The sequence below is a fragment of the Haliotis rubra genome, unplaced genomic scaffold, assembly GCF_003918875.1.
Source record: "Haliotis rubra isolate DU_JTF1 unplaced genomic scaffold, ASM391887v1 Scf76, whole genome shotgun sequence".
In the NCBI taxonomy this organism is placed as follows: Eukaryota; Metazoa; Mollusca; class Gastropoda; order Lepetellida; family Haliotidae; genus Haliotis; species Haliotis rubra.
In genome coordinates, this window is record NW_025767479.1 from 2,310,200 (window position 1) to 2,444,248 (window position 134,049).

The 134,049-nt window shown below is 41.0% G+C and overlaps 4 protein-coding genes and 1 long non-coding RNA gene across 8 annotated transcripts; 3 read left to right on the top strand and 2 right to left on the bottom strand.

The window, feature by feature from the left end:
• Positions 1–2,049: 2,049 nt before the first annotated feature.
• Positions 2,050–51,136, top strand: LOC124260330 (fucolectin-4-like). 2 transcript variants are annotated; one of them, XM_046694616.1, is made up of 4 exons: positions 2,050–2,240; positions 47,012–47,218; positions 49,312–49,542; positions 50,852–51,136. In XM_046694616.1, the coding sequence occupies exons 1-4, from the start codon at positions 2,177–2,179 to the stop codon at positions 51,082–51,084; spliced, it is 735 nt and encodes a 244-aa protein (XP_046550572.1). In that variant the 5' UTR covers positions 2,050–2,176; the 3' UTR covers positions 51,085–51,136. The 2 variants fall into 2 exon arrangements, with proteins under 2 accessions (XP_046550572.1, XP_046550571.1); XM_046694615.1 differs by lacking the exon at positions 2,050–2,240 and adding an exon at positions 40,823–40,917.
• Positions 51,137–63,078: 11,942 nt separating this feature from the next.
• LOC124260373 lies at positions 63,079–72,550 on the bottom strand. The gene is made up of 2 exons (XR_006894058.1): positions 72,447–72,550; positions 63,079–63,418 (listed from the first exon to the last, which is right to left on the bottom strand). It is a non-coding gene; the product is annotated as an uncharacterized LOC124260373 (long non-coding RNA).
• Positions 72,551–74,837: 2,287 nt separating this feature from the next.
• On the top strand, positions 74,838–83,270 carry LOC124260324. Its single transcript, XM_046694603.1, has 5 exons — positions 74,838–74,843; positions 76,439–76,529; positions 81,242–81,451; positions 82,209–82,424; positions 83,044–83,270. The coding sequence occupies exons 1-5, from the start codon at positions 74,838–74,840 to the stop codon at positions 83,268–83,270; spliced, it is 750 nt and encodes a 249-aa protein (XP_046550559.1).
• A 9,844-nt stretch (positions 83,271–93,114) lies between these two features.
• LOC124260281 (protein SSXT-like) lies at positions 93,115–109,347 on the bottom strand. 3 transcript variants are annotated; one of them, XM_046694548.1, is made up of 8 exons: positions 109,172–109,347; positions 108,571–108,647; positions 107,741–107,822; positions 106,617–106,719; positions 105,884–106,075; positions 104,817–105,197; positions 103,658–104,093; positions 98,607–98,945 (listed from the first exon to the last, which is right to left on the bottom strand). In XM_046694548.1, exons 1-8 carry the CDS (start codon positions 109,241–109,243, stop codon positions 98,753–98,755), a joined length of 1,536 nt encoding a protein of 511 aa, XP_046550504.1. In that variant the 5' UTR covers positions 109,244–109,347; the 3' UTR covers positions 98,607–98,752. The 3 variants fall into 3 exon arrangements, with proteins under 3 accessions (XP_046550505.1, XP_046550504.1, XP_046550503.1); XM_046694547.1 differs by having other exon boundaries at positions 103,658–104,099; XM_046694549.1 differs by lacking the exon at positions 103,658–104,093 and having other exon boundaries at positions 93,115–98,945.
• A 192-nt stretch (positions 109,348–109,539) lies between these two features.
• On the top strand, positions 109,540–115,870 carry LOC124260331 (proteasome subunit alpha type-7-like). The gene is made up of 6 exons (XM_046694617.1): positions 109,540–109,683; positions 110,262–110,388; positions 111,190–111,314; positions 111,913–112,035; positions 113,808–113,990; positions 115,006–115,870. Exons 1-6 carry the CDS (start codon positions 109,582–109,584, stop codon positions 115,093–115,095), a joined length of 750 nt encoding a protein of 249 aa, XP_046550573.1. The 5' UTR covers positions 109,540–109,581; the 3' UTR covers positions 115,096–115,870.
• Positions 115,871–134,049: the final 18,179 nt, after the last annotated feature.

Sequence of the window (134,049 nt, forward strand, 5' to 3'; positions counted from 1 at the left end):
ATGTACCTTACATACCCTTATCCTTGCCATATTGTACATACCCCAATTCTTGCCACAAAAAATGTACATACCCCAATTCTTGCCATGATGTACGACTCCTTATCCTTGCCATAATGTACATACCCCAATTCTTGCCATGGTGTACGAATCCTTATCCTTGCCATAATGTACATGCCCCAATCCTTGCCCTAATGTACGAACCCTGACCCTTGCCACAATGTACACACCCAAATCCTTGCCCTGATGTACATACCCCAATCCTTGCCATAATGTACATGTCCCAATCCTTGCCATAATGTATATACCCCAATCCTTGCCACAATGTACAGACCCCAATCCTTGCCACAATGTACATACCCCAATCCTTGCCATGATGTACACTACCCAATCCTTGCCATGATGTACGAACCCTGACCATTACCATGATGTACGAACCCTGACCCTTGCCATAATGTACACATCCCAATCCTTGACACAATGTACATACCCCAATCCTTGCCATGATGCACGAACCCTGACCCTTGCCACAATGTACACACCCCAATCCTTGCCACAATGTACATACCCCAATCCTTGCCATGATGTACGAACCCTCACCCTTGCCACAATGTATATACCCCAATCCTTGCCACAATGTACATACCCAAATCCTTGCCACAATGTACATACCTCAATCCTTGCCATGATGTACGAACCCTGACCTTTGCCACAATGTACACATCCCAATCCTTGCCACAATGTACACACCCCAATCCTTGCCATGATGTACGAACCCTGACCCTTGCAATGATGTACGAACCCTGACCCTTGCCATGATGTACAAACCCCAATCCTTGCCACAATGGACACACCCCAATCCTTGCCACAATGTACATACCCCAATCCTTGCCATAACGTACACACCCCAATCCTTGCCATAATGTACATACCCCAATCCTTGCCACAATGTACATACCCCAATCCTTGCGAGAATGTACATACCCCAATCCTTGCCACAATGTACACATCCCAATCCTTGCCACATTGTACATACCCCAATCCTTGCCACAATGTACATACCCCAATCCTTGCCACAATATACACACCCCAATCCTTGCCACATTGTACATACCCCAATCCTTGCCATGATGTACGAACCCTGACCCTTGCCACAAAGTACACACCCCAATCCTTGCCACAATGTACATACCTCAATCCTTGCCATAATATACGAACCCTGACCCTTGCCAATATGTACGAACCCTGACCCTTGCCATGATGTACGAACCCTGACCCTTGCCACAATGTACATACCCCAATCCTTGCCACAATGTACACACCCCAATCCTTGCCACAATGTACATACCTCAATCCTTGCCATAATGTACGAACCCTGACCCTTGCCATGATGTATGAACCCTGACCCTTGCCATAATGTACACACCCCAATCCTTGTCTTAAATGTAAATAACACATTTGCATCATTGTCATAAACCCTTGCCAAGTGTTTAGAAAGCACTTGCCAATAGTGGTGATACAAGGTGTTCGCGAAAGATATAACATTTCCTGCCCAATAGGTGAAACCCATCACAAACACCTCCAAAGGTAAGTCAATTGCCTGCCTAAAAGAAACACGGACTGGCATCAGCCAAAGTAGGGAAATAGTTTTGTCTCTGATGCGTCGATGGATAAAGAATTAATACACATGTCTACCATAAAACAGTTTAAAAATTGGAAGCTCCCTGAGACCCCGAATCTTTTAATCCTGTTACAACTTTTTGATATCTTCAAAATAGCTGTTAAACAAAAACTACTTTAAACATATTTCCAGATTATGCGCCTCTCGTAGATTGTTTTGTGTTGTTTGTTTTACACTAGAGTAATACCCTTTGTTGCCTTGTTGTTGTATTACCCTTACGTATCAGTGACATATTCTTTGGGTTTTTCATCCAATCATGTCGTTGATTAAGTCCAGTGCTTTTCCTTGTTGTTCCCTATTGATTACTTGTTTCCATGGCGCTTCTGTCACCAATATTAGTGTCGTGGAATCAATGTGTCTCAACATTGCGTCAAGATTTCCTGCTATTCTCTGTCTGGTCAATGTGCCCCGTGCGGGAGGGAGACATCTCAAATGTATCTATTGTGATCAAGTCATACATGTGAAAGTGCCCATTGAACGTCTGTGCACTGGAGTTTAATGATGGAGTTGTTTCATGCTTGTTTCTTATTCTTTGCTATCTATCTTACTAGGATGAAGCACGGTGAGTAATATATACTGTAAATCTTGTTTTTGTTAAATCATTTATTCAGCATTGGTTTATTAATAAACCATACAAGTCCACGTGGTGAGGGACTACTGATTTATAGACTTAATTATTACAAGTTATAATTTCTATTGTAAATCTAACAGTGCTTCTGTAAATCTTGGATTAATGTGCAATTCCATTGACGCCACTGCTGACCAATAGCCCCAGATAGTACTCAATATGGCTGCACAGTACTCCAAGTCCTAGCGAAATGTTAGAGCGAGGAAATTACATCTAAGAGATATTGTTAATATTGTTCTTGGTTATATAATTGGGCCTTTCCTAACTGATTTACCATAGATGAGGGTACAGCTTATGTTAAGGTCATTTCGTATGTTAGTGTATAAGCATATAAACATAGCATATAAAGCAATGCCCAGCGTAAAAAACGCTGTGAATAGTAAGTCATCGTGTCTAGTAATAATAATCAATCTCAAACCTCCCGTTTTATCATCTGTTCGTTTTAACGGAAGGGAAGCATGGAGAGTCCTCATCAACAGTCAATAGTGACACATTAATAATGCGTGCAAAGATAACAGTAATTTATCTCTCGCATTAATTTGAAGATTTGAAGTAAATGACACTCTGTTTTATAATACTAGTACATGGAATGGGAGAGCTATGTAAAGGATAAACGCCTGAATATACTTTAAGTATGACCGGTATCCTGCAAGACTAGTAGAACCCGTCACAAATATACTGTGAATAAAAAGTTAAGCGCCACCTAGTATATTTTGCCAATATAGGTTGTCTCATAGGAAATCTTGCAGAAAAAAACATCTGTCATAATTTGGTTTAGTACTTAAAATCAAAACCATTATGGAAAGTATCTTTTACTTTAAACAGGGTATATGCGCTTTTGTAAAACATGCATTTTGTTTTCCTAAAAAAAGTTAACGTCTTTTGAAAAGTGAAATTCAGAAATGACTGTTATATGGTCACATGATTGTCATTTTTGACAAGTGAAACCTACGTTTAATAGTGTTGTATAAGCAGAATAGGAATAGATATTTTGCTTTAAAACGCAGTGCCATCATATCTTTAACAATAGTTCCTTTAATTGTAAATACAAATGATTATGATATCTCTAAATCAGTTACCAGATGAACCTTCTCTAAATATGGATTGGTCTTCTCAATAATTTTAGCCTAACATTTCCACAGCTTCACATCTTAGTTTTGAAATAGGCTGGCTCTTAACTTTTTATCCTCGGTATAGTTGGAAAGGCACGTCCATTGATCATCCGGAAACAACATGTGGTATACTCATAAATATAGAACGATAAGTCCCTATTCCACATCCATAAGAAATCGCTGCCAAAAGCAGAGTCGATTGTACAATTCTGACCACAAGTGTTTGTTTGACAATTGTACCACGCAGTCTGTAAACATTCGAGTCTTGACCATACAATCCAGTGATTGACGAGACATTTGGCATCAGGCATTTTTGTCCCTTTAAAGTCAAATTAGGAATGTACTCTGCATGTTTATCATAAACGCGTTAGGATTTTCTTGTAACCAAAGGTGGATCCATGGGTTCAATGAGGTCTTAGAGAACGTACATTATCTGCCTGGTAATCCTACAGGATTGGCACCATCACTGTAGTCGGGGGAGATAATTAACAATTTAATCCAAACGCTGAAACGACAAATATTCTTAGTTTAAAATAGTAACGGATATACAGTAGTTGACCATAAGTGAGTTATCATTGGTGAAATTTCCATAGACCTACATGTTAATTAACTTGCGAAAATGTTGTATTTTCAAACATGTATAACTCGTCCATAAATAGACTTTAGTGCATTAAATTTTTACATCAGTTTAGAAGAAAGAAATGTCTATACAACCAAGTGGATAATTTTAGATAACGGAGACTTTGAGCGGGATGGTGACGACGTAGCACGGTCCCGACGTCGGGTCTCCTGGCTCTCAGTCCAATCTCTCTCAACCTGTTCTGTACAGTTTGACCGGATATCCTCTGAAGTCCAGGCACCCTGGCTGCTGTGCTGGCATGTTCTCATTTCGCCTACATCCCAATTCGCCTACAGTCTTAAAACAACATTTCATGGTCTGTTGACTGTTGATTACGCAATGGTTACCTAGTGGCACCCCTATGATCTAAAAGTGGACTCTTCCAGTTGAAGTAGTTGAAGGACATAAAGACATTTTTTAAAGAATTTATGTCTGTTTTTTGTCTGTTAATGGTACTGCATTAACCTTTACATTTATCTATGACGCACTTCCAGTGTGTGGCTACTTGTCTCACAACATTCAGTAGATACTTGTGGCCATGTAGTACCTGTCTTCCTCCTCTCTGAGGCAAGATGAACTCTGCCCTCTGCAGGTTAGCCATTGTGACTGACAGTGCTTGGCGAACGCTCCATTTTATATGTTTACAGAACAACTAAACTTTGTTTTTTTGTACTCTTTTAACCATTACATATGAAAGATTTGTGGTTAGTCTTACGCGGAACACCAAATTCATTCTTTAAAAACTTGTGGGTAATTAATACCGAGCGATTAAAAGTTGCCAAAAAGTCGCCTGGTTCACTCGCGCCCGCCAACGAAACCACAGACAGGTTACGTAACTCTGTCGCCGGAGCACTGCAGTGACGTCATATGAGGAAGGATTTTCAGTTAGTTGTATAGAAAGTGTGTAGCAAGCTCGTCATTTTTATGATTTCTCGACATCAACGAAGACATGCTGAATCGTTAGGTTATCGTCAATTGCTTCTTGGGGTCGGGCGATGGTGTCACCATGCACAGATTTCCACAGGACCCCGCAGTTCGTGCTAAATGGGTTATGTTTGTGAGTGCGAAGGGAGCGTTGTGGAAGCCAGGAACGATATCGTGCTTGTGTTCAGATCGCTTCACGGAAGTTAAAGAATCGAGACTACTTACTAGTTGTAGTAAAATATGTATATGATTGATGACCATAAAGATTTTCCATGACACACCTTTTAACATAACGATTTCTTCCTCGGAAGCGAGGGTGTGGTCGAAGCGACAATAATATTGTTTAGTATTATTATATTGACACCCACCTTGCTTCCATGAGAGAAATTGTTATGTTATAAGCTATGTCATGCAAAATTAAATTGGCCATCAATCAAAAACATATTTTACTACCAGTAGAAAGTAGTTTTGATTTTGTAACTCGGTGAAAACAAACCTAAATAGCATTTATCCTCAGACTGGCGGATGTTCCCAAGAGGGCGCCGCCATTTTTTAAAATCGTGAAGTCACGGGCTAAAGTCTGTTAGAATTAGTGAGATTATGGTTTGTTTTCATCAAGTTAGAAAATCAAAACTACTTTCTACTCGTAGTTAAATATGTATTTGAATCATGACCAAAAGGATTTTGCATGACACAACTTGTAACATAACGATTTGTTCCACTGAAGCGAGGTAGGGGTCGAAGGTATTTCACATTAGTGTCTCATTGGTCACCCAAGATAGCACACCTGGCAACTAATTGCATAATGTCCGCCATTCTTTTAAAAAAAGTAATTTAGTTGGCCAATAATGAGCAATCAATTAATGTACTGGCGGTTAATCCTTTGAACGAAGGACGTTGTTTATACCACCTAACACGGGTTACAACAAGGGAGTATTAATTGCTGTATTGCATGCAATCTTAATTGCATGTGAAAACTTATGGTCCGACACTGTTTTGAGAATGCGAACAGAACTTCATTGTTGCATAAGAAATACATATAAGCATTTGCTGAGTGCTAATACTGTATGTACCTGTTTACCTAGGTAAATTTTTTAATTCTTCTAGCAATGACAAAGTAGGGTTGTTTAGTTTACAGATTCTAATCAATCAAATGTCAATTTTTAATATCATACGTATTAGACGTCATATTTTAACATGACATGATTAAATATCGAGGTAAAAAACCCCACAGAAATGGGATCAATTTGGATCAGTCATTATACCATCCAGGCATTAGAAAGCCTGAAAAAGTCCACACTGCTTTGATACTTTATTACAATTAGACAAGAACTACCGGGGATATTTTCAAATAACGGCATCTGATGGGCATCCACCCTTCTTAATGTCGCACTGTGTAGGTTGAAGAAATTAACCGTAACAGTGATGAGCGAGGCTGATCATCGTTTTCACTATCACTAGCGTCTGGCTCGAACAAATAAGGCCTAGCGACACCAACCGATTTTGACGGAATCATCGTCTATGAAAACAAGTTGTATTTCGGAAACTAGGCAAAGCAGGAGACAAAATTAAAGGACAGTAGATTGTGAGAACATATAGCTTTCATTTTTCACAACAGTTGTCACGATTTCAGGTTTATACAAGCCTGTAAACAAGATAATTTACCCCCTGAAATGTACATGAATTCTGCATCGGCCCTCATAGCTATTCCTCATATGACGTCACAGAGACGCACCGCTCTGATTGGTTGAAATTTCGTTCGCGGGTGAGAATTGTGCACTGTTGTCAAAAAGGTCGATTTAAGTCAGTTAAAGATCGAAATGAGTAGTTTTAATGATGGGGTTTCATTTATAACGATGCCAATTAGCAATTTATGTATTTGTTCCCCCCTAGAGTATATGTGATCTTTAAGTTGCTTTAAAATAAGTAATGCATTATATACTGAACCACAAAAGAAACGTCGCTTTTCAAAACCAAATGCAAGATTTTGTTCTCACAAAATGGTGTTTTTATTATGATTGTATCGTTTTGTTAACATGTTTTTCAATCCAAATTGACAGTTATTACCAACATCAGTGTGTTTTCTGATGAAAAAGCGTTTCGACCAAGCGCACAAATGAAAGCGAGTTCCAAACTCGCCTGAAATCATTTTTGTTTTGACACAATCATCATGGCACGAATTACTAGAGATCAGAGAAACCAAGTCTTCGGACAATTGCAAGTTGGCCAGACTGCCAATCATTTTAATGTTCATGTTAGGACAATCTGCCGACTACAGGAGTGGTAACAGGTCACAAACAGCATCCAAGACCGTTAACGCAGTTGGCGACCTTCAGTAACATTACAATGTCAAGACCGACAGATTGTGCGCCACCATCTGCAGGGTCGCTTCCCCAGAGCGACGGAAAGAGCACGCCAGACCATTGAGACTCACAACAGACCCATCAGTGCCGATACAGTGCGTCGGCGTTTGCGCGGAAGAATCCTCTGCTGTCACAGACAATATCGTAGTCCTGTCCTCCCCGCTTATCATCGCCCATACTGACTGCAATGGGCAACTCAGCATCGGAATTGGCGTTATCGACAATGGAGAACTGTGTTTTTTCTCATGAAAGCCGATATTGTGATTCGACAGTCGATGGCAGTGTGAGAGTATGGTGAAGGCGTGGGGAACTGTTTTCCAGCTGTTGAAAGAAACTTGTGAGGTGGTCCAAGCATCATGGTGTAGGGTGCAATCGGTCTGAACCAGAAAGCTGGCACCGTGGTGTTCCAAAATCTCGGTCCAGGATGAGGAAATGACGTGACAGTTGCTCGCTATATTGACCAAGTCATAAAACCCCACGTTGTACCACATTTTGGACGTTACAGAAATCACATCTTCCGACAAGACAAGACAACTATCGTGCCCACACTGCCAGAGTAACATTGGACTTCCTAAAACAGCGTGGCATCAAAACACTACAACTGCCTGCACTCAGTCTTGAGTCCAATAGAACACCTTTAAGACGAGATTCAAAGAAGACTGAATGACCGCCACCCAAGGCCGACAACTGCTGCTAGAGTATGGACCCTAAGTGCCTATGGCTTTCATCAACCGGCTAATTCTTTCCATGTACAGACGATGCAACGCTTTCATCAATGCTTAAAGAGGCCACACACAATACTGACTTTCGGGTATCTTAATGGTACCATTTTTGGTGATTTTGTTTGTGTGAACTCTAAATGTGATTCCCAAAAATTTGTTAACCATAATTGTCAAGTTTGAACTCAATCCTCCGTTTTGATTGTTTGTTAGAGTGAATTAAAGTGTGTGCTTTAAAAACCGATATCAGTGCAACATTTCTTTTGTGGTTCAGTATATATACTAAGCAGCAACAGAAACGTCAGTTTGGAAATTTCCTTCGCAGAAACGGATAAATGTAAGCTCTTTTAATGTTTTGATTGTATATTTTTGACAACATCTCTAACTCTACCTGAGCAAAGACATTCCTTCCCAAACTCAGAATGGAACCCAGGAAATGGTCTCAAAAACGCAACCTGATCTCGGAGATGGTACGGTGTTCTCCATGTTTTTCATGCAGCTCTTGCTGCACGTGCTGTTCACAAGGACCAGCCCTATAAAATGCGCCCCCAAACCTGGTTGAAACATTCACATGACAACGTTAGCAGGATGCCGCGACTCACGACAGCTCAGAGGAACTAGGCGCTAGGAAGACTTGAAGCTGGCCACACTGCACAAGCCGTTGCCAATCACTTCCAGGTCAACGTTCGGACCACCTACAGGCTGCAGCAACGTTTCCGGGCCACCAACACCACAAATGATCTCCCCCGTACTGGCAGATTAAGGGTGACCACGACAAGACCGCCATGTTTTGCAACAGCATGTACAGAATCCCTTCATGCAGGCATCCGAAACAGCACGCAAGACAGTCGGAACACACGGAAGACCAACCAGTACTGATACAGTACGCCGACGTCTTAACAGCGGGAACCTCCATTGCCGTAGACCTTACCGTGGACTTACCTCACCCCTCGTCATCGGCGTGAACGTCTACAGTATGCCCTACAACACCAAAACTGGCGAAACAGGCAATGGCGAACTGTTCTGTTCACAGATGAGAGTCGGTACTGCGTATCAACTGCAGATGGCAGAACAAGAATATGGCGACGACGTGGCCAGCGTTACTCAGACCAAAGTGTTATGGAAAGAGACTCATAGGGAGATGCAAGCATCATGGTATTGGGTGGAATAGGCCTGAACCAGAGCGTGGGTCCTGTGGTGTTCCAGAACCTTGGTCCAGGGAGAGGAGGCGGCATCACAGCGGTGCGCTACATCGACCAAGCTCTCAGACTTCACGTCATACCACATTTCGTACGTCACCGGAACAACATTTTCCAGCATGATGCCGCCCGGGCCCATACTGCCAGAGCTACACGGGACTTCCTACAGCAGAACGGTGTCAACATTATGCAGTGGCCAGTCCTTAGTCCTGATTTAAACCCAATTGAACATCTTTTGGATGAACTTCAGAGGAGACTGAATAATGTCATACCAAGGCCGAAAACGGCCGATTTATTGCGCCAGGCCTTTCTCAGAGTGTGGTTCCAGGTGCCAATGGCCTTTATCTATCGATTGGTGCTCTCCATGCATCGACGCTGTGCTGCAGTTATTGCCGCTCGTGGTGGTCACACTAGATACTGAAGTCAAGAGTCTGAATGGACTGCAAACGTTCACGTAATGTCTTGGAATTGTGCTGAGTTATTCATTGATGTGTCAGGATATTGTACACAAAAAATGTTTTTGATCCGCTTATTATGTTTATTTCTGTTATAATTTGATTACAGTGCCTATCTAATTTTGAATTCGTACTGACGTGTTTTTTTGCTGCTGAATATATATATAGATAGATTGCAAATCTATCTGCAAATAGATTGCATAAAGATAATAGAAATATTTAGATGGAGTATTGTTACCGAAGATTCTTAAAAAACATTTATGATAATATTACAGAATAAACAGAGTTTTCTAAGAATACCTTTCTTATTGCTATTGATTCTAGCACGACATTGTGTGATACTCAATTCTGATTGGCTGAGAGCTCATCAAAACCGTACTTAAATGGCAGTTTAAGACCGCTAATTAAAGTGACCGATTCATCGCGTATGAATACAATGAACTCGTTGATCCTATTGTTTGTAAACAAACATGTCGGAAAAAGATAGTTACCTTTTTATGAATGTTTGATGAACTGTAATTTTTAGTTTAATCAAATTTCCAAAATTTTGGGAATTCCAGATATAACTAAGTCCAATTTCGTCAAAAAAATATTAATATTCATTATCCTTTTATGCTTACTTTTTCCAAAATGTGTGTCATTAAAAAGTCATTTAGAAACGAGTAAAGATAATTTGGAAGATTTACCTAATTAGTATGGCACTGACCAGTGAGTAGGGGTGATTTTCTAATCCCAATTAGCCTACATTGTGTTTGTATGCGAATTGAGATGTAGGCGAATAGAGACTAAACCGCTGTGCCCTCACCCGTGGCAGTACGATCACGCAAATGTAGTACCCGGATGTACTGATCTTGGGCTGCAGTGGTGACTCGAGGTCTGCCTGTACGGGGACGGTCATTTGTTATACCTGTTTGGTTGTAACGAGCTGCAAGCCGTGATATCGTGCTCAGACTAACATTCAGACGCCTGGCAACAGAAGATTGGTAATCTCTAGCGTGCATTCTTTCAATGGCGAAGTAATCTGGATATTTATAGCCAGACAGTGCATGCTCTTTGCTGCACAATTTCAACTGGATGGTGATTTTTGTTGCTTTGTGGTGATGTCTTATAAATCCTTGTAAGAAATCTCATCAAAATCAACATTTTCAGGTAGAGTCGATTTTTTCTTGTGCAATTGTGTAAAATCATATCATCAACAATTTTGTTGCATATTTTAACGATTGTTTGAACACAATAGGTAATTAATATATTTTTAAAAATACACCACGCCTATGCGTTTCTTTTCTTGGATAGTATAGTTGCAGTTTTCCTAATAATCATCGGAAAATTTAATGGAAATTGTGTGTGTGTAGCTGAGATGATTTCCCAGCTGGTAGATAAGTATTGAAAGCAATTCAACCGAAACTAAGTTTATGAAAATTATTCTTGCAAGAGTTAATCAACATGCAAGTCTATGGGGATTTCACTAATGATGACTCACTTATGGCCAACTACTGTAGTTAGGCATGGGTTTGGGGCAGGGAAATGTTACACTACATCCTCCTCCATTAAGGGCAAGCTCTCTAACAACCTCAGTCCATAGTTATTTACTACCAATACACATAAAGCAACTATGTACATCAAAATGCATCAAGCAATCTTATTTCTTTAAATAATTGAATGAGACATAATTCTACAAATGTCCTTTAAGGATAAATCTTTGAAATATTGATCACTTGTGATGAAAAGTCAAAACAGTCAAGGAAAACATGTTTGACCTTGATCTTTCATCAGAAGGGATACAAAATGGACGACCCCCGTCTTTCAATCATTATCTTTTAGTTAACCGCCGCATTCAGCAATATTCCAGCTGTATGGCGTCGGTTTGTAAATAAACGACTCTGAGCCAGATTCTCCTGTGATTGACATCATGAGCACGATGTACGTAATTGGGATGCGCTGACATGTGTCAACCAAGTCAGCGAGCCCGACCATTCGATTCCGTTAGTCGCCTCTTACGACAAGCATTGGTTATTGAAGATCAATATTCTAACCCGGACCTTCACGGGTGCTATGGGATTAGAAGTGGTTTCACCGAGTGTTGTTTTAGTATCAGTATCAGCTTCAGCCATTGTTTTACCAACGATTCCAGCATAGATACCAACATAAGACAATGTCATACGGGTCAGTAGTGAGGGTGGGCCTAGATTTTCGAAGCTTCTTAGCGCTAAGATAGTCGTAAGTTAATGTTAATGTATGGCACTTACGACTGTCTTAGCGCTAAGAGAACTTCGAAAATCTAGGCCCTGAGAAGTAAAAGGAAATGTTTTCCTTTTTTGATTGAATAGATATATATCTTCAGCTGTTGATATAGCCTTTAAATTATGCTGTAAGCATTGGACTGGCATTGTTAATCGTGTTGATATTGATATGAATCTGATACTAGCACCTGCGTTGAGTCCGTGCATCCATCTGTTATCATGTATGGTAGGTGCTCATAATATACACATGAAATAAGTATCGCAACACCTAGGTTTTAACCCCATAAAGCCTTTTATATTCGTATCATAATTATGTTTGTATAATTACATTTACCCTTCGGTCGGGCCATATATTGATTTTAGATAGGCACATGCTACGATGAAAGGCGAGCATCACGTGCAGTACGTGTATCCGTCATTAAGCAAATTTCAAGTTTTTTAGTACACTGTCCTCACAACTCGATAACTTGGATAATCAATTGATTTCTTTACTGATAAGATACGGTGGGTCTCGTCAACTGACAACTGTCCAAAGATGGCATGCGGGATATCAATGAGGGTAATTACAAGAGATGTTTGTTGCCATCCATCAACTATCTGCCAATTGGCCAGAAAACATCAGCAGACATGTGACAGTCGACCACTTCTAGGGAGGATACAGTTATCAAAATCACAGGACTTCATCCGTTCTTGTTAAAGGGAGTTTTTTGGCCGGACCCGACGTTTCATATTACAGTGAGTGAGTGAGTAAATTGAGTGAGTTTAGTTTTACGCCACACTCAGCAATATTTCAGGTATATGGTGGCGGTCTGTAAATAATCAAGTCTGGACCAGACAATCCAGTGATCAACAGTATGAGCATCGATCTACGCAATTGGTATATGATGATATATGTCAAACAAGTCAGCGAGCCAGACCACCTGATCCCGTTTGTCGCCTATTGCGGTTAAGGGGCGTCCTGAAAACAGAATGACTCCCACGTCGTCGTTTGTCCCGAGCGGCCCGAAATCACCTAAACTTGGCCGGGATTAGAGCCAGACAACCTATCTGATGTCCGTTGTTATACCCAGAGCACAGAGCAACACTACTAGCTTGGTGTCAAGCTCAACGTCACTGGAATTTGACGTCATGGGGAAGGGTCAACTAGTCGGACGAAAGTCGATTTCTTGCGTTCATTGATGACGGACCGGCCCGGGTTTGACATATGTCACCATATCCCAATTGCGTAGATCGATACTCATACTGTTGATCACTGGATTGTCTGGTCCAGACTTGATTATTTACAGACCGCCACCATATAGCTGGAATATATGCAAACAACGAAATATCTTGGAGAAATTCCCTTTGGTGGGGTTCATTTATTGTGCAGGGGTGCTTTTCACATGCCTGTAAACTTGACCATGTGAGAATTCGATAAAATCGGAATGGAAAGGGTTGTTGCACCACATCTCGATGACCATCCTCTGAACACAAGCTCAGTCGTTATGAACGACAAAGCTAGACCATGTTGTGATTTCTTACATCAAGAGACGGTAGCAGATTTACCTGAACCCGCCAGAAGTCCAGATCTCAACCCAGAGCCTGCCTGGATCGGGATATCATTGGTGGCAGAATACGCTAGAGAGATCCTCCAGTACAGTGATGTATTGGAACAAACCTCCCATCAAGAATGGAACGCAATACCTCAACGTCAAATTATACGTCTGATACAGCCAATGTTAAAGTGGGTCAAGGATCTATTGCAGTTGGCCTTTTTAGTATTGTAAGGATAATTTGTGCGGCGGTCTTTACGGAATGGCTCATCAGCCTCCACATACAATCAAATTTAATTTAATGTAAAGCGTTCGCTCGTCACTGGTTCGATTCCCCGCTAGGGTACAATGTGTGAAGCCTATTTCATCTGTTCCCCGCCGTGATATTGCTGGAATAAAGCCATGAGCACCAAATCTAGTTATAAGATGCTTCGATAGTGGATTGAATCAAGTTGGAGAATATATGATGGAGCAATAATCCGGTTGGAACTGTTTGAGAGCTTTGTGAGGCTGTAGGAGAATATTCTGCATTGTTAACGACTTTCACCAAGTCAAAGGCCTTCAGGCATTTATTTTTTAGTTATCAAATATGTAGTAAAAAGGTTACAAGATAGCAAAAATAATGCATACGAACTTGGCTTTCTTTAGACCTTTGAAGGAATGTCTTCTAATACTAGTTCTTTGTCTTTGTTAGGATTGTACGGTTTACCAAAAACTGTACAATTAGTTTTAGATTCACCCGATATGCCTCCAATAAAACTATGTCTGAAAATAATTTTTAAAATCATCCAATGACCACTTACGATTTGAATTGGGTTGTAACTGCTTTGACATCGTATTCATATTCTTTCCAAGACACCCCGTGAAGATCCGGGTTAGAATTGATCTTCATTAACTACTGTTTATGATAAGATTAACGGGATCGAGTAGTCAGGCTCGCTGATCTGGTTGACACACGTCATCGGTTCCCAATTGCGTAGATCGATGCTCATGCTGTTGATCATTGGATTCTCTGGTCCAGACTCGATCATTTACAGACCACCGTCATATAGCTGGAATATTGCTGAGTGCTGCGTAAAACTAAACTTACTCCCTCGCTCACTTATCAAGACGTGATGTTAAACTCACAAGCTTAGGTCCCCTTTAGAGAGGTAATTAAGTTTTGTAAACAGTATGACAGCAAAACTACCACTTTGTTACACATCCTGACCCCGGTTCTATTGAACAGACAGGGTAGAAACCACACGAACAGAAACTGTCTGATAAAAACTCAGAAAAAGAATTGATGTATATTTGATATGAATTCTAAAATACCGTTTTCCATGCAGTATCCTTTTACTTTTCGGGTGTGAGTGAGTTAGTTTCTCGTCACATCGGCAATATTTCAGCCATATCGTGACGAGAACAATTAATTTTATACATAGCAAGTAATGGTAAATTGTAAAAACCTGTCAACGAAGACAGTAAAATATCTAGATTATCACAGATTAGAATTTAATACTGAGTCAAAAAAGAAACTTCACATTCTTTCTTCAGGGCACTATAAAAGAACAAGAGATGGTAAGATGGTTAAATTGTTATTATTTCATTGCTGAGATCTGTGTGATGTACTCGATACACTGATAGTGCCATAATCAGTTCCATTAGGCTACACCGCCGTTCCAAAACATGGGTATACAGAATGTCAAGTCACAAGAATAAAAATGCGAAATTTCTCAGTTCAATATCGTGTATGGCCGCCCGCATCATTCACCACTGCCAAACACCGTCTCTCATCATCGACTGCCTGATGCTTGTGAACACGAGGTTGGGAATTCTGCACCATTGCTCTTGCAAGGCAGCGCCAAGTTCCTTCAAATTCTGAGGTTGGTTCCTAAGACCACGAAGCCTTCTCCCAAGTGCATCCCAAACGTGCTCTATTGGATTAAGATCAGGGGACCTCGATGGCCAGTCCATGACGTTGATTCCAGCGTTTTGAAGGAAATGTCGTGTCAACATCGCGGTATGCGGCCGAACATTATCATGCTGGAACTGTAACCCTCGGCCATGAGCCGCCATGAAAGGAACGAGTTCAGGGGTGAGCACGTGGTCGCGGTAAGCAGCAGCTGTGAGGTTTCCACGGATGACCAGAAGTCGGGAACGGTTGTTCCCACAGATAGAACCCCACACCATGCAACTTCCGCCCCCATGAAAGGAATTTGTCGACTTCCTGTACACAACATTGGGCATACCGTTCACGACGTCGTCTCCAGACTCTATGCCTGCCGTCCGCGAATCTGAGGGTAAACCTGGATTCATCGCTAAAGACGACTCGATTCCAGTCTCTCTGGGTCCATCGGGGTGACGTTGGGCCCACAGCAGACGTTGACGTTGATGAAACGGCGTCAATATTGGCCCACGATATGGACGTCGAGAATGGAGATTGGCAGCCCGCAACCGATTTCGAATGGTCTGTGAGGACAGTCGACCTCTAAACATCTCAGCCCTGGTTCGTGTAGCCGGCAGAAATCTGTCACGTAGGTGACGTAGGACGATTTGACGGTCTTCTGCTCGTGACGTCACACGTGGACGACCCGACCTTGGGCGATCAGAATTGGTGCCAGTTTGTTGTAGACGACCTCGCAAGTCAAACACAGTACGACGGCTGCATCCCATTGCTCTTGCGACGTCAATAACTGATCTTCCCGCTTGCAACATGCCAACGTTGCACATTTGACAATCGTGGCATTTCAAGTACCGTTAGAACTGTGGTTAAAAGTGTTTTTTCAATTCTTGAGGCCAATGCAAACACGTGCATATGAAGAAAACTTCGATGCGAAGATCACGTGATCGACTGCACGTGCAAAACCTGATTTGGCACTAACGTCATTTGCACGACGAATGGATGGGTTTGAGTGGGTTTTGCTAACGTTTTTCTAGAGTCGAAAGATAGGGATCCCATTTCGGATACATAGATGTATCATCAGAGAAAAATTATTCATTATTTTTCAAATTACATTTTGTGAAGTTTCTCTTTTGACTCAGTATATTTTAAGGCTGTTAATATGGCGTTAGCTTCCTGTGAAAATAGAGCTGTTATCAGGCAATCGAGAAGATATTGTTCTGGATCCAATGGCAGTGGCACAAGCTACAGCGCCACCATCCTTGGATCCATCTGTAAATAAGGATTTATATGTATTGTATTTATTTCTTAATTGACTAAATTCTTGTTTATACTGTAATTCATTAGTTTCTGAGTTTTTAAATGTGGTCAATGTTAGGTCAACTTGGGGCCTAACCAATTGCCAAGGAGGAGAAGAAAGAAGACGGGAAGGAGATATAATGTCCAGCTCAATGCCGGCAGCAGAAATGAAAGGTTTAATTCTGAGCCAAAGAGGCGGAACAAGAGAAGGTTTCTTATTGTATAAATCCTCATAGAGGAAATCGAAGACACAATTAAATGCAGGGTTAGATTTGTTAGTGTATAGTTTTGTAGTATATTTTAAAGATAATTTTATACGGCATTGTGTAAGAGACAGAATCAAGAATTTTAAGGTTGCTTTTGCAGGCTCCACCATATACGATGGAACCATAATCAAGTTTTGAGCGGACCAGTGATCGATATAGATGTAGGAGAGTAGCTTGATCCCCTCACCACTTTGAGTTAGACACGACTTTCAACAAGTCGAGTGCCTTCAGGCATTTATTCTTTTGGTATTTAATATGTGGTAAGAAAGTCAGATGAGAGTCAAAAATAAGTCCCAAGAACTTGGCCTCTTTTACAACCTTGATGGGAGTGCCATTTAAAAATAGTTCTGTGTCTTTGTGCGGTTTATATTTTCTACAGAAATAAACAAATTTGTTTTGGATTTAGAAAATTTAAAACCGTTTTCAAGGCATCATTTATGAATTTTATTGAGACATAATTATAGTTGACTCTCTATTGTATGCATATGTTTACCACGACAAGAAACATTAAAATCGCCCACGAAAAGTGATCCATCGAGTGAGTCATTTAAAACCCTTGAAAAGCTGTTTATTTTGATACTAAATAATGTTACAGACAAAATACTGCCTTGTGGGACACCCTGATCCTGATTATAATTATCAGACAGGGTTGAGCCCACTCGGACTTGAAATTGCCTGTCAGTTACAAATTGTGAGATAAAAAGAGGTAAACGACCTCTCAAACCGAAAGCATGTAAAACCTTCAAAATGCCGTGCTTCCAAGTAGTATCATATGCTTTCTCCAGATCGAAGAAAATTGATACTACGTGTTGTTTATTTACAATAGCATTTTTAACATCGGATTCTAATCGTACTAAATGATCGATAGTACTTCGGTTTTTCCGAAACCACATTGAATATCCGTAATATGATTATTGGTTTCCAAATACCACACTAAACGATTATTTACCATTCGTTCCATAGTTTTACAAACACAGCTAGTTACTGATAATTAGATGCATCTGAATGGTCTTTGCCAGGCTCAGGTATAGGAACAGCAATAGCATTCCGCCAAGAAGGAGGGAATTTTCCTGAGGTCCAAATGTCATCAAAAATGTCTAAAAGTACTTCAAGACATGATTCAGGCAAATGTTTCAGAAGCTGATAGTGAATATTATCGGCCCCTGTTGCTGTATCATGAGCTTGCCCAAGGGCAGTTTGTAGCTCATGTAGTGAAAATACTTCGCTGTAATCTTCACCATTTTCGGAGTTGAAATTAATGTTTTTCTTTTCCTCGAGCTTCTGATATTTCTGAAATTCGGGAAGATAGTTTGAGGAAAACGAGTGTTTAGCTAATGTTTCACCAAGTTTATTTGCAAGGCAGCGCCAAGTTCCTTCAAATTCTGAGGTTGGTTCCTAAGACCACGAAGCCTTCTCCCAAGTGCATCCCAAACGTGCTCTATTGGATTAAGATCAGGGGACCTCGATGGCCAGTCCATGACGTTGATTCCAGCGTTTTGAAGGAAATGTCGTGTCAACATCGCGGTATGCGGCCGAACATTATCATGCTGGAACTGTAACCCTCGGCCATGAGCCGCCATGAAAGGAACGAGTTCAGGGGTGAGCACGTGGTCGCGGTAAGCAGCAGCTGTGAGGTTTCCACGGATGACCAGAAGTCGGGAACGGTTGTTCCCACAGATAGAACCCCACACCATGCAACTTCCGCCCCCCGAATTTGTCGACTTCCTGTACACAACATTGGGCATACCGTTCACGACGTCGTCTCCAGACTCTATGCCTGCCGTCCGCGAATCTGAGGGTAAACCTGGATTCATCGCTAAAGACGACTCGATTCCAGTCTCTCTGGGTCCATCGGAGGTGACGTTGGGCCCACAGCAGACGTTGACGTTGATGAAACGGCGTCAATATTGGCCCACGATATGGACGTCGAGAATGGAGATTGGCAGCCCGCAACCGATTTCGAATGGTCTGTGAGGACAGTCGACCTCTAAACATCTCAGCCCTGGTTCGTGTAGCCGGCAGAAATCTGTCACGTAGGTGACGTAGGACGATTTGACGGTCTTCTGCTCGTGACGTCACACGTGGACGACCCGACCTTGGGCGATCAGAATTGGTGCCAGTTTGTTGTAGACGACCTCGCAAGTCAAACACAGTACGACGGCTGCATCCCATTGCTCTTGCGACGTCAATAACTGATCTTCCCGCTTGCAACATGCCAACGTTGCACATTTGACAATCGTGGCATTTCAAGTACCGTTAGAACTGTGGTTAAAAAGTGTTTTTTCAATTCTTGAGGCCAATGCAAACACGTGCATATGAAGAAAACTTCGATGCGAAGATCACGTGATCGACTGCACGTGCAAAACCTGATTTGGCACTAACGTCATTTGCACGACGAATGGATGGGTTTGAGTGGGTTTTGCTAACGTTTTTCTAGAGTCGAAAGATAGGGATCCCATTTCGGATACATAGATGTATCATCAGAGAAAAATTATTCATTATTTTTCAAATTACATTTTGTGAAGTTTCTCTTTTGACTCAGTATATTTTAAGGCTGTTAATATGGCGTTAGCTTCCTGTGAAAATAGAGCTGTTATCAGGCAATCGAGAAGATATTGTTCTGGATCCAATGGCAGTGGCACAAGCTACAGCGCCACCATCCTTGGATCCATCTGTAAATAAGGATTTATATGTATTGTATTTATTTCTTAATTGACTAAATTCTTGTTTATACTGTAATTCATTAGTTTCTGAGTTTTTAAATGTGGTCAATGTTAGGTCAACTTGGGGCCTAACCAATTGCCAAGGAGGAGAAGAAAGAAGACGGGAAGGAGATATAATGTCCAGCTCAATGCCGGCAGCAGAAATGAAAGGTTTAATTCTGAGCCAAAGAGGCGGAACAAGAGAAGGTTTCTTATTGTATAAATCCTCATAGAGGAAATCGAAGACACAATTAAATGCAGGGTTAGATTTGTTAGTGTATAGTTTTGTAGTATATTTTAAAGATAATTTTATACGGCATTGTGTAAGAGACAGAATCAAGAATTTTAAGGTTGCTTTTGCAGGCTCCACCATATACGATGGAACCATAATCAAGTTTTGAGCGGACCAGTGATCGATATAGATGTAGGAGAGTAGCTTGATCCCCTCACCACTTTGAGTTAGACACGACTTTCAACAAGTCGAGTGCCTTCAGGCATTTATTCTTTTGGTATTTAATATGTGGTAAGAAAGTCAGATGAGAGTCAAAAATAAGTCCCAAGAACTTGGCCTCTTTTACAACCTTGATGGGAGTGCCATTTAAAAATAGTTCTGTGTCTTTGTGCGGTTTATATTTTCTACAGAAATGTAAACAATTTGTTTTGGATTTAGAAAATTTAAAACCGTTTTCAAGGCATCATTTATGAATTTTATTGAGACATAATTATAGTTGACTCTCTATTGTATGCATATGTTTACCACGACAAGAAACATTAAAATCGCCCACGAAAAGTGATCCATCGAGTGAGTCATTTAAAACCCTTGAAAAGCTGTTTATTTTGATACTAAATAATGTTACAGACAAAATACTGCCTTGTGGGACACCCTGATCCTGATTATAATTATCAGACAGGGTTGAGCCCACTCGGACTTGAAATTGCCTGTCAGTTACAAATTGTGAGATAAAAAGAGGTAAACGACCTCTCAAACCGAAAGCATGTAAAACCTTCAAAATGCCGTGCTTCCAAGTAGTATCATATGCTTTCTCCAGATCGAAGAAAATTGATACTACGTGTTGTTTATTTACAATAGCATTTTTAACATCGGATTCTAATCGTACTAAATGATCGATAGTACTTCGGTTTTTCCGGAAACCACATTGAATATCCGTAATATGATTATTGGTTTCCAAATACCACACTAAACGATTATTTACCATTCGTTCCATAGTTTTACAAACACAGCTAGTTACTGATAATTAGATGCATCTGAATGGTCTTTGCCAGGCTCAGGTATAGGAACAGCAATAGCATTCCGCCAAGAAGGAGGGAATTTTCCTGAGGTCCAAATGTCATCAAAAATGTCTAAAAGTACTTCAAGACATGATTCAGGCAAATGTTTCAGAAGCTGATAGTGAATATTATCGGCCCCTGTTGCTGTATCATGAGCTTGCCCAAGGGCAGTTTGTAGCTCATGTAGTGAAAATACTTCGCTGTAATCTTCACCATTTTCGGAGTTGAAATTAATGTTTTTCTTTTCCTCGAGCTTCTGATATTTCTGAAATTCGGGAAGATAGTTTGAGGAAAACGAGTGTTTAGCTAATGTTTCACCAAGTTTATTTGCAATATCTGAAGCTTCTTCCAGGAAGTGATCTCCTTCCTTAAGGTGTTTAACACTCGTTTTTGAACCTTTGCCCTTGATCCTTTGGACCATATTCCACACCTTTGATATAGATGTGCGGATATTAATCTTGGAGACGTAGGTTCTCCATGATTGACGTTTAGTTTGTTTGAAGGTACGTCTAGCCTTAGCTCTTGTTACCTTAACAGTATTCAAATTATATACAGTTGGATGCTTGCGAAAATATTTTTTCCGCTTTTTTCTTATTTTTTCTAGCCTGTTTGCAATCGCCATCAAACCATGGCTTACGAATGTGTGGATTTGCAGAGGACTTAGGAATGTAGTCGGTAGCGATAGCATTCAGTTCATCTGAAAACAACTGAATGGGGTCAGCAATATTCTGAAATTCTTCATGTTTTAATTTCTCAGCACACAACGATGTGAATTTAGACCAGTTAGCCTTTGAAAATTCCACCTTGAAGGTGGAACGTCGGATGGGTTACTTACTGTTAGAAATGTAGGAAAGTGGTCACTTCCGCATAAATCATCGTGAACTGAGCACGAGAATTCGTCCAGAAGGTTTGCATCTGTGAGTGTTAGATCCAAGGCAGAATAGCTACCCCTTGCAGGGTGTAAATATGTGTTGCTACCATCATTAAAAATGCATAGACTATTGTCAAAAATGAAATCCTCTAATAATTTGCCTTTTGTATTAATACCACTACTTCCCCATAGAGGATTATGTCCATTCAAATCCCCCATACGTATGCAGGGCTGAGGCAACTGGTCATGTAGAGATTGTTCAGATCAAGTTCAGATTATTGAAGGTTTGAAGAAGGAGGTATATATAAAGAGCATAAAGTAAATGCTATGTGTAAGGTTAGACGGACTGCAACAGCCTGAAGATTAGTGGTAAGATGTACAGGGCTATGTATGATACCCTGCTTCACCAAAACAGAGGATCCTCCATTGGCTTTTCCACTCGAAGGAGAAAAGGAATGATGAGAATTGTACTGACGTAAGTCAAATTTTTCTGTCTCCTTCAGGTATGTTTCCTGGAGACATAAAACAGATGGTTGAAAGTCTTGGAGTATCAGCTGTATTTCACTTAAGTTGTTCCTAAGACCTCTGCAGTTCCACTGGATAAGTGTATTACTTTTATTCATTTGACATTAGGTGGTAATACAGGGATCTGTTCCGAGACCGTGGCGAATGACTTTTGCGACGGTCACGGTGATGAGGTGTGACATCCATATCTTCTAGAATCTGATACTAGTCTTTGTTAAATACTTGTACAGGATTCCGTTGGCCTTTGGGTACTCGATCTGACTTTTTTGAATAGTTGATGAAGTGGATTAGGAATGTACTTATCCACACCAATGTTACAAGAACCCGCTTTGATGGATGTTGATGGAGCAGGAAGAGAAAAGGTAAATAGATAGGTGTTAACTTTACTATCTGACCATTCAGCCTACTTGTGAAACGTTTGACACCCGTCACACCCTAGTCTTTTAATTCAAAAGCTATATCATCTTCAGACATATCAGCAAGACAACGTTCTCGGTCTCTGACAATGCCTTTTGAGCTGTTTAAAGTTTTGTGTGGTGACACAATAACAGGTACTGAAACGAGATGTTTGAGTGCCAAGAGCGTAGCTGATTGAAATGGAGACTTACATTCAATCAAGATACAGCCAGAGCGCATCTTTTCATTGTGACAACATCACCAGCAATACCATAAATTGCTTTTGAAAGAGCAATGGGATTCAGCTTCTACGGACCATCATCCGATGAGGAAATCACCAAAAATCGTGACCAATAATCAGATTTGCTGTTAGAAACAGTATCATCATCAGAAGATGTACTATCATCTAAGGTACGTTTAAGTTGTTTTGAGGGGATCATGATAAGTTAATAGAAGTTCATCATCCCAGCTCCCCAACCACCACGGAGTATCACGAAGACAATGCTATATGCCAGTGGATTTCAAACTAGCAGCACCAAGGATATGGGATGATATACTCCAGCAGAAGTATCAATAATTCAAGATCAATAAATCCACCAGATTGACCCTTGAGACATCGCCTTCTGGGCATTAAGACTCTAGGTAAGTATATTTTGATGTATGTAGAATCAATTGATATTGCAGGTCTACAAGCTATTTGACCAAGACCCCATGGCAAATACTTGAAGAATAAAATTTGTGCAAAAACAAGTTGAATGCACAGGGCTCGGCATGACAAACCGATTGATTGAACCGGGCCAATTCAACCACCCGTCTAGGTGAAGTAAGGGGCGAAGTGGTGTGTGGGGGGCAAAGGAACACTGTTCCTGGAACCAGTGCCCTCAACCACCAGACTCCCTTCCTCCACCGACACAGGGGCGCAACCCACGGCAAACAGGTTGCCCAATTTGGTCGCTCCTTGCGACCAGCAATGGGGTGCTATGGACCTAGTTGACCCCGGGTCCACACGGGATGAAGAGCGCTTAGCGTTACCCAGCACCCACCACGAGGAGGTGGCTCTTCACGGGTGCCTTTTACTTTTCGAAACTGAAAATATAGACATTGCATGTTGTTGATTTATTGTGTTATATTAAGACGAATTATTAAATGAATTGTAATCGATGGCACTCCTGTTTTACGGAAACCACATTGTATATTCGTAATTGAGTACTTGGTCACCAAGTATCAAAACATCGATTACTTATGAGCTAGTACGAGAAAATGATCGATAAACCTTGGTAAATCTATTGCGTTTTGGACGTTTGTAGGCAATTGATCTGTTCACCCGCACAGATGGTACTCATATATGAAAAGGATGATCTTAAAAGAGGTTCAGGATCTTGGGTCCTTTATCAGTTGATAATGGATGTGAGCTTCTCTAGCAGTATCATGAGCATATCCTTGGTCAATATGGTACTCATAAATGGAAACCTTTGATCATAATCCTAAGCATTATCCAAATTGAAATTAACAGCTTCTTTTATGGCTGCTATTGATACTTGATAGTGTTTCGGTTTAGGGGCATAGTTCGATGACGAGAAATGTTTTCCAGAGTTTCGCCAATTTTGTTGACAATATCTGTAAAGTATTTGTTATCAGGTCGTGTTTAAGGTCGTAAATCCTAGACTTGGAAGATTTATTCAAATTGTGGACCAAAGTAATAATGCTCAGCCATTGTGCGCTCCTTCTAAGCAGTCATTACACAGTGGTATTCGTATGCGATGAATTACGAAAGAATTTGGAAAACAACTTCTTTTAGTTTAGCAGTGAAATGGCCAGTTAGCCTAAGTAAAGTTTCATGTTGATGATGAAGAAACATCATATAGAACATAGGTTTTAGAATTGAAGAGACAGTGTCTCTTCCTCAGAGGTCGTGGACTGTTCGAGTTGTAAAGTGTGCTTGAGGCCATAATTGACACATCAAGAGTTCTGTAAGTACCTCGACCAGCTTGTAAATACATGAACGTGTTTGAGGCAGTATCAAATATGCATAAATGATTATTTGAAATGAAACCCTATAGTATCTTCCTCTTATGGCTTGTGTGCTTATCTCAAGGTGGCTTATGCTTATCGCTCTTGATGATACAGAGGCCCAAGTCCCAGGAGCTGAAGAGGAATGATGGGGAGCGTAGACTATGATGTCAAGTTGATTGGTATTTTTCAAGTTCGTTTCCTGAAGACATATTGCTATCTGTTTAAAGTCCTGTGGTAGTACATGGATATTATTATATTTACACTTTAGTCTTCTTGTGATTTGCATGAATGATTTTTTTTCAACTGCAAATAGCGGCTCAAATTGGAAGGAACGTCCACCACCGTCAACTGGCTGTATTGGAGTGTGTGTATGTTGGTGTGTGGGGGCGAGACTTGTATGTGACATGAGATAAACTGTGTGTCTGCCAATACTTCACCAGACCTGTCGGTTGTATTGTACAGACCAACTCTGACACCTTAGCTTCAAATGGATACCCCACTCGGAAGGATCTTTTTCCGACTCCGTGACAAACAGCATTTTGTCTTTGCCAAACACACCAAAATGAGTACCCTCGTTTATGAGTGCCAGCATTTCGGCCAGATCATGACTATAAAAGTTATGCATACATAATAGATACATATAAACACAGGACAGTAAAATAACTAGAGTACTATAGATGATGCATCCAGACAAAATATATCTCTATACTTACCGATACAATGTAAAAACGGGTGGATCGCCTTACATCGCCCACGGGGACTTACAGTACCTTTGCTACCTGCATGGAGTCCTGCAGGATTGACATCATTCCTGAAGCTGCTGACGATTATCAGCAAATTAGCCAAAATTAATATAACGAATTGTCTTCTAGACTATTCTATTAAAACCGTAGCAATTATATACATACTTTAAATTTTAAGGTCTTGCGTTCCATCTCCGACAAATATGCATCACTAATTCAACCCTTTTGAGGGTACAGTCACTAACAATCGCAGTTCTAAAATGTATTCAAACATATTAAAAGTGTGGTGAGGTGAGGTGAAATTGGGTTTAACGTCGTGCTTGAGAATATTTCGCTCATATGACGACGTGCATGCGTGTGTATGTGTATGTGCGGCTGCTTGTACTAGCCCAGATTTAAGCTGGTTTTATAGTGCTAGCCCACTGAGATACCATGCCGCAGTGAAGCATGAATACCCCACTCAGACACCTTATACTGATTCCGAGCCCACCAGTCCTTGTTGTACCCATTAATGCCGAGCGCCAGGCAGGGACCGACAAGAACAATATTTTAACGTCTTTTTGGTATGACACGGTCGGGGATCGAACCCGCGACCTTCCGCTCTCCGGGCGGACGCTCTAACCACTACACCACGGAGGCGGTCCTTTTTAAAGTAATCAATTTACTTCGGATATAGTACAGTAATCAAAACTTATGATACAGTTCTGTTTCTTTTAAACGAGATATAATTAAATGACATGAAGACCATAAATGTTATACATTACTCATATATACATTTAGATTCCATAGAACTATTATCAAGGGTCAGTCAAACAGCTAGATTACAAGAAACCTTTACTAAAACTAGCACGTACCCGTGAAAATATAGTTCTATACAAAGTAATACATTATAAAAACGGGCTATAAATCAACAGCAGCCACACTTGAGAACTTACAGTATGTAATCTGCTACCAGCATAGTGTCTCAGCTGGATTTACATCATCCTTTGGGCTACTTGTGATTGTCAGAGAGTATAGAGCCAAACAGTTAAAACTCAACAATTCTACAATTAAAACCACGTGAGATGAACAAAAATGAATGAAATGGGACTTAGGTACCCTCTCAGGAGGACAATTATTTTAACTAGTAAACAGACTTATTAATTCTACAATATATAAATTCACAAACTATTTGTAAAACAAATCCCACCTTTTATTGTTTTCTGGTATGAGGCAGCCAGGACATCGAAGCCCGAACTTCTGTTGTCAGAGCAGACACCCCACTGCACCACGGAGGAAGTGATTAATTTGTGTAACTGTTGAAGGTGATGTGCATCTGAAGATGAATGATGTTGAGAATATGACAGTGTGATTGTGGCTGAATTAATTTCGAAGTGAGGCCTGGTTGTTGATGCCAACGTTTATTTTATTATGCGAATACAGGTGAGCGAGTCAGTGAGTGAGTAAATGTTGCCTAAAGTCTTGTCATCAATTTTGTAGCCATTCGAGCCAAGAAAAAACAAATATACTGAGTCAAAAAAGAAACTTCACATTCTTTCTTCAGGGCACTATAAAAGAACAAGAGATGGTAAGATGGTTAAATTGTTATTATTTCATTGCTGAGATCTGTGTGATGTACTCGATACACTGACAGTGCCATAATCAGTTCCATTAGGCTACACTGCCGTTCCAAAACATGGGTATACAGAATGTCAAGTCACAAGAATATAAATGCGAAATTTCTCAGTTCAGTATCGTGTATGGCCGCCCCGCGCATTCACCACTGCCAAACACCGTCTCCTCATCGACTGCCTGATGCTTGTGAACACGTGGTTGGGGATTCTGCGCCATTGCTCTTGCAAGGCAGCGCCAAGTTCCTTCAAATTCTGAGGTTGGTTCCGAAGACCACGAAGCCTTCTCCCAAGTGCATCCCAAACGTGCTCTATTGGATTAAGGTCAGGGGACCTCGATGACCAGTCCATGACGTTGATTTCGTGTCAACATCGCGGTATGCGGCCGAGCATTATCATGCTGGAACTGTAGACCTGGGCCATCAGCCGCCATGAAAGGAACGAGTTCAGGGGTGAGCACCTGGTCGCGGTAAGCAGCAGCTGTGAGGTTTCCACGGATGACCAGAAGTCGCGAACGGTTGTTCCCACAGAAAGCACCCCACACCATGCAACTTCCGCCCCCGAATTTGTCGACTTCCTGTACACAACATTGGGCATACCGTTCACGACGTCGTCTCCAGACTCTGAGCCTGCCGTCCGCGTATCTGAGGGTAAACCTGGATTCATCGCTAAATACGACTGGATTCCAGTCTCTCTGGGTCCATCGGAGGTGACGTTGGGCCCACAGCAGACGTTGACGTTGATGAAACGGCGTCAATATTGGCCCACGATATGGACGTCAAGAATGGAGATTGGCAGCCCGCAACCGATTTCGAATGGTCTGTGAGGACAGTCGACCTCTAAACATCTCAGCCCTGGTTCATGTAGCCGGCAGAAATCTGTCACGTAGGTGATGTAGGACGATTTGACGGTCTTCTGCTCGTGACGTCAGACGTGGACGACCCGACCTTGGGCGATCAGAAGTGGTGCCAGTTTGTTGTAGACGACCTCGCAAGTCATACACAGTACGACGGCTGCATCCCATTGCTCTTGCGACGTCAATAACTGGTCTTCCCACTTGCAACATGCCAACGGCACGTTCACGTTGCACATTTGACAATCGTGGCATTTCAAGTACCGTTAGAACTGTGGTTAAAAAGTGTTTTTTCAATTCTTGAGGCCAATGCAAACACGTGCATATGAAGAAAACTTCGATGCGAAGATCATGTGATCGACTGCACGTGCAAAACCTGATTTGGCACTAACGTCATTTGCACGACGAATGGATGGGTTTGAGTGGGTTTTGCTAACGTTTTTCTAGAGTCGAAAGATAGGGATCCCATTTCGGATACATAGATGTATCATCAGAGAAAAATTATTCATTATTTTTTAAATTACATTTTGTGAAGTTTCTTTTTTGAAAAATAGAATAAAAGGGATGAAGATCACTAAAACTTCAGTCCCTATCACAGTAAACAATAAAAACTGACATTCGGAATTTAAAATCTACGTCTTATCTAATAGTTTAATTTCCTTTATATATGTCAGTTTAAATGGTTCGAAATGTTATTTAAATCAGTTGACCATTATTGCATCGTTGGCGAATGACTGTTAAGGAGGATCCATTCCCTTCAATAAAACACGAATGAGTGTAATGAGAGTGTCCAATGCGACACTTTTTGTCAACATATCATCTTGATAATTTTGATCAGTAAGGGCATGATAGGTTATGGTTGTACTGCATGAAGCTTCTTAGTAGAAGCTTGCTTTTCCATCTTTTCTGCCACATGTTTTCAAAGTATTGCCAAGCAACAGGTTTTAGGTTGCCGTATGGAAAAGAACTGCTCGTCATCGACTTTTCGAGAGCAGATTGTCAATGTTAGGATGTCAATGTTAGGCACAAATTCAAATGATGTTTCAATGGGTTGTAGAGCTAAGAGGATAGCCTTTGCCTCTGCTATAAAATGGAACTTCCATCTGTTAATCGAAGTGATATAGTTACCGGATAAGTTTGAGTTACAACTGCAGCTGTCACCATGTTTCCATTCATAATATAATCAGAATATTACTGTTTAATTTCCCGAATTTTATTGATATGATACGGAGTTTGTATCAGTCGTTTTTTCTTTGTTTTCTATTTTCTAGTACCATCGGCACATTTTGACAATTTATACCATCTGTTCACACCTTAGTTTAACTGCAGTAGGATCCCCATCTGAACATTTATAAACGTAAATTATAAATGTCAGTCTATAGTTTCTTCTTGTGTTGGCCACAAGGGTTAAATATATTCAGTAATTAAGCATCATCAGGATATTGTTTACATGTTAAATTCTATATATCAATAAATCATTTTGTGTTTCACGAAGGACATCGAGAGTGAATTACAAATTCGTTAATCGACTGACATCACTTCACCCCAATCTCTCATATTCCCTCTTTGATCACTGGATTGTCTTGTCCAGACCCAATTATTTACAGACCGCCGCCACATGGCTGGAATACTGCTGAGTGCGACGTAACATCAAACTCACTCACTCATATTCCCTCTGAAATGTGTCACTATCTCATTATCTTCAATCACCAGCACACCTCAGATGTTCTCTCGTTCAGTGTGCCATTAGAGTGGAACGCAATATACTCGCTATTTTGGATCGGGCTCATAACGAAGCTGTGGTGTCAACTGAGTAAAAGGTATTTTTCATCGGTGATGCCCCAGTTGTCACACACTTTAGTGAGGATGGAGAAGGCTCACCCCTACTGTCCGATCAGTCCTAATTAGCCAAATCTCTGGTCACAACTCCCCTAATTAGATAATTCTTTGTTCTTTAGAATCCAGTGAGTAAATTACTGTCGGAAATAGAAGAAAACTGTTTTTAGGCTGTTACTTTGTATCCCTAAAATTTACACAACTGCAAATTGCATATGTCAAAATAACCCACATCGGCCTAACTGGGCGTTCAGTGGGATGCGTAATAGGATATCCAGACATAAATGTTTACTCGTAATATCGGGCAAAACTATAAAAAAATACGAAAGGCTGATGAAAACAATAGATTAGACTATAGATGGCAATTAGATCGCTCAGCCAGTTATGACGACGGACCATCGACTCACCTGGCACGGAACGCCTGTACTGCCTACAGGCAAAAGGGGTCATATGAAAGATATTTTATGCTGTTACATTTGTGTTGAATATGTCTCATCTATTGATTTAACATCTTACGTGTCTTTCTTCATAAAGTTTATGTTGAGATATGTAAAAAAGTATGATACCCATAGAAAAGCTTAGTCAGCCATCGTATTAAATGTCTCAAAATACATAGGTGGCATGACCACCCGAAGATCGACGGGACCGAATATTATTTGTAAATTGCTATGACATGCCGTTTACTTCCCCCAGTTTAATTTCCTAAAGGATTATCTTATCTTAGTTGATCCATAACGATAACACTAGGATTGTCAAGACGGGGTAGGAGCTGGTGTTCCATCCACTGAAGGAACACCTCACCGTGATAATCTCCAGATGAAGGTTTGTCCTCAAAGACGAGTTCGCACCCGTCAATGAGACCAGAATCACGTGAAGAACGATGAGGCGTTTACCTTTACCAGATGGAATGTTTGGGGCCTTGTTGCATGTACCATCTGTCGGTAGCCACATGTAATCCGTGGAGTGATTCTTGTTCACCCAGGTCCCATCGAGGTATACTATCTGAAAACCCAACTCCCGGTATTCGGCGATGTTTCTGAGATAGTTTGACCTGAGGGTGAGGGTTGAATACTTTCCACGAAACACTCCATTTTATTTACTGCTAAATACACCTGCCCATGGCTGCACTCGTTCTATGATATACCCTGTCATATCTAAAGAGCGGTTTCCCCCTGTGCCTCTCCTGCACAAAATATTTGTAGGCAATCAGTGTATCCATATCAAGAGCCATGCTTGTGATTCCACACAACACAGTGCGAAATATTGTGATAGTGAGACTCCATGGTAGTTATGTAGCAGGGCAGTGAATGTAACACAACGACAAACACACGCTACGGGTGTGAGCTATTGCCCAAAGGACCATTTATTCGTCAATAAATCACCCTGAAACAATTATAGAAATAATGATACATTAATACTACACATAATAAAATCATTTATGTTGCAATAGGTCATACTAGTAGTTGTTAACAGACTAGATAGCATACAATACACAGTAAGGTTACAACCAATCTTGCCAAGTATATAGCACTATATATTTTAAATATTCTAATTGCAATAAGATTATGAACATTTTTACAATTGTACTCATATAGTTAATGGGTAGGAGGTTAACTGATCTATATTACACTTCTTAAGTAATGGATATACATGTAGTAAATTGTACAAAACAGTATGACGCAGTATGACACATCTGGCATTTAAATTGGCATTTAAAAAAATGACTTTTGTAATACAATATCCTCGCACACTTATTTGCATAAAGCCATGGTCTGTTCCAAATAAGTCGCATTGCTAATTTCTGCACTAATCTCTCCTCAGTAAAGTCCTGTAATAAGACTGAAATAAGTCCGAACATAGTTTAACAGATATTTCACACTTTCACATATCAACTACAGTAATTGTCGATATAAATCTGAAATAAAACCAGGGTTTTTTCCTATTTCCGACATTATATTAGTTTACCCAGAGCTTTGAGACAACTTTCAGATTTTTAATATGACCAATAAACTATAATTTATTGTCAAGTTTATTTCGAGAAAACTGTTCTCGTTCATCACTTTGATTAGAGTTTTTATCTTAAAATAAACTGATGTATTTTGCGTATATAACAAAACTGAAGACAACATGTTTTGGCTTTGGAAAACTAAAATCCGTTTTGCACCAAACACTTGAGTAGCAAATCTATAATTGTCTCTCAGTAGTGTTCATCTTTGAACAACGGCATGAAATATTAAAGTCATCAGCAAACAATGACCCATCAATATCATTAGTCAAAACCTTTCCAAAGCGATATCTTAACACTAAAAGAGTACCTGATAAAATGCTTCCTTGGGGCACTCCCATTTCCTTAACAAATGCATCAGAAAATGTGGAACCTACTCTGACTTTAAAATTCCTGTCTTCTAAATACCGAGCGATAAAACATGCATACGGGCTTGAAGACCCATATCATACAGATCTTTCATGATACCTTACTTCAAAGTAAAATTATATTCATACAAGATGTTGTTTATTAATGAAGCCATTTGAGACAAATAATTCAAATCACCCAAGATGATCATTAGTGCCCCTCTGATGTCTAAAACCAGATTGGATATATTCATTAGATTATTTGATTATAGATGCCAGACAAAGCCGATTGATCGCTCCATATTTTACTGACACAGCTAGTTAATGCAATTGGTCGATAGTTCGAAGGTAGGTAGGATCCTTTCCTGGTTTGTTGATAGGAATGATGGTAGTGAGTGCGGGAATATTGAATTCGAGACTGTTCATGTGAATCTGTTGATATGGAGTCAGATGTTGGTTTGGATTTGGATGAGGATGTCAGTTGAGTTCCTGTTTCGAGGCCGAAGACCAGGGTTCGATTCCCCACATGGGTATAATGTGTGAAGCCCATATCTGGTGTCAACCGCTGTGATATTGCTGGAATATTGCTAAAAGTGGTGTCAAACCCAACTCACTCTCTCACCCCTGTTTCGAGATCTATGAATTTGTAATCTTAGTGATGGTAAGCCTGGAGATATTGCTGAAGTAATACGTTTTCAACTTGTTTCTGTTTATGTCCGTGTTCTGTCTTCGTTTGTCTCTACTTTTTCTAAATCGCCATTCAAGCCTACAACTGAAATGATGACAATACTTTCTCTTGTCCGACTTTCTCACTCAATATATATGCAAGTCGTCTCTACGACCCTCATTTGTCGGTACGTCATATTTTTCTGATGGTCTCAGACATCCATGGCAATGGTTAAGAGTGTTCGTTCGGTTAATTTCTTGGGCCACACATAATTTAACACTGTCCATTCAGTTGAAAATCCTGATATCTGAATTTGACTACAAAGGGGCTTGCCCATACCTTTAAACCCACGAAATAACAAACTGGTCAAACATCATTCTTAATACCTCGATCATGCTCATATATCAGACAGATGTTTATTCAATATTTCAGGTCATATGACCTATACAACAGTTGTGTTGTTGTTATATTTTTACATTGCACAGCCACGTGGAAATATAAATACACACACACAAAAATGTATGTATATATATATATATATATATATATATATATATATATATATATATATATATATATATATATATATATATATATTAGCGTCTAATTTCAAACATCTTTTTAGGAATATTGAAACAGATAATATTATATTGATATTTCTTCAGTTTGACAGGTTTTTCATTTGTTGTTCATCGTTGTACACAGTTGAGATCATAGGGAGGAATCTGCTTCTACGAAATTGGTAATGTTCATAAATGAAAAAAACATGAAACTCATCCTCGACATAGCCTTCATTACAAACATTACATAAACTATTATGTTTATCATGTACATTTTTCTCTTTAAAATTTTTAACATTAAATTGTGTAGTGATATTCGTAATTTACAGAAAGCTCTTCTTAAAGTTCTATCATGTAGTTTGGATACATATTTTTCAGGAACAAGTAATGATTTTATATTTGCATAATGACACAGAAATCTTGAGGATGATATTTGACAGTGCCAGTTTTGTGAAGATAGGTAATTTAATCTTTGCTTAAGGATAAAGGTAAATAACTTATCATTTCCCACATCTTGAGATATCCAGGCAAGGGAAAAAACAGACATATAAAAGAATATTTCATAGATCAGACACCAAAAATCTTTCCCATTATCATCCAATCTTTTTAACATGTTATAACATTGAACGGTAAATCTATTTGAATTCATACGAAGTAGCTTTATCCAATATTTGACAGCCCTTAACAGTGATGAAACAAAGATACCAGTGCGACCAGTTTCTCCTAAAATAGCTTTGTTAGAGTCATATTTACCAACACCGTAAGAATGTTTCAAATATAAAGCGTGATTTTTTTCGATGGAATCATTATATTTAACTCCCCATACTTCTGAATCATACAGAAGAATTGGAGCTATTTTTCTGTCAAAACTTTTAGAGACAACTGGGAAAGATATAAACTTATTTCTTCATAGACCTTATATAAGGGGATCAAGGCTTTAGATTCTTGCAAAGCTAGCTGCTTGCAGGCTCCTGACCATGATAATCTGGAGGATACAATTAATCCTAAATATTTGCAGTGTGAAACAATGCTAACTTCCTTGTTACAGTACGTCCATTTTTCAAATTTATTAAGAATACCACCTTTTCTGAAAACAATAACATTTGTCTTTTTCAAGTATACTTCAAGGACCCATTTCTCACAATATAATTGAAGAACATTTAACTGTTTCTGGAAGCCACTAACTGAAAATGATAATAAAGCAATATCATCTTCAAATTCAAGTTCATTTATGAAAAATATAAATAGGACTGGACTGAGCACACAGCCCTGCCTTACACCAGCTGAAGTTTTGAAACATTCAATGATTTCTTTATCTGTCCTGATACATGCCTTAACTGATGAGTACATTTAACAATTTACCAGTTAATCCTTTAGTAATCAATCATTTTCTTTCTATCAACATAGTCAAACTCCTTTTTAAAATCTATAAACCACTCGATCCCGTTCGTCGCCTCTTACGACAAGCATGGGTTACTGAAGATCAATATTCTAGCCAGGACCTTCACGGGTACACAATGCATGAAAGATAAATATATTGTCTGATGGTGAATAATTGGGTCTAAATCCAGCTTGAGATTCTGATAACAAATCATTTACATCTAGCCATGTTCTAATACGTTTTTCGATCACAGCAGAAAACAGTTTGCCAGTCACGTTCAAGAGAGAAATACCTCGATAGTTATTTGGATCAGATATGTTTCCAGATTTGTGAAGAGAAATATGCTCATATATTGATAGTCAGTGTTATCGGTATTGTGTTCAGACACTGTAATTATGATTGAGCAACCCGTCGTGATAACTAAATGAAAATAGCAGTGAAGTTTTACCATTTTATCTATCATTTTTTATTTGTTTTGTATCCCTCTAGTCTCCGCAGCATAGCAGTGACATTGCTTCTATATATCACTTTTCTCTGCTGTTGTATCTGCATTACTATTTAATTTATTGATGCCACTTTCTTGAATTTCAATCTATAGCCCATTTTTATATTGTGTTGTCCCCTATAGTTAAAATGTTTTAGATTCAATTACTAGTTTTACATATATATCTGTGATACTCTAGTTGCTTTACTGCCCTTTGTCGGCAGGTTTTATAATCTCTCTATATATTCTATTTCAATGTCAAGTGTTCTCGTCACGATATGGCTGAAATATTGCCGATGTGACGTTAAATAAAAACTCACTCACTCACTCTTGAATTTCATTTGAAAACCTAATTGAGTGATTATGGTTTTACGCTACTTTTTGCAATATTCCATCAACATCCCGGCGGGAGACATCAGAAATGGGCTTCTCACATAATACCCATGTGGGGAATCGAACCCTGGTCTTCGGCGTTACGAGCGGAAGCTTTAACCACTAGGCTACCCCACCGCCCCTGAAAACCTAGTTAATACGACGATTTAAGGGTTTTACGTCGGCTTCAGGCTGGGGCCTATGTCGCAGAGCCTAGTCAGTATTAACACGCGTTAATTGAAGACCATTCCTTTGTTCTGATTTTTTTGGGGTGTACATCTGCTGAGTGAAATTGACACGTGACACTGATTATAACAAAGCTGTAATATATTCCTACATCAATGATTAAAGGCTCCATTTTTTCCATCTAGACAATGAGTACGTCTGTTGTGTCTTCATCCTTGATTGTCTCACACTGCTTTAACCCCGTTGTAATGCTTCGTGCTTTCTGATGAGGTCTTATGTTTCCCAAGTCCGAATTGATTATTGCCTATTGTAATGATTCATTATGCATAATCGTTTTCCGATCGAATTTTGTCGTAAATAACTCAATGAATAATGGCCCAATTCTCTCCAAATTTGTCCATGTATGTGCCACACCTTTTCAACTGATGGGCAGAAATTCATTGATGAGATATATTTAACCTATATATGTCAAACGTACTGGTTTCTACTGTGCTGGATGCTAGTCATTGGGCACGTGATTTGGGCATTTAACAGTTTTAAGGAAATTACCTCGGGTAAAGAAAAGTACACCATTATATAGGATTTATGCAGAAACAGGACAAAGACCACTCTCTATTGTTGTTTATGCTAAAATGACATGTTACTGGGCAAGACTGATCACAGGAAATTACTCAAGCAACCAAACATGTTACTGTATATTTTATCAAATAATGCTTGAAGAAAAAAATGGCTATCATGTATCAATGACATATCAATAAAGACGAGCAATTTGGATGTTTGGATTAATCAAGCATTTGTCAATAGTGATTGGATTAATTATAAAATCAAGAATAGACTTATAGATCTTTCTATACAGAAATGGCATTTAGATAAAAGAAGCATCATCGAAGGGTAGATTTTATAAGATTGTACATAACAATACTGATATTGATTTTTATTTACAACACCTACCTGAAAAATATATATTCAATATGAGACACTTTAAACTGTCAAATAATTGTCTTCCTGTTGAAACTGGAAGATGGTTCCTTATATGTGATAATCATAGAAAATGTACATTGTGCGCCTTAAATGTAATAGGAGACGAGTACCAATACCTTTAACTGTCAATATTTTAACAAAATAAGAAAAAGGTTTATTCCCAAAGCGTTCATTACAAAGCCTTCAGTATTTAATATGATTAATTTATTTCAGACAAAAAAAATGTATCCCCTTTAATACGATTGTCCATATTTTGCTGCCATGTGTAATGTAAATTCAGATAAATACTCCATCGTTGTATATGATGTTCACGTATGTGATATCAATGTATGTATACCTGTTATTTTGATAGTGTTCACGTAGTAATGAATATTACATTGCAGCTGTTATCCTGAACAATATCAGTTAAGTAACATCAGGAGCGTTCACAAATGCAGTTTAATGGTTGGTGACAGCCATATTGGTTACGTTTTGCAGAATAACAAAGGACCCAAAATTTGCCCAAAAAATGCTCATCGTTGAGATCATAATCCTTGACAGGAGCAGAGAACACAAATGCAACCATGCACGGGCATCACATGATCCTAATGAAACATTTGCGTGGATGGGTATGAGAAGTTGGGCACTCTGCAATAGTGTCATTGAGGATTTTGTCAGTGCACAAAAACAACCGTTGAGTGAATTTGATCGAGCGATTGGGTGGCTTCAGGATGGCGTTTCGATTCGTGAGGCTGCTCGACGTCTTCAGAAATCCCCCTCTGTGATTCATCGACTTTTTGAAAGGTTTCAAACGACAGGGAAAGTGCAGGACCAGCCACGGATTGGAAGACCCCGTTCAACGTCACATACTGATGACCGTTATGTCATTACGTCAGCTCTGCGGCAGAGATTCGTCACAGCAAATGCTCTTCGCCTGCAGTTGAGAAATGCCACGAATGTCAGCGTCAGTGCCCAGTCCATTCGTAACCGTTTACGTGCCGCTGGCATCCATCACAGACGTCTAGCTGTCAGGCAACCGTTACGCCCTCGTCACAGCACGGGAAGAATGGTGTCGGGTTTTCCGATGAGTTCCGATACAATTTGCAGTTTCATGATGGTCGTGCACAGGTGTTCAGAAGGTGAGGAGAACGCTTTCACGATGTGAACGTTAGTGAACGTGACCGGTTTGATGGAGAGTCCGTCACGGTGTGGGGTGCCTTCAGTCTTCATCACAGGACTCCTCTGTACCGTATTCGTGGCAACCTGACTGACATGACTGACGTGGCAACCTGACCAAAGAGGTATTGTGAGGATGCAGTGGCCAGCATATTCTCTAGACCTTGCTCCCATAGAGCATGTCTGGGACATTCTTGGTAGACCTGTCCGTCAGAATCATTCCCGCCAGAGAACGCTGACCAGCTGTTCAGAATTCTGGACCAGGAGTGGCAAGCAATACCACAGGCATCACTGAGGACATTAGTGAGGTGGATGAGGGCTGGATGAGCAGAGTGTGTCAGAAACAGAGGTGGACACACGCACTACTGATCTGCAATTGGTTCTGTGACTTTGCAAACTGACCCCTCGTCTTTCAGGTGAATTTTTGCTATACATCTCATGATGTCATATTCATGGAATAAAAGCTAAAGTATCGTATAACATTAGTTGTGCGTTCTTAACTTATCAAAAAGTAAATGAGCGTTCCCATATTTTTTGAATGAGTATATTTAACCATGTATACGCTTGTATATATCTCTAGTAAACCTCATCATGCTACATTGTAGCCTTGAGTGAATAGAAGTTTAGAAGGCAGCCACGATGACATTAGAATGCACTTCACTTTCATTTGGAACACTCCTTTGGTGTTACAGTGGTATTTAGTCAAAGTGGTAAGATCACAAAAATTATGTAGACGGCCATGTTTGGGGATTAAACTTCTTGGACCGTACTAATCCTATCAACAATGGGGATTAAAGCTATAGTCTATAGTAGAAATGCAAGTATGCCAGCACTTGGTGGTAAACAGTAAATTTGGTGACATTTTTAATTTTACTAGTATTGCATGTAACATAATATGCATACACAATATTGCATATATACACATATTCGAAAATGAATTATCTGACAAATAAGATGAAATTTTAAATCAGCAAATCCAAAATAAGCGTTAAATGCCACACAAGGAAATAAATATTTATATGCACTGTGCATAATACACAAATACATACAATTGTGTAATTTGTTTCACATGACATAATAATCACATTCACATTCCAGATGAGAAACGGCATGAACACGTGCCTTTGACATTGAAGAATGACTTATCATAAACTAAATTGTTGTTTTATAAACCCCATGCCTCATGTTATATTTGATTACATTCAGGAGTTGACTAATCATTATGAACTGTGTTCAGTGTGGTTGGTTAGTAAGCTAGGTGGGGAGTGGGTAGTGAACTCCACTTACTTGAACAGACTATAAATCTGCAGGCACTGGACTGTTAATCCTAATCCACTTATAGCCAATTTAAGTGCAGGCAAAAAGAGAATACACCCATGTTGTCATTCAAGGAGTACCAGATACTTTACGTCAATCACAGCTAGAACTATGCGACCTTCTGTTATATTGCAGAGGGTGTCTCTCCATTTGTCATACGTTTTGAAATAATAAAGTACCAGTTTATCAGTAATTCTAATGCTGATAAGGAATTACAGATAGATTACATCTTCACTGTTTACGTGTATTAAAATAATGATTTAATCATCCATACTGAATACTTGTTCATACAATTCATCCAAGGTAACCCACTGTATACAGGCTTAGCTGCGGGTGTTGTTTGAGTTACGACAGCCGCCTGTCAATTTCTTTGTACCCTTGCTTCCTTGATGGTGGCATGCACCTAAGTCAGTCTGACTCATCTTGTCAGCCTCTGTCTTTTCAACACTCTGAAGAGATTCAAAGAATTAAATATTGGGATGGTAGCGGGGAAGACCTGTGTTCACAGTCTTTGATGGAAGCCTTCCAGGTTGTTGTTCGTTCTTGGACCAGTGGTTAAGTGGGGAATTCGTAGAGGAATCAGGAATCCCACACCACAGTCCATCCATGCTGTAACTATGTAGTCATCCAGGAACCAAAGGCGTATCAGCCATTGCATCAGCGAAAGCGCTTTGCACATCTGTAGGTGGAGGAATGGTAATGGACAATCGTCTATGCCTTCAATTTATACATAAAGATGTCCTCTTATCTACTAAGAAATATGAAATAATCCTAAATATGGCATAGCATAACATATTGAGTGTGTAAGTGAGTTTAAGTTTATAGTCACATCGACAGTATTTCAACCATGTATAACATGTTGAAAACTACAAAGGAATTATGTAGAAGATATCATGGCTAATTAATCTGACCACTGGACTGGACTGTCCTACTCCTAGTTTGGGTGATACTGTCACTGGCACGGTGTTTGCACATTGCATCTATTTGTTCATCTATATATTGTTACCTTTTCTTGGGTGATACAGCTTTTAAGTAAAACTGCTGTATCACTAGTGTACAGTTACCTACTGTAAAACAACTGACTAATGTTGTTTAACCTTCTGGAGCACAGTTGTTAAATAACCTAAACCGGATATACCAATGCCTTTGTGAAAGAAACATATAGGACGTCTAGGGACTTCTTGAAATGATTAGGTTTCAAACCGGCAGAAGCTTAAATTTGCTTATAAACTCCCAGCTAGAACCCTGGGTACCTCTGGTTTGAATTTCTGAAGCTGTAAAGATGTATTCCCGGAAGCTGCACTGAAATGATCTAAACAGGAAATGCCAATAGATTTCTTGACAACAGAGATTTGTGACATGCAAAACTGTGTATTCCCAAATTGGAAGTTATTTCATGAGGCGTAAAACAACACAGATGCCAAGTAAGCTAAAGTCGTGAAGAACTTCGGCTCAGTTTTTGGTTAATGAAACGCTAAATCATCGACCACCCAACAGCATGGAAAAATCAATTGGAGACCTACTTCGCTACTTGCAACTATACGTAATTGTTTGTGTCCTTGACTGTCTGCTATTACTCGATAATAGACATTTATTTCTCTCTGGGTGACAGTGTGTGGTATATGGTTGCTGTCTGTGGTGTAAAGATGGGACAATTGCAAAGATGGTTTCAGTGTTATATTACCTATACAACTACGTTGAAAATCGGTAAGTATGATAGATATCATGTCATGTGTAATATTCCATCATCAGGAAATATACAATGCTTCTATTGCCAAATAATAAGGTAAAGAAAAAGGTAGGAGGTAGTAAGGGCACTGGTTTAACAAATAAGTAATTCCAAATTTATCAGTTACAGAAAAATAAGGTGCAACGGTATGACAAATATCAGATAGGTTCGCTTGGTTGATTGTTTTCTTCCATTGAATAATTGCAATTTCAGTATGTTGAATTGAACACAAGAATGGAATAAATTAGCAGTAAAGGTTGAGTGATCAGTGTAAGAAAAACTGTATATGAGAAAGTATGTGGCCCAAGATGCCTTTCACTAAATTCCTATAATATCTCCTCAATCTCGTAAGACTGACCGACTGAGTTTGGTTTTACGCCGCTTTTAGCAATATTCCAGCAACATCACGGCGGGGGGACACCAGAAATGGGCTTCACACATTGTGCCCATGTGGGGATTCAAAACCCGGGTCTTCGGCGTGACGATCCAACGCTTTAGCCATTAGGCTACCCCACCGCCCCCAATCTCGTAAGAAAATTAAGATGGAACATATATTAGTTCTTGTAAATATATTTAAATCAAATCTTTCACCGAAACGGAGCTAAAATTCACTTTTTTTATGCAAGTTAACCTAACGTTGAAAACAAACGTGTTAAAGGTTTCATTAATAAAAACATGGAAACTTTCTTAACATCAAAATGTTCTGCTATGTTGTGATGGTATATAGATCAGTTAGCGAAAACGGCACTTCGTTATAAGCCCGATTCAAAATAACGTGTATATAGTGTTCCAGTCTAATGGCACGCTGAGCGAGAGAACATCTGAGGTGTGCAGGTGATTGGAGATAATGAGATAGTGACACATTTCAGAGCAAATCTGAGAGTTTGGGATGAAGTGATGTTAATCGATTGACGAATTTGTAATTCACTCTCAATGTCCTTCGTTAAATCACAGGCAAACTGTAGCGCAAAGAGGATTGGGCAACAAAGAGAAAATTACCAGTCTTCCTATATACGAGCGAAGCGAGCAAAGCTTGGCAACGTACTTCCCTCGCTTCGGTACGAAAAATATTTTTAATGTCAAAATACAATATTGCCACTATCAAATGTAGACACCCATTTCCTCACAGGGTTGTGCTCTCAGATTTCCAACTTCATATTTAATAATTACCCACGTAAAACATATTTAATTCAACACTTTAAGCGCCACTTGTGCCATATCAAACCGTTCTTCGCCTCCATTACCCCTGCCTGCTTCCGCATCAACGGAGTGAAGGAACAAGAATAAGCAGAAATTAAAGAGAAATATCATATTGCCTAATTTTACCATTAAACTGTTGGAGATTATTTTTCTTTTCTGTCGTCGTTATTGTTAGAATTCTTGTAATATTTATTCTACAAAAATCACTTCTGGCGTAGTGGGCGAATGAAGCAGGGGAGGTAACTCCGCAAGTATTCCCCCCATATGGCGGACATGTGATTCAGCAAGTATATTTAGATTTAAGTGCCCTGTTCCTTCACTCCGTTGAACCGGAAGCTGGCAGGGCTAATGGAGGCGAAGAACGATTGATGTCGCACGAGTGGCTGAAAATCTTGAATTAAATATGTTTTACGTGAGTAATTATTAAATATGAGGTTGGAAATCTGAGAGCACAACCCTGTGAAGAAATGGGTGTCTACATTTGATGGTGGCGATATTTTATTTTGATATTAAAAGTATTTTTCGAACCGAAGCGAGGGAAGTACGTTGTCAACCTTTGCTCGCTTCGCTCGTATATAGGAAGACTGGTAATTTTCTCTTTGTTGCGCAACCCTATTTGCGCTACAGTTTGTCTGTGGTTAAATATACAATGCAGATGGATATATAGGATTGAAAATGTTAACAATATCTGATGGTGCTTATTTACTGATAAGCTTTATCCCTTGTGACAAATAGAAGGGAAAACAAATAGATTTATTATTTACGCTTATAATCTGTGTTTATGAATGTTCGGATGTGGATCCTACTGCAGTTGTGCGAAGCTGTGATGCAGTTATAAATTGTCAAAATGTGCGGATGGTACTAGTGAGTGAGTTAATGTGTGAGTTAATATTTAGCGTCACATTGGCAATATTTCAGCCATATCATGACGAAAACAATTTAATTTATATCAATATTAAAATGAAATAATTTAGAACATAAAAATGCTGTCATCGAAGGTCAGTAAAACTATTAGAATATCATAGAGATTTTTCTGGGTTACATTTTTTTTATTCTAACCAAAAACATCTCTTAGTTCATCAAATAGCATCTTCTAAATTGCCAATCAAGCATCTACTAGAATATCACAGCTCTTAATTTAAAACTAGTGCGCTATCATAAAAAAAATAGATCATCATAGACAGTACAATATAGAAACGGGCTATAGATCGCCAACAACTGAAGGTAGATCACCAGACTAGGGACCATGGGGATGGTACTAGTAAATAGATACTGATTATACTGAGAAGTGACTGGGTATAACACCGCTTTGAACATAATTCCAGGAATATCGGGAAATGTCAGCTTTTGTCAGGAAAGTGATGCTGATCTTAGACATCCGCGGATGTCATGAATCTTACAAAAAACGTGTGTAATGCTGACTGAACTAAAAACACAAGTGTGTGAGTTTAGTTTTACGCCGCATTCAGCAGTCTTCAGCAATATAGCGGCTGTCTGTAAATAATCGAGTCTGGGCCATGCAATCCAGTGATCAACAGCATGAGCTTCGGTCTACGCAACTGCGATACGATGACATGTGTCAACCAAGTCAGCGAGCCTGGCCACCCGATCCCGTTAGTCGCCTCTTACGACCGACATGGGTTACTGAAGATCCATTCAAACCCGGATCTTCACTGGTTTCTTTCATATGACAAAAACGGGCCTGAAAGTAAGAGATGTATTTCGACCTATAGTAGATTATTAATGTGGAGTGTGTTGGGAGTGTGTTGGTTTGATCATATACATTTCGGATGTCTTCGATCGAAAGACAACGTTACCAGCAGATAAATAAAAGACGTAATTCTATCCTTTGCAGTATGTCTACACAAGTGAATGAGTACAAGTCGTTTGATTGTTATACTTTAACATTTGTATTGTTGTTATTCACGTTATTTGGGGCCACACTGCAACTGATGCACATGTTACAAGCGTGCAAATCTGGAGAAACAAACGAATAAGGCCATGGACAGGCAAACCATGCTCAGGGCGTATCCCCGACTCGACACATCGTACTTCGGAACCTTCAGCCTTAAGGAACGCCACTCGACACACCGACTATAGCAGCTTAATGCAAGAGAAAAGCTCTCAACGATATGCATCTACATGCATGTAGCAACTCTCAGCGATGAATTGATTCAAAGCTAAAAGAGAATTCACACCCTCTATGTTGTGAATAATGCGTATTGTAACATGTTCTGTATTTCTATAGTCCTACATCAAAGGGGCCTGATCGATGGCCTCAAGTCTCATGTTGTAGTCAAGAATAGTAATTTCTGTTGCGAAGTAAAACAATTTATAACATAATTAGCGAAAGTGATCTCCTATTACGTTGACGGGTTCCAACATTCAGCATTATCTTTTAAACAATGCTTAATCACCAGCAGAAAAAGTTGCTGACAAAGATGGAACTGAGAGTCCACTGTGATTGCATAAATAATATTCCACTTTTATAGCGCCATTCCAGGATGAATATCTTCCTCAAAGCGCTAAGAAAAAACATAATAGTTCAGGCAAATGCTTGACGGAACAAGAGGGTCTTAAGAGATGGACGGAAAGAAGAGTAGGTTGGAGTAGTACGAAGTTCTGCAGGGAGAATGTTCCACTAATATCCGGCAGAATGGGAAAAAGCTCGTTGTCCATAGCTACACAATTTGACTTTAGGTACAATGAATAGCTGTTGAAATTCTGAGCGGACAGATGGAACATAGGGCTGGAGGAGATCACAGAGATAAGATGGAGCAGTATGAGACTGACACTAATACGCTAGGCAGAGAAGTTTAAAATTGATTTGCTGTTGAACAAGAAGCCAGTGAAGTTCTTTGAGGATCGGGGTGATATGGTCTGATTTTTGGTAGAGTGAAACAAGTCTGGCTCCTTTGCTCTGCTGATGACATTTTTGGAGAGCCGGCGAGGAGGCTGTTTCTATAGTCAATCCTTGAAATTATGATTGAAGGGTTCAATATTTTCATGGCATCCTCAGTCAGGCATGCTCCAATTTTCCCAAAGTTTCTTAGCTGCATGTGACAAGATCGAGGCAACTGGCTAACTTGTTTGTTCAAGTCAAGGTTTGAGTCTATAACTATGCCAAGGTCCTTAACTGCTTGACTGCTTTTCCAACAAGTTTCGAGATGAAAGGAAGAATAGAAACGGGTCTAAAGTTCTTCAGATTTTCCGGGTTTCTTAAGTAGAGGTTTTAAGATGGTACATTTCAGAAATGATGGCATTGAACCAGATGAAATAGAGATATTGATAATTTTGGTGATAACCGGGAGCAAAATATCAAGGTATCGAGAGTACGGTAGGTTTGTTTGGCGTTCTTCATGGTGACGAGTATCCCCTCGTCTGTTGATCTCAGTTTGTGGCATCAAGTTGATCTCGTATCTGTGTCTTCTTTGTGAAATAAAGCGAAATTGACTCTGCGATTTAAATATCACTTACAGTGGAGAGGAGTGATGAATTACTCGTTTTCCCCACAAGTGATGACAGGAGTAAATAGAGCTTTAAGACAGAAGTTCCTGGGTAAAACTTCTGTGACTGCGTTTGTCAGTTGTGTTAAAAGCCTCTTTGAATAGTATTTACCGATGCATGGAATGTTGTCTTGACGCGACAGGACGATCCTAAGTGATGCAAGCGTTAGATGTTTACCCCTTTGACAAAACCCACGAGCCAAGCAACGCATCTGACAAGGACACGATGCAGTTCGATTATTCTTTGAAATCGTTCTCACATTTACATTCAGTCGGATTATGTGTACGGTTTCTGATGTTAAATATTCACGACAACACATTTCAAAGACTGAGTGTCAATATTAATCATTATCTTCGACCGAGTAAAATCTTTTTCGTTTTGAGCACACAATTCCTGAGAAAATCCATGTCCTCTCGCCTTTGGAAAGTACCTAACTAGTACTATAACATTGATCTCTCCATAAATCAATGAAGAGGAGTATAAATTTACCGGGTCAAACGCGTTAGAATTATATTCAATCAAAGCATATAGCACTTTCGTGTTTATAACCATTTTAGTATATAAAATGAAAAACTATTACCTCGTGATTGTATTGTTGATATACTATTCTGTTTTCATTTCACCGTCATGGTTATCACTTCATTGCTTTGTATATTTACATTCCTCCTTCACCTAATTATACATCGTGGGCGTGGGCGTGGGCGTGGGCGTGGGAGTGGTCTATTTCAAAATTAAATGAAGAAACAGCTGTGTTTTCGTTTTGCTGGAATCAGACATTGCACCGAAAAGTATTGACGACTTTTTAAACTTTAAAAGCAGCGTGTTGGACCATTCGGCTTAGCAACGATTCACTTGGTTCGCTGTCTGCCAGCTATGGCTTGTTAGTGTGCGTTCGTTGTTTAACGGTGAACGCCACTTCTTCCACTGAATGGTGGCGGTGGGGTAGTAAGTGGTTAAAGCGTTCGCTCGTCACGCCGAAGACCCGGGTTCGATTCCCTACGTGGGTACAATGTGTGGAGCCCATTTCTGGTGTTCCACGCCGTGATGTTGCTGGAATATTGCTTAAAGCGGCGTAAAACTAAACTCACTCACCCTTCAACTAATGCATGTTCAAAGCATAGCCAAACCCAACCAAACATTCATAAATGTTGTTTTTTTAGATAAGTTACGGTTTACGCCACCTTTGCCAACAAACCGGCAAAAACAGGTCATACAACAAAAATGCAGCACACGTTGTACCCACATGTGGAGTCGAACTCGGGTCGCAGGCGTGACGAGAAATACTTGAACCACTGGGCTAACCCGGCACCCCCTTAGTCTGGAAAGGTGTTTTATCTGTTCTAACCTGGCTTTATCTTTTCACAGTCTACGCCTTCTCAAACGTGGCGCTATACAAGCCAGCCAGCATGGATTCTTTCCGGGATATCTACCCACCATCTGCAGCTGTGGATGGAGACAGCACTACTGCCATCCACACTGATACAGTGTCAGTCCCCTTTCACTGGTGGGAAGTGGATCTACTCAACTCCTACACCATCACCACCGTCACTGTCACCAGCAGAGATTGCTGCCGTAAGTTTGCAGAGTTAGTGAGTCATCTCGACTCCCGTGACGATCGGGTTAGAATTGGTATTCAGAAGTCTATAGAAGCGACTAGAGGGATCGGGTGGTCGGGCTGGTTGACTTGGTTGACACATGTCATCCTATCACAATTACATGGTCCCTAGCATGGTGATCAGCCTTCAGTTGCTGGTGATCTATAGCTCATTTTACATTGTATTGTCCAAAAATAGTTTTCTACTTTTAAAGATATATGCTAGCTAGTTTTAACTCATTTTGTGATAATCTAGTAATTTACTGTCCTTCGTTGACAGGGTTATATATATTATATGTATGTATTATGAACTAGTTTTAGTCACGATATGGCTGAAATATTGCCGATGTGACATTATATTTTAACTCACTCACTATCACAATTAAAAAATAAAAGCGTAGATCGATGCTCATGTTTTTGATCATTGGATTGTCTGATCCAGACTCGATTATTATTACTGACCGCCGTCATATAGCTGGAATATTGCTGAGTGTGGCGACAAACAGCCAAACAACCAAACAAGCAAACAAATAGCATAGTTGATGGCCTATAGCCCGTTTTTTTTAATATATAAATTGCATTGTTAGGGTCCATGCAGGTAGTAAATGTACTGTGGGTCCCCATGGTCCCTTGATTGGTGATCAAGGGATCACGTTTTACGCTGCACACAGCAATATACCAGCAATATGGCGGCGGTCTGTATATAATTGCGTCTGGACCAGACAATCCAATGATCAACAGCATGGGCATCGATCTACGCAACTGGGAACCGATAATATGTGTCAACCAAGTCAGCGAGCCTGATCACCCGATCCCGTTAGTCGCCTCTTACGACACGCATGGGTTGCTGAAGATCAATTCTAACCCGGATCTTCACGGGTAGTATGGTGATCAACTGAAGACAATCTATTTTCTGTTTTTATATTGTATTATCCTGAAGTTAAGATTTACATGCTATTTTTAAATCTATATCTGTAAAGAATTGGTCTTCAGCAACCAATGCTCGTCGTAAGATGCGACTAAGACCTGGATCACATTTGCCACGTGCGCCGTACGGTAAAGTAGCCTACGATTTTCCGTACGACATTTTAGGAATCGTGGGTGACCGTTGGCTACGACGTCTGTGTTCACATTGTCTTCGGGCATTGTGCGACTTCCTTGGGGACAGGCAGAGGCAAACCTGCATGGAGGCTGCGCAAAGTTGTACGGAGATCTTACGGAGAGGGTACGGAGATCGTGCGGTTTCCGTGCGGTCTCCGCAGCTACTGCACGGACATCGTATGGAGCCCGTGCGGCATCCGTGCGGAGGCTGAGCGGAGATCGGTTTACCATGTACATCTTGTTGTCTTGGACCTCTCTCATGAACTGAGACAAATGATAGAACTGGTAGGGATTTCTAATGTATATACCCATGGTAAAAATGATTGGTCCATCGCAAGTCTGTCTGTGCGAATTCACGCGCACCGTATGGAGGCCGCAGTGTGATCGTGCGGTAGCCGTGCGATGGCCGTGCGGATATCCCACGATCCTACGATCGCCGTACGATTTTTGGAACTAAAAAATCGTGCGGTGCCCGTGCAGTGCCCGTGCGATGCCACCTACGGGCTACGGGCTCACGACTTTTTCAAATTTGTCAAACTTCGCTGTTTGACAAAATCGTAGAGGCTACGGCGCCCGTAGAATCGTGCGATAATCGTACGACCATCGTCTGCCGCCGCACGGTGACCGCACAGAAATGGAGCTACGGGCAGTTTACGGGCGCCGAAGACCCATCGCAGGGCAAACGTGAACAAGGCATAACGGGATCGGGTGGTCAGACTCGCTGACTTGGTTGACACATGGCATCGTATCCCAATCGAGTAGAACGCTGTTCATTCTGTTGATCATTGGATTGTCTTGTCCATTCTAAATTTATTTACAGACAGCCTCCATATAACTTGAGTATTACTGAGTGCGGCATTTAAAACAAGCAACTAACCACAACTGAAACATTGCTCCCGAGTGAAACAATCAATCAAAAACGGATGCTTCAATTCTTTTTTTGTTGATTTGATCATTATCTGTTCTTCAGCTGGTCGATTCCGTAACTTCACAATTGATCTCACATCGGATCACCAAACCTCAGCTCCAGTCACGCAACTTTGTCACTACTACCCGGGGAGTTTCGCCAGATTCGTCACCAGCACAATAGCATGTGATGAGACATTAACAGCACGAAAGGTCAAGGTCACTATGGATTCATCGGATGATCGACCTCTTGATATAAATGAGGTCAAGGTCAAAGGTCTTCACGTGTGTGGAAGTAAGGTTCTGGAGGATGCAAAAACACATGTCACGTACTTATGATCAAGAGACCCTCTTCTTATGTATACACAACTTCTTTGTGGCAAAAATTGTAATAGATGCGACCCTTACCAAACAGGATATTTTTACTTGCTTGATCATGGTGTTAGGATCTACACCGGAACGTCGCATCTATTGCAATGAAGAAGTTGTTGATCCATAAAAGGACGGTCCATGGTTAAAACAGCTGGACGTATATACTTGCAGTGTCACAGTAGAGTGAGTGAGTTGGGTTTTACGCCGCTTTTAGCAATATTACAGCAATATCACGGCGGCGGACACCAGAAATGGGCTTCACATATTGCACCCATTTAGGGAATCGAACCCGGTGCCTTCGGCGTGACAAGCGAACGCTTTAACCACAAGGCTACCCCACCACCCCCGTCTCAATAGAATAATCATATGCTCATGAACACTGCTGTAGGATGTAGATACACTATTGCATCCTCAGTACCGTAAACAGTTCCCACCGAATGTGTACACTACGTTCTCCATTCCCCCAAGATCACATACTGTGGCATTGCTATATAGTTGCTATGTTAACCAACAAATCCAGGCACGGATTGCTTCCTGAGGGCGTGCAACCCTTGAGTGCCAATGGACAAACACTTTATTTTTCATGGAACACGTGATACAGTGTTTTCTGAAATATCTGTCAAATTCAGGTAACGATGGACTTTGCTCAACGTTCAGTTGATTTCCATGAGACGACACAATGTATACACGGTTTCATGTCGATACCTTACAATATACATGGCATCATAGAGGCTGTATGTATTCAATGGTGTATGAGGACAAAGTAAATGCAAATTCGTGCATATTTACTATATATTGTTTAGGGATCGTTCATAATTTAAGGCTGGGGTGGGGATGGGGTGGGGATGGGGTGGTGGGTCCACCCATTTTAAGGGGGCTCACCCATTTTGTTCTGGGGAGGACATCAATTTCGTACTAGGGTATGGTGGAGGGGTCAGCAAAAGTTATACCTAAACAATTTGGGAAGGGGGTCATTGGTTTTGTACATGACATGCAGGGGGAAGGGGGGCACTTACTTTGTACATAGATCTCAGGTGGGTGGCATTCACATTGTACATGCCACTCCATAAAAATCACAATCATCCACCCACATACCCACACACAGGCACGCACGCGCACACACACACACACACAGACACACCCGGCCATGAAATAAATTATATACGGTCCCTTAGGAATACAGATATACTACAAATACGTATTTTTGTGTAATTTCTATTTCTAAACTCCAGATTACTGGCTACAATTTACACTCAATGCCGGAGTGAAACGTTCAGAGTCCCCGCTTCTTCAGACGGATGTTGAATCCAGACAAGCATGTTCCCATCGTTGCCGAGAAAACATAGCTTGTGACGCCTTCCAGACTTTGACGTCATCTAGTAGTGTGACGTGTCAGCTCTTTACTGGTAGATCCGGTGCCACCATCAGTGACAGTAACTGGAAGTACTACAGCTTTTCAGGATGAGTTGAGTGAGTGAGTTTGGTTTTACGCCGCTTTTAGCAATATTCCAGCTATATCACGGCGGGGGACACCAGAAACGGGCTTCACACATTGTACCCATATGGGGAATCGAACCCGGGTCTTCGGCGTGACGAGCGAACGCTTTAACCACTAGGCTACCCCACCGCCCCGCCTCTTTAATGAAAGAAAAGAGCTCAGGTATGTTGCTGGGAAACCTTCAAAGACGTAGGAAGAGTTCAAAGATGAGTCACTATTTGAAGTTATGACACTGAGGAGTTGGACACAAGGAATGTGGACATACATCATGAAAAGTGTTGTCCAAATCATGTGATAGTCTTCAATCTGTATCTATTAACTGGACAGGAATGGACATTGATGTAAAACTTGTGGTATTGTCCCTTTATTCTTTATGGCCAACAGGATATGCGTTATTTAATATAATGGGAAACCGTTATGCAGTCATCATGTTACTACGTATCAGGCTAGTGTGGCTTGTGGGGCGGTGGGGTAGCTTAGTGGTTAAAGCGTCCACTCGTCACGCCGAAGACAAGGATTCGATTTCCCACATGGATACAATGTGTGAAGCCCATTTCTAGTGTCCCCAGCCATTTTGACCCTTGAGTGATTTAGATATAGCAACAATGAATACATGCGTTTGGTGAAACAGACTGCATGATTTTAGAGGCTCTTCAGGATGTATGTCTCTACTTTCACCTTGACCCATGTGTTGAAGATTAAAAAAAAAGGACGCCGTAAAACATGCTGTTAGTGACAGACTAGCTCATGGATCTCATGAATGTAGACTATTTGGCTTACTTTGTGAATTTTCAATCATGAATGTAAAAATATTCCCAAACTCCAAACTTTATCTGAAGAAAACAGGCTAGTTGTAAACATGTCAGATATTTTCCTCTCCAGGTGACAAATATGGCTCTCATCCTTTTTTTCCCGTTTTCTGATGATATCCTAATATTTTCATTTTTTTCCCATGTACATCAGTTTTTAGACGTGTAATAAAAATTGTGTATAACTTTTGTAGTTTATTAGTTTTGTTTATTAGATCCCGTGAAATTCAGGACAACCTCATGAATGTGGTCCCGACAGTATTCGGTGCTCAGCTTCAACCACTGTGATGTGACGGGTGATCTTTAGGTGAACCGTTGCTCATGCTTTCAATCACATGTTTGCTGGATCCAAACTTGATTTCGTAGCTGAAACTTTTTGACTGCTGCATTAAACAGCATCCACATTTCTCTCTTACTCTATGAGGAGCTTTAATGTGTTCTTACACAATAGGTGAGGTGAAATTGGGTTTAACGTCGTGCTTGAGAATATTTCGCTCATATGACGACGTGCATGCGTATGTGTATGTGCGGCTGCTTGTACTAGCCCAGACTTAAGCTGGTTTTATAGTGCTAGCCCACTGAGATACCATGCCGCAGTGAAGCATGAATACCCCACTCAGACACATTATACTGACTCCGAGCCGACCAGTCCTTGTTGTACCCATTAATGCCGAGCGCCAGGCAGGGACCAACAAGTACTATATTTTAACGTCTTTTGGTTTGACGCGGTCAGGGATCGAACCCGCAACCTTCCGCTATCCGGGCGGACGCTCTAACCACTACACCACGGAGGCGGTCCTCTTACTCAATAAAGTATAATCGTAATGTGTTGTACTGTGTTGACTTTCAACCCAGTTTATCACTAACATCAGTATTTGAAGATATACTCAGACTTTTGATCATGTATATGATCATATTTTTAAGTTTTTCACAGAACTAGCCACAGGTTAACCTGTGGTCTGGGGCACGCAGACATAAACGTCGATATATCAAGAACTGCATGACATGGGTTCGAATCCCAGTATCTTCTTCCGGTAACGTTGTACCATTGAGCTTCGGAATCAGTTTGTCCTGGTATGAATACGCCATACAAAAACACTTTGGCAATCGATGACTCACAAATCCAGTTTTCATTTATGTTTCATTTATGTTTTTCAAACTTTTTTACTGAAGAAAAGAGAAGCACAGCCTCGTGATGGTCCAGAACATTAACAACGTTCAATCAATGTTTATGTTCACAACGACCATAAAATATACTAGGCACATAAAGAAACTGTGCATACAAAAATTTAAAATCTAAATTTATCAAACCTGTGTAGACACATAAGGATTTAAACTCAGAGATAAGTGACATGTATCCAACATGCATGCACGTGCCACGTTCCGTGACGTCAGTGGGTTCGTCCTTGAGACGTGCAATACGTTGTTGCACGTGCATTCCGGGAAAGAGAAACAGAGCAAATGAATGCCACACAATACCGTCACTTTGGAAAGCTCAACCCCTGCCCTTGCGATCGTTCAAAAAATTATACGGCTATTGAAACGCATAGCATGCCAAGGCTCACGTCTGCACAACGTCATGAGGCCATTGCGATGGTCCGTGGAGGAATGTCTCAACGACAAGTGGCTGCACATTTCCACTGCCACCGGAACACCATTTCTGCACTTTTGAGACGCTACCAGAACACACATGACGTCATCGATCGGCCACGTTCTGGACGTCCACGTGTAACAACGCCAAGACAGGACATATAGATAAGGGTGACCCATCTTCGCCACAGGTTTCAGACTGCAGTGATGACTTCCCGAACCATCCCAGGACTTCGCCGTATCCACCCGAACACAGTTCGACAACGTTTACGTCATCACGGGATCAGACCACGACATCCCGCCATAGTGCCTTTCTGACACAACGTCATCGACAAGCTCGCCGAATGTGGTGCCGAAATCATGTCCGCAGACCCTTGTTTTGGTGGAGAAATGTTGTTTTTACAGATGAGTCCAGGTTTAACATTTCCCATAGTGATGGACGTCAACGTGCCTATAGACGCGTGGGATAACGTTATGCACAGGCCTGTGTCTTGGAGAGGAATCGCTTTGGTGGTGGTTCCGTGATGATTTGGGGTGGAATAACAGCACGCCAAAGAACTCCTTTGGTGATTGTTCAGGGCAACTTAACTGGTGTGGGCTACAGGGATCAGATTCTTCGACCTGTGGCAATTCCTTTTCTGCAACGTCATGGCCCTGGGTTAACATTCCAACAGGACAATGCCCGCCCTCATACGGCAAGGCTTGCTATGGATTTCTTGCAACACCACAACGTTGACTTACTGCCTTGGCCTGCAAATTCACCGGATCTCTCCCCGATAGAGCATGTTTGGGACGAGATGGCTCGACGTCTACGCCGTCTTCCTCATCCGCCAGATAACGTCCTTGACCTTGCAACAGAACTTGAGAGAATCTGGCGCGACATCCCACAAGCCGTCCTTGCACGTTTGATAGGCTCTATGCGTCGTCGATACACTGCTGTTCTCAATGCCGATGGTGGACATACCCGTTATTGAGCTCGTGACATGCTCGTTTGACCCCTGTCCCGCTTGCGGACTCGTGACGTCATTGTGATTGACTTTTCAATTGAAATTCTCCCGACTTGTTATGGTCTCATGATCCCTCCATTTAAGTTTATATGTACCTTTGACATTGTTATCGTACTTATCAACTGGGATAATATTTTGACAATGCACAGTTTCTTTATGTGGCTAGTATATGTAGATCTTCCCATCATCCACCCGCAACACACCTTACATGATCGCCTGGGTGTCGTTGTACAAAGCAACCTATGTTAAGTTATGGGAGTTACGATCACCTTAGCGCTAAAAACGCTTTGTACAACGGCACCCAGTGCAATATATCTAGTGAGTGAGTATGTTTTATGCCCCTTTTACCAATATTCCAGCTTCTCACATTGTACCCATGTGGCATCCTGCTGACGTTGTAATGTGAATGTTTCAACCAGGTTTGGGGGTGCATTTTATAGGGCTGATCCTTGTGAACAGCACGTGCAGCATGAGTTGCATGAAAAACATGGAGAACACCGTACCATCTCCGAGATCAGGTTGCGTTTTTGAGACCATTTCCTGGGTTCCATCCTGAGTTTGGGAAGGAATGTCTTTGCTAAGGTAAAGTTGGAGATGTTGTCAAAAATATACAATCAAAACATCAAATGAGTTTACAGTTATCCGTTTCTGCGAAGGAAATTTCCAAACTGACGTTTCTTTTGCTTCTTAGTATACTTGCAGTGTCACAGTAGAGTGAGTGAGTTGGGTTTTACGCTGCCCATGTGGGGAATCGAACCCGGGTCTTCGGAGTGACGAGCGAACGCTTTAACCACTAGGCTACCCCACCGCCCCATATATCTAGTGACACCGAATAAAAGTGACAACCAACGTGAAGTCTACTAGTAAGATATATATAACATGTTTATGCTGGAGATTCGGTAAAACAATGTCATGTCTGTGGAGATGCTTTACACGCACTTTATTCATTGAACTGCATCATATCATATCAATAAAGTATGAATTAATACATAGTTGTCTTTTCCTTTGTAGCTAGGGGCGTTGGGGTAGCCTATAGTGGTTAAAGCGTTCGCTCGTTACGCCGAAGGCCCGGGTTCGATTCCCCACATGGGTACAATGTTTGGACCCTATTCCGGAGTCACCCGCCGTGATATTGCTGGAACATTGCTAAAAGTGGCGTAAAACTCAACACACTCACTCCTTTGTATCTTATTTTGGCCTTTCAAGGTGTTGGAAATCTTTATGTAGTGCTCTCATCGGGCCTTCGTCTGTCAGTCAATATTCACTAGTCACAGCTGAATGAACTGATTTGCAGTAGACTCTACCGTTTAAACCGAACTGACGAGTTTTTCATACAAAATGATGATTGATAGTTTCCCAGACAGATATCGTCTGCTTGTGGTTTAACGCGGCAATCATCAATATTCCAGCTATATGGCGGCGGTCTGAAAATATTCGAGTCTGGACCAGACAATACAGTAATCAACAGCATGAACATCGATCTACATTGTGATACGATGACATGTCAATGGTGTCAGCGAGCCCAACCACCCGATTCTATTTGTCGCTTCTTGCTCTAACCTGGATCTGCACGGGTCGAAAGTAATACGTATGTTGTGTGATTGAAGGGAAACAAATATATTTGAATGACTCGGCTAAGAGTTCTTCATACAAATATATTCATGCGATTATGAACACATAAGTACTATCAGAAAATCGTTCATGACATTCACTGAACGTTGAGTGCATATGGAATATAAACATAAATTCAAATGTTCCATTCTTATTGGCGAAATCGATAATACTTTCAAATACATCTCACTCATCATCCGATGGTGTTGGTGTAGTTCTTAAGAAGGCAGAGATGGCGACTGTGATTCTGTGGTTCCTCCATGTGAGCATCCATACAAGCAGGGTTATACTTGGTAAGTACAACACACACAAAAAATTAACGCTTACTTAATTTGGACCAGGTAGGATAATTATTATTAGGTTATCAAGGGTTTTTTATTTGAAAGACTGCGATAGGTTTTGAACACCTTTAGGGCCTCCAAGTATTTGAGACAATTTTTAATCATGGACGCTCAACTCATTTACGGTAATCTGATGTTTTCTCTGCAACTATCATGTTGACGCTTTCCCGGCAATACCCGACAGAGCATGGTTTGAGGCTTTACCGGGTGTACTACAAACTGAAATGGCGCTTTCCCGGTCCGACACGGATAATGGACCCTTTGCGACACTTGTAGTTTAAAAAGTTAAATTAATGGTGTGTTTAAAAAAAAAAGAACATCTAACACCAGTTTTGTTTTTCGTTCACAGAATTCTCCTTTTAAGGCGTTCCACAATTACTTTTGGTCCGACACGGATAATGGACCCTTTGCGACACTTGAAGTTTAAAAAGTTAAATTAATGGTGTGTTTAAAAACACCAGTTTTGTTTTCGTTCGAATTCTCCTTTAAGGCGTTCGCTCGTGATGTTGTAGACCCAGGTTTGAATCCCCACATGGGTGCAATGTGTGAAGCCCATTTTTCGCGTCCCCCTCCGTGATAATGCTGAAATATTGCTAAAAGCGGCGTAAAACCCAACTTACTCACTCACTACTCCTTGAGTTTCATCATATGCTCAGCAGCATAAATTCTTGATGTCGGTCAGCTGCAAAAGAAATGTGTCTTGAACGTTTCTCTTTACTTCAAAGCAGCAGCATCTTGGCACAGCGGAGAAAATGCAAAATTAACATATCATTTTTTGATTCAACAAAATCGGTATGTGTGCTGTTGTGTCGTCACTGGCTTGTCTTGTCGCAGAATGGTAGAGGTTACGTGGCGGTGCAATCGCTTACTTTCTATGTACCATGTGTGAGGGGCGAATACTGCCTGTGGAACAAGACACGCTTCCCGGGAACACCTGGTGTCAGCACTTAGCAACATTCCAGCTATATGGCCGCGCTCTGTAAATACTCGTAATCGAGTCTGGACCAGACAATCCAGTGATTGACATCACGAGCATCGATCTACGCAATTGGGGTACGATAACACGTGTCAACCAATTCAGCGAGCCTGGCCACCCGATCCCGTTAGTCGCCTCTTACGACAAGCATGGGTTACTGAAGATCAGTTCTAACCCGGATCTTCACAGCTGACCACTTATGTTCAGTGATCCAGATATATTTACAGAACAGTAGATCTTACAAACAGCTTCGGCAGATAATTGCCAATGATAATTCTCTGGTGTAGAGGCTATATATTATATAATTCCATAAAGACACTATCAGGAATAGAGCTTATTAAAATACGATCACGTCAGGATTGTATGGAGCTCGTGCATTGTCAAACGAGTAATCATGAATGTGTATAACAAAAAGGTTGAACGTTTGCATCAAATGTTGTGTAATTATTGACCATATGAATAAACGTCGTGATTACACGAGAAACCGAAAGTGCAATATTGACAAACGTTTTGGATAACAGCTTCCATACAGATTATTGTACCTTTGTCAAGCAGGAATGTACTTCCGGTCTTCTAAAATGTCACTCAAAGAAGTGAACCTAACGTGTAATGCAACCAAAATATGCCTGGATATTAAAATGTAATATCTAAAGCCTTTTTCACTCGAAACATACTTACAGTTTAAAGTACTTAAATTGCGTGTCTTTAATGTCTTTACCTGAAGCGAAAGAATAGGATCTAGTACGTCAAAATGAGAATGGTAATTAACGCTGATTGCCCACAGTGGGGTCGCGCCATTGAATTTCTGTATTTTATGTGATTTTTATGTTTTTGCCTGTAGTCATCAGGTATATATCCATAGACTATTTCGCATTTTAAAGATTGGGCTTTGAATTGTGGCTTCGATTAAAAGAAACACAGATATTCTTTCCAAACTAACGATCACAATTCTGTGTCGTGAAAACAATCTACTGGGAGCAAACAATGCCGCTCACAGAAAATATATATGTCTGTCCAGACAGCGAAATCTTTGTTTTCACCAGTCAGTCATGCTTAAATATCTGGGAATACGAACAGCCCTTGAGACACCAATAGTACTAGTTTCATAGAGTTGTACAAAATCGATATGTCGTAACTGGGCTCGTCTTAAACTTATGTAACCTCTCTCATCCGCTTATCAAGTCAAAACATTGATTACACAAGAGTCTCGTTTCCTGTTGACTGGGTTCCGTCCTATTGCGCAACTTAGTACAATAACCAGTCCAGAATTTTGAGACCAATTTATTTAACTGGATACATAAATATTAATCAGTATTATTTGATACATCTAAGCACTTGTTATCGCTCCTTGTAATCCATGCCAACATGTCGTGCAGCATGTTCTGTCGTACAGCGGGCACTAACAAACAGAAACCTGGAAATCGTGGAAATCTCAAAACGAGGCTCTGCCGCTAGAAAAGTTTGACGGTCTGGTACGGACTTGATATTATATCAAAGAAGCAGAAGGGGGGAAAGACAACCTTGAATGAGTCCATACTGGCTGGCTTATGCAGTGCCACGTTTGTGAAGCTGTCGACTGAAACCAGACAGAAACTATGGGAAACAGGGAGAATCTGGTGATAAGAACTCACAACTAGCGGATTCTAGGGACAGATAAGCAACCTAACTTTAAACCACTGTCCCGTGAAGATCCGGGTTAGAGTGAGTGAGTTAGAATTTAACGTCACCTCGGCAATATTTCATCCATATAGTGACGAGAAAGGTTTTACACAAACAATAAATTAAAGTAGCTAAATAATCAGTCAACGAAGGACTGTCAAATAACTAGAGTATCACAGATGGAGTCTAAAACTAGCATGAACATGTAAAACTATTTTATTTACGAAGACAATACAATATAAAAACGGGCTATAGATCGCCAACAACTGAAGGTAGATCACCGGGTTAGAATTGTTTTTAGCGTGAGTTAGTGAATTCAGTTTTACGCCGCACTCAGCAATATTCCAGCTATATGGCGGCGGTCTGTAAATAATCCAATCTGGACCAGACAATCCAGTAATCAACAGCATGAGCATCGATCTGCGCAATCGGGAACCGATGACATGTGTCAACCAAGTCAGCGAGCCAGACCACCCGATCCCGTTAGTCGCCTCTTACTACAAGCATATGCCTTTTGTGGCAAGCATGGGTTCCAACACTAACAATCCAACACTAATTTTGAAAAATATTTGAAAACTGATGTATCAACATCACCTATGCGTTTCTTTCTTGGAAGAGTATATAGGATCACATCCGAGTTAGAACTGGTCCAAAGTGACCGAGCCGTGCCCTAAGAGTGGACCACAATCGACTTGTCTAATCCGGTGAACTGACGCACAGCTTTGCTCATACCAACCACTGGCATGTGAAGGTCAACTTGTTTGCTGATTGAAACGAATCAGCTGAGTTTTCGGCGTAAAACACCACAAAATCGAAAAGGATGTTTTTTCATTATTTCGGGATTTGATCATTATCACTTCTCCAGGGGCGGTGGGGTAGTTCAGTGGTGATAGTGTTCACTCGTTACGCCGAAGACCCGGGTTCGATTCCCCACGTGGGTACAATGTGTGAAGCCCATTTCAGGTGTCCCTCGCCGTGTTATTGCTGGATGTTTGCTAAAAGCGTCGTAAAATCATACTCATTCAGTCACTATCTGTTCACCAGATAATAAATTCATCAACTTTACAACTGTATACCGATGCAGTTTGAAACACTGCTGTGGCGTACAAAAAAAAAACAAGAATCAATCAAAAAGAATACTGCAATGTCTTTTCATTTGATCATTATCTCTTCTTCAGCTGGACGATGCCGTAACTTGACAATTGACCTCACATCTGATCACCTCCCTTCGGCTCCAGTCACGTGACTTTGTCACTACTACCCGGGAAGGTTCGGCCAATCGGTCACCCGTACACTACCATGTGATGAGACACTGACAGCACGAAAGGTCAAGGTCACTATGTTATCCTCTACCAGGCCTCTTGATATATGCGAAGTCCAGGTCAAAGGTCGTCACGTGTGTGGAAGTAAGGTTCTTGCGATCATGCCGAAACATAGTACACTCAGTTATGTATCTGCTTTCAGGCAAACCAAAAACCAAACAAAAGCTACTTTTTAAGTAGTGTAAAAGTGGTTTCCAGGTATTCCTTTAATAAAGTGAGTAGAAAGAAGTGAAAAAAAACCTTTGATGCGAGGCATCAAAAGTGGCAATCAATCATGTCTTCATTAAGTTGGCAAACAAATTAAATGTGCAAAACGTAATTTTCTTAAAATGTACAAACAACACAAGCTGGAATATGAACAACAGTAGTTTCAAGTCATTCCTGGTGGGGCGATTGGGTAGCCTAGCGGTTAAAGCGTTCGATCGTCACGCCGAAGAGCCTAGTTTGTTCCCAACATGGGTACAATGTGTGAAGCCGATTTCTGATGTCCCCCCGCCGTGATATTGCTGGAATATAGCTTAAAGTGGCGTAAAACCATACTCACTCACTCACCATACACATAACACAGTTCCCCGTTCTCACCTGTTCTCCAGGATATAGTCCCATGCGTTTACCAATGCTTCCAAACAGATTCCATGTGTACTAGTATTTGATTGCTTGATTTCGATGCATGTTTTGTTCACCTAGTTTCCTTCATTAAACCCTTCTAGGTCGCTGGCTGGAGTTTACGATGGATGTTGGTAGAAGACGATCCGAGACTCCACGACAGCAGGTTCAGGTGGAATCAACGCTGGCATGTGCCCAACGTTGCCTAGAAGAAGTAGATTGTGACGCCTTTCAGACTCTGACGTCATCTGGTAGTGTGACGTGTCAACTTTTTTACTGGAAGAGCCGGTGATGTCATCAGTGATATTAATTGGAAGTATTAAAGTTTTAGTGGGTAGAAACAATACGTGAGTGAGTATGATTTTACGATGCTGTCAGCAATATTCCAGCAATATAACGGCGGGGGACAAAAGAATTGGGCCTCACACATTGTACCCATGTGGAGAACCGAACCCGGGTCTCCGCGTTGATGGGCGAACGCTTTAACCACTAGGCTATGACACAACCCCATCTTCTTGATCACTGTGGGGCGGTGGGGTAGCCTAGTGGTTAAAGCGTTCGCTCGTCACGCCGAAGACCCGGGTTCGATTCCCCTCATGGGTACAATGTGTGAAGCCCATTTCTGGTGTCCCCCGCCGTGTTATTGCTGGAATATTGCTAAAAGCGGCGTAAAACCATACTCACTCACTCACATACACGCGCGCACGCACACAAACACACACAACCCCCAATTCTACTCCCAATTTTCGTCTAAACGTCTTACCAATCCGATGAGTCGAATACAATCCATTCACAGTAAAAGTGATGCTTGGATAATTTTGATCACTATCAGACTCATTTAGTTTTTCGTTTTATAGTGTACGTTGACACATAAACACTGTTTAGCCAGCTATCGCCTACGTATACTGTTGTATTTGCCTTAGCACATAAGTGAAGACCAGTTCGCAAACTGGACACATTTTCGTATGATGTGAGAATTTCTTCCAAGAGGCACGAAGTTCTCCCATACCGCTCATATCTTCATGGCGAGCGAGGTTGAATTCTTAGCACTGTAATTGTACATTGTCCTTTGTAGAAAGTAGTTAAATAATGTACATGTATGTGTTCTTATTAGTAGTGAATGAGTGGTATCGACATTATGTCAGCTACACGGCGAGTTCTTTTCAGAAACCCATCAACCTTGTTGATAGATGGTCCAGTATCTTCAGCATCCAATAAAGATACTGGCGTTCAATGTAATCTTTGTTCTCTCGCTCCTCACAGAACGGTTGCCATTGTCTTGGTTTGATTACTGCCCAATTACTTCGAGAATGATATATTTTTTTATGTGTTGGGACATTCGAGTGGATGTTGGCTTTGTGAAGACTAGGTAATAGACAGACTGTGACTGTTTGGGTCATTCGAGTGGATGTGGGTTTGTGAAGACTTGGTAATAGACACAGACTGTGACTGTTTGGGTCATTCGAGTGGATGTGGGTTTGTGAAGACTTGGTAATAGACACAGACTGTGACTGTTTGGGTCATTCGAGTGGATGTTGGCTTTGTGAAGACTAGGTAATAGACACAGACTGTGACTGTTTGGGGCATTGGAGTGGATGTGGGTTTGTGAAGACTTGGTAATAGACACAGACTGTGACTGTTTGGGTCATTCGAGTGGATGTTGGCTTTGTGAAGACTAGGTAATAGACACAGACTGTGACTGTTGGGTCATTCGAGTGGATGTGGGTTTGTGAAGACTTGGTAATAGACACAGAATGTGACTGTTGGGTCATTCGAGTGGATGTGGGTTTGTGAAGACTTGGTAATAGACAGACTGTGACTGTTTGGGTCATTCGAGTGGATGTGGGTTTGTGAAGACTAGGTAATAGACATACTGTGACTGTTGGGTCATTCGAGTGGATGTGGGTTTGTGAAGACTAGGTAATAGACACAGACTGTGACTGTTTGGACCAGCATTTCAGTCAGGGCAGCATTTTATAATGTGTCTCGTAGCCACTATGATCTCAAGTTCGGTCGGTTTAAAATAGAAAACATGAGAAATATAATGCTTGATTTATTCATTTACATCAGAAAAGAAGGCAAAAGCATTCGTAATTTGGATTCTGTCTTATTTTGTCGGTTTAGGAGTGAGTGATGTGAAGCAGCCTTGATCACATTTATGTTACTGTTAATAAACACTCGTGTGGTAGCCTTGGTTGATCGCTTTGGGTTAAAAAAAACCCTGACCGAGGTGTCTATATTTTGACGTCGTTGTCTACCAATAAATTCTTACTGCTAAGTTTTTACTCAGGCAGTCTCTTGCCCTAATGTCGGCTCCAGACGGTAGATCGTTGTCCACCTTGGAAGACAGAAGTTGGTGAAAGGTCGTCTGAGCCGATGTCTGAAAGACCAAGTGGGCGTTGGGGCGAGTTTGTATACATGTTGGATTTAATACCGTCTGAATATTTACATGAATGCAGTTGCATCCACCTGTGAAGGTCCGGGTTAGAATATTGGTCTTCAGTAACCCATGCTTGTCGTAAGAGGGGACTAATTGGGTTCGGGTGGTCAGGCTCGCTGACTTGGTTGACACATGTCATCGATTCCCAGTTGCGAAGATCGATGCTCATGCTGTTGATCACTGGATTGTCTGGTCTAGACTCGATTATTTACAGACCGCCGCAATATAGCTGGAATATTGCCGAATGTGGCGTAAAACTAAACTCACTCACTCAGTCAGTTGCATCCTCGAATCAATGCAGTCTAGTGGTAGATTTATCTCACGTACAATGAGCTTGTTGAAGTTATATCTGCCTTCTTGAAGCATTAAACCATATTTATAGTTTATTACCTCGTGTTAATAAATCCTTCATTTGGTTGGTTGGTTGGTGGGTTTGTTGTAACGCCACACTCATCGAGTCTGGACCAGACAATCCAGAAATCAACATCATGAGCATCGGTCTACCCATTTGGGATACGACGACATGTGTCAACGAAGTCAGCGTGCCTGACCACCCGACTCCGTTGTCGGATCTTCCTTCAGCATAAGTTTGGTTTATATGTGCCAATGCGTCTTAATGCAATGAATTTGTGCATGCATTTTCACTTTTTAACGTGTGCCTATACCATATACTCGTGTTAGCTGGCTATTCATATCTTTCCTGTTGTCAAGTCGTGACTAAGTACAGTGAAGACTGCGTAAGTGTTAGCATAGTGCCTTGGCACCGAAAAAAAGAAACGATAGACAGCGATCACAGTGCGACAGAATGAATCCCTTCCTTTTGAAGTTACTTACTACTTCCTTGGTAAAGTAAATCTACCTTAACATGGGGCTGCATGTTGATATTGAGTAATTGTGCCAGAGTTTAAGCATGTCATCAGTCCTGTCTGAATTTGTTCTCCGTATGAGATACTGTCTGATGAAGACATACAAGGAAACCTTAAGTCAAGGACCGTCTGGAGTCAGGAAACAAGACAAAGCGAGACTGGGATCCGGTCTATAAAAGAGGAGCAACCTGAACCACCTAATCATTTGACTCCAGATGCTCAGAGAGATAACATCTCCAAGCTGGTTGAGAATACTGTGGCCTCAGACATCAAGTCATCCAAAACAAGCATGTTGTCATTTCCAGCATCAAAGTAGGTATCGTCGAGTACATCGTAGGGAATTCCTTTCACAAACTTAACATGGGATAACTGTTCACTGATCACCTGGTACAGTGGCTGCCATTGGGTGTAGCACCAGACAATGTGATTAGGTGCTGGCTGTATACATCCACGCGTGAGAAGGTTGTATACAAACATAGATTTACCACTGCCAGTAGGACCCACAATGATTGCATTAGAGGGGATGGTAAACTTGAAATGTTCTCCTTCATAGGGTTGTTGTTGTTGTTGTTGTTGTTGTTGTTGCTGCTGCTGCTGCTGCTGTTGTTGTTGCTGATTATAATCATTGTGCTTGATATTCATATGACGTTTCAGGCTATCAGGCCAGGCATAAGTCTTAGAACACACTGGACAGGAGTACATGTTGACAGTTCAATAGTCTAACTTTGAATGAGAACAAGTGATGATCTTGTTGCCCTATATATCCGCTACACAGACTGCAGATGACCCTCAGGGATCCAACTATTGAATTTCTTTGGATAACCCATCCATTTGACAAAGACTTCCTTCTGACCTTTTCTCCTTCTGGCTTTAAGCACTTTCTCCACACGCCATGTACTGTCACCATGCTTATCTACTTTCTGAAGTTCATTTGCATAAAATGTACCAGTGATTGGATCCTCAGCCATGTCCTTGACGTTATAGACTGGTATCCCATCCCTGTAGTATCGTCTGCTGATAATGAATATTTCCTCCATCCATTTCTCCTGATAGTCACGTTGAAAGGCATGTCTTAAATGTGACAGTCGCACCTGATCCCCTACTTTGAATGTAAAGGTTTTCCTTCTGGTTTCATTCATCTTCTCCGCTTTAGGCTTGCCTTGTTTGATCAGTGGGTTAATGTACTGTTCTTTCCAAACAACAGATTCATTGTTCACATTTATATCAGTGGGTGAACGTTCATTCAGTGATCTATGAGGTCTTTGATTATAATCATTCACCAAGTCTTGTAAGATGTCAAGATAACGATACGCTTGTTTGTAAGTGAAGTATCTGTACATAGTTGTCTTGAGAATTCGTATGACTCTCTCTGCATAAGACGCCTTGGTTTCATTCTGTGTGACATAGTAGGTAATACCCTTGCTGGCTAAATATGATCTCACTTTCTTGTTATCAAATTCACGACCTTTGTCAGATCTGATAATGTGTGGTAGAGTTGTACGAGAAAATATCTTCTTTATGGCTTTAATAATGACGTCTGGAGTTTTATTTTGGAGAGACTCCACCCACAAAAATCGTGTGAATATATTAATAGCAACCAATAGATATTTCACACCATCATTGTCCGTGGCGATATTAGATACATCGGCCAAGTCTATATCCTATCGAGCATTGAGGCCTGAAGCCACCACTCTGTTCCGCTTGAACTTGTACCTTAGAGGTCGTTGAAGTGAATGGGCATCTTGAGACGCCAGCCACTTCTTGATGCGATGTAAACCGATATCAAATTTCCCTTCCTTTTTCACTATGTAATATAATTTCGATGGACCTGAAAAGGAGGCTGGGTGTTTGAGATTAAAGTAAATGCTGGACAAATACTCCTTCCATCCTTCAGCGGGCATGGTTGGGCAAGGCTATCACCCATTCAGTAGGGTTTGTTTACATAGCCGTCTGCTACCAGCTCTGTGTCACCTTGTTGACACGACAGTCTTGATCTTGCTATGTGAGGGATTCTCTCACTTCTAAAAATAGTCCGCGCATTGCCCCATATCTTGCAACACTGGTGATACCCCAGCCTAAGTAGGTCGGCACCATCGAAAACTAGGTCAAAGTGGGGCAGAACCGGCCTTTACCTATCATCAAATATTCCAGCGATATCAAAAATGGGCTTTACACATTGTGCCCATGAGGGAAATCGAACCCGGGTCTTTGGCGTGACGAGCGAACACTTTGACCACTAGGCTACTTACTCCACCGCCCATCAGATGGAATGTCAACGGTGTTTACATTTTTGACCTGGACAAAGTTCGAATGCAACTATTTCACGTTTCCTGTTTATATAGTTTTTCAATCTGTGGCACAGACGAGTTATAAATAAGCGTGGCTGTTAACACTGCCATGTGCTAACACTGTCAAGCATTAACATCCAGCGTGCCAAGGGTGGGTTGTCATTAGTATACGTTCATTGTGTATTGACAATAAATATATGGTTATTTGTTTTTTGTTTACGTTTCCCCGGAGACACAGGAGGAAGGCTGAGAAATTAATGAGTGAGTGAGTGCATGGATGGATAATGAATATTGTTATACGCCGCATCAGCCATTTTCCAGCTATTCGCGGCGAGACCCAAGCAATTACCAATTAATCAATTATTGAAAACCATTCGTAAAAGCATGTTATCAAAGACTATATATAACATCAGTCATATCACAAGCAGGCGCGTAGCTACCATTATACGACAAAAACTCGGGCTTACACATGATTGTTGCGAAAATAGTTGGTAAGTCCTCAATACTATCTAAATATCAAAACTTTGCAACCTATCGGGCTTACACGACAAAATTGGCTTGCTACGCGCCTGACAAATAATGTAAAAAATGACAATTTGGCTAAAAGTTATATCTTGTCACAAAGATCAATATCTTTCAAAAATGATAAAATTTTGTAATTATGAACTTGTGAGGAATTAAAATCTGAGTGATGAGTCATGTATAACAGTAGAGCAAGACCACCCAGTCTGTCAGCACTGACGGTTAATCACGGGATTACATTGATTACATTCAGGGTGACTTTATTGACTATATTCCATTGTATGATGAGAACACATTCGTGACAAACTCGTGTTATTCCGGGACAAGCCGAATAGCGCCATTCGTGACCAACTCGTGTTATTCCGGGACAAGCCGATCTTCTTGGAGGCTACGGAAAGAGGCGAGTGGTGACGAATGGATGAGAGCTCTCCAGCCTGTAGACAGTTCCTTTATCGTTGTTACTTTTGTAATCTAAGGGATTTATTTATGTGAGACATATGGGATTCACCTCTCACTGTACTTGGTTCTTTTTTTGTTTGTTTGTTGTGTAACGCCGCACTCAGCAATATTCCAGCAATATGGTCTGTGAATAGACCCGTGAAGATCCGGGTTAGAATTGATCTTCAGTAACCGATGCTTGTCGTAAGAGGCGACTTACGGGATCGGGTGGTCAGTCTTGCTGACTTGGTTGATACATGTCATCGTATCCCAATTGCGTAGATCGATGCTCATGATATTGATCACTAGATCGTCTGGTCCAGACTCGATTATTTACAGACCGCCTCCATATACCTGGAATATTGCTAAGTGCGAAGTTAATCAAACAAACCAACCAAAGGTCTGTAAATAATCGAGATTGGGCCAGAAAATCCAGTGATCAGCAGCGTGATCTACGCTATTGGGATACGATGACATGTGTCAACCAAGTAAGCGAGCCTAACCACCCGATGCCGGTAGTCGCTTCTATTACAAGAATGGAGACCCATGAAGGTCAGGGTTAGAATGAATCTTTCGAAACCAGCTGTAGTCGTAAGAGGCGAATAACGGGCTCGGGTGGTCAGGCTCGCTGGCTTGGTTGACACATGTCATCGGTTCCCACATTGCGCAGATCGATGCTCATGCTGTTGATCACTGGATTGTCTGGTCCAGATTGGATTATTTACAGACTGCCGCCATATAGCTGGAATATTGCTGAGTGCGGCGTAAAACTAAACTCACTCACTCTTCTATTCATCCCTGCGTACAAAATAGACAATCATAACTTGCCTCGGGCCGGTTGTGCGCGTGTGACATCATCTTCGGTTGGTACATCCACGAAATCGATGTCAAACTGCCACATTAATAGGACAATTACTGAGTTGCGACGAATAAGTGGGAGCACAACACCCGGCCCTGAGATTTTACTCGTATATTCACAACTAGGCACATCAAGCTTCGTGGAGACAGCATCTGAGGTTAAAGGCACAATGTCACACATTTTCGACAATATTTTGACCTATATTTTATATACACTAGACGCCAAAAGAAACGTTACCCTCCTACCTTTATGAATTATGTTAGAAGGTTTTAGTTTACAAGAAAGCTTAACAACACAGCTTTATGCAAATCACGAAAAACAAATTCTCAAATGCATTAATATTTAGATGAAGTTAAATTAAATCAGAACAGTTAAATTGTCCTATATTCGTTCATGCCGAAATAAACCAATAATAGTGATTTTGATGTCCAAAAGAGAGGTCGAAATAAAATTCTGCTTTGGGACAACGATAAACCATTTTAAGTCACCATTTTTCAACTACAATAACAAGAAACAACTGTTGTAGAGTATGTAAAATTGTCAAATAATCATTCCTATGATTTCAGTCTTTTAAAACATTTTCTGCTGATTTGCATTAGTGAAAACAAGTAAAACTGTCTTTGATATTGTGAAAAAATGTTTAGGAACATCTAAAATTATATTTGTTAATAGTTTTGCGTGCAAAGTAACACTTCCATTTTCTGTAGCAATATCAAACGTCAAAACGCAGCAATATTCAAGCAGTATTTACATCCATTTCACATCTGGAATGATTCTATAGGGTATAAAGAGAGCCTAGAGTACATGATCTGATACACAAGTACGAGAAATATGCCACGATTAACAGCTGAAGGGAGAGAAAGAACCATTGGGATGGTGCAGATGGGGTCGACATACAACGCCCTCGGATGTCACTGTATCACGGTTATAAGACTTATTTAGGGCTTCAGACAGACTGGGGTCACCTTAGACAGACCAAGAAGTGGACGTCCACGCATCACAACGCCAGCTAAAGATAGGTACCTCCGTCATTAAGGAAGGAGGGTAACGTTCTTTTGGCGTTTAGTGTATATTGGGCATATGCACTCACTTTATCTTCCTATTGATGCAATAAAATACTTATTATCCCTTACGATTTGCCCAAAATCGATAATTGAAACTTCGAGGCGAACAGCTTCCAATCAGATAACACTTGCCATATATGGAATATAAACAATTACATCGAAAACTGACGCACGCAGTGTTGTCGGTGTTTGCTGAACTGGTTTCAATCACACGTTGTGCCATTCGTCACCACTCGCATGTTTCCGTAACCTCCAAGAAGACCGAGTTGGTCACGAATGACGTTGTGCGTAGGATATTCGCAAAGAGCGCTCTTGAAAAGGGACATAACTCTGAGGGGATCGTTTGAAATAATGTTCGGCCGGTAGAAGGCGCAAGAGCCGATCTAATGCAACGTTACATTAACATTGTGATATGGATACGTAATTTCTCTGGGAATTAATCATATGGTAGATAAGTGTGGTGTGACATTGTGCTTTTAAGAAGGCAAGACGCGTTATATCTAAACAGCTGTTGACCTGTGAGGGTCTATAGGCCTCCGGGACGTATACTGAACAGCAAAAGAAACGCCATACCGATAGAGGTTTCTTAAACCACACATTTTAATTCGCTTTAATTAACAATCAAACGGAGGATTGCGTTCAAACTTGACATTTATGGTCAACGCATTATCGGGAATCACATTTAGAGTTCACACAAACAAATTCACCAAAAATGGTACCGCTAAGATACCTCAAAGTCAGTAGCGTGTTGTGGCCTCCATGGGCATCGATGACGGCGTTGCGTCGTCTGTACCTGGATTGAATTAGCCGGTTGATGAAGGCCACAGGCACTTGGGGCCATACTCTGCGAAATGCCCGATCGAGTGCAGCCGCAGTTGACTGAGGTCATTCAGTCTTCTTTGAATCTTGTCCTAAAGGTGTTCTATTGGACTTAAATCCAGACTAAGTGCAGGTCTTAGTCTTAGGAAGTCCAGTGTTGCTCTGGCAGTGTGGGCACGAGAGTTGTCTTGCTGGAAGATGTGATTTCTGTGACGTTCAAATGTGGTACAACGTGGGGTCTTATGACTTGGTCAGTATAGCGAGCAGCTCTCAGGCCATTTTCAAGTCCTGGGCCGTGATTTTGGAACACCACGGGGCCAACTCTCTGGTTCAGACCGATTGCACCCCACACCACGATGCTTGGACCACCCCCACGAGTCCTTTTCAACAATGCACGCATTGGAAAACCGTTCCCGACGCCTCCGCCATACTTTCACGCTGCCATCGGGTGTCGAAACAAAATCGGCTTTCCTCAGAGAAAAGCACAGTTCTCCATTGTTGATAACGCCAGTTGCGATGTTGAGTTGTCCACTGCAGCCGGTTTGGGCGGTAACGAGCGGTGAGGACAGGACCACGACATGGTCTGTGGCAGCAGAGGTTTCTTTCGCGCAAACGTAGACGCACTGTATCAGCACTAATTGGATTATTGTGAGTCCCAATGGTCTGGCGAGCTGTATCCGTGGCTCTGATGAAGCGATCCTGCAGATGGTTGCGCACAGTTTTTCGGTCTTGGTGTTGTGATGTTACTGCGGGTCGTCCACTGCGTCCACGGTCACGGATGCTATTAATGGCCTGATACCGCTCCTGCAGTCGGTAGATTGTCCGAACATGAACATTAAAATGATTGGCTACCCTCCGTGCAATCTGGCCAACTTGCAGTCGTCCAAAGGCTTGGTTCCTCTGATCTGTCGTAAGTTGTGGCATGGCGATTGTGTCAACACAAGAATGATTTCAGGCGAGTTTCGGACTCGCTTTCATTGGGAGGGTTATCATGATATGCACGTGCATTTTCATTTTCACGAATGTCATACAGAACCTTTTACCACGTCTGTCATTTTAGGTACGTTTGGTCTTTCTCCTTTTTCATCAGAAAACACACTGATGTTGGTAATAACTGTCAATTTGGATTGAAAAAACATGTTAATAAAACGGTGCAATTATAATAAAAACACCACATTGTAAGAACACAATTTTGCATTTGATTTTGAAATTCGCGTTTCTTTTGCTGTTCAGTATATCAGCTACCTGGAAAACATAGTTCATGATCATGCTTACCCTTTACTCAAGAGGAGTGAGTGAGTGAGTGAGTTTTTCAATCATATATATCGTGGGGGGAACAATTTAGAAATCAAAGATAAATCAAATGCATTTTGAAGATTAAAATCTGTCATCGATCAACAGTAAAATTATTAGATATATCACAGATATTAAGTTAAAACCATCATGTTATAGATATCATTAATTAGAAGAACACATTATTAAAAACGGGCTATAGATCGCCGGCAACTGAAGGGAGATCCCTACAGTAGGGACCACGGGGACTTACAGTACCTTTGCTACATGGATCCTAGCTGGATTTACATTTTACGTTCAGGTGAATAACAAATATTCTGCTGTTAAAACTCCTTTGTTCAAGAGCAGGGACGTGACAGGATAGTGCCAGGCCACATTGTACACGTGTTGTAAAAGTTCATGATATCATTGCTGTAATGCCTTGATAGTATATTCCTTAGGACCTCTGTTTGGGATGAGATGGTCGACGCCAAAGACAGTCCCCCTGATCGGGAGCGGCAAGTAACGCTGGCTGAGCTGAGCCAATACGTTACGTCATGTTAACGTCATAGTTACGAACACACATTACGAACTTTCAACACAGAAGTTCATAAATAGCATTGACGTAATTTGAATGTGAATGATTAATCAGTAAAGAACTCCTCACACAAGACAAATCTTATGGATAACAACTTCTTATTTTTTGTTTCTCACGTGAGAGCTTCCCCATTGAGAGTTGTCACGCTTAATGTTTCCGGGTACGGTACCATCGGTTCACAATCAGAAATGACATTTAAGATGGGTTATTTGTTGTAAACAATAGATAGATTCGCTGCTTACATATCCATGGAATCCATGAAGTATTTCAGACCAGGCGTTCGCACCGGAGTTTTCCAAGTCATTCCACGTGTCAGCCATTCCCTCTGCACGTGGTTTCTGAAGAGATCCAGTTTAATGTGTTTCTAAACTACTTATCAATCTACTTAAAAATCGCTCCCGGCAGCCTTGAATACTGCTATTTTAGTATATCTTTTACAAGCTCTGTCACTATGAACATGTCAGCTAGTCACATGAAAATCAATATTGTGTTATCTCGGCAACTATAAGTTCACAAGAACAAAACAAACGGGGAATCGGCAAACGATGATTTTGATCTCCACAACTTCAGGAAAATAAACTTGGAAGACTTTTTATTTGTACGTTTGTTTGTTTAACGCTGTGCTCAGCCAAAGTCCAAGCTATATGGCGGCGGTCTGTAAATAAACAGCCTGGTCCAGACAATCCAGTGATCAACAGCATGAGCGTCGATGACATGTGTTAACCAAGAACTTGACCACGCGATCCCGTTAGTCGCCTGTTACAGCCAGCATAGGTTGCTGGAGACCGCTTCTATTTCCGAATCTTCCCAGGTCAGCATTGTCTCGGAAGCCCTTAGATACAGTGAAAGGCTTCAGCTTTCACGTGTCTTATCTAAAGTCTCAATCTCTATCAAACGCGGATAGTAGTCAATTGATTTGTGCAGTCTGTGTTCGATATGATCAGGATCAGTGAAGGTTTGAGTTCTCAAAGGGTCTCGTAAGCCATGTTTAGTGGTTAAAGATTATCATCCGAGTTCCCCACCCACGATGGGCTATCATGAAGACAATGCTAAGAGCAAGTGGGTCTGTTACTGTTGCACCAAGGATACTCAGATGATATACTCCCACAGAAAACTATACGATTATGGGCAAAAACATTAAGGAAGCTGTGTTTTGAAATTCCCAGGTACAAATCATTTCGCAAAGCAAGAACAAAAATCATGTTATCATGCTTTTATCAATTCGAAATTCCATCCCATTGTAGTACCACATTGCTTGGCGTCGCAGCTGTTTGATAGAACCCATTCTACTTCTCATTAAAGTGAGTGAGTTTAGTCTTACGCCGCTTTTAGCAATATTCCAGCAATATCACGGCGGGGGACACCAGAAATGGGCTTTACAGATTGCACCCATGTGGGGAATCAAACCCGGGTTTTCGGCGTGACGAGCTAACGCTTTAACCACTAGGATAACCCCCCGCCCCTTCTTGTCGAGATAGACCAGGGTCAGCGTGACGAGCGAACGCTTTAACCACTGGGCTACCCCACCGTCAATGTGAAGATAAGGTCAAAGTGGTGCAAAGGAACGCTATCTTTGAAACCAGTGCCCTCAACCACCAGAATCCCTTCCTCCATTGACGAAGCCTGAGGCAAACAGGGTGCCAAATTTGGTCGCTTCTTACGATCGGCAAAACGGTCACCACGGGGGAAGAGCTATTAGCATTACCCAGCACTCACATCCAGGAGATTACTCTTCACAAGTGCAAACTCCATGAAAAGTCAGGACAACACAAAGAAGATATATAATACTCATGTGCCAATTTTATTTGTCGAATATTTGACCAAATGCCCTCAAGGAATGCTTCAGTGGTATCTCTGTGAAGATGAGATGTTTTATGGATGATATTTTTTCCAAAACGCCGCATCATAACAGTAAAATAACTTGTCATACATAAAGTATCTTGCCTTTCAAATACCACTCAATAAGGTATAGTAAGCCTGATGTTTGATCAGTTTCCAGATGAAACCATCTGAAGTTGATCCTTGAAGCATTGATCTGGTTTTCCTTAGCATTCATTAAGCATCTTCAGCAACAAAACTGACTGAACATCTTCATCTAGGAAATAACTCACGGACTTAATGTTGGCGTTGTCGTATTAAAGGCACTGTTTCACACCACACTTCTCTAAAGATAAATAATGCATTTCTCTCAATAATACTACCTATCAACCCTACCATATAATTTATTCCAATTACGTATTTAGACAACAATATTCAATACAAAGTACAAATAAATTAATGCAACGTTGAATAAAATTGACTCTCGCGTCCTCTACCGGCCGAACATTATTTCAAGCGAACCCCATATGTTCCTTGGAGCGCTCTTTACGAATAGGGCGGTGGGGTAGCCTAGTGGTTAAAGCGTTGGCTCGTCACGCTAAAGACCCTGGTTCGATTCCTTTAAGTCAAACACTATCTCAATACCCTGATGCAGCAAATGGTTTGTAAACACTCGAATTTGGACTTGACAGAATCACCAGCTTGATAGCAAACCGTTACCACAGGCTATTAATTCCTTATCGACTTTGAAAAAAACCTTTACAACAAGTCCTGACAATCAAATATGTATGTCATTCAAGAATATGCCTCTGGCAATGGCGGTACGTAATTCTACGTATTGATTCGAAGTTGTGTTCAACTTGGCTACATAACAAGTATGTTGCCCCAGGTGTATAAGTATGCTTTTCAGATTCATTGTTCCAAAATTATGGGGGTTTCTTCGTTTGCTTTTGAGGTTGTGTAGCATCATATACTATACATAACTTCCAGATTATATACATAGTGGATCGTACGTGCGTCACCAATGCATATATCGGTGTGGTTACAAACTGGCTGACTGACTGAGTTAGTTTGGTTTGACGCCGCTTTTGGCAATATTCCAGCAACATCACGGCGGGGGACACCAGAAATGGGCTTCACACATTGTACCCATATGGGGATTCGAACCCGGGTCTTCGGCGTGACGAGCCAACGCTTTAACCACTGGGCTACTCCAACGCCCCCATGTGGTTACAGAAGATGGAACCGTTAAGGAAATGTGTCTTTCTGCACATGACCACTTTATTATTCTTGGGTGAGTGTGAGTGAGTTAATATTTAACGTCACATCGGTTATATTTTAGCCATATCGTGACGGGAACAACCCCTACATCAAACCTAAATATATCTATACAATAAAAACCTGTCGTCAAAGGACAGTACAACTACCAGAGTATCACAGATTTGGGTTTAAATCAGCATGGTACAAAATATATCACTACAGAAAACAATACAATATAAAAACGGGCTACAGATCGCCAGCAACTGAAGGTAGATGGCCATACCAGAGACTTCCTCCATGGACCCCAGAAGGACTTACACCGTCCCTTCAGGCGCTGGCGATTATTGCAAAAATTTAGCCGTACATTAAAAGAACAAATATGCTACTATAAAAACGATCGCGGATATAAAAATACTTGGAATGAAATGGGACTTTGGTACCTTCTCAGGGGGGGTAATAATATTGCGGTACTTCAACACCCGTCGAAGGCACAGCCAGAATCAATCTCTGTTAATAATTATATCCTGAAAACAGGGAAGTGGAGTTTCATTATATACACTGACGGACCTTATATTGCGAAATCAGGATAGGTTTGAATACAGGTTTAAGTCTCTATCAACAATACAAACTCTGTCTTCATCGTACCCGTGAAGGTCAAGGTTAGAATATTGGCCTTCAGTAACCCATGCTTGTCGTAAGAGGCGACTAACGGGATCGGGTGGTCAGGCTCGCTGACTTGGTTGACACATGTCATCGGTTCCCAGTTGCGCAGATCGATTCTCATGTTGTTGATCACTGGATTGTCTGGTCCAGACTCGATTATTTACAGACCACCGCCATATAGCTGGAATATTGCTGAGTGCGGCGTAAAACTAAACTCACTCACTCACTGTCTTCATCGAGATTTAAGCTTCCAAATGCCACTTGGAAATAGGCTTTGACACGGATCTGGTAGATAAATGTACCAACATTCATTCACGTATCTTAGGTAGTTTTTGCAGAGCAAGGAGCAATTGCCATAACTGTTTACAGTCACGGTCAATGGCTTCACCCGAGTTGCTCATGGCAACCCAGCGTCAATGAACGGACATCGTGAGGGATACCCACCATCGGCAGCAGTTGATGGGAACACCACAACATTCATTCATGCACCCAGTGGACCACTAGCTACGTCATTTGGTGGGAGGTGGACCTCCTCGACACCTACTGCAACTTCATCGTCAGCATCACAAACCGAGGGTCCTATGGTGAGTAGCTTTGAAATCCTACAACGGACGTAATCATACAAATGTGATTCAGTGGTATCATCTCTGTCCGATCTCAGGGGCACATGACCCAAATCTGATGTTTCTTTCAAGATTGAGTCCATGTGTTTGAAAGGAGTAAATTATTTTTGGTATGAATTTCTTTTGACTTGAATGATGTTTCAAAACCACGGTTGGCCCGTTACGTCTCGTCGAGTGGCTGTGCACACTGAAGAGTGACATAAGTGCAAATTAAACTGATTTAATTTTTGACGACCTGTTTTCCAACCCATCTGTGCAACTTCTACCCTGGGACAATTGTAAAGTCTGTCACTGGGTTCATTACTTGTGATGATGACCTGCTGACTGCACGGAAGGTCAAGTCCCCAGGCAGGGCGGTCATCTGGACTTCACTGAGGTCTCTGTCCAGGCCCTGCTTGCTTGTGGGGGGGACGATATGCATCTTTGTTATGCATGTCAAATAAAGTTATAATCAAAATGGTCTCAGGTCAAAATTATACTCTTTACAGAAATAGCAAGTTTTAGGAAACAGTGTTCTTAGCTTAGAAAAGATATTCTTTAAATATAAGCGACATAACCGTTGCATCTTTACCACTGACTCGTCAGATTCGGAACTCGTGTCGAACATAACAACTTTTTGATAGCTTTACCGAGGCCCTCAATGTTGTAACCTTGATCGAAAAACTTCTAAGCAAAATATTTTGGAAATCTTTTTTAAAAGCGCATACTGACTGCGAAATACATAGGGAAAGTTGACGATTGGAAAGACTTTGATGAGTTGTGTGGTTTTTGTTTGTCACTCTGTATCTTTAAGCACAGATCAAACTATGAAGCAGATGAGGCGGCCTCAATTATCTTCTTTATTTCAAGTTCAGAGGGGTAAACCCATAAGGGAACTTGCTTTTTGATGGTGTCTGATTAACGATATCAGATCATCGTTATGCCTGAAGATATAATTAAACCTATTGGCCAGATTACCTTGTTGTATTTTGCCAGAAGTTTTAAGTCATGCGAAATGACGGGAAGGCATTATTGGTGCCCCCTGGGATGCCTATTTCCTGTCTAAATGTTTACATAATAGATGTTTGTAATGAGGAAACCAGCTTTCATTAATATATTGTTTCCACGATAAAACTGAGATGACATTTGCTTTCATGTGTTGGCACGTTTTCCCGAACCTCTGAAGACAAAACTATGTAACACCACCTTTACTTACAAAGTTTTAATTACAGACAGCCGCCATATAGCTGGAATATTAGCTGGAGTGCGGCGTAAAACTAAACTCACTCACTGGACCAGACAATCCATTGATCAACATCATGACCACCTATCTAGGCAATTGTCAATCAAGTCTTCGGGCCTAACCACCTGATCCCATTAGTTGCCTCTTACGACAAGCATGGGTTGCTAAAGACCAATTGTAAACCGGTTCTTCAAGGTCCAAGTACAACTGGGAATCGGTGAAATGAGCTAAACAGACGTTTACGTCAACGTTAATTTATCAATGACTTCGCAAACACGATTTGGTACTGAGTGTCATGTAAACAGTATTGATGAAATGAAATATTAAACAGCAATTGAGATTCGATATGATGGGAATTGTTCTTACAGATGCTTGATTTGTTAAACGTTGAGAGCAAAAGCTGAAGCTGCTAGGATATTGACGGAAAATTCACATCTATAAAGTGTAAGTCATCCCTCATGTTATACCCTCTTGTCATACCCTATTATCATACCCTCTTGTCATACCCTCTTGTTATAGGGCTCAATATTAGATGTGCTAGATATGAAACGCAAGAGGGCGCAAAAGGCAAGGTAAGATTTGAAAACTTAAGTACATGAGTGGCTCAGATAAAAATCAATATCAAGCAATGATCTTTCATATCTATCAAGAGGACGCTTGCTAGAACGTTCCTACTCACTTCAAAGATATCTGAAGAAACAGGTAAGCCTCTTGCAGAAAAGGTAAGCCTTGTCTTAAAGAATATGTCGTTTGATATGACGGTATTTTCACAGGCCCCTGAAATTCTTATTAAGTCACTTAAACACAAGCAGATATATGAAAGCTGGTTCACTTCAACACTAGCTTGTTATTGATCAGAACGGTTCCGCGACTAACTTTGTCAAGACAACATTGACAATGAACGCACATTCGTGCGTCGTTCTTCAATGGTAAATGTCTGATCTTCAGATTCAGTGTTCCAGTATAAAGATTATCTTTGAAGCTTTACAGAATCTGTGACATTTTGAGAATAGGTCTGTATCTATTATTGGATTTAACGATTAATTTGTTTCTATCAGCATGTCATACATTTTGATGGACTGGCGACACAGCAGAAAGGACATGGAGACATTCAGGACATGTGTTATACTTCTAATAACATATCTAGTAATTCCGGCAAGTGGTGAGTGAAAGTTAAATAATTCATTTAAATAACATATTTGTGAAAATGTGAATACAGGTTAAGATCACGTAATTCAGCATATTTTGTACCACGGTTTTACAGAATATCTTTTCACGAAATCTGTGGCTAGATATGTCAAAATCGTTAACATCAGAAGGGGTGGTGTACATACATCTGCGGTAGATGCAGGTAGCAAAAGAGTCCCCAGGGTATCTCGTATGGTGATGTACCTTCAGTTGTTAGCTTCTTTATAGCCAATTTTAATAGTGTATTGTCGGTATTGAAATATCGTTTTACGGTTACATGCTAGTTTTAAATGTAAACTCTGTCAAAAAAGAAACGCAACCCCTGTATTTTAGAGATTTTGATCTGAAGTTTTAAGACGACACAGCATTTTTATTATTTAAGACAGAAGTCTGAAATTTGGCAGAATAATAACCAAGATGGGCATGTTTAAAATTGTCATTTCAAAAGTCATCTCACAGACACCAGTTTGTCACCAGGGGGGCGTCTTTCTCAGTATCTCGTATGAGCACCACGAGGTGCAATCACTGCACGGCATCCACTTGGACAAGAACGGATAAGACGCCGGATTCTTTCCTGGGGAATGGCTCTCCACTCCTCCTGCAGTGCAACGCCGAGCTGTTGCAGCGTCTGTGGCGGCGGCTGACGTTGACGTACGCGTCGACCCAGAGTATCCCACAGGTGTTCAATAGGGTTGAGGTCTGGTGATTTAGAGGGCTATGGCAAGACATTGACGTTGGAATTCTGCAGAAAGTTCATTGTTGCACGTGCAGTATGAGGCCGGGCGTTGTCTGGTTGAAAAATCTGTGTCTGTTGGTCAATAATCGGGAGAAGGTGAGGCTGTAATACGTGGTTGATGTAACGTTGGGCTGTCAGGTTCCCTTCAACGATCACCAAGTCTGATTTCTGGTTGTATGAGATGGATCCCCAAACCATGACGCTTTCTCCGCCAAATCTGTCCACCTGTCGGACGCAGATGGGCGCAAAACGTTCATGACGTCTCCTATACACACGTTTTCTTCCGTCGTGATGTTGCAAAAGAAAACGGGATTCATCAGAAAACCAGATTCGCCTCCAGTTTTGTAAAGTCCATATCCTTACGTTGTTGCACCACCTGAGTCGTCGGCGGAGATGTAGGGGGCGTAGTACAGGTCCAACAACTGGTCTACAGGCACGTAAACCCGCTTCTTTCAGACGGTTCCTAATCGTTTGAGCTGACACTCTCCTCAAACCTGGTATTTGTGTGGCAGTCACGGTTGGTAGGGCATGCCGATTACATAGGTGATGGACCCGGATGTACCGATCTTGAAGGGGGGTCGTGATTCTTGGCCTTCCACTTCTCGGGCGATCGTTGGTCAAATTGAAGTTGTTGTAGCGGCTCCAAAGTCGGGATATCGTTGTTTTGTGAACATTTAGGTGCCGTGCAACAGTTCCAAAACTTTCTCCGGCTTGAACACGACCAATGGCGATATTTCGGTCGGCAGCACTCAATCGTGGCATTTTTAACACAGCTTTTCAGCGACAAATGAATGAATATAATACGAAAGCACATGGGCTTTTATACACCCCTACATTAACTGCCATTTTCATGATTTGCATGTGGTTTTTTTGTGCGAAGTCACCATGAGGGTCATTTCATGCGTTGTGACGGAATAAGCAATAAAATACACTTATGCGTACAAATGCAGTTGTTTGGATGGTAATCTTCATTAATTACGTGTATAATTTCAATACATTCGAATAAAATTTAGTTTGGAAGCAATAACTTCATTCAAACGAATTTTTCATATCTGAGGACAGGGGTTGCGTTTCTTTTTTGACAGAGTTTATATCTGTGATTGTCTAGTTATTTTACTATTGTCCTTTGTAAATAGGTATCTATATTATTGATGTGACTGAAATACTGCCCTCTCACTGACTCACTCACTCACTGTGACTACAGGTAGTAAATAGATCTGAAGTGTTTCAAATAGCGTAATGGCGTCACGGTGGCCATTCGTTCGTATGTTAAGGATCTATGACGAAAGAAAATAGAGAAGAATTGATAAAAGGAACTGTGAAAGATGGAAATTTTCAAACTTCAAGCCAACTATGAGCACGTTTCTCTGATACAATAGATAGATAGATAGATAGATAGATAGATGACATATGTCATCGTATCCCAATTACGTAGATCGATGCTCATGCTGTTGATTACTGGATTGTCTGGTCTAAACTCGATTATGTGCAGACCGCCACCATATAGCTGGAAATTTCCATTCACAGTGGATGGCTTCAGGAACGTTGCTCTGGGCAAGCCAGCATCAATGAATGAATATCGTGATGGAAACCCACCATCATTAGCAGTTGATGGGAACACCACAACATTCATCCATCCCCTTGGGGGGCCATTAGCGCCGGTCAGTTGGTGGGAGGTGGACCTCCTCCATACCTACTACATCTTCAGCGTCAGCATCACGAACCGAGGGTGCTGCGGTGAGTTGCTGTGGAAACTTAAACTTAAAACGAAAACTTAAAATGTAATTTGAATTTGGAAGCACGAACTGAGGCATATAATGTTTGTTTTTGGTTTAAACATATTTTATTCATGAAAGAAAAGGATTGGGCACCAGTTGTCCAGCCTAGAAAACTCGATTCCAAGCAGTCACATAGATATACTTGCAGTATAAATAAACGGAATGTGAGAAACAGGAAATGTGCTTAGAGTAAAGAATAAATTATTTTTCTTGATTGTTTTATTGCAATAGAGTTGGGCTGAAGATTTAATACGATTTTCTAAAGTCGTTTTTTTTAACATTTTACAGTTTCAAATGAAAATCTGAAATGGTTTTATTATTCGAGGTGTGACATTTTTCCGACTTTAATATGTTTTAACTACCCTTACCCTGGTCTATCTCAACAAGAAGGGGCGGGGGGTTATCCTAGTGGTTAAAGCGTTTGCTCGTCACGCCGAAAACCCGGGTTCGATTGCCAACATGGGTACAATGTGTGAAGCCCGTTTCTTGTGTCCCCCGCCATGACTATTGCTGGACTATTGCTATGATCGGCGTCAAACCATACTTACTCACTCACTCACCCACTCACTTACTCACTCATTCGACAAGTGGTTGTGCACAGAAGATTAATAATGAGGAAAGCTTGTGTACAGATAAAGGGTTAGTAAGAAATTACTTCAAGCTTCAAACATCTTGAAATGTAATAACCTAAAATATACAAGTCATATTCTTTCTAGATAATCGACTGAAGAACTTTACAATTGATTTAATTTCTGACCACTCGAGCCCGACCACCCGACTGTGTCACTACTACCCAGGGAGGATTCTAAAGTTGGTCACTGAGGTCATAGCGTGTGATGAGCTGCTGACCGCACGGAAGGTCAAGGTCACCATGACGGACCGTCCTTTGGACTTCGCTGAGGTTTCCATCAAGGGCCTGCACGCTTGTGGAGGTGAGGCCGGATATTTCTATTATACATTTCCACATAAGTTAAAAATCAATATATTCTAATCGCAAAATTGTGTTCTTTAATAAAGTGTAAGATAAAAGTGTCCTTTGCTGTGAGTTTAGTTTTACGCCGCACTCAACAATATTCCAGCTATATGGCGGCGGTCTGTAAATAATCGAGTCTGGACCTGACAATCCAGTGATCTACGCAATTGGGATACGATGACACGTGTCAACCAAGTCAGCGAGCCTGAAAATCCGATCAGAGTCGCCTTTTACGACAAGCGGGGCGGTGGGGTAGCCTAGTGGTTAAAGCGTTAGTTCGTCACGCTGAAAGCCCGGGTTCGATTCCCCACATGGGTATAATGTGTGAAGCCCATTTCTGGCGTCCCTCGCCGCGCCATCCGGTACCGGAAAAAGTAAAACAATTTGCACTTTTCTGAGAAAGGGTAATCCCAAATATAACATGTTACATTTGACCACTTTGTAAGTCGAAGTTGTCGTACCAGGATCCGCTGAGGTGTTCGAATCCCAGCTTCACATTAAATAAGAGGCGGGCTATAAATAATAGAGAACTACCACGTACTGAACTTTCTCAAACTGAAACACTCACTCTCTTCCAGATTTACAGTTTACATTGAACGCTGGCATCCGGAGACAGGACACTGTCTTGAAGGAGATGGTTGTGGATTCTATAGCGACTTGCGCAGTAAACTGCCGAGCGGAAATAGACTGTGGTGCCTTCCAAACAATGACGTCAGCCAACAATGTGACGTGTCAACTTCTCGCTGGCCATGATGGGAATACCATCAATGATAACAATTGGAAATACTATACTTTTCAAGTCTGACAATACTGAGGCCAGTTTGGGATACGTGTACCTTTGTGTCAGGATATTACACCCTTGTACCTTTCTTTTGAAATTAGGTCGCTCGTCATGCTGAAGACCCAGTTCGATTCCACACATGGGCACAGTGATATTGCTGGAATATTACTAAAATCGGCGTAAAACTAAACTCACTCACTCACTCTTATAAAATTAACCGTTCTCGTAAATCCATACTATTCGAGTGCTCAATGTGGTTGCTTGCAATCTATAACCCGTTTATATACTGTGTGGTGGAACAATAATATACTCTTTCAAGTGTTTTCAAACTACTTCTCCGGCTGAGGAATCATGTAAAGCACTGATCCCCAATAAGGTGGCCAAACTTTGTTTGTCAATGGTCTATAACCAGCCTTGATTGATAAATCTACATCTAATGACTATCGTTCAGTCATATTTTCATTGGGTTGGTTTTTTCGAAACATGTGATATACCTAACCATTTTTTCTGGTCTTTGTCGACAGATATGTTTGATAAATACCAAGTTTTCTTGGCTGTATGTTCGTAATATTGCCGACGCGATGGAAATGTTTACCCCTCAATGTACTTCGACGATAGTCTTGTAAACTGTACATATTACATTTATTGTTAATGTATGACGTATTGTTGTCACGTAATGGCTTAACTATTGAACAGTGGTGTAAACTTAAAACTCACACACACCCGTTTCTGTGATCAGCCCCGGATAATTTAGGAACATAGGCGATCTGATTGGCTAATGATATAACAACAAATGAATGTGTGTGTTGTTTAACAAAAGTGTTTAACAATCAGATCGCCGGAGGAAGTAAAGCCCGGCGCTGACGACCTAGTTTTGTATACTTCCGGCAAAGCAACTCAGTCTTTGGCGACTTGGAAAGAAAACACCAAATACACCCCCGTGGAAAACATGTGTATAAGCAGAGACCATATAATAGAGGGACGGACCTCCACAACAGTTTATCACTAACCATCAGCGCTACGGCCTGACATGTAACTGATACACATCGACACCCTGCTGCTAACTTCCCTCTACCGGTACACATGCGCAACAGATGCGCAGACATTCGCAAATGAGCACTCTGGTAACCACGTAAACAATATTGCGTAATATCCGGGCCGAGAGTTAATTCTCTTAGCGGGATTTCACCGGCTGCGTTTGTCAGTTAAACATTACATCGACAGCTCCAATAAACTGATTACAATAATCTTAATTTTTATCTTATCTCTCATTTGCACATGTCAACTGACAACATCGCAGAACATGTATCATTCGCGAAATGCGTGTCGTCATAAGCCTGGAATATTTGTCTCTGGTATAAGCCTCCAACACACATCAGAAATATGGACAAAAGCTTTTGATACCGATGGAACATTTTCATACACGATAGGTTCCTTGACGTGTGCATATTGTCCGGTTATCGATCATGTCGCCGTCTTTCTATGTTTATGAGCAGTAATCGTTATGTTTCGGATAAGCACGACTGGAGTTCTATGACGTTGACATTTTTTGTGTATGTAATTTACATGTTTACAAACTCCATGCCCTCCAATCTCAAATGACAGGCGGTCTACCATACTGTGTTCGATCCTAACAGTGCTGGTATGGATACACAATGCATATTGATTATCAATCAGATACAGGGTGATAATTAAGGATGAGAGCACGTCAATAGATTATTTATAGGCAGAAAGCTGTATATGCATTGTCTTTGACTTCCTTTGTAATTAGATATTGAGAATGTTGAAAGATTACTGATGAAATACAAAGATGTATCGAGTGATGGTATTTGATCGATAACTAACAAGGAAGGACTAGGTGAAAGTTGATAACCGACAGAACTTGTTGGTGTTGTATTGTACACAGCCAAGATTGACGACAGAGATTTGAAGTCATGAATTCCACAACGTCCGAGTCCATCTTCGACGACAGGGTTTATTTTCCTTTATTTGATTTTTGGTTTGGGTTGTTTTTGTTTGTTGTTTCTGTTTCTTTTCCTGTTTTTGCTTTGTTGGTTTGTTTGTTTGTAAACCTTGTTTTGGGGGAGGGATGTTTGTTTTGTTGTTGTTGTTTGTTTCGTTTGTTTGTTGTTGATTTAATTGGGTTTTTTGTTTGTTGTTGTGTTTGTTTGTTGTTGTTTTGTTGGGTTTTTTTGTGTGTATTTATTTTTTTTGGGGGTGGAGTTTGTTTTGGAGGGATTTTTTGTTGCTTGTTTGTTTTTTATGTTTTTGGTTTTGTTCTTGTTTTTTGTTGTTGTTTGTTTGGTTTTTCCGGGGGGTGGGGATGAGGGAGAAAGAAGATATATAAAGCCTGACTTTCGATCATGTCCCCACGGGGAAAGACCTAGGACTCATGGCTGACCATTGCAATTTTGTGCTGTTACCTGTTACCTGTTGCTGCAGATAGTTAGTTATGGTACATGAATGATAGAGATTCGCGCGAAGATCCGGGTTAGAATTGGTCTTCAGCAACGCATGCTTGTCGTAAAACCATTTCTCGTGTCCCCCGCCGTGATATTTCTGGAACATTACTAAAAGCGCCGTAAAACCATACTCGCATTCGTTTAAGGCGACTAAGGTAATCTGGTGGTCAGGCTCTCTGACCTGGCTGACACATGTCATCGTATCCTAATTGCGTAAATTGATGCTCATGCTGTTTATAATTGGATTATCTGGCCTAAATGCGAAACATTTTCGAAAATCTCAATTTCATTGAGCCCACTGATTAGTGTAAACTCTTGTTTTGCCTCATTACGTCCCGCTGCACAAGATCGCAATACCTAGTTCCACAGTTTGGGTTTGATTTTGACATAGTTAAGTACCAAAGTTTAAGGTTTTGATGGAAAATTAGTCTGTCATACAGACCCTGAAACAAACATATCCAAGAAAGCCCTTGAAAGTCTAGATTATGTGGCAAGTCTAGATTCAGTTTCAGAAGAAAGTCTCTGGGCTCCTTTTCATTTTACATTATTTTTATTATGAACTGTTTTGCTGTAAAATATGTTCATTTCAGAGAATAGTTGTTAGTCTAGTGCAAAAATCAATGTCATTTCCACATAACTTCGTCCAGTGATTAGGAATGTTTAAGGAGGTTGAAATGTCGTTTCTTGATGAATAGCCTCATAATATCATCCAAATCCAACATTGTGGTACAGAATCATAAAATATAGTCAAAACCATGGTACATTCGGTCTGGAGACTACAATGGGCAAGTCCAGCTAATTACGTTATGAAAGAAGACTCCTTTTGAGTAATATTTCGAAAAATAGTTGTATTAATATTTCATAGGCTAAATGTTAGTTTACCCTCCGCTGTACCCGACCAGAATAGGCTCAGTCATACTCAACGTGTTTATGTTTTAACTTTATTGAAGAACGGTTGAAATAACTGAATCAAGTAAGTAGGTCAAATCTTGAAACATATGGAGCTAGAGATAATCAGATTAATCCCGATAAACCTTCGACTCTGTTGTGGCAACCTGAACTAAACAAAGTTTGAGACTTTTATCCAATTCCCGCAACTTCTCGCTTTAATTCGTAAGACATTCATGAAAATATATGGATTATCGGGCGTGTTTGTTTGTTGTATAACGCCGCACTCGGCAATATGTTATCTATACATAGTCAATAATTGAGTCTGGGCCAGACAATCCAGTGATCAACATCATGAGCATCGATCTACTCAATTGGAATACTATAACATGGGTCAACAAAATCAGCGAGCGAGATCCCCCGATCCCGTAAGTATGGGTTATTGAAGACAAATTCTAACCCGGATCTTCTCGGGTATGTATGGATTAACAATTTTATTTCAGTGAGAGCGACGTTTCGGTGCATATTCAAACACTTGCTTGATAATGCTGTTGAAACCTACACCGAAACGTCGCTCTCACTGAAATAAAGAGGTTGTTCATCCATATATTGTCATCCAATAGAGACGCCCCTCTCACTGCAGCTGTGGGGGTTCTTGAGACCAATGTTCAGGAAAGACGTGTAATGTCTGGCTACTCAACAATGAAATTTCCTTTGGATATCTACCGCTACGTGTCTGGAATCTACCGTGGGTGCAAGCTGGTGGAACTCACAGACTTTGCTAGGTTGTCATTGTGTGGCAGTTGGTGGTACAAACTGAACGGACACGGTGTAGGAGTTAGTTTCACATCTCCAATTGGGTAACGGCTAAACCAGGGAGGAAATGTTTCAGTGACACATCGGACGAGTTCCGGAAATATAGTAGGAGCAGTGTATGAAATAAGGCCCGTCCAACCGCCCGAGATGGGCTAGATTTCTGACGGACGGTCTAGATTTACAGCTAGCCAGCCCGATGGTCTGGTAAAATTTTTAGATGTTCCATGCATAAAACCCAACCAGACATCAGGGCTGGTAACTTCAAAATGTTACCAGCCCAAAATGGATTTAACCAGACCAGGGTGCCGTTGTACAAAACAACCTTAGTGTTAAGACTACCTTAAGTCTATGTTAAGATATGGGAGTTACGGTCACCTTAGCGCTAAGACTACCTTAAGCCTATTTTAAGATATGGGAGTTACGGTCACCTTAGCGCTAAGGTTGTTTTGTACAACGGCACCCTTGTCTGGTGTCTGGTCCGGGTAAATCCATTTTGGGCTGGTAACATTTTGAAGTTACCAGCCCTGATGTCTGGTTGGGTTTTTGGCTTATTTCATACACTGGTAGGAGCATATGTCGGTTTCCAAAACAATCTTCCAAAAATTCCAGGTGAAAAACTGAAAGCCAACCCGTCAGACAAAAGGGTTTACGGTGAAGATAGGATGAGAAGGTACAAGGGTTAGTAGAACATCAAACCTTGTAGTTATTTCCTTTGTCGAGGGGCGGGAAAGATGTAGGGAATGAGAGTGCAAGTGTGAATATAGTCTTCTCTGCTGATATGAAAATGATGTAAATAGTACTGGGGCTTGGTGCATCAAAAGCCAACTCTGCTTGTCTGTGGTGCAAAATACACACAGAGGAGCGCTGGGAGACCAGCAGGACATGGAATCACAATCATGAAGGCCCCAACATTGCGAGATCTATGTCCAGTGTAAAACGTTGTGCCCCTAACCTAATAGATTTACTTGACGTATGCCTTCTCGCTCTTGGTAGAGCATAGGCCGCAGACTATCGACCGCCATCTGACTCGGGTCTGGGCGTGTTGTACAATGGTGCTCCAGGAGTAACCAGCTTTAGTAATCTCTTCCATAGTTGATCTTCGCCATGAGTTTCTGGGACGTCCCCTCGCTCGCTTGCCTTGTGGGTTCCACTGTAGAGCTTCTAACCTAATATTTGGTGTCAAACATTTACCTTTGATGGTCATTGAAATCGGCATTTTTGTACTACATAGATTACATATGCTACATCGTATTACTGAAGTACTGGATAGGAATTCGATCAATCAAGCTCGTGCCTTTCTGTATTTTCGGTTTGGGAAGAAACAAAAAAAAAGTAATGCAAATCTTAACTTGACGTGTTTATCAGGCATAGACAAGATTAAAATCTCATATAAACTGCCAAAAATCTTGAGAGTGTTTTACTCACTCCTACGGTGAACACCATTACTTCATGTATCGGAGAGGTGGTCTACGTTCTTGTGGGTGCTGGTGCAGGATAACTGTGGAAGCCATTTTCAACAAAGTTAAGGTATGGCTGAACTGATTCTTGTCTTTAGAGGAACAGGATATGGCAAAGCTAGTGTAACTTTGTAAATTCACTGCCTTGTTTACCACGCAACTGTCATGTAAGCCAAATTAGGACCTTTGCGTCAAGTTAGTTGCCAGGGCATTGGAAAGATTAATGATGACATCAAAACCATTCATCAATGAAAATCCAACAAATGGGACGCAGCAACTGAAGCCCTGGAGATACGATAAGGAATGGAAGGGAGTCAACAACCTATGAGTGAGAAAAGGACTTGCACAAAGCGGAAGCTAACATTTGGGGAAGAGCATTCGTCTGCAATTAGAAAATCACAAAGACAGGTCATAAGGGACGAAAGAGAAAATGTAGATGTGCCTCCCTTTGATGGAACCATGCGAATTGAAGGACAACGAAGAGCCAACCCAAGGGGAACAACTAGAGGCAACTAAACGAGATGCTGTTTTGAACGTGACAAAGAAAAGGTAATGGGCGCCAACTGGATTCAACACTTAACAGCCAAAGCTTTGTGCATTTATTTGAATGAGTCAATGCATTTTTGTTGTGTTGGGATTGCCTATTTAGCTACAATTATTTGTTATTATTTTTTAAGTTGATGAACTGTCTATGACATAAAATATATATTTCTCCCGGTAAGGGATGGTTGCGTTGTATGTTGTATTATTAGTCTATTAAGTGAGCAACTAAAATTTGAAAAAACAAACATAATATGCAACTCGTCATAAATATTGCACCACCCACTTTTTTCAGTAAGCAAAACTGGATCTACAACCGCATAAAAATGGTGCTTAGAAAAGCACATTAAACTGTTTAGATGACCTCCCTCATCGGAGCGTTCAGTCAGAAAATTGACAACACAAGACCGAATTTGAGCACTAATTAAAGGTTTAATTGTAGCAAACTAAAGTTCACAAAAAATCACCGTAAAATAAGGTGAAATAAGTATGGCTGCCGGGGTCGTTACAACAGACACACGTTTCATTAATGTTGAACACACTAGTAAGGTCCACAATGGGTATCGAAATGAGCCATTACAGCACCGTCTAGGATCACATTCTGGTACCCCTGTCCATTCGATGCCCCGGGAGCTGTGCCATGGTCGAGTTTACAGTTATAGGAACGACACCCCCAAACCATGACGGATCCACCCCTAAATGGAACTTCAGCTTGAATGTTCCTCTGATCAAATGCTGTGCCGTTCTGCCTCCAAACACGTGACCTCCCGTCTGTATGAAGCAGCAAACATCGGCCTTCATTGGACCAGTGGATCCTTCTCCATGTCCACAAGGTCCAGCGAGCACGTGCTTGACACCAGTCAAAACGGGCATGGCGGAGCTGATTTGTGAGGTGTGGACGTCTGAATGGTTGTTATGATGGTGGATACTCTGTTGTATGTGCATAACCCACGGGGGGTGGGGGTTGGGGATTGTCACTTACTTTGTACATATATTCGGGGGTGGTGGGGGTGGTGTCGGCATTCATATTGTACATGCTTCTGCATAAAATTCATCTTCACCCCCACCTTGACACGTGGGGCGAGAAGTCCGTGCAACAGAACTTCACTAAACAGAATAAGGAAATAATGGCAAAATATACCAATATGTTAACTGAACGTATATTCTAAACTTACCTATATAATATTATTGGCATATTTAATTTCGAAAGACAGAAATTAAACAGTAGGTAGAAAGGCGGATCAAGGAATTTACAAACAGGCGGCGGGGGGTTGAACCATCATCACCCACCCCCGACCCCCCACCCCTCTGGATCCGCCAATGAGTACCCCGATATGTGTAAAGACAACGACAGCACCTGTCAACACGTCCGACGTCGCTGACAGCGGAAGCCGGGTGTTATACGCATGTTGTAATGCCCCTTGAATTATTTCTAAATCAAGATAGTTTATATCCCTTTCCAGAAATGTTACTGAGGCGTCAAAGGAATCTCTGTCAACGATGTGCAATCGCTATCAAGGAGTGAATAGGGCGTCTGTCAACAGAGAAGGAAGGTCGATCGCCGTATCTCGAGATGTGTAACAGCTACACACTATCAGAATATTCACACATGGCAAACTGAGAGGTGTTCGGCCAATAACTTAACATATTTACAAGGCATGCATGTTAGTTGCAACCAGCAATGCATGATTTATGTAGAAATCAATACTTTTGTAATTATGTTACCGTAACTTTAGATGTTGGCATGGTTTGGTTTGTTAGTAACTGATAATAAACTAGTTAATTGGTTAACGCCGCAATATTCCAGCTATATATGGCGGCGGTCTGTAAATGATCGACCAGACAATCCAGTGATCAACATCATGAGCATCGATGTACGCAATTGTGATGCGATGACATGTGTCAGCGAGGCCCTTAGTCGCCTCTTACGACCAGCAGGAGTGGCTGAAGGCAAACTCCCAACCCGGAACTTCACGTGTAGATGTTGATATGAGCATGCAAATATAATCGATAGTTAGATCAGATGTATGCTTTTTATGGAATATATTTCTGTTTCTTTCATCTTAATTTTTAGAAGGTGAGGTGAGGTGAAATTGGGTTTAACGTCGTGCTTGAGAATATTTAGCTCATATGACGACGTGCATGCGTGTGTATGTGTATGTGCGGCTGCTTGTACTAGCCCAGACTGAAGCCGGTTTTATAGTGCTAGCCCACTGAGATACCATGCCGCAGTGAAGCATGAATACCCCACTCAGACACATTATACTGACTCCTAGCCGACCAGTCCTTGTTGTACCCATTAATGCCGAGCGCCAGGCAGGGACCAACAAGTACCATATTTAACGTCTTTTGGTATGACGCGGTCGGGGATCGAACCCGCGACCTTCCGCTCTCCGGGCGGACGCTCTAACCACCACACCACGGAGGCGGTCTAATGTTTAGAAAGATTTTAAGTTTCAATGGTAAGATCCCCCAAAATAAACTCTCACTCATGATATCAAGGTGAGCTAAAACATGGAACACACTCTCACTCATGATAGCAAGGTGAGCTAAAACATGGAACATAAATGCTGAAACCCTCTACTACTTACCCTTATAATACATTTTAGTAAACTTCACGAAACAGATTGTCATAGATATATCTGTTTAAGATATAGCTGTCCCTGTGGCCTATTAAAAATGAGATTTGAACTCTTATAATAAGTTTCAATGGTAGAAAGCTTTTAGCAATATTCCAACATCAAGGCCGGGACACCAGAAATGGCCACACATGGCTGGGGTGCACACACGGATGCCTGACTCTGAGGGTGTGGGTTCGATCCTGGATGGGATTCAAGCAAACATACATACTAGAATATGTACTTTACTGAGAGTGTAATCCCAAATATAACATGTGTTACTACTGAGAACGCAGAGTGGCATAATTGCTTCTTAAAAAAAGCTTCTTCTCTGATACACAGGAAATATTTTCACACGCCGGAAGACCTGTTATCCCTGTCCTTTTATTACCAATATAATAATTGCATGAAAGGCAAGGGCAAGTCGCTGTATTGAATGTGTATGTGTTCCAAACTCTCGTTTTGGTGTCATTTTGACAGATAAAACATCCTGGAGTGAGTGAGTTAGTTAGACTCCACTTTTAGCAATATCACAGCGGGGACACCGGATTGAGTATGATTTTACGCCTCTTTTAGCAATATTGAAGCAATATCACGGTGGGGGACACCAGAAAATGAACTTCACACATTGTACTATGTGGGGAATCGAACCTGAGTCTTTGGCGTTACGAGCGAACGCTTTAACCACTAGGCTAGCCCACCACCCTTTGGGGACACCAGAAATGGGCTTCACACCTTGTACCCATGTGGAGCATCGAACCCTGGTTTCAGCGTGACTCATCGTCCCTCATCCTGGAGTGTGATTCCAAACATTCACCAAACATACTGAAAAACACCTGTATAAGCATATGTTTATCTGAAGAGTGAGTGAGTGAATTTGGTTTTACGCCGCTTTTAGCAATATTCCAGCAACATCACGGCGGGGGGACACCAGAAATGGGCTTCACATATTGTACCCATGTGGGGAATCGAACCCGGGTCTTCGGCGTGACGAGCCAACGCTTTAACCACTAGGCTACCCCACCGCCCCATTTATCTGAAGAGCATCCGGAGCCAGATGATGAGACGAAATAGTACAAAACTATCATACATTTTTACAATTTATTTCAAGCAAAATGTGTTGACAAGATATGTAAAACAGCAAATACGTAATACCTGATAACAAAAGCTATGCCTAATATATATGCATGCACTTCTGGTCATGTCTTACCACATGGGCGTTCTAGTGGATGGAGCCTCCCATGAGAAGGCAGTCGGGTGGCTCTGTCCCCTAGCCTCATAGGAAGGCAATGTTACAAGAAGGTACATTATTCTTACCCTGCTGTATCAAGGGAGTTAAAACTAAAGAATGTCAGCTTTAGAGTCATAGTGTGCTTTCCATTTTAAACTGCAGCATGAGCGAGTGAATTTAGTTCTACACCGATTTTAGCAATATTCCAGCAATATCACGGCAGTGGACACCAGAAATGGGCTTCCAAAATTGTACCGATCTGGTGAATCGAACCCAGTCTTCGGTATGATGAGCGAACGCTTTAACCATTAGGCTACCCGCTGCCCACAGAACTACATGTCCAGTGTTTAACAATTAATTCATTGTAAGGAACAGTGTACTGTATCATTAAACAAATGAAACATTCACCAGATGTTCCAGTAGTGCATGCATACATATTAATGGATGTCATAATACTGAAAATATTGCTGAAGATAATGGCCACGAAGAAGAATTTTTGGATACAGTTGATGTTGATCAAATTGCTATAGTCACCATCATAAACTTCTTAATAATCTGCCTACTCCCAAACTTTTGAGTATTTGCTTTTGGAATGAACATATGCTTATTTTACAACACAAGTTGCTGATCACTATCAGCTAAGATATCCATATCAAGTGTCAAAACATTCCACAACACGTACACAGGATTCACATTGTTGAATTACTCAGCACAGACCATCTCTTTAAGAGATACATGCATTGAATACTCTCAGGGAGAGACGTGTTTCAGTCCTGACCAGTCATTCATTAATGCTAGACATCCCATTGTTATGGAATTAGTGATATTTTAAAAGAAAATCTTCTCAAAATGGCAATTCTCTAATTACCCTTAAAATTGGGTTAATTTCACTTGCCACAATTGCTTACCCAAGTTAGGATCAATATGAAATATATTTGGCCTCACATTTGTTTCTGTTTGGTTTACTGATAAGCCAATATAAAAATTATAACTTCAGGAAAATTTAAATAAGAATGCAGATTTGTTTAATGATGATAAATACCACTTTAACAATATAAATAATCCAAGGGTTTATATTTGACTAAAATTGAAAACACAATAGATTTACAGATTTAGAATTAACAAATTTTACAAAGAGAGAACAAGAACTTTATTGTGTTTAATCACCTACCAATCCACATCAAATATTAACAATTTCCTGAGCAATGCATTTTACTTATTCATTTTTTCACTTATCCCTACTCCTATTTATTCAAAATCTTTTTACAATTGGAATCAGTAAACCAAACAAGCAAAACATCTGGCCATATACAAACAAATATTTACTGAAATAGAGCACATATATAATTGATCTTGAGCCTGGATAATATGAGAAATGTAATCAGCTTATGAATAATATCCTATGGTTAAATGATTTATAATATCTTCCATTTAACTTGATATACAAAAACTGAATAAATCCCATAAGATTAAAAAAAGTCCACCAAAAAAAAAAAAATTCAGAACATGTCATACTTTCATATGTATTCAACTTACTCAAGAACTGCATTAGATTCATGATATAATTACAATTTCTGGCTTCATGTTTTTACAAATTTTGAATTAAATATAACATAAATTTCATAACACAAACGATTCACTGTGTGGATAAAATGCAATTACAAAAATATTCCCCATAGTGTGCAATTGATTGTAGTTGATCGTGGCTTCATTGGAAACTGACAACAATTCATACAAGTCTACAACATCAAAATAGTTTCGGAATGTACAATAATAACATTTTCATGATTACAAAAAAGGATAAAAACGTAACCAGTTCTTTAAGAGATTTGAAACCAAACAATCTTTAATAGGTATTTTGAAGTTGGCAGACAATGAAGGAATTAGTTTTCATAGATAACAACTTCTTAAGAAATTTTTATGAAAGGTTTCATGTCTTCAGAAACAAAAACCTGTAATGATGATTATTAATAATGTGAAATCAATGTAATGAAGTAGACTTGAGACAATTCCTGTACAGACAAACTTACTCTTGAGTACCGAAACATCTAGCACACCAACATCTAATCCATGAAGATTAAAGGCTCAAATTAAAAAATTGTACAGGTCTTTGCCAATAAATCTTAGATGGTAACCAAACTAAGAAAAAATATTGAATAAATACACTTTCTACCTGCATTTCCATCCCAAAGTTTGATTACTTGATTTAGATCCAGATCACAAGAGACTAATTTTCTCCCAGTTACATCTTTCGTGGATCATGCTTGATCTATAAACTGTTGAAATCAACTTCTCCAGCAGTAACAATCTTAAGTTCCACACTGGTCCTGAAGATACATACTCATGAATATCTAGTTAGTCTCTACAGGAATAACACTCATGATCTCTACCATTGCAAGATATTTGTTTTGAAGGGCCTCTTGGGGCCAAATATCTTCAGATCAGGTTAGTGAATCTGTTACAACCATTGTGAACAGTACAACTCTAACACCTTACACAACTGGGTTGTCGACTGTTTTCCAGGTGTTACAAATACCTGAAAACTGGTTTGACCAATGTTCCAATCTCTGACCTCCAACTATCTAGTCGGCTGTTATACAGATCAGGGACACTTATCAAGACACAAGAAATAAAAACAAAGAAAAGACAAGGAAAGACAAAACTAATAGATAGGCACACAGTTATGTTCACAGTACTGGCTTTGGCATTGACAAAAGATATGTACAGACTTTTTTTCTAGTGTGATGAAAATCAATGGTTTGTTAAAAATTCCAACACCTCAAGCACTTACCAGCATATATACCTCATGTAACCATGGCAACATCCACAAATGATATCACATTGTTCTGGAATTGCTTAACATTTATTAAGTCATTCTCATAAGTAAGTTAAGTAAAATGTCCTGTACATACAACCCTTGAAGTAATAAATAATTGTCATGTTTCCTCAAGGGCAATGCAAGGTGGACACTATTTTCAGGACAAATATGCTAGATGCCTCATTTTTACACCTAAATATACAAAATGCTATTTTGGTAGTTGAAAAGTTTAAAACAGTCATATCCAGGAGGAACATTCTGTGTATTCCATATAATCGACTTATGTTGATCCAGACAGTTTAGTCACCTTTAGAAACTGACATGGTAGCCCTTCTCCAGAATGATGGTTAGAGTTACGTCCCTTTATTAACATACAGAAGTTTCTACCAGTATCATGACCGCAATAACCAGGCCAAGATAAATTATACTTAAATAATATTTTTAGGCCGTTTTGTACAACAGACCCTAAAACCGAGGTCCTGAAAAATAAGATATAACAGTGGCATCCAACTTGGAGACAAGGAGCAGACGTGAACATTTGCCATTTCCTTAACACCAGAACATGAAGTATAAACCTGACTGCCAACTAGTCAATCTCCACACCAAAACCATCAGAAAAACGACTGTTCACAATTCTCATCAAGCCATTGCCAGTAACATGAGCAGAACTTGAGGTCATCCATTACCAACCACGAGATCCAACAGTGATCAAGAAGTGAAAAATCTGTGACGAGATCCAAGGGAAACAACTCAAGTTAAAAGAGATGCGTAAACAGCAACATGTAGGTCAACAATACTGTATATATAAAAACACTTATGCTCAGAACTAAATCCGCTTATGTTGATTCACAAATGTTAACAGTTAGAAAATAAAATCTTCGTGAAAACACTACCTTGAATCACCAAAATAATGCTTTCATAATCTAACATTGAGCACCATCCAGCCAATCACCTAATCTTGATTATGATCGAGATTACAGGACTATGTACAAGTTTCCATCCCACAACAGTATAGAAATACTGAAAAACAATCTTGTCCATCACCTTAACCATTTATACTTAAGCCGACGCCTAAGTTCCTAAAATCTACATCTACCATTAAGGGGAGAATTGCTAATTTAAGTTGATAAGGAATGATTTGTTGGACTACAATCTCTAGTGATTATTGCACCGATTACAAAATTATACATTTCTCTACTTGGCAAGAACATGTTTCTGACAATAGTGTTTCCAAAGGCTAGATTTTCTCCATGTTTGACATGAGATTGCTACTGACATTCAGATCCTGTTACAATCCTACAGAGCCGTATTGATGTGATCAAAGTTAGTTCCAGCCCTAAGAAAGATTCTGGTTCTGATTTCACATGTTTTGGATTTGGGGAATAATTTCTACCACATTATCCAACAGAAAATATTTTTGTGGTTCATAGGTGTAAAACCATGAGGCAAAACATACATCAGAATAATATTTGTTTTGCATGTCGCCTATATAAGATAAATGCGCACTGACCTACTTTATCAGCATTTATCTGTCTGGGAAGATTTCAAGTATTTGTTCAGTCAAAATAGAAATGATTCCTGCAAGTGAAAGAGCTTATACGCTTTTTTTTAAATTGACTTTCTAACCATAACATTAGATGACAAATTCCATTCTCGGTTTTTCAGTTACCAGAACAATGAAAATCCACATTTAAACCAAACTTTAATTGTCTTCAAAATTCCTCCATCCAAGAATGCAAGAAAAGACACAGAAACATTGACAAACAGGCCATGCAAGAAAACTGCAATCTTGTGTCTTCCACCTGGAGACTCAGGTCTTCAAATTAATTCTGAGTCAGAGCAAAGGACCAGACACATAACTTTAGGCAGATTGCAACTCTTTAACAGATCATTTTCATAGACAAAGCCTGAGATTACTTATTACAGACAAACCCATGCAAAGAGACTCTTCCCAATCCTCAAGAACGGTTAAATGGAACCATAATTTCATCTTAAACATTGATGTCAAGATATCCAAAACCTCTTATTACCACCATACTAAACTGTACCTCCATAACTGATCAAGAAAATCATCTTTCTTTGTCTGAAGGCGCTCATTAGTAATGGACACTGTGGGAATAGTAATCTACTTCCTCCATACGAGTAGAATTAAGACACAAGTAAAGAACACGACACCGATTCGTTGTTATTTTTTTTTTTCAAGGAAGCTTTGCAAATGACCGGGATTCAGATCCAACGCATTACACCAATACCCAAGCAGCTGTAATTCAATGCCATTGGTGGAGTTTGCAAAGACCATACTGCCACTATAACTGTACAGATGAATGCTACGCATTTATCTTCATCCGAAATCACTATCAGTTACCCCTGCTTATTTCGCCTCAACTAACGATAGTTTCAACATGTTAGCAAATCAGGTTCATACTTCAGTACTGGGTCTGGTTGTAACCATAGCTACCCTGACCCTGACTCTGCGGCATCTGACCCGACATAGGTCCACCTTGCATTTGCCCTTGAGGCATATTTCCACTCATCTGTCCCTGAGGGGGCATGGACTGAATCTGACCCCCCATCCCCTGGCCCTGAGCGGACATTTGTCCACTCATCTGGCTGTTCATCGGGCTCCCCTGCATGGGAGAGTTCGGGGCCATGCTACCCTGGGGTCTGTTGAAAGGATTATAACGCTGCTGGGGTGGTCCCTGACCCTGGTAGTTGGCATATTGTCCCTGGGGGGGCATGTTGGGGGCCTGGGAGTAGCCTGGCTGTTGAGGGAAGGATTGTTGTCCCTGGGGCTGGGAGTAAGGCTGCTGACCACTGAACGGTTGTTGGGGGTAGCCCCCCTGGCCCGGCGGTTGGCTGTACTGCTGGCCTGTGGAAGAAAAGGAGACACAAAATAAGACTTATATTCCTATTCACCACTCTTATATCTGAGATCTTAAAGCACACAATACTATCACATGTGTATAAGAATTATCACAGACATTTTCATTGAATGAAATAAGCTGAAAAAGAGATCATTAGACACTGAAACAAAAAGATCATTCAGCAAACGATACTCGCTGCACTGATTAGTTGTAGATTAGTTCAACATATATGGATACATCACTGGACAAGATTGACTGCAAACATGAACTGGGATGAAATGAACAAGTACATGTCAATGAGGACAAGAGCATAAAATCTACATCTAATCAATCCAGGCAAAGTAGGAAATATACATCCTCAACAGCGCTACCAACATGAGCATAACAAGGTTTGAATAAGCAACCACAACATGTCAAGACAGTCTGCAACAATCCACAATAATGTCAACATTAAAAAAGTTAACACCCATTATGTGAATTTTATTTCAAAACATAAAACCCCATTACAACTGCCTTTTTGGTGATATCTTCTCTGTTCATCAGCACTAGATTGGCCTACCACTGACATATTAGTTAAAATCTGTTAAAATATTTAATGATTTATTCATGGAAAAACTTTTTAACTCAACATTCACAATTTTTTGAGGGGCTGGACACTAGACTACTTTTACAGGCAGACAACAAAGACCACTATGCCAAGGGGATTCAATGTAAAAGTTAACAAACTTCCTTCTTGTTCTTGTCATAAATGAAAAAGTTGTCTCCGCAGCCATTACAATAGTCAGAGCTCCAGATAAGATTTAACTCATGTGGGTACTGTACCCACTGTATTTTTGTGGAGTGGGTATTATGAATGTTGAGTGGATATTTCATTTTCCACTACCCACTGCTTTCAAATATGTGAGCATTTCAGTCATTTTACTCACCTAAGTATTATGACTTTGAGTAAGTTTACTTTACTAATCCTATACTGACAGTACAACAACACTTGTCCTATACTAACAGTACAACTTGATAGCAATCGATGTCTTTTTCATAACGCAAGCGATTTTATAAATATTTTCTGTACGCATTTGTTTTAAACTTTTTGCGTATCTAACATTTTAAATGCGTAATTTGTACGCAATATTATTTTTCAATGCGTAATTGGAAGTTTTCTATGCGTATTTTACCCGGATACGCAGCTTATCTGGGCCTCTGAATAGTTATCACAATATATTGACTACCAGGTCAGGTATATATACATTTTTGATGCATGTCATCATGACCAAATTGTGCAGATCAATGTTCCAGATATCAATCACTAGATTGTCTGGTCCAGACTCACTTATTTACAGACCGCCGCCATAAAGCTGGATTTTTGCCGTGTGCGGTATTAAACAACAAAATAACATCATAAACATAATGATATCCTAACATTTTTATACCATGTTACTTCACCCTTGAATATATGTATTTTGAATGAGATCATTTTCAGAATTTAAGCATGAATGGTGCAGTGACACAGTCTATAATAAACTCAAAGGAATGTCGTACCTTGCCATTCCATCCTACAGTAAAACATAACACATTAGAATCTTGTATTCTTACTGATCTGGCTTGGCAATGAATATTAACTGACCATGAATACCTAATACACGTTATGAAACAGCTTGTTTGGGGTTGTGGGTCAAAGATTATTTGTGGCAGGTGTGACCATGTATTTCTTTACAAGATATAATTACCTATTTGTTTTTCATGATCTTATTACTACACGGTTTTAAAATTCTAAACCCAACCCTAACAGATACCTGCAGAAAAAATGAACGATCAAAAGTTGAAGATGGCAAATGATGGCTTGATAACACCGAAACGTCGCATCTATTGCAATAAAAAAGTTGTCAATCCTTGAAAAGTGTTCCTCTTCATCATACCAGCTTCTGAATGACACTTAAAGAAGGGATTAAAAGTTGTTTAAATAAACCATTTCTTCAGTCTAACACTGTTATTATGTGTTTAAAGTAATGCTTAATGAGTATTTTATGTCATTTTGATTGTGAGACTGACGTCCAAAATGATACCCACATTAGATGTTAACTACTTTCGTGAGAACCAGCGAGCATGGGGATGGTACATATAAAACCAGAAATAAGATCACGGAGATTGTGAGATTCAAACCCATGCTCACAGTTTCTGAAACACAATTGAGCTGCAACTCTGCCCGTGGAATTGGACAACTGGGCCACTTGTGACCCCAGTTTCAGTTACTAAGGCCATTGCGTCCATCTGTGTGACTGAGAAGAGCACCATGAAATTAGCTCAGTTCAAAATGTCATTTTGACACGGATTCCGAACTATATAAATTTGTCATGGAAAAGCTCCATGTAACTTAAAAACAATTGTTTGCATTCAAACAGCACTAACAGGAAAACATCCCCAAAAGGCAGGATTTTTTCTTTCAGAAACCAAAACAGATGATGTTAAACAAGGACAGCACATATTTACATACAGTGAAAAAATGGCCAGTGGCAAAAACAAATTTTCATAGCCTGTTTCTAATGTACATTATACCAATGTCAGCATATTATGTACTGTCATACTGAAGTGTTACCATGGTTATCTAGGATTATGAACCTGAACCAAACTGCACTTTGCACAACACCATGAATACAGGGGAGAGAGGAAAAGTGTCCCGTTATGACCATAGACTAGAATCTGACTTGAGAACACAACACCAAGGCATACCAGAGAGGAAGGACTGGTCAGCCATTCACGAGTACATTCAACACTCAATCAGAAATATAAACAGAGAAAAGTCAACTCAAAAGGAATATCAATATTGTCAGACAACAGGATCAAAAGGGTCTACACGGGTTGAGAGTTCAACACACAAAAACCAAAAAATCTGGTCTCGTTTCCAAGATTGTTCATTCACAAATAGATACTATTTCATGGCTATGCATACAATGGGCGTTTTTTGTGATGTAGAATAATTTGACACAAAAAATGAATAAAATCATGCAGGTTTCTCACAGACAAAGAGTAGGGGAGGAACCAAATATTTGAAAATTTCAGTACAAATAGGGAAATGGTCCATTAACATCAGATCATTTGATACAAAAGCTTTTCTGTTGTGAGAATACCACCACTGGAAAGAATAATACTGATGTGATCGTGAGACAAGAGAATGTGATGCGTGATCGTTAATAGAATATATCTGGTATTAATTCTGTTAATGCAAAATAGCCCTCGATTGATAAGAAATTCAGAATTTGTAGCATACCCATCTGTTTTTCCCACCAAACATTATAATCTGAAATACAATACCTTGCTTTAGAAATTCTGTAATTTCAAAGAATAGAGGATGACTAGCATGACCAGTGGAGAGAAAGGTATATAAAAATGTTAGCATGTCTAAAACAGCATCATCTGATAACAAGACTAAAGGACATTCAAATAGACTTTATAGGATGTTTTGACAGTTTGGTTCAGTGAATGAGCAACACCTTTTCAACTGAATGAGATGGATTCTGAAAGAAAAGCAGCTTTGTACAACATGATGTGGTCAGTCAACACATACAAACACTGGAACCTTCAAATCTTTGTCAAACAGTTTTTCGTAATTTGTAAGCTACACAAAACCTGAGAATACCTTTGTCTCACCCAAGTCCTGACCAGTTTCGAAATAACTGTTGCAATCCATGGTCTGAGTTTTATCCTGGTTGTAAAGCAAAGCTACGTTTATTCAATGGGAACGCAGGCAATGACATTGAAAAAGGGATTACTGTGGCTTAACTTTCAGAAATTCAAATATCTTTAAAAATCAGAAATAAATTACATTTGTTGGTTCTTTATTGCAGATCTAAGTCTGAGAAACAAAAATGTATTTTAACCCTGTTGATTGTCAAATGGGCTTGAGGATATTTAGTAAGGGGAACAGCTGAATTGTCAGTGCTCGAAACTAAAGGGTCAAACCTTTAGCATGTTGATAACGGGAACATTAGAATTTAAAGGCAAGACTTATTTTGGATGTCAACTTCGTTGATGTGTTGACACGACATTTCGAAGTATATCCTTACTATTTCATCACATGAATGAAAGACTTACGAAAACAAACAGCTAATTCTTTCATTCACCGATGAAGGAGTAAAAATATACTTCAAAATGTCGTGTCCATCACACTAAAGAAGTTGACATCCAAAAGAAGTCTTGCCTTTATGTGTATCACTTCTAAATGCCATTTAAAGACTCTTAGAATTTAATTTGTTTAATTTCGAACACTGATCAGGAAGTTTAACATGGATAAAACTCAGATGCAGAATCTCTTCTATGTGAGTGGACATGGCGGTCTCAGGTTTCCACTGAATCTACTTTGTCTAGAACTATCTTGTTGCCAGATGAGCATGCCTCAGTCAGACTAACACAGACCCAAACTGCACCAGCGTTGGAGGGAGGGGAAGTCCGCCACTATATGCCAGCCCGACAGCTATCTGACTGACCGACCGACGCTTAGTACAGTTAGGGCAGAGATGATTAGTTAGCTCTTTAGAGAACAAATACACCAGAATCAGACAGTCATGTCCCAAGCATGATTAGTCTTGTTGGTAAAGGATTAATAGAAAACGGCAAGGTCCCACGTTCTTTGGTCGGCATGCTCAGTTGCAGTGAGCAGTAAGAGAGCAGTTCAAGTCTGCCTTAGTGAGACTGGGCAGGCCTCGTGGACAAAGAAAACACTTGCCCGACAGTAAACACTGGCTGTGACTGGATGGGAGGAGGACATGGGGCTATGGGTTGGGTCCATGTGGCCACACGCTCCACACGCTCACTGGATGACTTAGTCACGGCTACCGGCACAGCAGATTCGCCATTGGTAGTGGTAGTAGTGGTAGTAGGGTTACTGGAGCTCTTGGCTGTGGTGGCCCCACTGCTGGGTTCTTTGGTAGTATTGCTACGAGAGGCCTTATCAGCCGCTTTCCTTTCCCTGCGCCGACGAGACTGCTCTTGGCGGCCCCGCATGTCCTCCCAACGCTCGGGGGACCAACCGCGACAGATGTCACAAGTGTTTGACTGTGTGCAAGTCAGACAGGTGGGACACTCGTCATGCTCGTCCTCCGGGCTAAGAAAATGGCCACGAGAGTCTCGTCTAACTGGGGGGGAGGAGTTAGTGTTGGAAACTGAAACTAGAAAACATGCTGAAACATTTTCAAAAGAACACTGTCTGCATTGTCCACTTTCTTGTTACAATGATCGTTTTGGTTACTATGTTAGCTGCGATAACCCACCAATATTAATGATTAGCGACATCCTGGCATGGTTAAGAGTTGGTTAAGGTTATATATCAATAAGTATACCCTCAACCTGATTAATTGAAAGAAGTAATATGAAAAGTGGTTCAACCATGACAGAGTTCCTTCGAGTGGAAATTGGAAATAAAAAATCCCCCAAAATGTGATCAAACATTTATGAATAAAATTTCCCCGAATACTTAGCATTCTGAAAAGTGCAACCATGAAAAAGCCATAACCTGACCCTTTTGATCCATGTCTTCAACCTCAATGAACACCGAACAAACAAACATCAAAACAAACAAACTGCCATGCTACCAGACAAGAAAATTTCACAAACCATGAATGCAAACAGCTCTATACAGTGCATCCTCTAAATCTGAATCTATACGAGCCTAGGGCAGACTACTTAAGGAGGGCATTGTCACTGACCATGCAAACTACAGTAGTCGTAAAACTGGAGTAATTTGATGCAAGGCACTTGCAGTCATCAAAGTATAAATATCGATTCAACGGGCAGCTAGGTCTATGAACTAGTCAATAGCAGACACAAAAAGGACATGATAAATAGTTGAGGATGCACTGTTGGCTTCGTGTTAAATTGATAATCACCTTGAGGGGAGCGGCGATAGGACGCGGGGGGCATCTGTCCCCTTGGTCCACCCATAATGGAATTGCTCTGAATACCGCTCTGGTTGTTCATCATCATCTGACTGCTACTGCTCTGCGACATCAGCGGCTGTTGGCCCTGTGAGATCATCGGCTGTTGTTGGGACATCATCGGCTGTTGCTGGGACATCATCGGCTGAGGCTGTGTCATCATCGGCTGAGGTTGTGACATCATCGGCTGTGGCTGAGACATCATCGGCTGTTGCTGGGACATCATCGGCTGTTGCTGATTGGGGTAGCCACCCGGAGGTTGTTGCTGTTGCTGAGGAGGCAGTGTGTACGTCTGGTTGCCCATGCTACCGTTCTGATTAGTCATCCCCTGACCTTGAAAGGAAGTTAACATTTCATTAATATTCTTCACAGTTCATCTCCTGATTTGTTTGAGTGGCATTCTAGAAGTTGGTGGTATAGAGATGACAAAACTTTATGGATGATCAACTTCTTTATTTTGACAATGGCGATGTTTCGGTATAGATTCTTATACTGTTTTCAAGCATCTATACCAAAATAAAGAAGTTGATTATCCATAAAGTTTGCCATCTCTAGTTCATCTCCTCTCATGAAAAGGTCCATATTTATGTTAGGACCGACTGTTCTATGGGGTTAGACAGAATGTGGGTAATGAGATCCTTGCAAATTTATACAATTGTTGTGAAATTTCACGGCAACCAAATCTTATTTCCAAAGAATTCAAATCTTATCATTTCTAGGAACCCAGTGAATCCATCCTGTTTCTTCAAACATTGTTCAACATCCAATGTCAACATTGACATTAAGAGTGAGTGAGGTTTTATGTCACTTTTATCAATATTCTAGTAACGCTGCAACAGGAGCATCACAATCTGGCTTCACGAATAATTGTACCTTAATGGGGAGGAAATAAACAAATAATGTGTCAGAATTACTTGTGCCAGTGTTGGTTTTATTTTGGAGATAACTGCTTTTAATTGAACAAAATTTGTTTCCATCTCAAACCTGGTCAGGGTTCATGACCTAACAAGCATCCTTACCTTGAGGCATCATGTTGCCCTTCGCCTGCTGCTGAGCAGATTGTTGAGGACCCATCTGGGGCCGGGGGAATCCAGAGGGACCACCAGATTGCTGGGGATTTCCCATCGGAGATGAGAAACCGGCTTGACTGCTGACTGGAGGCATGCCAGGCCCTGCCTGGCTCATCTGGTTGCCTCCTTGCATGGAACCAGCTGAAATAAGAATGAGTGAGTATTGTTTTACACAGCTTTTAGCAATATTCCAGCAATATCACGGCGAGTGACACCAGACGTGGGCTTCGCACATTAAACCCATGTGGGGAAATCGATCCCGGGTCTTCGGCGTGACGCGCTAACGCTTTAACCACGAGGCTACCCCACCGCCCGAAACAAGAATGAGATGAAAAGACTTAACTACATCTTGTGCAACACATTCCAATTTGGGAGTGGATAACACCAGAAATGGCCATTATGAGGACAGACAATTTTGTCTGTCAGTTTGAAACTGGCGAAATCCTAGACAGACTAATTGTTTCCCTCAAAATTTGCTTGTTTCACATAAATGACCTGTCCAAAATGAGCCATAACGAGTGGAATAAATGCCATGGAATATATCCCTGTTTCACATTTTGAAAATCGGATGAGCATGTATGTTAAAAAAAATTTAACAACACTGATGAATTCCAGCAACAGGCTTTGCTTCTGTACAAGCGAGCATGGTCTTAATCATGTTAAAACACTATCAAGCTCTTACCTTGTGTCATGGGGTTGGGCATATTCCCTGGGGCCCTCATCTGCGTCATCTGGGGTGTCGGCTGAGGCATTGAGCCTGGGGCCTGACTACCCTGACCAGGAGCCTGCAAAAGTAGCAAGTTCCACCAATACATATAAACATGATCAAAACTATAAGTCAAATGATGTGAAAATGCACGACACTTTAATGCAACAAATAACTTGATTATTTCTAATGTAAGGGTGGATTTACAAACTTTTTCATACAGAAAAACCAGTGCATGGACCCAGTGAAACCTCACACAGGATGTGCACACCATAAAGATTTTTTATGGTTCAAGCTTCAATTTACACTTTATATTTACAAAAAAATCCCCAATGGCATTTCACAAATGAAAGTGTGATGCTTGTTGAAATGAAATACTATAAGTTAAACTTTTAGCCATCTATCAGGTGGTTATGAAGAAAATGCGTTCAAACATATATGAATCTAAAACTGTCTAAATAATAGTATATATATATCTCTTTATAAGCTGAGGTTTTCAGTAAAACCAATTTGAGAAAAACCCAAGGAAATATGGACTTATGAAAATTGTTTCAATAAGGAGGCTCTTATGACATGGAAAATGATAAGATGGGCTTAGATATTGGTCAGAGGCACCTGCAAGAACAGAGCACTTACTACAGTAAATCATTTTAACTGCAGCCTACCCATGAAAACCTATACACATATTCCTCATTGATATCTGGAAAACTTAAAAATAGGTAAGAAAGGTAAAGTGGGCAGTTATGAGTTTGCCATAACACCAAACAAAATGCAGGTAGGAAACAGACAAGGAGGGAGGGTTTAGCATGTGGGAGAACCTAAACGAACAAGGTGAGATGAAAAGTCACCTTCAAGATTATTTCACTTTTACCATTATAGAGTGCTATTCATGCCTTTGTGTGTTGTCCATTGAACTAGTTCGGATTGATGTCCATTTTATTCATATGAATGAGAGTTTTCTGGCATGTATAGTGCTACCCACTACTCAAATGGTACTAACAGTAACAGAATCATCCAGAATCCAAAATGTCTGCACTAACAGGGTCAAGACTAAAAGAGTTTCTTTGTATCCTTAATCTTTCCAAACAACAAGTACTCACTGGAAGCAAAGCATGCACATTTTGATTAGCATCTGCAATTGTAGCCAAATAAACCAAGTTCCGGTGCAGTATCTGTTGGTATCTGAAACAAAAGTATTTATTAATTAAGTCTCAGTAACATGGGCTGTATGAAGTGTTGACAGTTAATCATGGGGTCTGTGCTAAAAGACAATCACATAATGTTAAAATTGTGGGTCCCAACATTTATAAAGGCCTTCAAAAATGTTGAATAAACTCATATCAGCACAATCAAACATGTGCTTCCTTTCCTACTTCCTTCTTTTCTATATTTGTATAGTGATCTAAACAAAGCATTTCTTGTTCCTGAGTAGTAAACGGGTCTTAGTTTATCAATTTTCTGACCCGCAGCGGGGGCCTATGGTACAGATTAACTCAGTATCAACCACACAATCCTATGAATGTTTTTATTACATCATCAATGTTCTACTTTATAAAATATTGGGGGCGGGAAAGAGACAGATTAATTAATGGGTGACCTTGTTAAACCCTCAACAAATCTCCTGATAAGCTGAAAACTGAAAAATATGCAAGTGTATTCTTAATTATCCAATTTAATTTCAGTTGCTAATTACACAAGTGCTACGACTCACTTATTTTACATTACACATGTTGATGTGAAATCATGGGGCATGCGACAAACTTTTGAACACCTTAGCCCCCTTAACAAAGCAAGGCAGTGTTGAATCGTCATAATGGTCATGTCAAGTATCCTTTCAACAGCCAAAAATGGCCTTGGAATGATAAAGCTCCTTCATGGTGGTTCCTTATGTTCAAGACTTTCTCAGTAACACCAAGAAAGGCCAACTTACTGCATGCATTCTTGAGCTTTCCCACTGTTTTGATAATCAATTATTGTCTGTATTAGTTGATTGTTCTCATCCAACATCTGCAATAAAACAGAGAAGGTCATTAGTACTTGGATCACCAATACTACATATATGGGCCCTAATATGTTATTGCCCATGGTTTGTATTTAGGCTATGAACATGATGAAACACTATATTCGCCAGTTGCCGAGTTTAAAGGAAATACGACTATTTGTCATGTTGACTTACTCCAGACCGCCCTGAGACAACGGTCAGCCCTCACAATCTGTACGAATGAAAGCGGCGAGCTGACCCTACAACAGTCTACTATCGACGGACTGACTATGTACACAGTCCGCATTGGACATTTGCCTAATCAAATAATGCCGGCGCAAGAAAGATCCGGTCAACAATCTGACATTATAATGCATTATTCCTGACGTATATAAAATTAGAACAAGGAGTTTATTGCTAGCAGAAACAGATGACAGCCACGATCTCCGAATGAATGTTGAACAAAGGATGGGTTCTTCTTTGCCGTCTGTGTGCACAAACCACATTCCTTCTGCAAACCCGAGGCAACCATATTTGATCGATAACTTACTTTCTGAATCGTAGTTTGATTAGGGGGTTGTCCTTTTGGCTTCTGCTGGGGTGGCACAAACGCGAGTGACATCTTGGTAGCTGATCACTGCGAAGTCCCAAACCGAATGATAATATCTGCAAAACGTGATGTGGTAGACCGAGAGACAAAGGCCAGTCTCTCCAGTCCGCGCACTTGTTCCTCTGCAGTCAAACTGTATCGAGTCTTCATTGGACGAAAGCGTGCATTAATATGTAATGTTTCTGTAAATACAAAATACGTGATATTATTTTAAAAAATTAAAACCCATACAATATACAGGATGAATATGAAGGAAAATAAAGGTACATTTGTTTCAGAAAAAAATATATATTCAGTGCGAGCTTAATTTCATCTACTTCCTGTGAAACAGCAAAACTGAAAAACCAAGCATGTCGTCGAGATACGATAGAGCCATAACCGTTTTCTCACCCGATGGACATTTGTTTCAAGTAGAATATGCCCAGGAAGCAGTTAAGAAGGGCTCGACAGCGGTACATTTTCTTTCTGTTTTATCGTAAACTTGTTCTTTTTGTGGCTGTGTGTTTACAAAGCGCAATGCAAAGACGATGCAGGGGATTTTCTGATCGTTTTATACTTTTTAGCGTTTTAAACTGACGGAATCATTCCTTAACGATTACGGTCGTAATTATGCCCAACCAGGGCTCCAGATAATTTTTCATGATCAGAAGTACGTACTCCTTATGTTTTCTATATAGGAGTACTGGAAAACAATAAGAGTACATTTAGAGTACTGAATGGAATTTAATGGAGTATCAGTAATCTTGCGTTTCGTTTCATATATGCACCACGAAATTGCTACTCTTGTGTAAACAGGTCAAAAAAAGAATAAAACAATACGTTTTCAGATAAATACATCTGTAAATGATTCTAAGACCGTACACTGTTGCTGTGGTGCGTATGTGCTACGTTTTCTAAATTGTTTCCTACCGTATCGTGCTTATTTTATATCCGTACATACGCCGATACGGCCCTTATCTGGAGCCCTGCCAAAATTTGACAGCATATTGCTCTCGGCGTATTCGCAAGATAATTGTGTGTATGTTTTCAGGTTGGTGTTCGGGGTAAGAACATCGTCGTTCTTGGTGTTGAGAAGAAAGCAGTTGCGAAGTTGCAGGAGGAACGAACTGTGAGAAAGATAGCATTATTGGATGATCATGTCGCACTCGCATTTGCAGGTTGGTTAAAACTTGACATGAGATTGCTTCTGGATTTATATAGGGTGCAGTCACCTGTTGTCTTGCTATAAACAAAGAACATTGTTAATTTGTTCACAAAAAATGAACTCCTAAACATACTGTCTTTGCCAGACTGACTCATACACAGGATTGGATGGCCCAGGCGTTTTATACTTCCCTAAAATTCTCTCTCTTGATTGTTCACAAATGGTACAAGACATAGTACATTGTAATACAACATTTACGACAGGATGGAATAGGTCAACGATGACATGTGTCAACCAAGTCAGCCAACCTGAACACTATCACACTGACTATGTTTACTCGCCTCTTAAGACAAGCATGGGTTGCTGAAGACTGATTCTAACCTGGATCTTCATGGGTCCCCTCTTCCTCTATCATGGGAGACATAAATCCGTATTCAACTAGCTTGCATTTTGGTCCGGACAAGGCCATAACATTATCTCCACATGTTATTGGTTTTGGAATGTTTGAGTTCAAATTTGGTGAATTTTTTATGACATTTGCTGCAGAGTGTGTCCCATATCTTTGACCACCAATTGACAAATGGTTGGCTGGGTGGTGTGGGTAAAGGCTTATGGTTAATGTTTTGGCTTCACAAGATGTAGGTTGAATTGCCTGCTTGGTTACAATAACATCAATACATTATATCCATGCCATGATCATGATGATATAACTGGGATATTGTTTATGGTGACATTGTCTATAAATATTTGTATTGGGTATACCAAAGCGCTGAGGCTGGAAGCTAAGACCTGGTTCCATATTCCTCATCCACAGGTCTGACAGCAGATGCAAGGATACTGATCAATCGTGCAAGGATCGAATGTCAGAGTCACAAGCTGACAGTAGAGGACCCTGTCACATGTGAATACATCACACGGCATATTGCACAACTGAAACAGGTCAGTTAACAGTAACTTCCCACACAGACAAAATGACATATTATTATTAGAATGGGTCCCTGAGAGCCAAGGAGTAGGATTGTCGATGGATTAAATGGATTTTGTGGTCATGTTCAGTGATTTGGTTGATTGTTTAAAGCCAGTCTTTTGGGGGGAATGTTGCTCATTATATCAATCTCTAGTTTGTATTTTGCCGATTACTCTAAATACAGACAAAAGAGATAGAACTGGAAAGTTGTTGTATTTCAGGTTGAGAAACAATCATGCAGACCAAATTGTTGTCTTTCACAGGGTTAACCAAACTGTTATTGCAGTTAAAGACTTTAAAATATGGATCTTATTAAATATGGATTAACATGTTATTTGTTAAATAATGGGTCTCACTGATATGCACCATGATAGTATTCTCAAATATGATACGATGTTCTGAAAACTACACCATGCACTTGCCCTGAATATATTTCAGTGGTAATCAATACTTCTTTCATAAAGACTGGAAAATTGGTGCAGATCCATGGTTGTGGCAAGAATGGTTATTTTGATCAAATTACTGAAGGCTAAGTTGCAGATTGTCAACTTTATTGTGTTGTATTTGCAGAAATATACACAGAGCAATGGCAGAAGACCTTTCGGTTTGTCGGCACTGATCATCGGCTTTGACTATGATGGGACAGCCCATCTGTACCAGACAGATCCATCGGGAACTTATCATGAATGGAAGGTGTGTTCTTGGAGTATGTGCAACATGAGGAAATGTGGATCGGAGTTACACAATGTCTGCCTCCTATTGATAATACACACAGGGTAACAGCTGTTTGACTGTTGTTGATAAATACTGGTATATAATTCAACACAGTCAATACATGCTGGGAGTTGATAATGTTCAGGATTCAGGCAAGACTGGTCCTCTGTAGCCCATGCTAGTTGTACAATTGACCATAAATGCTAACAGCAGAACTGGTTGGTTACAATGAGGGACCTGGCTGATTGCTGGACAAGACTATGCTTAGATGGAAAACTGTTCACTGCAGGCTGTTTGAATGGCCATTAGAAGTGATACACGTTAAGAGGGTGAAGTTTGTGACTTAATGGAGTATATTATTTCTCCGTCATCTGATACATCATGTTCCCCGTATCTGTCACCCCGTAGTTGACATCCATAAATACTAATCTTCCCACCCCTGACGCTCACAACCACCCACCCCGCATTTATATTTCCTGCTGGTTTTTGTCAATGGTTTCACCGTAACAGAGATAGTTAACATTATATTGAATATTGAATTCAATACTGTAATGTAAACTTTTACTACTTCCTCTTGTATAGTCTGGACATCACTGGAAGTTAAATAGGGGCATACATGTATTTAATTTCCATTTACATATTTGAAAACTGCTGCAGACATTTAAGTTGAACAAATTTAGTTTATTCTATGTTGACTTCTTTGAGAGGCATTTAGAAGTATGAACGAAGGATAAGATATATGGTTGAACAGCCTCCTCATTACATTAAGGATCAACTGTTTAATGAAAGTGTTTTTAACTACACCGAAATGTTGCTTATTGTTGTTAATCAATATCTTATCTTTCTTTATTCTTGATATATCAATTAGTGTTGGGAATTGGTTGAAATCTAACAATTGATGATTGGTTCAATACCAACGACCAATCATCGAAAAAAAATTGGTTAGTGTCATTTTTTTCGATTTTCCTATTCAGGTTGTAGTTGCAGATAAGTATAAAGAAAAAAGCATTTAGTTCTCTGTTGTTTTTTTAGAAACTGCACAAATTACAATTGCAGATTTCACATCCAGTGTAAAATGATTCAGTTCCAGTGTAACATTAACTTCCCAGATTCTTCAAGAAATATTCAGTCATGACTTTTCAGAAAGTGAAGTGAGTTTTCTTAGAAATAAACACGTTTTCAGGCCCTGACAACATCCTAGATATGTTCCATCATCAAGTATTTCAAACTCTATTACAGCGGTTCCAAAATCGTTTGTGTTCGATTATGAGAAAATGTGATCGATTGCTTGGTCGTTTGGCCACTGCGACCAATCTTCGATTATTTCAATTAATCGGACCACCACTAATATCAATCAATCAATAAAAATATGTATATGGCGCTAGTTTCTGGCATGTTCCCTCTCGAAAGCACTGGAGATGAGTCTGGAAAGACATTGTTCAAGTACGGTAGGCAGCACTAAACAAATGCGTTTTCAGTTGTGACATGAATGTTGGTAGAATCTCTTGCAATCTGAGGTGCATTGGTAGACTGTTCCACATTACTGGACAGGCTTTTGCAAATAAACTGTCGCCAAATGTCCTTGTTCGGGTGGTTGGTACCTCCTGGAAATACTGGGAACCAGATCGTAGGGATCTGGGAAGATGGTTTTTTTAGGAAAATTTGAGAGGTAGCCAGGTGCAAGTCCATTCACACACTTGAACACTAACAACAGTATGTTGTACTGGATCCTGTATCTGACTTTATTCCAGGCCAACACAATTGGAAGAAGTGCTAAAACCGTGCGAGAATTCCTGGAGAAGCATTACACTGACGAGTTGACCCAGAATGAAGATGAATGTATCAAGTTAACACTAAAGGCTCTGTTGGAGGTGGTTCAGTCAGGGGGCAAGAACATGGAGGTGGCAGTCATGAGGCGGGGTCAACCACTCAAGGTACCACAACTGTGGCCAGTTTGGAGCTTGCTTCGGTTGTAAATGTAACTGTCAGAAACAGACGAGAGTAACAGAGTAAATCATGAAATTACTGTGTCAGATTATGGAGTGTCGACCCGTGAGCGATGTGTCATGACATGCATGCAAGTAACTCTACCATACAACTCTACCATATAACTAATAATGCCCATCCTCTAGATTTAGTATTCCCGGGGTGGTTGCATGTTTAACTTCAACTGCTCATCATGAGATATAAGCAAATGATTGTTCATGTCATGAGCTATCTTTATTACCCACGTGGTCAACGTATGGGTAGTTGCATACTAATCTCGTACGTCACCCGAGTGTCGTATCGCGCTGACCTGTGTCGTAACAACTTGACCCGAGATTCTAACGATTTGATTGGCTAACCGATGAGCTCTCAGTTAGGTCACGTTGTGACGGAACTACTTTTCTTTTTTAATTGTGAGTCGAACTGAGACATTATATGCGTCGAAAAACATAAACGCAAAGTCTCCACCAGTGATGTTAGCCGAGTGAAACAACTGCAAACTAAGAAACGAGGTGCTACAGAGTAGTTTAATGAAGGAGGCTGTACGAGGCGATGACGTCTGACATGCATCGTGACGTCAGTTACCAGGGGGGCAGAAAAGCAAGGCGTAGTGTGGTCATTACAGTGTGACGTCATACAAAAAGTGTACTACAGAACAACATTCTTCCGCACCCACTTCATGACAACGGTTTCGGTTTGAAACCATAACAATAACAAAAATACGCTAATTTTTCAATTTAAAGCATGTAAGACGTGGGTAATAAATAAAATACCACACGCGTATAATTTGTATGTTATGAGACCGAGTGTGGTATTCTCTATGTACTGAACCCTAGTTCAATTCCCCACCTGAGTATAATGTGTGAAGCCTATTTCTGGTGTCCCCTGCTGTGATACTGCTGAATGCTTTCTTACAAGGTGTAGCTTTGTGATAGGTTGACTCATGTTTTTAACTCTTTTCAGATGCTAGATTCTGAAGAAATAGAGAAGTATATAACCGAGATTGAGAAGGAAAAAGAGGAAGAAGCTGAAAAGAAGAAGCAGAAGAAATAGACAGACATGTTATGAAATAACTGGCATTACCATACCCAGGTCTATTCATTAATTCTTCACGCATTCCTTACAGCTGACAAAGGGTGGAGCTGTAGCTGGGGAGGGTCCAGGGCTGTTATGCTAAGCAAATAAAACCTTGAGTTTGCAATGACCAAAATGATGGTAATGTTGTTAGTAGGGATATCAATTTATGCCAGTATCTCGTTATGATAAAAAACCACAATATTTATTTGTGATAATATGTATTGTGATACTTCATTTGCCGCAACATGGCAGTTTATGTTTCAAAAGTTCAAATCACTATCGGAAAGGCTTGATTTAGCGGTTGTTGCTTGAACAAAATGCACTTTAGTACTCACATTTGTTATGGTATTTCAGCAGTGATCGTGGGGTTACAAATGTCCCACAATTCAAGGTTAAAAGCTGTATCCATGCAGGATTAAACTATGAAATAATACAGGTTAGTGGTCATCAATTATTATATGGCTGAGGATAGTATTGGTGAAATCCCTGTTAGTTAGCAACACATTAGGTAATTAACTGTGTACATACTTCAAAGGTCAGTGGTTTCCCGATGTACCTGAAGTAGGGGCAATTGTCATGCTGTAGGGAGTGTGTGTGGGATGTGTGGTAGGGTGGGTTCAGTGTATCTGATAAGCTGAGGGTATGGTTAGTGTTCTGCATCAAATGTGCTCTAACATTTCACATTTTCACAATGAACATCAATTTGTTGTATTATACTTAATGCGAAAATAAAGCATTCATTAAAATAGAATTTGGTTCAGTGTTGTCAGTGGATTTTTCATTTTTATTAATTTTTTCTTATCCTGACTCATGATCTTTTGCTTATCTCCCTTTTTTTCAAATGGTAGTGGAACACTTGGATCCCTTGAAGTTCCCGAAGCGGACGTAAAAATACGCTCACCCACGAGTTGCCTCCCTTTTGCCCTTTTCACGCGCAAACAGTCATGTGACCAGCCTTACTTGTCACTCTCTCCCTTTTCGCCCAAGCGGATGGTTGGGCAAGCACTGGAGTCCCTTATACGGCATTACATCCTTTTTATTTAGGTCCTATTCTTCAAAATTACGCTGTATATGGATTTGGCAATAACTACTATAGTCTGTTTGCAGTGAAACGTACCGATGAATTTTGCTTTAAACGAAAAAGTAAATCAAAGTGAAATTAAGATTGCGAATCCTCTTAATTTTACCTTGCCAATTGAACATTTAAATCTCAGCAGTGTTTTCATCTTAGGATAAAAGTTGTTCAACAAACAATCATAGATTCAAATCGCTATTATTGGTTTGTATAACAAGGGGGTAAGCATAGTAGTTGGAACAGTGAAACAAATGCACGTGCGGTACTGATGAGCGTTAACTTAGACCAACCATACTTGGAAAGCATCCAACCACCAGAGTCAGCATCTACCATCATTTAATGTGAAGAGATTCCCCTTACATCATATGGGGCATCTATATCTGCAGGTCTCACTTTACTACGAGACAAGGGCTTCTTGCATCCTGTTCATGGAGTGATAGATTCACCCAACCGCTACTGAGAGCTCCATGGGAGGCGCCTACTATCTTTGGAGGACAAATAGACGATGCAGCTAAGCAAGCTACGCACGACTCTAGAGAAGTTTTGATGATAAAATCCATAGTTACTCTGGCCAACGTCATCAGTCATTCTTCGCAAAAGTATGACAGCAAGTCCAAATATTCCGGCATACAGAAGGCAAAGGAGAAGAAGTACACCAGCTTCAGAGGCGGCAAAGGATCTCCCATACGGAAATTACAGAGGAAACTCAGGGATGGGCCGCACTCCCAGAGGATCCAAAGGAACTAGACGTTGATATCAAGGTTCGGAACGACTGGAGTCTTCCACCCTCAGCCGTTCCTGAGAAACCATCGACAGTGGGTGGACGTCTATGAAGGTACTGGAAAAATTGGGGAATACTAGAGGACGACTACGTCTCCCAAGTACTAAGAGAAGGATACAGAGTACAACTCAAGGCCACACCTGCGCTAACCCTCAGCCCAATGGTCTTCGACTATGCAGAGGAACAGGCAGACAAACTACAAGAAGCCATCGACACTACTTATGAAGGAGGCGGTAGAGATAATAGATCAGCATCATCTCACTCCAGGCTTCTATTCCCCAATTTTTCTAGTACCCAAGAAGAACTTCAAGGAAATTCAACAAAGACTATCTACTGAAACCAGAGAGGTTCAGAATGATCCACCTACCTCAACTCAACCTACCTACCTCAACATCATCGAGGTCTACACAATGACTTCTACTTTGACGACAGAATTCAGGTTCACCAAGATGCCAGTCAACTCAGACTACAGATGAACTTCACGATCAAGTTGCTCACTCAACTAGGATGGCTGGTGAACCTTATGAAGTTAGAGTTGGAACCAAAACAAGATCTGCAGTTTCTGGGGATAAGGTTTATCACAACACAGAATCGTATTGTCGTCCCAGAAGATCGTTGGGTCAAGATACAAGCCATGATTCCACCAGCAGTCATCTCCTCGGTCTACTAACCTCGGCGCAGGACTTGACTCGCACAGGAAGGTTACAACTAAGACCGCTGCAACGGTTCCTGACGAAGCATCTAGACAGCGTCGACCCTATCTTGCTGCCAGACAACCTCAAGAGGTATCTACTGTGGTGGACGCACAGGTCGAACGTTTGCTGAGGGACCTATTTACAAGAGCCGGCCTTCGACACACATCTCTACATAGACGCTTCGATGCAGGGCTGGGGTGCGCATCTCAACAATCAAGTTGCATCAGGAAGGTGGTCCAAAATAGAGCAGCATCTTCACATCAATCTGCTGGAGATGAAAGCCGTGATCAAAGCCTTACAACTATTGTCTAGCTCGCTGAACAACAGAATGCTGATGGTCCACATGGACAACTCTAAAGTGGCATTCTCAATAAATCGACAAGGATCCACAAGGTCTCCAAGCCTGCTACAGCTCACATTCCAGTTGTTCCACATCACAGAGGAAGCAAACATCTGGATAAAGGCGTGTCACATACCCAGAGCCAAGAACGTACTTGCAGACGCTCTCTCCCCACCACTGCACCCGTCACCTACGGAATGGATGCTCCATCCAGAAGCGTTCCGGCTCATTATAAGGGAAATAGGATCCCCTTGCATAGACCTGTTTGCCACGAGGTTCAACAAACAACTACAGACGTTTGTCTCACCAGTTCCCGATCCTCAAGCCTGGGCAAAAGATGCACTGAGCATATCTTGGGAAGGACTAAACGCTTACGTGTTTACATCCCCGATATTACTTCCGGAAGTACTGTTGAGATCAAACAGACACAGGCGCTACAACTGACTTTGGTCGCGCCATACTGGCCAGCAAGAGTATGGTTCCTATACCTAATAGAATATCTCGGAAGTCCAGCAATCAAGTTACCAGATTGGCCGAACCTACTCATACATCCGCACACCAAGCAAGTCCACGGGAACCCGACAGTGTTCCAGCTACACGTGTGGACCGTATCAAAACATGTTTGAAGAAAAGAGGATACTCAGCCAGTGCAGCCAAGGCAGTAACGCTAGCGTTATGCAGATCTACTTGTAACCTGTATGATGACAAATGGCTGAAGTTCAGACTTATGCAAGGCGGAAAGGCTTCACTGCGATGAAAGCTAATCATCCTCAAGTGGCAGAATATCTGTGTCATCTTAGACAAACCAGACATCTGAAAGGTTCGACATTATCTACATACCTCGCCGCCTTCAGTACAGTGATTACCATGAAAACAGGCATCAAGTTGACGAAAGTACCAGCATTACTTGCTCTGCTGAGATCTTTTAAACTGGAGGAACAGCAAAATAAGTTCAGAGCACCGGCCTGGGATCTGAATGTAATTATACGTCATCTTACGAGTAATGCCTACGAACCTATAGACCAGACTACCCTCGAGCTGCTGACACAGAAGACTCTGTTCCTGGTTGCGCTAGCTACGGCAGCTCGAATATCAGAGATACATGCGCTGGACTTTGGTCGAACCAGATTCGACACAGGGCAACATGCTGCAGTTCATCTGGGACTTAGATGGGGCTTCATTGCCAAGAACCAACTACCTGGTAAGCCAGATAGACAGTTCCACATACCAGCGCTATATACAATCCTCGGCTCAGGGGATGTAGAAGACCTATCCTTGTGTCCGGTCAGAGCCCTGAAGATATATCTTCAAAAGACAGAGACAAGGAGACAAAAATTCAAGCGCCTGTTCATCCCATTATCAATAGAGACATCAGCAGAAGTCCCATATCGTTCTGGATGAGAGCCGTCATATTGAGAGCCTATAAAGCAGCAGGACTAGAACCTCCTAGAGCTTCCAACCCACATGAAGTCAGAGCACTGGCGTCAACACTTGCTCTGCACGGAAATTGCTCTATACCAGCAATTATGGAGGGCTGCTTTGTAAGTTGGACACGGTGTTTGCCAACCATTACCTCCGAGACATAGCCACTGAAGACGTCTCAGGCATTCACCAATTTGGGCCTCTCGTTGTAGCACAGCAACTAACGGTTCCTCAAAGGCGCTGAGTTGGAAATCTCACCCTTTAGCACGTTGACTTGAAAAGTATTAGTTTGAAAGTCCATGCGCACAGTCTAGGATAGCCTAGCATGAGTGATTAAAGATCCTGTACGGGTAAAGATCTTACCTGTACGTGAAGGGGTCGCAACTCATTTATGATAAAGATCTTATCATAATCTTTGGGTTGTTATGAGATATCTAGTAATAAGAAGATACTAGTTTATCTGTAGCCACATGATTCAACATGATTCAACTTGTCTGAGATTGAAGTAAGACAAGAAAGTGGTCCCCCCGAGTTATAACGGAAGTTGGAAGAATAGGATCACGGAAATGCCCCCATGGGGGGGATACAGGACGTATCTAAGGACAGCTGTTGAATCCACGAAGTGGCTTGACCCACCACCAATCCGTCGGATTCTATATGCAAGAGATCATGAGTCAGGATAAGAAAAAATATGTTATTTTTCAAGTAATATTGATACTTTTATACTTATCCTGACTCATGACGAGAAGCCCTCCCAACCTCCCCGCTGAAGACACTGTGGATTTCACAGCAGATCCAAGTGCATTGGCAGAAAATCAGGAGAGAGTGACAAGTAAGGCTGGTCACATGACTGTTTGCGCGGGAAAAGGGCAAAAGGGAGGTAACTCGTGGGTGAGTGTATTTTTATGTCCGCTTCGGGAACTTCAAGGGATTCAAGTGTTCCACTACCATTCGAAAAGGAAATTCGGGAAATAAGCAAAAGATCACGAGTCAGGATAAGTATAAAAATATCAATTTTACTTGAAAAATTACATTTATTTTTATTATTAATTTTATCTTTGACGCTGAATGTAAATGCCTCTTCTTCACAAACTTGATGCAGGGAGTGTATTCTTTCTGAAGTACACAGGTGGCGGTGGGGTAGCCGACAGCTCGACAGTTAAAGCGTTTGCTCGTCACACCAAAGACTCTGGGGTTTTTCCCCACATGGGTACATTGTGTGAAGCCCATTTCAGTCACCATGATATTGCAGGAATAGTGCTTAAAGTGGCGTAAGACCACACTCACTCATTCACTGAACCCACAAACTATACTCCATGCTCATCAAGAGCAAAAACTGGAAATGGGAAAGGTACCAGACTCATTGTGTCATTGTCCCCCGCCACAACACAGAACGGGGGGCTATGTATTCAGCGGCGTCCGTCCGTACGTCCGATTCTTGTTAACGCAATATCTCATGAACTGTTGTACCCAATGTCTTCAAATTTGGTGACAGCCTACATTAGGGATTACGCAGACACCAGTTGATTTGGGTGACCTTGACCTTATCTTCAAGGTCACCACGACACTTTGACCTCTTTTCCAATTTATTTAAACGCGATATCTCATAAAACATTGCACCCAATGTTTTCAATTATGTTGACAGCCTACATTGGGTGATTATGCAGACACCAGTCATTTCACGCATCTTGTATGTGACCAAAAAATAAAAAGTAGTATATATAGATATTCCATTCAATAGCGGCGGGGGGACATTGGCATATCAGTGGCAAACACTTGTTTTCTTCTATTTCAAAGAAGACTTGGAATATTGCTAAAAGTGGTGTAAAACCCAACTCTCTCACTCAAAGAAGTCATGTCAAAAAATATTAATCACACCACACTTTTGAAATAAAGAGAGTATTTCAAAAACACTACTACATATGCTTTGTATCACAACAGCATGGTTATGGGGTTCTACTACATATATACCCAGGGATTGATCCGGGCCTTCTTAAAGACCGGTTTTCAGGCGCACAGCTACATCAGATAGAACAGTCTGTAAGAAATCCCGAATGTAAGGTCCAGTTTACAAGTTTTGTTATCCAAATGTTTTTAGATTTGCAAACATGACCTGTACACCACTTACACATGCCCAGACAAGGAGACAAGGCTGTGATACTCACATTATGGTGTTGCATTGAATGCAGGCTCTACATAGGGCACTAAGGCAGTAGTGACAACAAAGAACGAGTTTGTTATTGCACAAGTTGTGGAGATGAAATGATATTCTTTATATTTCACCCAGAGACATAATAACAGTTCACAATCCAATCATCAATATCACAACAGTACATATTACATCGGTTTCAGAAGACTTTGAGAAGGTTTCACTATTTCAATAAACAGTAAGCTTGCTCAATCAGTAAAGGAGCCAAGTAAATAGCGCAATACATTGGGCACAGCACAAACACGTACTGCACGAGCTGCATAGAATAACGGGGCAAAGGTAACTGTATATAACATCAAATAATGCACAGTTCTATTATACTCCCTCTAGGAAGTAAGGGGTATATAGCTTTCATTCTATCCTTCCGTCTTTCCCTAACACTCAGGTTTATCATGACCGTCAGATGTGCCTTTTACTATTCTCAAGTTTATCAGAATTTCATTTTTTGCTGTTGGCATGGAAACATGACTTGGTGCAAAATGTGTGTGATGGTTATCTTGCCGGGAGCATATCTCTGAAGCTATACATGCTAGGTTCAATTAAGAATGTAATCAGTAAATGGCAAAACTATTATGATATCTAACATGTACATAAAGTTTGATGGAGTCAAGAGAAAGTCTTGTGAGCTGCTGATCCATGTCACATTATATACTCAGCAGCAAAAGAAATGTCAGTACGAATTCAAAATTAGATAGGCACTGTAATCAAATCATTACAGAAAGGGACATAATAAGCGGATCAAAAACAGTTTTTGTGTACAATATCTTGACACATCAATGAATAACTCAGCACAATTTCAAGACATTACGTAAACGTTTGCAGTCCATTCAGAATCTTGACTTCAGTATCTAGTGTGACCACCATGAGCGGGAATAACTGCAGCACAGCGTCTATGCATGGCGTGCACCAATCGATTGATGAAGGCCATTGGCACCTGGAACCACACTCTGGGAAAGGCCTGGCGGAATAAATCGGCTGTGTTCGGCCTTGGTATGACATTATTCGGTCTCCTCTGAATTTCATCCCAAAGATGTTGAATTGGGTTTAAATCAGGACTAAGGGCTGGCCAATGCATAATGTTGACACCGTAATGCTGTAGGAAGTCCCATGTAGCTCTGGCAGTATGGGCCCGGGCGTTATCATGCTGGAAAATGTTCCGGTGACGTGCGAAATGTGGTATGACGTGGGGTCTGAGAGCTTGGTCGATGGAGCGCACCGCTGTGATGCCGTCTCCTCTCCCTGGACCAAGGTTCTGGAACACCACAGGACCCACTCTCTGGTTCAGGCCTATTCCACCCAATACCATGATGCTTGCACCTCCCCATGAGTCTCTTTCCATAACACATTGGTCTGAGAAACGCTGGCCACATCGTCGCCATATTCTTGTGCTGCCATCTGCAGTTGATACGCAGTACCGACTCTCATCTGTAAACAGAACAGTTCCCCATTGCCTGTATCGCCAGTTTTGGTGTTGTAGGGCAAACTGTAGACGTTCACGCCGATGACGAGGGGGTGAGGATAGGGACACGGTAAGGTCTACGGCAATGAAGGTTCCCGCTCATAAGACGTCGGCATACTGTATCAGTACTGATTGGTCTTCCGTGTGTTCCGACTGTCTGGCGTGCTGTTTCGAATGCCTGCATGAAGAGATTCTGTACATGCTGTCGCAAAACATGGCGGTCTTCTCGTCTTGTGGTCACCCTTGGTCTGCCAGTACGGGGGCGATCAATTTGCGGTGTTAGTGGCCCGGAAACGTTGCTGCAGCCTGTAGATGGTCCGAACGTTGACCTGGAAGTGATTGGCAACGGCTTGTCCAGTGTGGCCAGCTTCAAGTCTTCATCGCGCCTGGTTCCTTTGAGGTGTCGTGAATCGCGGCATCCTGCTGACGTTGTAAAGTGAATGTTTCAACCAGGTTTGGGGGTGCATTTTATATGGCTGGTCCTTGTGAACAGGACGTGCAGCATGAGTTGCATGAAAAACATGGAGAACACCGTACCATCTTCGAGATCAGGTTGCGTTTTTGAGACCATTTCCTGGGTTCCATTCTAAGTTTGGGAAGGAATGTCTTTGCTCAGGTAAAGTTGGAGATGTTGTAAAAACATGAGTTTACAGTTATCCGTTTCTGCGACGGAAAATTCCAAACTGACGTTTCTTTTGCTGCTTAGTTTATGTATGAATATATATCAGTTCTTGCAGGAATCGGCTGTAAGCAACAGGATACAGGACCCGACGACCCACCAAGCGCATACAACTGTCTTCAGCTAACAAAGCAGCACGACTTGCCTCGTGTAATCAACGTGTTCGCTGGAACATTGCATCATGGCGGAGGGTTCACATTTCCGATGAGACTCGTTTCTGGAGACAAAGGAACACAGCTATGGTTCCCCGCAATATGTAGGAAATATCCATTTTAGGGGGACATTCAATAGTGGTATGGGGATTCATTTCCGTGGGTTGCAAGATGGACCTCATTACCTTTCGCGGTAACCTCGCTATCCACAGGAGACCCTTGAGACAGTTGTTGTCCCACATTTTGATAACCATCCTCTAGGAACAATGCCCATATTTATTGGTGACAATGCCCAATAAATATGGGCATTGTTCCTAGAGGATGGTTATCAAAATGTGGGACAACAACTCTCTCAAGGATGCCAGGCCTCACAGAACATGTGGGCTACCAGTGCTGTATCCAGTTCTTGCAACAGATTGTTGTTGAGACTACCCATGACCAATCATGTGTCAAGATCTCAACCCAATTGAGCATCTGTGGGACATTTTAGGCTGTCGTGTTCGCCAGAGAGAACCACTTTTCGAGACTCTCAATGAATTGACTGCTGCTTTCCTCAGAATCAAATCCGTAGATTGATCCAAAGAATGGGGTGGGGTCTTGAATCAGTTGTTCGTGTGCAGGGACGTTCCACAAGATACTAATGGAAAGTCAGTATTTGGACGTGCAAAACATTATTCTTCAATTTCGTGAACAATTATTATTATAGGATATTTATATAGCGCACATATCCAGGCAACTAGTGCATGCTCAAGGCGCTGGTATTTTCCCCTCTATCATTGGATGTCAATCTCAACGGCACATCGTGTTATCAATCTCAACTCCCTGGGGAGTATACAACTCTTGCCGCCACTAGGCACAACGAGTTATTGTGGCTTTCTCATCCTAACGAGGTACCCATTCACAGCTGGGTGGACTGGAACACATAGTCACAGAACTTAGTCCAAGTTCACTGCACGTTGCACGTTGCTGTACCCGCAACTAGGTGTTTGCATGTATTCTTGTGGCCACCATCTGGTCATATACCAACGGATTCGTGGGTTCTGTAAAGTGCACAGGGTTGTGTACTAGGGGTTGTGACAACACTGAAAGGGTCTGCACACAAAGTTGACTCCAAGGTTTTTTACACCCGGTCACAGGTGGGCTCGATCCCGGCACCTCAACCTCGCTGGATCACTAGCCTGGCGTCTTAGCCAGCTCGCCCACCGCGCCCCAATATGTCTGTATGGTACTGACAGTTAAGCCTGTGCAAGAAAAGTGGACTTCGTTATGTGATAAATAAGAACAGGGTTTAACAACTAAGGTTTATGAAATAAATACGGACTAGGTATAGCCACACAAATTCCAAACAAGGCACAATACTTAAAACGTTTGCATGGTAATAATCAAAACTTGTTAGATTTTCTATGGAAACGGCAACAAACCTCGAGTGCTCGCAAATACAGCTTGTTGCGAAGCGTGTGAATTACGTTGTTTGGGTCCGTTACAAATGTGCCAGGTTTGGGTTCTTATGTATTGGAATTGTGTCTTGTTTTTAATAGGTGTGGCTATAACTGTTTGCATATTTCATTGTGTGCTTGCTTTCTGCAGGCTATCTTTGTAAGGCCTGAGAATTAATTCATAAAGTAGTTCTGCCTTTTTGTGCTAGTAAGAGTGTGTTCTACGAAATAACATCATCAGACACTCAGGGACTAATAATTTGATAATCCGAGAAAAAGACCAAACATTATTGCCCACGGGCTTTTAGAATTATTTTTTGTGGTCAACATTCAAGCCTCTTGAACAAATCAGAACGTCATCACAGGGGGAACTCAATTTTCAGCTACATCGGACCAGCGAGTTTTGAGATAGTTATGAAGACAGAACTGGGAATGGAGGAAGAAGTTTGATTGTCAGAAACTACGACCTAAACCTTGACCAAAGCTGAAATTTTGTAGTGACGAACGCAAAGCTGTGTATGTCTGACAACAAAGTGACCCAAAGCTGTGTATGTATGGCACGTGACCCAAAATTGTGTAAATGTGGCAAGTGGCCACATCTGTAAATGTGGCAAGTGCCCCACAGCTGTAAATGTGGCAAGTGGCCCGCAGCTGTGTTTGTGTGGCAAGCGACCCAAAGCTGTTTGTGTGGGAAGCGACCTAAAGCTGTGTTTGTGTGGCAAGCAACCCAAACTGTGTCAGTGTGGCAAGTGACCCAAACTGTGTCAGTGTGGCAAGTGATTGTTAAGGGACCTCGTGGGCCACCATCTGCTATATTCCAGCTGTAACAGCCGCTTACATACATAACCAATGTTGGTATTTGAGCTGTGACAGCAATACGACAGATAATTCAGAGCTGTGTGTGTGGATGGTGGTAGTCTTGAAATGACGCTTAACATTCAACATTAGTCCCCTTATACAGATATACAATGCATGTGTGTGGCTGCTGGGCCAGTCCTGACTAACGCTGGTTTTATAGTGCCCACCAAGATACCACGCCAGTGCGGGCGTTGGGGTAGCTTAGTGGTCACGCTGAAGACCCGGTTCAAAGCCCCACATGGGCACAGTTAGTCTGTCTCACAGTCCCTGAACCACATTAATTTCCCTACTGCTAAGCCTCTCTGCAGTGCTAAAGCCCTAAATGAAGCAAGTCTAGATTTCCTCAGGTTCTGAATCTCTGGTCTCCCTAGGGCTCCTTTTCAATATTTAATTAAGCTTGTTTGTTACTATCAAAATTATATATATTCAGAGACTAAGCCTTAGTCTAGGGCACAGTGTGTGAAGCCCTTTCTGGTGTCCCCCCGCCGTGATATTGCTTAAATACTGCTAAAAGCGGCTTAAAATCAAACTCACTGACTCTCCATATACTAGTGTCTAACATGGATATCCCATTCAAACACAGTATGCCGATGATCCTACCAATATTTTAATCCCGGTCATGCTCCAGGCAAGATAACACGAACCATCGTTTATAGTCTTTTGGTGTGACCTGTAGGCTATTGATACAGATAACAGAGATCGATAATCATTCTTTAAATATCAAACAATTATTCTTAAATATTTCAGAAGTAACCTTGAGCAAAAATGCTCCCAAAGTCAGAAAGAAATTAACAAATTTCGCATCACTGGTGAGTGGTGACGCATTTATGCATGGACAATGATTACCAACGGAAAAAAACCCAGCGTCCTGTGTGAATGAGTTAAGTTTTACGCCGCACTCGGCAATATATCAGCGTCATGAACATAATTTAGAAGTAGCCCATGAATGACTCTCTGCATTGTGTGAGTAAATTAAAACTATAATTCATCACCACAGTTTATGTTCGATATGATCGATCACACAATGTGCATATTGATAATCGTAAATGGACGATATTTCCGACTGTTGATCTTTATAGCTAGCCGAGGCTACATGGCAAGGAGATAGAATCACCAACCCCTCAATGCGGACTCTCTTTCCATTAAACCGCGGCGGTCTATGAATATATTACACACAAGAAAGCGAGCAAAAATCACTCATCATAAACTGAACGCCAAAAGAAATGTTACACCTCTGAACATTAGAATATCCTAAAATGTTATATGGATAGAAGACTTTGGTTTGGTATGTTTTAACAACCAATCATGTAACTCTATTGAGTCAAAACATCAGACTGAGGAAGTCATTGATAATTAGGATATCGACATGTTTGTTTAGGTGGGGGTCCATTGTCCTATTTTCAATCATGTAAAAATTCAAATCAAAAGTGTAAACAACAGTTAAAAATGGGTCTAAATGATATTGTTTATGATGATAATGCATGCACATTCACAAAGAGTGATAAAGTTGGGTTTTGGATATGAAAGAATGGTTGTTTACCGTAAAAAGGGACCCAATGCTGAACTTGGATTTTTGTCTCTTTAAAACACATTCCAACCACTTGAGGTTTAATTTTTGGATCATCATGACTTTCGAATGTTTTAGGAAGAGTCGTCAAACGAGAAATGACTAATTTTTTCCCTTAGATACTGTAAATTTTTGCCTATTTCTGTCCTTGTATCAGGAAGCATAACGCCAAAACGTACCCATTGTAACTTCACCTTGCATGAAATGCACGTGAAAACTGTTGGAAACGGGTATATAAGGCCCCTAGATTTATCATTTCACACCATACATTCACTACAATGCCGAGATTAACAGCAGAAGAGCGGCAGAGGGCCATTGGAATGCTGCAAACTGGGTCGACTGATCGGGAAGTGGTTGTAACTGGTGGCCTCCCGCTTCTGGGTGTGTCTGTATAGTCAGTGGACAGAAGGACTCGCCCGAACACCTCCCGTTCATGGACATTCTAAAACGTTCGAGGGAACGCGCATTTGAAATTGACATTTTTGCTGCTGCATCCCGTGCAGATTAGCACGTGGTTGCTACACTTCGGTTCTTGACTTGTATGAGAGCAGTCACACTTTGGTGACCGTCTCCTTGTGTATCTTTCTGATATAAATGAATGAATTTTGAAGTAACTTTTGAATATTGTGTCTAATTTGTAGACATTATTTGAGAAACTTGAAATTTGATAACTATTGAAGAATTCATTGAACGCATTAGAGATCACACATTTGGTGTCTTCTTGTGTAGTGTCGTATTTGGACACGCCTTTGTAGAGTTCATATTTTTGAACACGCCATTGAACAGTGTCATATTTGGACACTCTCTTATAGTGTCAATATTTGGAGACACATATTGTGTCATAATTGGACACATCATTATTTATGTAAATATATTTGTACATATTGGGGATTATAAATTCTTGGGAATAAAACTGTAAAAAACTACAGAAAAGTGCTCTGTTGTCCTTTGACTACGTAATTTACCAGCTTCCACTGCGTTCCAGTCAGTATAGGGGAACAAAATTGACCATCCACAAACAGATGCATAGTGAACAGTGTAATGCATTAGCATCACTGATTGAGGCTGCAAAATCAGACTTCTATAAAGATGCAATTAATACAGCTACTGGACAGAAGGAAGTGTTCAGAATTGCCAACAGCTTGTTGTTTAAACGGAACTCTCTTGTTCTCCCATCTCACACATCTATTGATGAACTGGCTAATCGGTTTTCGGGCTTCTTCACTGACAAGATCAACATCATACGCCAATCCTTCAAATATCACCATGATGCCGCGAAAGTTCCAGTAATCACGAACTCCCTTCCTTTGTCCTCGTTTAGATCTGTGACGGAAGATGAAATGTCCAAACTTGTCTCCAAATGCCCAGCGAAATCATGTTTGCTTGACCCATTACCAACGTGGCTCTTGAAACAAACCATTCAATCTCTTCTTCCTATCTGGACGTATATCACCAACAGTTCGCTAAGCCAAGGTGTAATGCCTGATCAACTGAAGACAGCAATTATCACTCCCCTCATAAAGAAGAAGAATCTCGATCACGAATTGTTAAAACACTACAGACCAATATCCGATTTGACATTCATTTCTAAGCTGATTGAGCGCATTGTTGCTTCTCAATTCAGAGACCATATGAGCAGAAACAGCTTCTATGAAGAGTGCCAATCTGCCTACCGATCCTTCCACAGCACGGAAACTGCATTGCTGAAGGTTCAGAACGACATCCTAAGAGGCATAGACACCGATGGAGCGGTCATTCTTGTATTGCTGGATCTCTCAGCTGCTTTTGACACTGTTGACCATTCTGTGCTACTCTCTACCCTTGAAAACAGGTTCAATGTCAAAGATCTTGCATTAAGGTGGTTTGTCTCCTACTTAACAGACCGGAGGCAGGCAGTTGTCATCCAGGGTGAAAGGTCAGAGGCAACGTACTTGAAGTTTGGAGTGCCTCAGGGCTCCGTCCTAGGCCCCCTACTTTTCACATGCTACACATCTTCCCTCGGTGATATTGTAAGGTCCTACAACTTAAGTATGCACCTCTATGCTGATGACACGCAAGTCTACTTATCCTTCAAGCCATCTGACGCATCTTCAACCAAGTTCTCCTTTTCAAGAGTAGAAGAATGTGTTGATTGTATCAAGAGTTGGATGTCATCGAAATATCTTAAATTAAATGATGATAAAACTGAGCTCATTGTGTTCCACCCTCTTCGACTTCAGAAAAAGCTTCTGCTTCCACAGTTTTGCATCGGTGAATCTTCAATAAAAATGCGGCCACATGTTCGCAATCTTGGTGTAATCTTTGACTCTGCCCTCAGCATGGAACCCCATGTTCGCAATGTCTGTCGCCAATGTTATTTCCATCTGCGCAACATTGGTTTGATCCGTCGATACTTGGATGTGAAATCTGCACAAGCTCTAGTTCAAGCATATGTAACATCCCGCTTGGATTATTGTAACTCTTTGCTGTCTGGTGTGCCCAAACAAGTCCTCTACAGGCTACAGAAGGCACAACATTCAGCCGCACGATTGATCTGTCAAATAAAAAGGACTAAACACATCTCTACTGCCCTCAAAACCCTACATTGGCCTCCAATTCGCTTCAGAATCGACTACAAAATCCTGCTCCTTGTTTTCAAGTGTCTAAACGGTCTAGCTCCAAAATACCTCTCGGATCTCCTTACACCATATCACCCAACTAGATCACTCCGCTCAAGGGACCAGTCTCTCCTTGAAATACCATAAACTAGAACTAAGTCATATGGGGACAGGTCTTTCTCTAGAGCAGGACCCTTCCTCTGGAACAATTTACCATCCATCCTTCGTTCCGAAACAGAACTGTCAAATTTTAAAAGTGGAGTCAAGACGCACCTATTCACCTCCGCACATGGATAAAGTGGACTTCAGATAGCGCTTTTGAGCAATTAGATTGATACAAAGCGCTTTACAAATATTTGTATGTATGTATGTGTATGTATGTCTTTAGTTGTGCCAGTATTCTGGAATCGCTGACGCAGCCTTAGAATGGTGAGGCGATGACACCCAAATGCAGCAGCCACTTCCCGATCAGTCGACCCAGTTTGCAGCATTCCAATGGCCCTCTCCCGCTCTTCTGCTGTTAATCTCGGCATTGTAGTGAATGTATGGTGTGAAATGATAAATCTAGGGGCCTTATATACCCGTTTCCAACAGTTTTCACGTGCATTTCATGCAAGGTGAAGTTACAATGGGTACGTTTTGGCGTTATGCTTCCTGATACAAGGACAGAAATAGGCAAAAATTTACAGTATCTAAGGGAAAAAATTAGTCATTTCTCGTTTGACGACTCTTCCTAAAACATTCGAAAGTCATGATGATCCAAAAATTAAACCTCAGGTGGTTGGAATGTGTTTTAAAGAGACAAAAATCCAAGTTCAGCATTGGGTCCCTTTTTACGGTAAACAACCATTCTTTCATATCCAAAACCCAACTTTATCACTCTTTGTGAATGTGCATGCATTATCATCATAAACAATATCATTTGGACCCATTTTTAACTGTTGTTTACACTTTTGATTTGAATTTTTACATGATTGAAAATAGGACAATGGACCCCCACCTAAACAAACATGTCGATATCCTAATTATCAATGACTTCCTCAGTCTGATGTTTTGACTCAATAGAGTTACATGATTGGTTGTTAAAACATACCAAACCAAAGTCTTCTATCCATATAACATTTTAGGATATTCTAATGTTCAGAGGTGTAACATTTCTTTTGGCGTTCAGTTTATAATTTGGTTTCGTGCAGAATTGCTCATTCTCAAATGACTGACTGACTGAGTTTGGTTTTACGCCGCTTTTAGCAATATTCCAGCAACATCACGGCGGGGGACACCAGAAATGGGCTTCACACATTGTACCCATGTGGGGATTCGAACCCGGGTCCTCGGCGTGACGAGCGAACGCTTTAACCACTGGGCTACCCCACCGCCCCCATTCTCAAATGAACGTGGCATAACATTTACAGGGTTTGACTATCAGTAAATTACTTTTCACAGTAAAATCACTTCAAAGATTTGGGGGCGCGGTGGGCGAGTGGGGGTGCGGTGGGCGAGCTGGCTAAGGTGCCAGGCTAGTGATCCAGCAAGGTTGAGGTGCCGGGATCGAGACCACCTGTGACCGGGTGTAAAAACCTTGGAGTCAACTTTATGTGCAGACTTTTTACGTGTTGTCACAACCCCTAGTGTACAGTACACAACCCTGTGCACTTAAAATAACCCACGAATCCGTTGATATATGACCAGATAGTCCGGATACTGCTTTTTGAGAAAAGGGGTGGGGGGTGATTGAGTGAGGGTGGGGTGCACACTATTGAGAAAGGAAGGGTACACACTTTATTTCACGCGAGTTTCAATGGTCATTTAATAAACTTTCGGGAGGGGCACCCTGTAACACCCCATCCCCCCTCTGGATACACCTATGTACATGAATACGTGCAAACACCTAGTTGCGGGTACAGCAACGTGCAGTGAACTTAGACAAAGTACTATGTGTCCCAGTTCATCCAGCTGTGAATGGGTACCTCGTTAGGATGAGAAGGAACAATAACTCGGTGTGCCTTGTGGCAGCAAGAGTTGTATACTCCCCAGGGAGTTGAGATTGAAAATATGACGTGCCGTTGAGATTGACATCCAATGATCGAGGGAAAATATACCAGCGCCTTGAGCATGCACTTTAGTTGCGTGGATATGTGCGCTATATAAATATCCTATAATAAAATAATAATAAATAATTTACTGACCCAGCCCCTTGTGGAATGTGAATGTCTAATTCATTAATCATGGGATTTTAGGCATGCAATGACTTGGCTGCATTTGTAATTCAGGGTGATCATTGATGACCATGCAGTGTCCATGTGGCAGACTCATATATTGGTACATAATATGAACCGGTTGACGCGTGTCATGGAGTCCCAACTGCGAAGGTTGATGCTCATGCTGTTGATCACTGGATTGTCTGGTCCAGACTCGATTATTTACAGACCGCCGCCATATAGCTGGAATATTGCTGAGTGTGGCGTTTAACAACAAATAAACAAACGTGTACGTAGCTTTAAAGTTGTAAGGTTTATTACCTTCTTGCCACTTAATTACACTACCTTTTACACTTACGCCTAACAGAGTGGGTGAGTTTCGTTTTACGCCGCTTTTAGCAATATTCAAGCAACATAACGGCGAAGGGAAACTAGAAATGGGCTTCACACATTGTGCAATGTGGGGAATCTAACCCGTGTTTTGGGCGTGGCGACAACTTGACTACCCCACACCCAACACTTAACAGAAAGAACAAAGTACTTGTTAGAACATTAATTTAGTAAGCTTTTCTCTCAGTCCAACTTCCACTTCTTATTGCATGCTTGCAGTTCAAGTTCTTGATATCATCTGTTCACTTAAATCATTAAATTCTGACTTTAATACATAGGTGAGGTGAGGTGAGGTGAGGTGAGGTGAAATTGGGTTTTACGTCGTGCTTGAGAATATTTCGCTCATATGACGACGTGCATGCGTGTGTATGTGTATGTGCGGCTGCTTGTACTAGCCCAGACTGAAGCTGGTTTTATAGTGCTAGCCCACTGAGATACCATGCCGCAGTGAAGCATGAATACCCCACTCAGACACATTATACTGACTAAGAGCAGACCAGTCCTTGTTGTACCCATTAATGCCGAGCGCCAGGCAGAGACCGACAAGTACCATATTTTAACGTCTATTGGTATGACGCGGTCGGGGATCGAACCCGCGACCGTCCGCTCTCCGGGCGGACGCTCTAACCACTACACCACGGAGGCGGTTGACCTTAATACATAACATTCAAATATCGTATAACCTTTCTGTAGCATAATGGGTAGTATATGGTTTGGATTGTTGTTTAACGCTGCAATATTCCAGCGACACGTCAGCGGTCTGTAAATCCAGACAATCCAGTGATCTGCATCATGAGCATTGATCTACCTAATTGGGATACGATGATGTGTCAACCAAATCATCGAGCCTGACCACCCAATCCCCTTGTCGACAAGGGGATATATATTGTATACGGACATCTGTAATGGTGCACTAATAGACGCGAGCCAGGCTTGCCAATCTCACACACACATATATTACTGCATACATGAGATTGGCAACACTGGCTTGTGAATGTTAGTGCAGTGCAGCTGATCACGTAGTCTGTCTCACAGTCCCTGAGCCATTTTATTTTCCCTACAGCCTAGCCAT

Excerpts from the sequence above, each read along its gene's own strand:
- LOC124260330 (XM_046694615.1), top strand. The coding sequence starts at position 40,833 with ATGGTTGCTGTCTGTGGTGTAAAGATGGGACAATTGCAAAGATGGTTT. Across the intron at positions 40,918-47,011 it reads TACAACTACGTTGAAAATCG|TCTACGCCTTCTCAAACGTG; the intron begins GTAAGTATGATA and ends ATCTTTTCACAG. Across the intron at positions 49,543-50,851 it reads AGGTCTTCACGTGTGTGGAA|ATTACTGGCTACAATTTACA; the intron begins GTAAGGTTCTGG and ends TCTAAACTCCAG.
- LOC124260331 (XM_046694617.1), top strand. The coding sequence starts at position 109,582 with ATGTCGTCGAGATACGATAGAGCCATAACCGTTTTCTCACCCGATGGA. Across the intron at positions 109,684-110,261 it reads TTAAGAAGGGCTCGACAGCG|GTTGGTGTTCGGGGTAAGAA; the intron begins GTACATTTTCTT and ends GTATGTTTTCAG. Across the intron at positions 113,991-115,005 it reads GGCGGGGTCAACCACTCAAG|ATGCTAGATTCTGAAGAAAT; the intron begins GTACCACAACTG and ends AACTCTTTTCAG.
- LOC124260324 (XM_046694603.1), top strand. Across the intron at positions 76,530-81,241 it reads CACAAACCGAGGGTCCTATG|TGGATGGCTTCAGGAACGTT; the intron begins GTGAGTAGCTTT and ends TTCCATTCACAG. Across the intron at positions 81,452-82,208 it reads CACGAACCGAGGGTGCTGCG|ATAATCGACTGAAGAACTTT; the intron begins GTGAGTTGCTGT and ends TATTCTTTCTAG.
- LOC124260281 (XM_046694547.1), bottom strand. The coding sequence starts at position 109,243 with ATGTCACTCGCGTTTGTGCCACCCCAGCAGAAGCCAAAAGGACAACCC. Across the intron at positions 105,198-105,883 it reads GGGCAACATGATGCCTCAAG|GTCAGGGGATGACTAATCAG; the intron begins GTAAGGATGCTT and ends CTTCCTTTCAAG. Across the intron at positions 104,100-104,816 it reads CTATCGCCGCTCCCCTCAAG|TTTCAGTTTCCAACACTAAC; the intron begins GTGATTATCAAT and ends CATGTTTTCTAG.